Raw genomic sequence first — 128,793 nt, 5'->3', positions numbered from 1 at the left:
GAGTGTGCGTGTCCCCCCCTCGCTGTCAGTGTGCGTGTCCCTCCCTCGCTGTGTGTGTGTGTGTGTGTGTGTCCCTCCCTCGCTGTGTGTGCGTGTCCCCCCCTCGCTGTGAGTGTGCGTGTCCCCCCCTCGCTGTGAGTGTGTATCTCTCCCTCGCTCTGTGTGTGTGTGTCCCTCCCTCGCTGTGTGTGTGTCCCTCCCTCGCTGTGTGTGTGTGTGCCTGTCCCTCCCTCGTTGTGTGTGTGCGTGTCCCTCCCTCGCTGTGTGTGTGCCTGTCCCTCCCTCGCTGTGTGTGTGTCCCTCCTCGCTGTGTGTGTGTGTCCCTCCCTCGCTGTGTGTGTGTGTCCCTCCCTCGCTGTGTGTGTGTGTCCCTCCCTCGCTGTGTGTGCGTGTCCCTCCCTCGCTGTGTGTGTGTGTCCCTCTCTCGCAGTGTGTGTGTGTCCCTCCCTCGTTGTGTGTGTGTCCCTCCCTCGCGGTGTGTGTGTCCCTCCCTCGCTATGTTTGTGTCCCTCCCTCGCTGTGTGTGTGTCCCTCCCTCGCTGTGTTTGTGTCCCTCCCTCACTGTGTGTGTGTGCGTGTCCCTCTCTCCTCTGTGTCTGTGTGTCCCTCCCTCGCTGTGTGTGCGTGTCCCTCCCTCGCTCTGTGTGTGTGTGTCCCTCCCTCGCTTGTGAGTGTGTGTCCCTCCCTCGCTGTGTGTGCGTGTCCCCCCTCGCTGTGTTTGTGCGTGTCCCTGCCTCGCTGTGTGTGTGTGTGTGTCCCTCCCTCGCTGTGTGTGCGTGTCCCCCCCTCGCTGTGAGTGTGCGTGTCCCTCCCTCGCTGTGTGTGTGTGTGTCCCTCCCTCGCTGTGTGTGCGTGTCCCCCACCTCGCTGTGAGTGTGCGTGTCCGGCCCTCGCTGTGTGTGTGTGTGTGTGTCCCTCCCTCGCTGTGTGTATGTCCCTCCCTCGCTGTGAGTGTGTGTGTCCCTCCCTCGCTGTGTGTGTGTGTGTCCCTCCCACGCTGTGTGTGTGCGTGTCCCTCCCTCTGTGTGTGCGTGTCCCTCCCTCGCTGTGAGTGTGTGTGTCCGTCCCTCGCTGTGAGTGTGTGTGTCCCTCCCTCGCTGTGAGTGTGTGTATCCCACCCTCGCTGTGTGTGCGTGTCCCCCCCTCGCTGTGTGTGTGTGTGTGTGTTCCTCCCTCGCTGTGTGTGTGTGTGTCCCTGCCTCGCTGTGTGTGTGTCCCTCCCTCGCTGTGAGTGTGTGGGTCCCTCCCTCGAAATGTGTGCGTGTCCCTCGCTCGCTGTGTGTCCGTGTCCCTCCCTCGCTGCGTGTGCGTGTCCCTCCCTCGCTGTGTGTGTGTGTGTGTGTCCCTCCCTCGTTGTGTGTGTGTGTCCCTCCCTCGCTGTGTGTGTGTGTCCCTCCCTCCCTCTGTCTGTGTGTGTCCCTCCCTCGTTGTGTGTGTGTGTCCCTCCCTCGCTGTGTGTGCGTGCGTCTCTCCCTCGCTGTGAGTGTGTGTGTCCCTCCCTCGCTGTGTGTGCGTGTCCCTCCCTCGCTGTGTGTGCGTGTCCCCCCCTCGCTGTCAGTGTGCGTGTCCCTCCCTCGCTTTGTGTGTGTGTGTGTGTCCCTCCCTCGCTGTGTGTGCGTATCCCCCCTCGCTGTGAGTGTGCGTGTCCCTCCCTCGCTGTGAGTGTGCGTGTCCCTCCCTCGCTGTGAGTGTGCGTGTCCCTCCCTCGATGTGTGTGCGTGTCCCCCCCTCGCTGTGAGTCTGCGTGTCCCCCCCTCGCTGTGAGTGTGCGTGTCCCCCCCTCGCTGTCAGTGTGCGTGTCCCCCCCTCGCTGTGTGTGTGTGTGTGTCCCTCCCTCGCTGTGTGTGTGTCCCCCCCCTCGCTGTGTGTGTGTGTCCCTCCCTCGCTGTGTGTGTGTCCCTCCCTCGCTGTGTGTGTGTGTGCCTGTCCCTCCCTCGTTGTGTGTGTGCGTGTCCCTCCCTCGCTGTGTGTGTGCCTGTCCCTCCCTCGCTGTGTGTGTGTCCCTCCATCGCTGTGTGTGTGTGTCCCTCCCTCGCTGTGTGTGTGTGTCCCTCCCTCGCTGTGTGTGTGTGTCCCTCTCTCGCAGTGTGTATGTGTCCCTCCCTCGTTGTGTTTGTGTCCCTCCCTTGCGGTGTGTGTGTGTCCCTCCCTCGCTATGTTTGTGTCCCTCCCTCGCTGTGTGTGTGTCCCTCCCTCGCTGTGTTTGTGTCCCTCCCTCACTGTGTGTGTGTGTGCGTGTCCCTCTCTCGCTGTGTGTGTGTGTCCCTCCCTCGCTGTGTGTGCGTGTCCCTCTCTAGCTGTGTGTGTGTGTCCCTCCCTCGCTGTGTGTGTGTGTCCCTCCCTCGCTGTGTGTGTGTGTCCCTCCCTCGCTGTGTGTGCGTGTCCCTCTCTCGCTGTGTGTGTGTGTGTGTGTGTGTGTCCCTCCCTCGCTGTGCGTGCGTGTCCCCCCTCGCTGTGAGTCTGCGTGTCCCCCCCTCGCTGTGAGTGTGCGTGTCCCCCCCTCGCTGTCAGTGTGCGTGTCCCTCCCTCGCTGTGTGTGTGCGTGTGTCCCTCCCTCGCTGTGTGTGAGTGTCCCCCCCCTCGCTGTGAGTGTGCGTGTTCCCCCTCGCTGTGAGTGTGTGTCTCTCCCTCGCTCTGTGTGTGTGTGTCCCTCCCTCGCTGTATGTGTGTCCCTCCCTCGCTGTGTGTGTGTGTGCCTGTCCCTCCCTCGTTGTGTGTGTGCGTGTCCCTCCCTCGCTGTGTGTGTGCCTGTCCCTCCCTCGCTGTGTGTGTGTCCCTCCATCGCTGTGTGTGTGTGTCCCTCCCTTGCTGTGTGTGTGTGTCCCTCCCTCGCTGTGTGTGTGTGTCCCTCCCTCGCTGTGTGTGTGTGTCCCTCTCTCGCAGTGTGTATGTGTCCCTCCCTCGTTGTGTGTGTGTCCCTCCCTCGCGGTGTGTGTGTCCCTCCCTCGCTATGTTTGTGTCCCTCCCTCGCTGTGTGTGTCCCTCCCTCGCTGTGTTTGTGTCCCTCCCTCACTGTGTGTGTGTGTGCGTGTCCCTCTCTCGCTGTGTGTGTGTGTCCCTCCCTCGCTGTGTGTGCGTGTCCCTCTCTCGCTGTGTGTGTGTGTCCCTCCCTCGCTGTGTGTGTGTGTCCCTCCCTCGCTGTGTGTGTGTGTCCCTCCCTCGCTGTGTGTGCGTGTCCCTCTCTCGCTGTGTGTGTGTGTGTGTGTGTGTGTCCCTCTCTCGCTGTGTGTGTGTGTCCCTCCCTCGCTGTGTGTGTGTGTCCCTCCCTCGCTGTGTGTGTGTGTCCCTCCCTCGCTGTGTGTGTGTGTGTCCCTCCCTCGCTGTGTGTGTGTCCCTCTCTTACTGTGTGTGTGTCCCTCCCTCGTTGTGTGTGTGTCCCTCTCTCGCCGTGTGTGTGTCCCTCCCTCGCTGTGTTTGTGTCCCTCCCACGCTGTGTGTGTGTGTCCCTCTCTTGGTGTGTGTGTGTGTGTCCCTCCCTCGCTGTGTGTGTGTCCTTCCCTCGCTGAGTGTGTGTGTCCCTCCCTCACTGTGTGTGTGTGTTCCTCCCTCACTGTGTGTGCGTGTCCCTCTCTCGCTGTGTGTGTGTGCGTGTGTCCCTCCCTCGCTGTGTGTGTGTGTCCCTCCCTCGCTGTGTTTGTGTCCCTCCCTCGCTGTGTGTGTATGTCCCTCTCTCGCTGTGTGTGTGTGTGTGTGTCCCTCCCTCGCTGTGTGTGCGTGTGTCCCCCCCTCGCTGTGAGTGTGCGTGTCCCTCCCTCGCTGTGTGTGCGTGTCCCTCCCTCGTTGTGTGTGTGTGTCCCTCCCTCGCTGTGTGTGTGTGCGTGTCCCTCCCTCGCTGTGTGTGCGTGTCCCTCCCTCGTTGTGTGTGTGTGTGTCCCTCCCTCGCTGTGTGTGTGTGTCTGTCACTCCCTCGCTGTGTGTGTCCCTCCCTCGCTGTGTGTGTGTGTCCCTCCCTCGCTGTGTGTGTGTGTCCCTCCCTCGCTGTGTGTGCGTGTCCCTTCCTCTGTGTGTGTGTGTCCCTCCCTCGCTGTGAGTGTGTGTGTCCCTCCCTCGCTGTGTGTGCGTGTCCATCCCTCGCTGTGTGTGTGTGTGTGTGTGTGTCCCTCCCTCGCTGTGAGTGTGTGTATCCCACCCTCGCTGTGTGTGCGTGTCCCCCCCTCGCTGTGTGTGTGTGTGTGTGTTCCTCCCTCGCTGTGTGTGTGTGTGTCCCTGCCTCGCTGTGTGTGTGTCCCTCCCTCGCTGTGAGTGTGTGGGTCCCTCCCTCGAAATGTGTGCGTGTCCCTCGCTCGCTGTGTGTCCGTGTCCCTCCCTCGCTGCGTGTGCGTGTCCCTCCCTCGCTGTGTGTGTGTGTGTGTGTCCCTCCCTCGTTGTGTGTGTGTGTCCCTCCCTCGCTGTGTGTGTGTGTCCCTCCCTCCCTCTGTCTGTGTGTGTCCCTCCCTCGTTGTGTGTGTGTGTCCCTCCCTCGCTGTGTGTGCGTGCGTCTCTCCCTCGCTGTGAGTGTGTGTGTCCCTCCCTGGCTGTGTGTGCGTGTCCCTCCCTCGCTGTGTGTGCGTGTCCCCCCCTCGCTGTCAGTGTGCGTGTCCCTCCCTCGCTTTGTGTGTGTGTGTGTGTCCCTCCCTCGCTGTGTGTGCGTATCCCCCCCTCGCTGTGAGTGTGCGTGTCCCTCCCTCGCTGTGAGTGTGCGTGTCCCTCCCTCGCTGTGTGTGTGTGTCCCTCCCTCGCTGTGTGTGCGTGTCCCCCCCTCGCTGTGAGTCTGCGTGTCCCCCCCTCGCTGTGAGTGTGCGTGTCCCCCCCTCGCTGTCAGTGTGCGTGTCCCCCCCTCGCTGTGTGTGTGTGTGTGTCCCTCCCTCGCTGTGTGTGTGTCCCCCCCCTCGCTGTGAGTGTGCGTGTCCCCCCCTCGCTGTGAGTGTGTGTCTCTCCCTCGCTCTGTGTGTGTGTGTCCCTCCCTCGCTGTGTGTGTGTCCCTCCCTCGCTGTGTGTGTGTGTGCCTGTCCCTCCCTCGTTGTGTGTGTGCGTGTCCCTCCCTCGCTGTGTGTGTGCCTGTCCCTCCCTCGCTGTGTGTGTGTCCCTCCATCGCTGTGTGTGTGTGTCCCTCCCTCGCTGTGTGTGTGTGTCCCTCCCTCGCTGTGTGTGTGTGTCCCTCTCTCGCAGTGTGTATGTGTCCCTCCCTCGTTGTGTTTGTGTCCCTCCCTTGCGGTGTGTGTGTGTCCCTCCCTCGCTATGTTTGTGTCCCTCCCTCGCTGTGTGTGTGTCCCTCCCTCGCTGTGTTTGTGTCCCTCCCTCACTGTGTGTGTGTGTGCGTGTCCCTCTCTCGCTGTGTGTGTGTGTCCCTCCCTCGCTGTGTGTGCGTGTCCCTCTCTAGCTGTGTGTGTGTGTCCCTCCCTCGCTGTGTGTGTGTGTCCCTCCCTCGCTGTGTGTGTGTGTCCCTCCCTCGCTGTGTGTGCGTGTCCCTCTCTCGCTGTGTGTGTGTGTGTGTGTGTGTGTCCCTCCCTCGCTGTGCGTGCGTGTCCCCCCTCGCTGTGAGTCTGCGTGTCCCCCCCTCGCTGTGAGTGTGCGTGTCCCCCCCTCGCTGTCAGTGTGCGTGTCCCTCCCTCGCTGTGTGTGTGCGTGTGTCCCTCCCTCGCTGTGTGTGAGTGTCCCCCCCCTCGCTGTGAGTGTGCGTGTTCCCCCTCGCTGTGAGTGTGTGTCTCTCCCTCGCTCTGTGTGTGTGTGTCCCTCCCTCGCTGTATGTGTGTCCCTCCCTCGCTGTGTGTGTGTGTGCCTGTCCCTCCCTCGTTGTGTGTGTGCGTGTCCCTCCCTCGCTGTGTGTGTGCCTGTCCCTCCCTCGCTGTGTGTGTGTCCCTCCATCGCTGTGTGTGTGTGTCCCTCCCTTGCTGTGTGTGTGTGTCCCTCCCTCGCTGTGTGTGTGTGTCCCTCCCTCGCTGTGTGTGTGTGTCCCTCTCTCGCAGTGTGTATGTGTCCCTCCCTCGTTGTGTGTGTGTCCCTCCCTCGCGGTGTGTGTGTCCCTCCCTCGCTATGTTTGTGTCCCTCCCTCGCTGTGTGTGTGTCCCTCCCTCGCTGTGTTTGTGTCCCTCCCTCACTGTGTGTGTGTGTGCGTGTCCCTCTCTCGCTGTGTGTGTGTGTCCCTCCCTCGCTGTGTGTGCGTGTCCCTCTCTCGCTGTGTGTGTGTGTCCCGCCCTCGCTGTGTGTGTGTGTCCCTCCCTCGCTGTGTGTGTGTGTCCCTCCCTCGCTGTGTGTGCGTGTCCCTCTCTCGCTGTGTGTGTGTGTGTGTGTGTGTGTCCCTCTCTCGCTGTGTGTGTGTGTCCCTCCCTCGCTGTGTGTGTGTGTCCCTCCCTCGCTGTGTGTGTGTGTGTCCCTCCCTCGCTGTGTGTGTGTCCCTCTCTTACTGTGTGTGTGTCCCTCCCTCGTTGTGTGTGTGTCCCTCTCTCGCCGTGTGTGTGTCCCTCCCTCGCTGTGTTTGTGTCCCTCCCACGCTGTGTGTGTGTGTCCCTCTCTTGCTGTGTGTGTGTGTGTCCCTCCCTCGCTGTGTGTGTGTCCTTCCCTCGCTGAGTGTGTGTGTCCCTCCCTCACTGTGTGTGTGTGTTCCTCCCTCACTGTGTGTGCGTGTCCCTCTCTCGCTGTGTGTGTGTGCGTGTGTCCCTCCCTCGCTGTGTGTGTGTGTCCCTCCCTCGCTGTGTTTGTGTCCCTCCCTCGCTGTGTGTGTATGTCCCTCTCTCGCTGTGTGTGTGTGTGTGTGTCCCTCCCTCGCTGTGTGTGCGTGTGTCCCCCCCTCGCTGTGAGTGTGCGTGTCCCTCCCTCGCTGTGTGTGCGTGTCCCTCCCTCGTTGTGTGTGTGTGTCCCTCCCTCGCTGTGTGTGTGTGCGTGTCCCTCCCTCGCTGTGTGTGCGTGTCCCTCCCTCGTTGTGTGTGTGTGTGTCCCTCCCTCGCTGTGTGTGTGTGTCTGTCACTCCCTCGCTGTGTGTGTCCCTCCCTCGCTGTGTGTGTGTGTCCCTCCCTCGCTGTGTGTGTGTGTCCCTCCCTCGCTGTGTGTGTGTGTCCCTCCCTCGCTGTGTGTGCGTGTCCCTTCCTCTGTGTGTGTGTGTCCCTCCCTCGCTGTGAGTGTGTGTGTCCCTCCCTCGCTGTGTGTGCGTGTCCATCCCTCGCTGTGTGTGTGTGTGTGTGTGTCCCTCCCTCGCTGTGTGTGTGTGTGTCCCTCCCTCGCTGTGTGTGTGTGTGTCCCTCCCTCGCTGTGTGTGTGTGTGTGTGTGTCCCTCCCTCGCTGTGTGTGCGTGTCCCTCCCTCGCTGTGTGTGTGTGTGTCCCTCCCTCGCTGTGTGTGCGTGTCCCTCCCTCGCTGTATGTGTGTGTGTGTGTCCCTCCCTCGCTGTGTGTGTGTGCGTGTCCCTCCCTCGCTGTGTGTGCGTGTCCCTCCCTCGTTGTGTGTGCGTGTCCCTCCCTCGCTGTGAGTGTGTGTGTCCCTCCCTCGCTGTGAGTGTGTGTGTCCCTCCCTCGCTGTGAGAGTGTGTGTCCCACCCTCGCTGTGTGTGCGTGTCCCCCCCTCGCTCTGTGTGTGTGTGTCCCTCCCTCGCTGTGTGTGTGTGTGTCCCTGCCTCGCTGTGTGTGTGTCCCCCCCTCGCTGTGAGTGTGTGGGTCCCTCCCTCGATGTGTGTGCGTGTCCCTCCCTCGCTGTGTGTCCGTGTCCCTCCCTCGCTGTGTGCGCGTGTCCCTCCCTCGCTGTGTGTGTGTGTGTCCCTCCCTCGCTGTGTGTGTCCGTGTCCCTCCCTCGTTGTGTGTGTGTGTCCCTCCCTCGCTGTGTGTGTGCGTGTCCCTCCCTCCCTCTGTCTGTGCGTGTCCCTCCCTCGTTGTGTGTGTGTGTCCCTCCCTCGCTGTGTGTGCGTGTGTCTCTCCCTTGCTGTGAGTGTGTGTGTCCCTCCCTCGCTGTGTGTGCGTGTCCCTCCCTCGCTGTGTGTGCGTGTCCCCCCCTCGCTGTCAGTGTGCGTGTCCCTCCCTCGCTGTGTGTGTGTGTGTGTGTGTGTCCCTCCCTCGCTGTGTGTGCGTGTCCCCCCCTCGCTGTGAGTGTGCGTGTCCCCCCCTCGCTGTGAGTGTGCGTGTCCCCCCCTCGCTGTGAGTGTGCGTGTCCCTCCCTCGCTGTGTGTGTGTGTCCCTCCCTTACTGTGTGTGAGTGTGTGTGCGTCTCCCCCCCTCGCTGTCAGTGTGCGTGTCCCTCCCTCGCTGTGTGTGTGTGTGTGTGTCCCTCCCTCGCTGTGTGTGCGTGTCCCCCCCTCGCTGTGAGTTTGCGTGTCCCCACCTCGCTGTGAGTGTGCGTGTCCCCCCCTCGCTGTCAGTGTGCGTGTCCCTCCCTCGCTGTGTGTGTGTGTGTGTGTGTCCCTCCCTCGCTGTGTGTGCGTGTCCCCCCCTCGCTGTGAGTGTGCGTGTCCCCCCCTCGCTGTGAGTGTGTATCTCTCCCTCGCTCTGTGTGTGTGTGTCCCTCCCTCGCTGTGTGTGTGTCCCTCCCTCGCTGTGTGTGTGTGTGCCTGTCCCTCCCTCGTTGTGTGTGTGCGTGTCCCTCCCTCGCTGTGTGTGTGCCTGTCCCTCCCTCGCTGTGTGTGTGTCCCTCCTCGCTGTGTGTGTGTGTCCCTCCCTCGCTGTGTGTGTGTGTCCCTCCCTCGCTGTGTGTGTGTGTCCCTCCCTCGCTGTGTGTGCGTGTCCCTCCCTCGCTGTGTGTGTGTGTCCCTCTCTCGCAGTGTGTATGTGTCCCTCCCTCGTTGTGTGTGTGTCCCTCCCTCGCGGTGTGTGTGTCCTCCCTCGCTATGTTTGTGTCCCTCCCTCGCTGTGTTTGTGTCCCTCCCTCACTGTGTGTGTGTGTGCGTGTCCCTCTCTCCTCTGTGTCTGTGTGTCCCTCCCTCGCTGTGTGTGCGTGTCCCTCCCTCGCTCTGTGTGTGTGTGTCCCTCCCTCGCTTGTGAGTGTGTGTCCCTCCCTCGCTGTGTGTGCGTGTCCCCCCTCGCTGTGTTTGTGCGTGTCCCTGCCTCGCTGTGTGTGTGTGTGTGTCCCTCCCTCGCTGTGTGTGCGTGTCCCCCCCTCGCTGTGAGTGTGCGTGTCCCTCCCTCGCTGTGTGTGTGTGTGTCCCTCCCTCGCTGTGTGTGCGTGTCCCCCACCTCGCTGTGAGTGTGCGTGTCCCCCCCTCGCTGTGTGTGTGTGTGTGTGTCCCTCCCTCGCTGTGTGTATGTCCCTCCCTCGCTGTGAGTGTGTGTGTCCCTCCCTCGCTGTGTGTGTGTGTGTCCCTCCCACGCTGTGTGTGTGCGTGTCCCTCCCTCTGTGTGTGCGTGTCCCTCCCTCGCTGTGAGTGTGTGTGTCCGTCCCTCGCTGTGAGTGTGTGTGTCCCTCCCTCGCTGTGAGTGTGTGTATCCCACCCTCGCTGTGTGTGCGTGTCCCACCCTCGCTGTGTGTGTGTGTGTGTGTTCCTCCCTCGCTGTGTGTGTGTGTGTGTCCCTGCCTCGCTGTGTGTGTGTCCCTCCCTCGCTGTGAGTGTGTGGGTCCCTCCCTCGATGTGTGTGCGTGTCCCTCGCTCGCTGTGTGTCCGTGTCCCTCCCTCGCTGCGTTTGCGTGTCCCTCCCTCGCTGTGTGTGTGTGTGTGTGTCCCTCCCTCGTTGTGTGTGTGTGTCCCTCCCTCGCTGTGTGTGTGTGTCCCTCCCTCCCTCTGTCTGTGTGTGTCCCTCCCTCGTTGTGTGTGTGTGTCCCTCCCTCGCTGTGTGTGCGTGCGTCTCTCCCTCGCTGTGAGTGTGTGTGTCCCTCCCTCGCTGTGTGTGCGTGTCCCTCCCTCGCTGTGTGTGCGTGTCCCCCCCTCGCTGTCAGTGTGCGTGTCCCTCCCTCGCTTTGTGTGTGTGTGTGTGTCCCTCCCTCGCTGTGTGTGCGTGTCCCCCCCTCGCTGTGAGTGTGCGTGTCCCCCCCTCGCTGTGAGTGTGCGTGTCCCTCCCTCGCTGTGTGTGTGTGTGTGTGTGTGTCCCTCCCTCGCTGTGTGTGCGTGTCCCCCCCTCGCTGTGAGTCTGCGTGTCCCCCCCTCGTTGTGAGTGTGCGTGTCCCCCCCTCGCTGTCAGTGTGCGTGTCCCTCCCTCGCTGTGTGTGTGTGTGTGTCCCTCCCTCGCTGTGTGTGTGTCCCCCCCCTCGCTGTGAGTGTGCGTGTCCCCCCCTCGCTGTGAGTGTGTGTCTCTCCCTCGCTCTGTGTGTGTGTGTCCCTCCCTCGCTGTGTGTGTGTCCCTCCCTCGCTGTGTGTGTGTGTGCCTGTCCCTCCCTCGTTGTGTGTGTGCGTGTCCCTCCCTCGCTGTGTGTGTGCCTGTCCCTCCCTCGCTGTGTGTGTTTCCCTCCATCGCTGTGTGTGTGTGTCCCTCCCTCGCTGTGTGTGTGTGTCCCTCCCTCGCTGTGTGTGTGTGTCCCTCTCTCGCAGTGTGCATGTGTCCCTCCCTCGTTGTGTTTGTGTCCCTCCCTTGCGGTGTGTGTGTCCCTCCCTCGCTATGTTTGTGTCCCTCCCTCGCTGTGTGTGTGTCCCTCCCTCGCTGTGTTTGTGTCCCCCCCTCGCTGTGAGTGTGTGGGTCCCTCCCTCGATGTGTGTGCGTGTCCCTCCCTCGCTGTGTGTCCGTGTCCCTCCCTCGCTGTGTGCGCGTGTCCCTCCCTCGCTGTGTGTGTGTGTGTCCCTCCCTCGCTGTGTGTGTCCGTGTCCCTCCCTCGTTGTGTGTGTGTGTCCCTCCCTCGCTGTGTGTGTGCGTGTCCCTCCCTCCCTCTGTCTGTGCGTGTCCCTCCCTCGTTGTGTGTGTGTGTCCCTCCCTCGCTGTGTGTGCGTGTGTCTCTCCCTTGCTGTGAGTGTGTGTGTCCCTCCCTCGCTGTGTGTGCGTGTCCCTCCCTCGCTGTGTGTGCGTGTCCCCCCCTCGCTGTCAGTGTGCGTGTCCCTCCCTCGCTGTGTGTGTGTGTGTGTGTGTGTCCCTCCCTCGCTGTGTGTGCGTGTCCCCCCCTCGCTGTGAGTGTGCGTGTCCCCCCCTCGCTGTGAGTGTGCGTGTCCCCCCCTCGCTGTGAGTGTGCGGGTCCCTCCCTCGCTGTGTGTGTGTGTCCCTCCCTTACTGTGTGTGAGTGTGTGTGCGTCTCGCCCCCTCGCTGTCAGTGTGCGTGTCCCTCCCTCGCTGTGTGTGTGTGTGTGTGTCCCTCCCTCGCTGTGTGTGCGTGTCCCCCCCTCGCTGTGAGTTTGCGTGTCCCCACCTCGCTGTGAGTGTGCGTGTCCCCCCCTCGCTGTCAGTGTGCGTGTCCCTCCCTCGCTGTGTGTGTGTGTGTGTGTGTCCCTCCCTCGCTGTGTGTGCGTGTCCCCCCCTCGCTGTGAGTGTGCGTGTCCCCCCCTCGCTGTGAGTGTGTATCTCTCCCTCGCTCTGTGTGTGTGTGTCCCTCCCTCGCTGTGTGTGTGTCCCTCCCTCGCTGTGTGTGTGTGTGCCTGTCCCTCCCTCGTTGTGTGTGTGCGTGTCCCTCCCTCGCTGTGTGTGTGCCTGTCCCTCCCTCGCTGTGTGTGTGTCCCTCCTCGCTGTGTGTGTGTGTCCCTCCCTCGCTGTGTGTGTGTGTCCCTCCCTCGCTGTGTGTGTGTGTCCCTCCCTCGCTGTGTGTGCGTGTCCCTCCCTCGCTGTGTGTGTGTGTCCCTCTCTCGCAGTGTGTATGTGTCCCTCCCTCGTTGTGTGTGTGTCCCTCCCTCGCGGTGTGTGTGTCCCTCCCTCGCTATGTTTGTGTCCCTCCCTCGCTGTGTTTGTGTCCCTCCCTCACTGTGTGTGTGTGTGCGTGTCCCTCTCTCCTCTGTGTCTGTGTGTCCCTCCCTCGCTGTGTGTGCGTGTCCCTCCCTCGCTCTGTGTGTGTGTGTCCCTCCCTCGCTTGTGAGTGTGTGTCCCTCCCTCGCTGTGTGTGCGTGTCCCCCCTCGCTGTGTTTGTGCGTGTCCCTGCCTCGCTGTGTGTGTGTGTGTGTCCCTCCCTCGCTGTGTGTGCGTGTCCCCCCCTCGCTGTGAGTGTGCGTGTCCCTCCCTCGCTGTGTGTGTGTGTGTCCCTCCCTCGCTGTGTGTGCGTGTCCCCCACCTCGCTGTGAGTGTGCGTGTCCCCCCCTCGCTGTGTGTGTGTGTGTGTGTCCCTCCCTCGCTGTGTGTATGTCCCTCCCTCGCTGTGAGTGTGTGTGTCCCTCCCTCGCTGTGTGTGTGTGTGTCCCTCCCACGCTGTGTGTGTGCGTGTCCCTCCCTCTGTGTGTGCGTGTCCCTCCCTCGCTGTGAGTGTGTGTGTCCGTCCCTCGCTGTGAGTGTGTGTGTCCCTCCCTCGCTGTGAGTGTGTGTATCCCACCCTCGCTGTGTGTGCGTGTCCCCCCCTCGCTGTGTGTGTGTGTGTGTGTTCCTCCCTCGCTGTGTGTGTGTGTGTGTGTCCCTGCCTCGCTGTGTGTGTGTCCCTCCCTCGCTGTGAGTGTGTGGGTCCCTCCCTCGATGTGTGTGCGTGTCCCTCGCTCGCTGTGTGTCCGTGTCCCTCCCTCGCTGCGTGTGCGTGTCCCTCCCTCGCTGTGTGTGTGTGTGTGTGTCCCTCCCTCGTTGTGTGTGTGTGTCCCTCCCTCGCTGTGTGTGTGTGTCCCTCCCTCCCTCTGTCTGTGTGTGTCCCTCCCTCGTTGTGTGTGTGTGTCCCTCCCTCGCTGTGTGTGCGTGCGTCTCTCCCTCGCTGTGAGTGTGTGTGTCCCTCCCTCGCTGTGTGTGCGTGTCCCTCCCTCGCTGTGTGTGCGTGTCCCCCCCTCGCTGTCAGTGTGCGTGTCCCTCCCTCGCTTTGTGTGTGTGTGTGTGTCCCTCCCTCGCTGTGTGTGCGTGTCCCCCCCTCGCTGTGAGTGTGCGTGTCCCCCCCTCGCTGTGAGTGTGCGTGTCCCTCCTTCGCTGTGTGTGTGTGTGTGTGTGTGTCCCTCCCTCGCTGTGTGTGCGTGTCCCCCCCTCGCTGTGAGTCTGCGTGTCCCCCCCTCGCTGTGAGTGTGCGTGTCCCCCCCTCGCTGTCAGTGTGCGTGTCCCTCCCTCGCTGTGTGTGTGTGTGTGTCCCTCCCTCGCTGTGTGTGTGTCCCCCCCCTCGCTGTGAGTGTGCGTGTCCCCCCCTCGCTGTGAGTGTGTGTCTCTCCCTCGCTCTGTGTGTGTGTGTCCCTCCCTCGCTGTGTGTGTGTCCCTCCCTCGCTGTGTGTGTGTGTGCCTGTCCCTCCCTCGTTGTGTGTGTGCGTGTCCCTCCCTCGCTGTGTGTGTGCCTGTCCCTCCCTCGCTGTGTGTGTTTCCCTCCATCGCTGTGTGTGTGTGTCCCTCCCTCGCTGTGTGTGTGTGTCCCTCCCTCGCTGTGTGTGTGTGTCCCTCTCTCGCAGTGTGTATGTGTCCCTCCCTCGTTGTGTTTGTGTCCCTCCCTTGCGGTGTGTGTGTCCCTCCCTCGCTATGTTTGTGTCCCTCCCTCGCTGTGTGTGTGTCCCTCCCTCGCTGTGTTTGTGTCCCTCCCTCACTGTGTGTGTGTGTGCGTGTCCCTCTCTCGCTGTGTGTGTGTGTCCCTCCCTCGCTGTGTGTGCGTGTCCCTCTCTCGCTGTGTGTATGTGTCCCTCCCTCGCTGTGTGTGTGTGTCCCTCCCTCGCTGTGTGTGTGTGTCCCTCCCTCGCTGTGTGTGCGTGTCCCTCTCTCGCTGTGTGTGTGTGTGTGTGTGTGTGTCCCTCCCTCGCTGTGCGTGCGTGTCCCCCCTCCTTGTGAGTCTGCGTGTCCCCCCCTCGCTGTGAGTGTGCGTGTCCCCCCCTCGCTGTCAGTGTGCGTGTCCCTCCCTCGCTGTGTGTGTGCGTGTGTCCCTCCCTCGCTGTGTGTGAGTGTCCCCCCCCTCGCTGTGAGTGTGCGTGTTCCCCCTCGCTGTGAGTGTGTGTCTCTCCCTCGCTCTGTGTGTGTGTGTCCCTCCCTCGCTGTGTGTGTGTCCCTCCCTCGCTGTGTGTGTGTGTGCCTGTCCCTCCCTCGTTGTGTGTGTGCGTGTCCCTCCCTCGCTGTGTGTGTGCCTATCCCTCCCTCGCTGTGTGTGTGTCCCTCCATCGCTGTGTGTGTGTGTCCCTCCCTTGCTGTGTGTGTGTGTCCCTCCCTCGCTGTGTGTGTGTGTCCCTCCCTCGCTGTGTGTGTGTGTCCCTCTCTCGCAGTGTGTATGTGTCCCTCCCTCGTTGTGTGTGTGTCCCTCCCTCGCGGTGTGTGTGTCCCTCCCTCGCTATGTTTGTGTCCCCCCCTCGCTGTGTGTGTGTCCCTCCCTCGCTGTGTTTGTGACCCTCCCTCACTGTGTGTGTGTGTGCGTGTCCCTCTCTCGCTGTGTGTGTGTGTCCCTCCCTCGCTGTGTGTGCGTGTCCCTCTCTCGCTGTGTGTGTGTGTCCCTCCCTCGCTGTGTGTGTGTGTCCCTCCCTCGCTGTGTGTGTGTGTCCCTCCCTCGCTGTGTGTGCGTGTCCCTCTCTCGCTGTGTGTGTGTGTGTGTGTGTGTGTCCCTCTCTCGCTGTGTGTGTGTGTCCCTCCCTCGCTGTGTGTGTGTGTCCCTCCCTCGCTGTGTGTGTGTGTCCCTCCCTCGCTGTGTGTGTGCGTCCCTCCCTCGCTGTGTGTGTGTCCCTCTCTCGCTGTATGTGTGTGTGTGTCCCTCCCTCGCTGTGTGTGCGTGTCCCTCCCTCGCTGTGTGTGTGTGTGTCCCTCCCTCGCTGTGTGTGTGTCCCTCTCTTACTGTGTGTGTGTCCCTCCCTCGTTGTGTGTGTGTCCCTCTCTCGCCGTGTGTGTGTCCCTCCCTCGCTGTGTTTGTGTCCCTCCCACGCTGTGTGTGTGTGTCCCTCTCTTGCTGTGTGTGTGTGTGTCCCTCCCTCGCTGTGTGTGTGTCCTTCCCTCGCTGAGTGTGTGTGTCCCTCCCTCACTGTGTGTGTGTGTTCCTCCCTCACTGTGTGTGCGTGTCCCTCTCTCGCTGTGTGTGTGTGCGTGTGTCCCTCCCTCGCTGTGTGTGTGTGTCCCTCCCTCGCTGTGTTTGTGTCCCTCCCTCGCTGTGTGTGTATGTCCCTCTCTCGCTGTGTGTGTGTGTGTGTGTCCCTCCCTCGCTGTGTGTGCGTGTGTCCCCCCCTCGCTGTGAGTGTGCGTGTCCCTCCCTCGCTGTGTGTGCGTATCCCTCCCTCGTTGTGTGTGTGTGTCCCTCCCTCGCTGTGTGTGTGTGCGTGTCCCTCCCTCGCTGTGTGTGCGTGTCCCTCCCTCGTTGTGTGTGTGTGTGTCCCTCCCTCGCTGTGTGTGTGTGTCTGTCACTCCCTCGCTGTGTGTGTCCCTCCCTCGCTGTGTGTGTGTGTCCCTCCCTCGCTGTGTGTGTGTGTCCCTCCCTCGCTGTGTGTGCGTGTCCCTTCCTCTGTGTGTGTGTGTCCCTCCCTCGCTGGGAGTGTGTGTGTCCCTCCCTCGCTGTGTGTGCGTGTCCATCCCTCGCTGTGTGTGTGTGTGTGTGTGTGTCCCTCCCTCGCTGTGTGTGTGTGTGTCCCTCCCTCGCTGTGTGTGTGTGTGCCCCTCCCTCGCTGTGTGTGTGTGTGTGTGTCCCTCCCTCGCTGTGTGTGCGTGTCCCTCCCTCGCTGTGTGTGTGTGTGTCCCTCCCTCGCTGTGTGTGCGTGTCCCTCCCTCGCTGTATGTGTGTGTGTGTGTCCCTCCCTCGCTGTGTGTGTGTGCGTGTCCCTCCCTCGCTGTGTGTGTGTGTCCCTCCCTCGTTGTGTGTGTGTGTCCCTCCCTCGCTGTGTGTGTGTGTCCCTCCCTCGCTGTGAGTGTGTGTGTCCCTCCCTCGCTGTGTGTGTGTGTGTCCCTCCCTCGCAGTGTGTGTGTCCCTCCCTCGCTGTGTGTGCGTGTCCCTCCCTCGCTGTGTGTGCGTGTCCCTCCCTCGCTGTGTGTGCGTGTCCCTCCCTCGCTGTGTGTGCGTGTCCCTCCCTCGCTGTGTGTGTGTGTGTGTGTGTGTCCCTCCCTCGCTGTGAGTGTGCGTGTCCCTCCCTCTGTGTGTGCGTGTCCCTCCCTCGCTGTGAGTGTGTGTGTCCCTCCCTCGCTGTGAGTGTGTGTGTCCCTCCCTCGCTGTGAGAGTGTGTGTCCCACCCTCGCTGTGTGTGCGTGTCCCCCCCTCGCTCTGTGTGTGTGTGTCCCTCCCTCGCTGTGTGTGTGTGTGTCCCTGCCTCGCTGTGTGTGTGTGTCCCCCTCGCTGTGAGTGTGTGGGTCCCTCCCTCGATGTGTGTGCGTGTCCCTCCCTCGCTGTGTGTCCGTGTACCTCCCTCGCTGTGTGTGCGTGTCCCTCCCTCGCTGTGTGTGTGTGTGTGTGTGTGTCCCTCCCTCGTTGTGTGTGTGTGTCCCTCCCTCGCTGTGTGTGTGTGTGTCCCTCCCTCCCTCTGTCTGTGTGTGTCCCTCCCTCGTTGTGTGTGTGTGTCCCTCCCTCGCTGTGTGTGCGTGTGTCTCTCCCTCGCTGTGAGTGTGTGTGTCCCTCCCTCGCTGTGTGTGCGTGTCCCTCCCTCGCTGTGTGTGCGTGTCCCCCCCTCGCTGTCAGTGTGCGTGTCCCTCCCTCGCTGTGTGTATGTGTCCCTCCCTCGTTGTATGTGTGTCCCTCCCTCGCTGTGTGTGTGTCCCTCCCTCGCTGTGTTTGTGTCCCTCCCTCACTGTGTGTGTGTGTGCGTGTCCCTCTCTCGCTGTGTGTGTGTGTCCCTCCCTCGCTGTGTGTGCGTGTCCCTCTCTCGCTGTGTGTGTGTGTCCCTCCCTCGCTGTGTGTGTGTGTCCCTCCCTCGCTGTGTGTGTGTGTCCCTCCCTCGCTGTGTGTGCGTGTCCCTCTCTCGCTGTGTGTGTGTGTGTGTGTGTGTCCCTCTCTCGCTGTGTGTGTGTGTCCCTCCCTCGCTGTGTGTGTGTGTCCCTCCCTCGCTGTGTGTGTGTGTCCCTCCCTCGCTGTGTGTGTTTGTCCCTCCCTCGCTGTGTGTGTGTGTCCCTCCCTCGCTGTGTGTGTGTGTCCCTCCCTCGCTGTGTGTGTGCGTGTCCCTCCCTCGCTGTGTGTGTGTGTGTGTGTGTCCCTCCCTCGCTGTGAGTGTGCGTGTCCCTCCCTCTGTGTGTGCGTGTCCCTCCCTCGCTGTGAGTGTGTGTGTCCCTCCCTCGCTGTGAGTGTGTGTGTCCCTCCCTCGCTGTGAGAGTGGGTGTCCCACCCTCGCTGTGTGTGCGTGTCCCCCCCTCGCTCTGTGTGTGTGTGTCCCTCCCTCGCTGTGTGTGTGTGTGTCCCTGCCTCGCTGTGTGTGTGTCCCCCCCTCGCTGTGAGTGTGTGGGTCCCTCCCTCGATGTGTGTGCGTGTCCCTCCCTCGCTGTGTGTCCGTGTACCTCCCTCGCTGTGTGTGCGTGTCCCTCCCTCGCTGTGTGTGTGTGTGTGTGTCCCTCCCTCGTTGTGTGTGTGTGTCCCTCCCTCGCTGTGTCTGTGTGTGTCCCTCCCTCGTTGTGTGTGTGTGTCCCTCCCTCGCTGTGTGTGCGTGTGTCTCTCCCTCGCTGTGAGTGTGTGTGTCCCTCCCTCGCTGTGTGTGCGTGTCCCTCCCTCGCTGTGTGTGCGTGTCCCCCCCTCGCTGTCAGTGTGCGTGTCCCTCCCTCGCTGTGTGTATGTGTCCCTCCCTCGTTGTGTGTGTGTCCCTCCCTCGCGGTGTGTGTGTCCCTCCCTCGCTATGTTTGTGTCCCTCCCTCGCTGTGTGTGTGTCCCTCCCTCGCTGTGTTTGTGTCCCTCCCTCACTGTGTGTGTGTGTGCGTGTCCCTCTCTCGCTGTGTGTGTGTGTCCCTCCCTCGCTGTGTGTGCGTGTCCCTCTCTCGCTGTGTGTGTGTGTCCCTCCCTCGCTGTGTGTGTGTGTCCCTCCCTCGCTGTGTGTGTGTGTCCCTCCCTCGCTGTGTGTGCGTGTCCCTCTCTCGCTGTGTGTGTGTGTGTGTGTGTGTGTCCCTCTCTCGCTGTGTGTGTGTGTCCCTCCCTCGCTGTGAGTGTCCCTTCCTCGCTGTGTGTGTGTGTCCCTCCCTCGCTGTGTGTGTGTCCCTCCCTCGCTGTGTGTGTTTGTCCCTCCCTCGCTGTGTGTGTGTGTCCCTCCCTCGCTGTGTGTGTGTGTCCCTCCCTCGCTGTGTGTGTGCGTCCCTCCCTCGCTGTGTGTGTGTGTCCCTCTCTCGCTGTGTGTGTGTGTGTGTCCCTCCCTCGCTGTGTGTGCGTGTCCCTCCCTCGCTGTGTGTGTGTGTGTCCCTCCCTCGCTGTGTGTGTGTCCCTCTCTTACTGTGTGTGTGTCCCTCCCTCGTTGTGTGTGTGTCCCTCTCTCGCCGTGTGTGTGTCCCTCCCTCGCTGTGTTTGTGTCCCTCCCACGCTGTGTGTGTGTGTCCCTCTCTCGCTGTGTGTGTGTGTGTCCCTCCCTCGCTGTGTGTGTGTCCTTCCCTCGCTGAGTGTGTGTGTCCCTCCATCACTGTGTGTGTGTGTTCCTCCCTCACTGTGTGTGCGTGTCCCTCTCTCGCTGTGTGTGTGTGCGTGTGTCCCTCCCTCGCTGTGTGTGTGTGTCCCTCCCTCGCTGTGTTTGTGTCCCTCCCTCGCTGTGTGTGTGTGTCCCTCTCTCGCTGTGTGTGTGTGTCCCTCCCTCGCTGTGTGTGCGTGTGTCCCCCCCTCGCTGTGAGTGTGCGTGTCCCTCCCTCGCTGTGTGTGCGTGTCCTTCCCTCGTTGTGTGTGTGTGTCCCTCCCTCGCTGTGTGTGTGTGTGTGTGTCCCTCCCTCGCTGTGTGTGTGTGTGTGTCACTCCCTCGCTGTGTGTGTCCCTCCCTCGCTGTGTGTGTGTGTCCCTCCCTCGCTGTGTGTGTGTGTCCCTCCCTCGCTGTGTGTGCGTGTCACTTCCTCTGTGTGTGTGTGACCCTCCCTCGCTGTGAGTGTGTGTGTCCCTCCCTCGCTGTGTGTGCGTGTCCATCCCTCGCTGTGTGTGTGTGTGTCCCTCCCTCGCTGTGTGTGTGTGTGTCCCTCCCTCGCTGTGTGTGTGTGTGTCCCTCCCTCGCTGTGTGTGTGTGTGTGTCCCTCCCTCGCTGTGTGTGCGTGTCCCTCCCTCGCTGTATGTGTGTGTGTGTGTCCCTCCCTCGCTGTGTGTGTGTGCGTGTCCCTCCCGCGCTGTGTGTGCGTGTCCCTCCCTCGTTGTGTGTGTGTGTCCCTCCCTCGCTGTGTGTGTGTGTCCCTCCCTCGCTGTGTTTGTGTGGGTCCCTCCCACGCTGTGTGTGCGTCACTCCCTCGCTGTGAGTGTGCGTGTCCCTCCCTCGCTGTGTGTGTGTGTCCCTCCCTCGCTGTGAGTGTGTGTGTCCCTCCCTCGCTGTGTGTGTGTGTGTCCCTCCCTCGCTGTGTGTGTGTCCCTCCCTCGCTGTGTGTGCGTGTCCCTCCCTCGCTGTGAGTGTGTGTGTCCCTCCCTCGCTGTGTGTGTGTGTCCCTCCCTCGCTGTGAGTGTGTGTGTGTCCCTCCCTCGCTGTGTGTGTGTGTGTCCCTCCCTCGCTGTGTGTGTGTGTGCCCCTCCCTCGCTGTGTGTGTGTGTGTGTGTCCCTCCCTCGCTGTGTGTGCGTGTCCCTCCCTCGCTGTGTGTGTGTGTGTCCCTCCCTCGCTGTGTGTGCGTGTCCCTCCCTCGCTGTATGTGTGTGTGTGTGTCCCTCCCTCGCTGTGTGTGTGTGCGTGTCCCTCCCTCGCTGTGTGTGTGTGTCCCTCCCTCGTTGTGTGTGTGTGTCCCTCCCTCGCTGTGTGTGTGTGTCCCTCCCTCGCTGTGAGTGTGTGTGTCCCTCCCTCGCTGTGTGTGTGTGTGTCCCTCCCTCGCAGTGTGTGTGTCCCTCCCTCGCTGTGTGTGCGTGTCCCTCCCTCGCTGTGTGTGCGTGTCCCTCCCTCGCTGTGTGTGCGTGTCCCTCCCTCGCTGTGTGTGCGTGTCCCTCCCTCGCTGTGTGTGTGTGTGTGTGTGTGTCCCTCCCTCGCTGTGAGTGTGCGTGTCCCTCCCTCTGTGTGTGCGTGTCCCTCCCTCGCTGTGAGTGTGTGTGTCCCTCCCTCGCTGTGAGTGTGTGTGTCCCTCCCTCGCTGTGAGAGTGTGTGTCCCACCCTCGCTGTGTGTGCGTGTCCCCCCCTCGCTCTGTGTGTGTGTGTCCCTCCCTCGCTGTGTGTGTGTGTGTCCCTGCCTCGCTGTGTGTGTGTCCCCCCCTCGCTGTGAGTGTGTGGGTCCCTCCCTCGATGTGTGTGCGTGTCCCTCCCTCGCTGTGTGTCCGTGTACCTCCCTCGCTGTGTGTGCGTGTCCCTCCCTCGCTGTGTGTGTGTGTGTGTGTGTGTCCCTCCCTCGTTGTGTGTGTGTGTCCCTCCCTCGCTGTGTGTGTGTGTGTCCCTCCCTCCCTCTGTCTGTGTGTGTCCCTCCCTCGTTGTGTGTGTGTGTCCCTCCCTCGCTGTGTGTGCGTGTGTCTCTCCCTCGCTGTGAGTGTGTGTGTCCCTCCCTCGCTGTGTGTGCGTGTCCCTCCCTCGCTGTGTGTGCGTGTCCCCCCCTCGCTGTCAGTGTGCGTGTCCCTCCCTCGCTGTGTGTATGTGTCCCTCCCTCGTTGTATGTGTGTCCCTCCCTCGCTGTGTGTGTGTCCCTCCCTCGCTGTGTTTGTGTCCCTCCCTCACTGTGTGTGTGTGTGCGTGTCCCTCTCTCGCTGTGTGTGTGTGTCCCTCCCTCGCTGTGTGTGCGTGTCCCTCTCTCGCTGTGTGTGTGTGTCCCTCCCTCGCTGTGTGTGTGTGTCCCTCCCTCGCTGTGTGTGTGTGTCCCTCCCTCGCTGTGTGTGCGTGTCCCTCTCTCGCTGTGTGTGTGTGTGTGTGTGTGTCCCTCTCTCGCTGTGTGTGTGTGTCCCTCCCTCGCTGTGTGTGTGTGTCCCTCCCTCGCTGTGTGTGTGTGTCCCTCCCTCGCTGTGTGTGTTTGTCCCTCCCTCGCTGTGTGTGTGTGTCCCTCCCTCGCTGTGTGTGTGTGTCCCTCCCTCGCTGTGTGTGTGCGTGTCCCTCCCTCGCTGTGTGTGTGTGTGTGTGTGTCCCTCCCTCGCTGTGAGTGTGCGTGTCCCTCCCTCTGTGTGTGCGTGTCCCTCCCTCGCTGTGAGTGTGTGTGTCCCTCCCTCGCTGTGAGTGTGTGTGTCCCTCCCTCGCTGTGAGAGTGGGTGTCCCACCCTCGCTGTGTGTGCGTGTCCCCCCCTCGCTCTGTGTGTGTGTGTCCCTCCCTCGCTGTGTGTGTGTGTGTCCCTGCCTCGCTGTGTGTGTGTCCCCCCCTCGCTGTGAGTGTGTGGGTCCCTCCCTCGATGTGTGTGCGTGTCCCTCCCTCGCTGTGTGTCCGTGTACCTCCCTCGCTGTGTGTGCGTGTCCCTCCCTCGCTGTGTGTGTGTGTGTGTGTCCCTCCCTCGTTGTGTGTGTGTGTCCCTCCCTCGCTGTGTCTGTGTGTGTCCCTCCCTCGTTGTGTGTGTGTGTCCCTCCCTCGCTGTGTGTGCGTGTGTCTCTCCCTCGCTGTGAGTGTGTGTGTCCCTCCCTCGCTGTGTGTGCGTGTCCCTCCCTCGCTGTGTGTGCGTGTCCCCCCCTCGCTGTCAGTGTGCGTGTCCCTCCCTCGCTGTGTGTATGTGTCCCTCCCTCGTTGTGTGTGTGTCCCTCCCTCGCGGTGTGTGTGTCCCTCCCTCGCTATGTTTGTGTCCCTCCCTCGCTGTGTGTGTGTCCCTCCCTCGCTGTGTTTGTGTCCCTCCCTCACTGTGTGTGTGTGCGTGTCCCTCTCTCGCTGTGTGTGTGTGTCCCTCCCTCGCTGTGTGTGCGTGTCCCTCTCTCGCTGTGTGTGTGTGTCCCTCCCTCGCTGTGTGTGTGTGTCCCTCCCTCGCTGTGTGTGTGTGTCCCTCCCTCGCTGTGTGTGCGTGTCCCTCTCTCGCTGTGTGTGTGTGTGTGTGTGTGTGTGTCCCTCTCTCGCTGTGTGTGTGTGTCCCTCCCTCGCTGTGAGTGTCCCTTCCTCGCTGTGTGTGTGTGTCCCTCCCTCGCTGTGTGTGTGTCCCTCCCTCGCTGTGTGTGTTTGTCCCTCCCTCGCTGTGTGTGTGTGTCCCTCCCTCGCTGTGTGTGTGTGTCCCTCCCTCGCTGTGTGTGTGCGTCCCTCCCTCGCTGTGTGTGTGTGTCCCTCTCTCGCTGTGTGTGTGTGTGTGTCCCTCCCTCGCTGTGTGTGCGTGTCCCTCCCTCGCTGTGTGTGTGTGTGTCCCTCCCTCGCTGTGTGTGTGTCCCTCTCTTACTGTGTGTGTGTCCCTCCCTCGTTGTGTGTGTGTCCCTCTCTCGCCGTGTGTGTGTCCCTCCCTCGCTGTGTTTGTGTCCCTCCCACGCTGTGTGTGTGTGTCCCTCTCTCGCTGTGTGTGTGTGTGTCCCTCCCTCGCTGTGTGTGTGTCCTTCCCTCGCTGAGTGTGTGTGTCCCTCCATCACTGTGTGTGTGTGTTCCTCCCTCACTGTGTGTGCGTGTCCCTCTCTCGCTGTGTGTGTCCCTCCCTCGCTGTGTGTGTGTGTCCCTCTCTCGCTGTGTGTGTGTGTCCCTCCCTCGCTGTGTTTGTGTCCCTCCCTCGCTGTGTGTGTGTGTCCCTCCCTCGCTGTGTGTGTGTGTCCCTCCCTCGCTGTGTTTGTGTCCCTCCCTCGCTGTGTGTGTGTGTCCCTCTCTCGCTGTGTGTGTGTGTCCCTCCCTCGCTGTGTGTGCGTGTGTCCCCCCCTCGCTGTGAGTGTGCGTGTCCCTCCCTCGCTGTGTGTGCGTGTCCTTCCCTCGTTGTGTGTGTGTGTCCCTCCCTCGCTGTGTGTGTGTGTGTGTGTCCCTCCCTCGCTGTGTGTGTGTGTGTGTCACTCCCTCGCTGTGTGTGTCCCTCCCTCGCTGTGTGTGTGTGTCCCTCCCTCGCTGTGTGTGTGTGTCCCTCCCTCGCTGTGTGTGCGTGTCACTTCCTCTGTGTGCGTGTGACCCTCCCTCGCTGTGAGTGTGTGTGTCCCTCCCTCGCTGTGTGTGCGTGTCCATCCCTCGCTGTGTGTGTGTGTGTCCCTCCCTCGCTGTGTGTGTGTGTGTCCCTCCCTCGCTGTGTGTGTGTGTGTCCCTCCCTCGCTGTGTGTGTGTGTGTGTCCCTCCCTCGCTGTGTGTGCGTGTCCCTCCCTCGCTGTATGTGTGTGTGTGTGTCCCTCCCTCGCTGTGTGTGTGTGCGTGTCCCTCCCGCGCTGTGTGTGCGTGTCCCTCCCTCGTTGTGTGTGTGTGTCGCTCCCTCGCTGTGTGTGTGTGTCCCTCCCTCGCTGTGTTTGTGTGGGTCCCTCCCACGCTGTGTGTGCGTCACTCCCTCGCTGTGAGTGTGCGTGTCCCTCCCTCGCTGTGTGTGTGTGTCCCTCCCTCGCTGTGAGTGTGTGTGTCCCTCCCTCGCTGTGTGTGTGTGTGTCCCTCCCTCGCTGTGTGTGTGTCCCTCCCTCGCTGTGTGTGCGTGTCCCTCCCTCGCTGTGTGTGTGTGTCCCTCCCTCGCTGTGTGTGCGTGTCCCTCCCTCGCTGTGTGTGCGTGTCCCTCCCTCGCTGTGTGTGTGCGTGTCCCTCCCTCGCTGTGTGTGTGTGTGTGTGTGTCCCTCCCTCGCTGTGAGTGTGCGTGTCCCTCCCTCTGTGTGTGCGTGTCCCTCCCTCGCTGTGAGTGTGTGTGTCCCTCCCTCGCTGTGAGTGTGTGTGTCCCTCCCTCGCTGTGAGAGTGTGTGTCCCACCCTCGCTGTGTGTGCGTGTCCCCCCCTCGCTCTGTGTGTGTGTGTACCTCCCTCGCTGTGTGTGTGTGTGTGTGTCCCTGCCTCGCTGTGTGTGTGTGTCCCCCTCGCTGTGAGTGTGTGGGTCCCTCCCTCGATGTGTGTGCGTGTCCCTCCCTCGCTGTGTGTCCGTGTACCTCCCTCGCTGTGTGTGCGTGTCCCTCCCTCGCTGTGTGTGTGTGTGTGTGTGTGTGTCCCTCCCTCGTTGTGTGTGTGTGTCCCTCCCTCGCTGTGTGTGTGTGTGTCCCTCCCTCCCTCTGTCTGTGTGTGTCCCTCCCTCGTTGTGTGTGTGTGTCCCTCCCTCGCTGTGTGTGCGTGTCTCTCCCTCGCTGTGAGTGTGTGTGTCCCTCCCTCGCTGTGTGTGCGTGTCCCTCCCTCGCTGTGTGTGCGTGTCCCCCCCTCGCTGTCAGTGTGCGTGTCCCTCCCTCGCTGTGTGTGTGTGTCCCTCCCTCGCTGTGTGTGCGTGTCCCCCCCTCGCTGTGAGTGTGCGTGTCCCCCCCTCGCTGTGAGTGTGCGTGTCCCTCCCTCGCTGTGTGTGTGTGTGTGTCCCTCCCTCGCTGTGTGTGCGTGTCCCCCCCTCGCTGTGAGTGTGCGTGTCCCTCCCTCGCTGTGTGTGTGTGTGTGTGTGTCCCTCCCTCGCAGTGTGTGCGTGTCCCCCCCTCGCTGTGAGTGTGCGTGTCCCCCCCTCGCTGTGAGTGTGCGTGTCCCCACCTCGCTGTCAGTGTGCGTGTCCCTCCCTCGCTGTGTGTGTGTGTGTGTGTGTGTGTCCCTCCCTCGCTGTGTGTGAGTGTCCCCCCCTCGCTGTGAGTGTGCGTGTCCCCCCCTCGCTGTGAGTGTGTGTCTCTCCCTCGCTCTGTGTGTGTGTGTGTCCCTCCCTCGCTGTGTGTGTGTGTGTCCCTCCCTCGCTGTGTGTGTGTGTGCGTGTCCCTCCCTCGCTGTATGTGTGTGTGTGTGTCCCTCCCTCGCTGTGTGTGTACCTGTCCCTCCCTCGCTGTGTGTGTGTCCCTCCCTCGCTGTGTGTGTGTGTCCCTCCCTTGCTGTGTGTGTGTGTCCCTCCCTCGCTGTGTGTGTGTGTCCCTCCCTCGCTGTGTGTGTGTGTCCCTCTCTCGCAGTGTGTATGTGTCCCTCCCTCGTTGTGTGTGTGTCCCTCCCTCGCGGTGTGTGTGTCCCTCCCTCGCTATGTTTGTGTCCCTCCCTCGCTGTGTGTGTGTCCCTCCCTCGCTGTGTTTGTGTCCCTCCCTCACTGTGTGTGTGTGTGCGTGTCCCTCTCTCGCTGTGTGTGTGTGTCCCTCCCACGCTGTGTGTGCGTGTCCCTCCCTCGCTGTGTGTGTGTGTCCCTCCCTCGCTGTGTGTGTGTGTCCCTCCCTCGCTGTGTGTGTGTGTCCCTCCCTCGCTGTGTGTGCGTGTCCCTCTCTCGCTGTGTGTGTGTGTGTGTGTGTCCCTCTCTCGCTGTGTGTGTGTGTCCCTCCCTCGCTGTGTGTGTGTGTCCCTCCCTCGCTGTGTGTGTGTGTCCCTCCCTCGCTGTGTGTGTTTGTCCCTCCCTCGCTGTGTGTGTGTGTCCCTCCCTCGCTGTGTGTGTGTGTCCCTCTCTCGCTGTGTGTGTGTGTGTGTGTGTGTCCCTCCCTCGCTGTGTGTGCGTGTCCCTCCCTCGCTGTGTGTGTGTGTGTCCCTCCCTCGCTGTGTGTGTGTCCCTCTCTTACTGTGTGTGTGTCCCTCCCTCGTTGTGGGTGTGTCCCTCCCTCGCCGTGTGTGTGTCCCTCCCTCGCTGTGTTTGTGTCCCTCCCACGCTGTGTGTGTGTGTCCCTCTCTCGCTGTGTGTGTGTGTGTGTGTCCCTCCGTCGCTGTGTGTGTGTCCTTCCCTCGCTGAGTGTGTGTGTCCCTCCCTCACTGTGTGTGTGTGTTCCTCCCTCACTGTGTGTGCGTGTCCCTCTCTCGCTGTGTGTGTGTGCGTGTGTCCCTCCCTCACTGTGTGTGTGTGTGCGTGTCCCTCTCTCGCTGTGTGCGTGTGTGTCCCTCCCTCGCTGTGTGTGCGTGTCCCTCCCTCGCTGTGTGTGTGTGTCCCTCCCTCGCTGTGTGTGTGTGTCCCTCCCTCGCTGTGTGTGTGTGTCCCTCCCTCGCTGTGTCTGCGTGTGCCTCTCTCGCTGTGTGTGTGTGTGTGTGTGTCCCTCTCTCGCTGTGTGTGTGTGTCCCTCCCTCGCTGTGTGTGTGTGTCCCTCCCTCGCTGTGTGTGTGTGCCCCTCCCTCGCTGTGTGTGTTTGTCCCTCCCTCGCTGTGTGTGTGTGTCCCTCCCTCGCTGTGTGTGTGTCCCTCCCTCGCTGTGTGTGTGTGTCCCTCCCTCGCTGTGTGTGTGTGTCCCTCTCTCGCTGTGTGTGTGTGTGTGTGTCCCTCCCTCGCTGTGTGTGCGTGTCCCTCCCTCGCTGTGTGTGTGTGTGTCCCTCCCTCGCTGTGTGTGTGTCCCTCTCTTACTGTGTGTGTGTGTCCCCCTCGTTGTGTGTGTGTCCCTCCCTCGCCGTGTGTGTGTCCCTCCCTCGCTGTGTTTGTGTCCCTCCCACGCTGTGTGTGTGTGTCCCTCTCTCGCTGTGTGTGTGTGTGTGTCCCTCCATCGCTGTGTGTGTGTCCTTCCCTCGCTGAGTGTGTGTGTCCCTCCCTCACTGTGTGTGTGTGTTCCTCCCTCACTGTGTGTGCGTGTCCCTCTCTCGCTGTGTGTGTGTGCGTGTGTCCCTCCCTCGCTGTGTGTGTGTGTCCCTCCCTCGCTGTGTTTGTGTCCCTCCCTCGCTGTGTGTGTATGTCCCTCTCTCGCTGTGTGTGTGTGTGTGTGTGTCCCTCCCTCGCTGTGAGTGTGCGTGTCCCTCCCTCGCTGTGTGTGCGTGTCCCTCCCTCGTTGTGTGTGTGTGTCCCTCCCTCGCTGTGTGTGTGTGCGTGTCCCTCCCTCGCTGTGTGTGCGTGTCCCTCCCTCGTTGTGTGTGTGTGTGTACCTCCCTCGCTGTGTGTGTGTCCCTCCCTCGCTGTGTGTGTCCCTCCCTCGCTGTGTGTGCGTGTCCCTTCCTCTGTGTGTGTGTGTCCCTCCCTCGCTGTGAGTGTGTGTGTCCCTCCCTCGCTGTGAGTGCGTGTCCATCCCTCGCTGTGTGTGTGTGTGTGTGTCCCTCCCTCGCTGTGTGTGTGTGTGTCCCTCCCTCGCTGTGTGTGTGTGTGTCCCTCCCTCGCTGTGTGTGTGTGTGTGTGTCCCTCCCTCGCTGTGTGTGCGTATCCCTCCCTCGCTGTGTGTGTGTGTGTGTCCCTCCCTCGCTGTGTGTGCGTGTCCCTCCCTCGCTGTATGTGTGTGTGTGTGTCCCTCCCTCGCTGTGTGTGTGTGCGTGTATCTCCCTCGCTGTGTGTGCGTGTCCCTCCCTCGTTGTGTGTGTGTGTGTCCCTCCCTCGCTGTGTGTGTGTGTCCCTCCCTCGCTGTGTGTGTGTGTGTCCCTCCCTCGCTGTGAGTGTGCGTGTCCCTCCCTCTGTGTGTGCGTGTCCCTCCCTCCCTGTGTGTGTGTGTGTGTCGCTCCCTCGCTGTGTGTGTGTGTGTGTCCCTCCCTCGCTGTGTGTGTGTGTCCCTCTCTTACTGTGTGTGTGTGTCCCTCCCTCGTTGTGTGTGTGTCTCTCCCTCGCCGTGTTTGTGTCCCTCCCTCGCTGTGTTTGTGTCCCTCCCACGCTGTGTGTGTGTGTCCGTCTCTCGCTGTGTGTGTGTGTGTCCCTCCCTCGCTGTGTGTGTGTCCTTCCCTCGCTGAGTGTGTGTCCCTCCCTCACTGTGTGTGTGTGTCCCTCCCTCACTGTGTGTGTGTGTCCCTCCCTCGCTGTGTGTGCGTGTCCCTCTCTCGCTGTGTGTGTGTGCGTGTGTCCCTCCCTCGCTGTGTTTGTGTCCCTCCCTTGCTGTGTGTGTGTGTCCCTCCCTCGCTGTGTGTGTATGTCCCTCTCTCGCTGTGTGTGTGTGTGTGTCCCTCCCTCGCTGTGTGTTCGTGTGTCCCCCCCTCGCTGTGAGTGTGCGTGTCCCTCCCTTGCTGTGTGTGCGTGTCCCTCCCTCGTTGTGTGTGTGTGTGTCCCTCCCTCGCTGTGTGTGTGTGCGTGTCGCTCCCTCGCTGTGTGTGCGTGTCCCTCCCTCGTTGTGTGTGTGTGTGTGTCCCTCCCTCGCTGTGTGTGTGTGTGTTTCCCTCCCTCGCTGTGTGTGTGTCCCTCCCTCGCTGTGTGTGTGTGTCCCTCCCTCGCTGTGTGTGTGTGTCCCTCCCTCGCTGTGTGTGCGTGTCCCTTACTCTGTGTGTGTGTGTCCCTCCCTCGCTGTGAGTGTGTGTGTCCCTCCCTCGCTGTGTGCGCGTGTCCATCTCTGGCTGTGTGTGTGTGTGTGTGTGTCCCTCCCTCGCTGTGTGTGTGTGTGTCCCTCCCTCGCTGTGTGTGTGTGTGTGTCCCTCCCTCGCTGTGTGTGTGTCCCTCCCTCGCTGTGTGTGTGTGTCCCTCCCTCGCTGTGTGTGCGTGTCCCTTCCTCTGTGTGTGTGTGTCCCTCCCTCGCTGTGAGTGTGTGTGTCCCTCCCTCGCTGTGTGTGCGTGTCCATCCCTGGCTGTGTGTGTGTGTCCCTCGCTCGCTGTGTGTGTGTGTCCCTCCCTCGCTGTGTGTGTGTGTGTCCCTCCCTCGCTGTGTGTGTGTGTCCCTCCCTCGCTGTGTGTGTGTGTCCCTCTCTCGCTGTGTGTGTGTGTGTGTGTCCCTCCCTCGCTGTGTGTGCGTGTCCCTCCCTCGCTGTGTGTGTGTGTGTCCCTCCCTCGCTGTGTGTGTGTCCCTCTCTTACTGTGTGTGTGTGTCCCCCTCGTTGTGTGTGTGTCCCTCCCTCGCCGTGTGTGTGTCCCTCCCTCGCTGTGTTTGTGTCCCTCCCACGCTGTGTGTGTGTGTCCCTCTCTCGCTGTGTGTGTGTGTGTGTCCCTCCATCGCTGTGTGTGTGTCCTTCCCTCGCTGAGTGTGTGTGTCCCTCCCTCACTGTGTGTGTGTGTTCCTCCCTCACTGTGTGTGCGTGTCCCTCTCTCGCTGTGTGTGTGTGCGTGTGTCCCTCCCTCGCTGTGTGTGTGTGTCCCTCCCTCGCTGTGTTTGTGTCCCTCCCTCGCTGTGTGTGTATGTCCCTCTCTCGCTGTGTGTGTGTGTGTGTGTGTCCCTCCCTCGCTGTGAGTGTGCGTGTCCCTCCCTCGTTGTGTGTGTGTGTCCCTCCCTCGCTGTGTGTGTGTGCGTGTCCCTCCCTCGCTGTGTGTGCGTGTCCCTCCCTCGTTGTGTGTGTGTGTGTACCTCCCTCGCTGTGTGTGTGTGTGTGTCCCTCCCTCGCTGTGTGTGTCCCTCCCTCGCTGTGTGTGCGTGTCCCTTCCTCTGTGTGTGTGTGTCCCTCCCTCGCTGTGAGTGTGTGTGTCCCTCCCTCGCTGTGAGTGCGTGTCCATCCCTCGCTGTGTGTGTGTGTGTGTGTCCCTCCCTCGCTGTGTGTGTGTGTGTCCCTCCCTCGCTGTGTGTGTGTGTGTCCCTCCCTCGCTGTGTGTGTGTGTGTGTGTCCCTCCCTCGCTGTGTGTGCGTGTCCCTCCCTCGCTGTGTGTGTGTGTGTGTCCCTCCCTCGCTGTGTGTGCGTGTCCCTCCCTCGCTGTATGTGTGTGTGTGTGTCCCTCCCTCGCTGTGTGTGTGTGCGTGTATCTCCCTCGCTGTGTGTGCGTGTCCCTCCCTCGTTGTGTGTGTGTGTGTCCCTCCCTCGCTGTGTGTGTGTGTCCCTCCCTCGCTGTGTGTGTGTGTGTCCCTCCCTCGCTGTGAGTGTGCGTGTCCCTCCCTCTGTGTGTGCGTGTCCCTCCCTCGCTGTGTGTGTGTGTGTCGCTCCCTCGCTGTGTGTGTGTGTGTGTCCCTCCCTCGCTGTGTGTGTGTGTCCCTCTCTTACTGTGTGTGTGTGTCCCTCCCTCGTTGTGTGTGTGTCTCTCCCTCGCCGTGTTTGTGTCCCTCCCTCGCTGTGTTTGTGTCCCTCCCACGCTGTGTGTGTGTGTCACTCTCTCGCTGTGTGTGTGTGTGTCCCTCCCTCGCTGTGTGTGTGTCCTTCCCTCGCTGAGTGTGTGTCCCTCCCTCACTGTGTGTGTGTGTCCCTCCCTCACTGTGTGTGTGTGTCCCTCCCTCGCTGTGTGTGCGTGTCCCTCTCTCGCTGTGTGTGTGTGCGTGTGTCCCTCCCTCGCTGTGTTTGTGTCCCTCCCTTGCTGTGTGTGTGTGTCCCTCCCTCGCTGTGTGTGTATGTCCCTCTCTCGCTGTGTGTGTGTGTGTGTCCCTCCCTCGCTGTGTGTGCGTGTGTCCCCCCCTCGCTGTGAGTGTGCGTGTCCCTCCCTTGCTGTGTGTGCGTGTCCCTCCCTCGTTGTGTGTGTGTGTGTCCCTCCCTCGCTGTGTGTGTGTGCGTGTCCCTCCCTCGCTGTGTGTGCGTGTCCCTCCCTCGTTGTGTGTGTGTGTGTGTCCCTCCCTCGCTGTGTGTGTGTGTGTCCCTCCCTCGCTGTGTGTGTGTCCCTCCCTCGCTGTGTGTGTGTGTCCCTCCCTCGCTGTGTGTGTGTGTCCCTCCCTCGCTGTGTGTGCGTGTCCCTTCGTCTGTGTGTGTGTGTCCCTCCCTCGCTGTGAGTGTGTGTGTCCCTCCCTCGCTGTGTGCGCGTGTCCATCTCTGGCTGTGTGTGTGTGTGTGTGTGTCCCTCCCTCGCTGTGTGTGTGTGTGTCCCTCCCTCGCTGTGTGTGTGTGTGTGTCCCTCCCTCGCTGTGTGTGTGTCCCTCCCTCGCTGTGTGTGTGTGTCCCTCCCTCGCTGTGTGTGCGTGTCCCTTCCTCTGTGTGTGTGTGTCCCTCCCTCGCTGTGAGTGTGTGTGTCCCTCCCTCGCTGTGTGTGCGTGTCCATCCCTGGCTGTGTGTGTGTGTCCCTCGCTCGCTGTGTGTGTGTGTCCCTCCCTCGCTGTGTTTGTGTGTGTGTCCCTCCCTCGCTGTGTGTGTGTGTCCCTCCCTCGCTGTGTGTGTGTGTGTCCCTCCCTCGCTGTGTGTGTGTGTGTCCCTCCCTCGCTGTGTGTGTGTGTCCCTCCCTCGCTGTGTGTGCGTGTCCCTCCCTCGTTGTGTGTGTGTGTCCCTCCCTCGCTGTGTGTGTGTGTCCCTCCCTCTCTGTATGTGTGTGTGTGTCCCTCCCTCGCTGTGTGTGCGTGTCCCTCCCTCGTTGTTTGTGTGTGTCCCTCCCTCGCTGTGTGTGTGTGTGTCCCTCCCTCGCTGTGTGTGCTTGTCACTCCCTCGCTGTGTGTGTGTGTGTGTCCCTCCCTCGCTATGTGTGTGTGTGTGTGTGTGTGTGTCTCTCCCTCGCTGTGTGTGTGCGCGTGTCCCTCCCTCGCTGTGTGTGTCCGTGTCCCTCCCTCGCTGTGTGTGTGTGTGCCTCCCTCTGTGTGTGTGTGTCCCTCCCTCGCTGTGTGTGTGTGTGTGTCCCTCCCTCGCTGTTTGTGTGTGTGTGTGTCGCTCCCTCGCTGTGTGTATGTCCCTCCCTCGCTGTGTGTGCGTGTCCCTCCCTCTGTGTGTGCGTGTCCCTCCCTCGCTGTGTGTGTGTGTCCCTCCCTCGCTGTGTGTGTGTGTCCCTCCCTCGCTGTGTGTGCGTGTCCCTCCCTCGCTGTGAGTGTGTGTGTCCCTCCGTCGCTGTGAGTGTGTGTGTCCCTCCCTCGCTGTGTGTGCGTGTCCCCCCCTCGCTGTGAGTGTGCGTGTCCCTCCCTCGCTGTGTGTGTGTGTGTGTGTATCCCTCCCTCGCTGTGTGTGCGTGTCCCCCCTCGCTGTGTGTGCGTGTTCCCCCTCGCTGTGTGTGCGTGTCCCACCCTCGCTGTGTGTGCGTGTCCCCCCCTCGCTGTGTGTGTGCGTGTCGCTCCCTCGCTGTGTGTGTGCGCGTCCTTCCCTCGCTGTGTGTGTGTCCCTCCCTCGCTGTGTGTGTGTGTGTCCCTCCCTCGCGGTGTGTGTGTGTCCCTCCTTGGCTGTGTGTGCGTGTCCCTCCCTCGCTGTGCGTGCGTGTCCCTCCCACGCTGTGTGTGTGCGTGTCCCTCCCTCGTTGTGTGTGTGTGTCCCTCCCTCGCTGTGTGTGTGTGTGTCCCTAATTCGCTGTGTGTGCGTGTCCCTCCCTCGCTGTGTGTGTGTGTGTGTCCCTCCCTCGCTGTGTGTGCGTGTCCCTCCCTCGCTGTGTGTGTGTGTGTGTCCCTCCCTCGCTGTGTGTGCGTGTCCCTCCCTCGCTGTATGTGTGTGTGTGTGTCCCTCAGTCGCTGTGTGTGTGTGCGTGTATCTCCCTCGCTGTGTGTGCGTGTCCCTCCCTCGTTGTGTGTGTGTGTGTCCCTCCCTCGCTGTGTGTGTGTGTCCCTCCCTCGCTGTGTGTGTGTGTGTCCCTCCCTCGCTGTGAGTGTGCGTGTCCCTCCCTCTGTGTGTGCGTGTCCCTCCCTCGCTGTGTGTGTGTGTGTGTCGCTCCCTCGCTGTGTGTGTGTGTGTGTCCCTCCCTCGCTGTGTGTGTGTGTCCCTCTCTTACTGTGTGTGTGTGTCCCTCCCTCGTTGTGTGTGTGTCTCTCCCTCGCCGTGTTTGTGTCCCTCCCTCGCTGTGTTTGTGTCCCTCCCACGCTGTGTGTGTGTGTCCCTCTCTCGCTGTGTGTGTGTGTGTCCCTCCCTCGCTGTGTGTGTGTCCTTCCCTCGCTGAGTGTGTGTCCCTCCCTCACTGTGTGTGTGTGTCCCTCCCTCGCTGTGTGTGCGTGTCCCTCTCTCGCTGTGTGTGTGTGCGTGTGTCCCTCCCTCGCTGTGTTTGTGTCCCTCCCTTGCTGTGTGTGTGTGTCCCTCCCTCGCTGTGTGTGTATGTCCCTCTCTCGCTGTGTGTGTGTGTGTGTCCCTCCCTCGCTGTGTGTGCGTGTGTCCCCCCCTCGCTGTGAGTGTGCGTGTCCCTCCCTTGCTGTGTGTGCGTGTCCCTCCCTCGTTGTGTGTGTGTGTGTCCCTCCCTCGCTGTGTGTGTGTGCGTGTCCCTCCCTCGCTGTGTGTGCGTGTCCCTCCCTCGTTGGGTGTGTGTGTGTGTCCCTCCCTCGCTGTGTGTGTGTGTGTGTCCCTCCCTCGCTGTGTGTGTGTCCCTCCCTCGCTGTGTGTGTGTGTCCCTCCCTCGCTGTGTGTGTGTGTCCCTCCCTCGCTGTGTGTGCGTGTCCCTTCCTCTGTGTGTGTGTGTCCCTCCCTCGCTGTGAGTGTGTGTGTCCCTCCCTCGCTGTGTGCGCGTGTCCATCTCTGGCTGTGTGTGTGTGTGTGTGTGTCCCTCCCTCGCTGTGTGTGTGTGTGTCCCTCCCTCGCTGTGTGTGTGTGTGTGTCCCTCCCTCGCTGTGTGTGTGTCCCTCCCTCGCTGTGTGTGTGTGTGTCCCTCCCTCGCTGTGTGTGCGTGTCCCTTCCTCTGTGTGTGTGTGTCCCTCCCTCGCTGTGAGTGTGTGTGTCCCTCCCTCGCTGTGTGTGCGTGTCCATCCCTGGCTGTGTGTGTGTGTCCCTCGCTCGCTGTGTGTGTGTGTCCCTCCCTCGCTGTGTGTGTGTGTGTCCCTCCCTCGCTGTGTGTGTGTGTCCCTCCCTCGCTGTGTGTGTGTGTGTCCCTCCCTCGCTGTGTGTGTGTGTGTCCCTCCCTCGCTGTGTGTGTGTGTCCCTCCCTCGCTGTGTGTGCGTGTCCCTCCCTCGTTGTGTGTGTGTGTCCCTCCCTCGCTGTGTGTGTGTGTCCCTCCCTCTCTGTATGTGTGTGTGTGTCCCTCCCTCGCTGTGTGTGCGTGTCCCTCCCTTGTTGTTTGTGTGTGTCCCTCCCTCGCTGTGTGTGTGTGTGTCCCTCCCTCGCTGTGTGTGCTTGTCACTCCCTCGCTGTGTGTGTGTGTGTGTCCCTCCCTCGCTATGTGTGTGTGTGTCTCTCCCTCGCTGTGTGTGTGCGCGTGTCCCTCCCTCGCTGTGTGTGTGCGTGTCCCTCCCTCGCTGTGTGTGTGTGTGCCTCCCTCTGTGTGTGTGTGTCCCTCCCTCGCTGTGTGTGCGTGTCCCTCCCTCTGTGTGTGCGTGTCCCTCCCTCGCTGTGTGTGTGTGACCCTCCCTCGCTGTGTGTGTGTGTCCCTCCCTCGCTGTGTGTGCGTGTCCCTCCCTCGCTGTGAGTGTGTGTGTACCTCCGTCGCTGTGAGTGTGTGTGTCCCTCCCTCGCTGTGTGTGCGTGTCCCCCCCTCGCTGTGAGTGTGCGTGTCCCTCCCTCGCTGTGTGTGTGTGTGTGTGTATCCCTCCCTCGCTGTGTGTGCGTGTCCCCCCTCGCTGTGTGTGCGTGTTCCCCCTCGCTGTGTGTGCGTGTCCCACCCTCGCTGTGTGTGCGTGTCCCCCCCTCGCTGTGTGTGTGCGTGTTGCTCCCTCGCTGTGTGTGTGCGCGTCCTTCCCTCGCTGTGTGTGTGTCCCTCCCTCGCTGTGTGTGTGTGTGTCCCTCCCTCGCGGTGTGTGTGTGTCCCTCCTTGGCTGTGTGTGCGTGTCCCTCCCTCGCTGTGCGTGCGTGTCCCTCCCACGCTGTGTGTGTGCGTGTCCCTCCCTCGTTGTGTGTGTGTGTCCCTCCCTCGCTGTGTGTGTGTGTCCCTAATTCGCTGTGTGTGCGTGTCCCTCCCTCGTTGTGTGTGCGTGTCCCTCCCTCGCTGTGTGTGTGTGTGTGTGTCCCTCCCTCGCTGTGTTTGCGTGTGTCCCCCCCTCGCTGTGAGTGTGCGTGTCCCTCCCTCGCTGTGTGTGTGTGTCCCTCCCTCTCTGTGTGTGCGTGTCCCTCCCTCGCTGTGTGTGTTTGTGTCCGTGTCCCTCCCTCGCTGTGTGTGTGTGTCCCTCTCTCGCTGTGTGTGTGTGTCCCTCCCTCGTTGTGTGTGTGTCCCTCCCTCGCCGTGTGTGTGTCCCTCCCTCGCTGTGTTTGTGTCCCTCCCTCGCTGTGTGTGTATGCCCCTCTCTCGCTGTGTGTGTGTGTGTCCCTCCCTCGCTGTGTGTGTGTCCTTCCCTCGCTGTGTTTGTGTCCCTCCCTCACTGTGTGTGCGTGTCCCTCCCTCGCTGTGTGTGTGTCCCTCTCTCGCTGTGTGTGTGTGTCCCTCCCTCGCTGTGTGTGTGTGTCCCTCCCTCGCTGTGTGTGTGTCCCTCCCTCGCTGTGTGTGCGTGTCCCTCTCTCGCTGTGTGTGCGTGTCGCTCCCTCGCTGTGTGTGCGTGTCCCTCCCTCGCTGTGTGTGTGCGTGTCCCTCCCTCGCTGTGTGTGTGTGTGTGTGTGTGTCCCTCCCTCGCTGTGAGTGTGCGTGTCCCTCCCTCTGTGTGTGCGTGTCCCTCCCTCGCTGTGAGTGTGTGTGTCCCTCCCACGCTGTGAGTGTGCGTGTCCCTCCCTCACTGTGTGCGTGTCCCTCCCTCGCTGTGTGTGTGTGTGTCCCTCCCTCGCTGTGAGTGTGTGTGTCCCTCCCTCGCTGTGTGTGCGTGTCCCCCCCTCGCTGTGTGTGCGTGTCCCCCCCTCGCTGTGAGTGTGTGTATCCCTCCCTCGCTGTGTGTGTGCGCGTCCTTCCCTCGCTGTGTGTGTGTCCCTCCCTCGCTGTGTGTGCGTGTCCCCCCCTCGCTGTGTGTGTGTGTGTCCCTCCCTCGCTGTGTGTGTGTCCCTCCCTCGCTGTGTGTGTGTCCCTCCCACGCTGTGTGTGTGTGTCCCTCCCTGGCTGTGTGTGCGTGTCCCTCCCTCGCTGTGTGTGTGTGTGTCCCTCCCTCGCTGTGTGTGTGTGTGTGTGTCCCTCCCTCGTTGTGTGTGTGTGTCCCCCCTCGCTGTGAGTGTGCGTGTCCCTCCCTCGCTGTGTGTGTGCGTGTGTCCCTCCCTCGCTGTGTGTGTGTGTCCCCCCCTCGCTGTGAGTGTGCGTGTCCCTCCCTCGCTGTGTGTGTGTGTGTGTCCCTCCCTCGCTGTGTGTGCGTGTGTCCCCCCCTCGCTGTGAGTGTGCGTGTCCCTCCCTCGCTGTGTGTGTGTGTCCCTCCCTCGCTGTGTGTGTGTGTCCGTGTCCCTCTCTCGCTGTGTGTGTGTGTCCCTCTCTCGCTGTGTGTGTGTGTGTCCCTCCCTCGCTGTGTGTGTGTGTCCCTGCCTCGCTGTGTGTGTGTGTCCCTCCCTCGCTGTGTGTGTGTGTCCCTCCCTCGTTGTGTGCGTGTCCCTCCCTCGCTGTGTGTGTGTGTCCCTCCCTCGCTGTGTGTGTGTGTCCATGTCCCTCCCTCGCTGTGTGTGTGTGTCCCTCTCTCGCTGTGTGTGTGTGTCCCTCCCTCGCTGTGTTTGTGTCCCTCCCTCGCTGTGTGTGTATGCCCCTCTCTCGCTGTGTGTGTGTGTGTCCCTCCCTCGCTGTGTGTGTGTCCTTCCCTCGCTGTGTTTGTGTCCCTCCCTCACTGTGCGTGTGGTGAAAGGGTTAAAATTATGTCCCAATACATGTGTGAATCTAACCGGAATGGAGGTGTTGCTTAGTCCCGTGTGAATCTTATTACACACCTCCCCGTGTGAATCTTCTTATCTGAATGTAACCAGAATGGAATGTGTTTTTTAGCCTTGCTCTGCTGTTCACATGAATGTTTATATCTGTAAAAGAGTATATCAGCTGGAAAAGTCTCCAGTTCGGTGAGTCTGCTCCGGGGTTACGTTTAACCGCCGAGCGTGGGTTGTTGGCAACCGCTCTACGAGAACTGACGGCTCCCAGTTCCGGTAACATGTAGAGTGAGTATAAGCCAGACCCGGGAGTCTGCTCCGGGGTTACGTTTAACCGCCGAGCGTGGGTTGTTAGCAACCGCTCTACGAGAACTGACGGCTCCCAGTTCCGGTAACATGTAGAGTGAGTATAAGCCAGACCCGTTGTAAGTATGAGACCTGGTTGTGGCGACGCTGCGGGGAATAAAATGCTCATATTCTAGCAGACTCGCCTCTTGGTCGTTTGTTCTGTGTCAGACTACTCTCCTACGAACCTGACCTTGAGAATTTTTTAAAACAGCGTGTCCCTCCCTCGCTGTGTGTGTGTGTCCCTCCCTCGCTGTGTGTGTGTGTCCCTCCCTCGCTGTGTGTGTGTGTCCCTCCCTCGCTGTGTGTGTGTGTCCCTCCCTCGCTGTGTGTGTGTCCCTCCCTCGCTGTGTGTGCGTGTCCCTCTCTCGCTGTGTGTGTGTGTGTCCCTCTCTCGCTGTGTGTGTGTGTCCCTCCCTCGCTGTGTGTGTGTGTCCCTCCCTCGCTGTGTGTGTGTCCCTCTCTCGCTGTGTGTGTGTGTGTGTGTGTGTCCCTCCCTCGCTGTGTGTGTGAGAGTCCCTCCCTCGCTGTGTGTGTGAGAGTCCCTCCCTCGCTGTGTGTGTGTGTGTCCCTCCCTCGCTGTGTGTGTGTGTGTCCCTCCCTCGCTGTGTGTGTGTGTCCCTCCCTCGCTGTGTGTGTGTGTGTGTGTGTCCCTCGCTGTGTGTGTGTGTGTGTCCCTCCCTCGCTGTGTGTGTGTGTGTGTGTGTCCCTCCCTCGCTGTGTGTGTGTGTGTGTCCCTCCCTCGCTGTGTGTGTGTGTGTCCCTCCCTCGCTGTGTGTGTGTGTGTCCCTCCCTCGCTGTGTGTGTGAGTGTCCCTCCCTCGCTGTGTGTGTGAGTGTCCCTCCCTCGCTGTGTGTGTGTGTGTGTGTCCCTCCCTCGCTGTGTGTGTGTGTGTGTCCCTCCCTCGCTGTGTGTGTGTGTGTGTCCCTCTCTCGCTGTGTGTGCGTGTCCCTCCCTCGCTGTGTGTGTGTGTCCCTCCCTCGCTGTGTGTGTGCGTGTCCCTCCCTCGCTGTGTTTGTGTCCCTCCCTCGCTGTGTCTGCGTGTGTGTCCCTCCCTCGCTGTGTGTGCGTGTCCCTCCCTCGCTGTGTGTGTGCGTGTCCCTCTCTCGCTGTGTGTGTGCGTGTCCCTCTCTCGCTGTGTGTGTGCGTGTCCCTCCCTCGCTGTGTGTGTGTCCCTCCCTCGCTGTGTGTGTGCGTGTCCTTCTCTCGCTGTGTGTGTGCGTGTCCCTCTCTCGCTGTGTGTGTGTGTGTCCCTCCCTCGCTGTGTGTGTGTGTGTCCCTCCCTCGCTGTGTGTGTGCGTGTCCCTCCCTCGCTGTGTGTGTGCGTGTTCCTCTCTCGCTGTGTGTGTGTGTCCCTCCCTCGCTGTGTGTGTGTGTCCCTCCCTCGCTGTGTGTGTGTCCCTCCCTCGCTGTGTGTGCGTGTCCCTCTCTCGCTGTGTGTGTGTGTGTCCCTCTCTCGCTGTGTGTGTGTGTCCCTCCCTCGCTGTGTGTGTGTGTCCCTCCCTCGCTGTGTGTGTGTCCCTCTCTCGCTGTGTGTGTGTGTGTGTGTGTGTCCCTCCCTCGCTGTGTGTGTGAGAGTCCCTCCCTCGCTGTGTGTGTGTGTGTCCCTCCCTCGCTGTGTGTGTGTGTGTCCCTCCCTCGCTGTGTGTGTGTGTCCCTCCCTCGCTGTGTGTGTGTGTGTGTGTGTGTGTGTGTCCCTCGCTGTGTGTGTGTGTGTGTCCCTCCCTCGCTGTGTGTGTGTGTGTGTGTGTCCCTCCCTCGCTGTGTGTGTGTGTGTGTCCCTCCCTCGCTGTGTGTGTGTGTGTCCCTCCCTCGCTGTGTGTGTGTGTGTCCCTCCCTCGCTGTGTGTGTGAGTGTCCCTCCCTCGCTGTGTGTGTGAGTGTCCCTCCCTCGCTGTGTGTGTGTGTGTGTCCCTCCCTCGCTGTGTGTGTGTGTCCCTCCCTCGCTGTGTGTGTGTGTGTGTCCCTCCCTCGCTGTGTGTGCGTGTCCCTCCCTCGCTGTGTGTGTGTGTCCCTCCCTCGCTGTGTGTGTGCGTGTCCCTCCCTCGCTGTTTTTGTGTCCCTCCCTCGCTGTGTCTGCGTGTGTGTCCCTCCCTCGCTGTGTGTGCGTGTCCCTCCCTCGCTGTGTGTGTGCGTGTCCCTCTCTCGCTGTGTGTGTGCGTGTCCCTCTCTCGCTGTGTGTGTGCGTGTCCCTCCCTCGCTGTGTGTGTGTCCCTCCCTCGCTGTGTGTGTGCGTGTCCTTCTCTCGCTGTGTGTGTGCGTGTCCCTCTCTCGCTGTGTGTGTGTGTGTCCCTCCCTCGCTGTGTGTGTGTGTGTCCCTCCCTCGCTGTGTGTGTGCGTGTCCCTCCCTCGCTGTGTGTGTGCGTGTCCCTCTCTCGCTGTGTGTGTGTGTCCCTCCCTCGCTGTGTGTGTGTCCCTCCCTCGCTGTGTGTGTATGTGCCCCTCCCTCGCTGTGTGTGTGTCCCTCACTCGCTGTGTGTGTGTGCCCCTCCCTCGCTGTGTGTGTGCCCCTCCCTCGCTGTGTGTGTGCCCCTCCCTCGCTGTGTGTGTGTCCCTCCCTCGCTGTGTGTGTGTCCCTCCCTCGCTGTGTGTGTGTCCGTCCATCCCTCGCTGTGTGTGTGTGTGTCCCTCCCTCGCTGTGTGTGTGTCCCTCCCTCGCTGTGTGTGTGTCCCTCCCTCGCTGTGTGTGCGTGTCCCTCCCTCGCTGTGTGTGTGTGTCCCTCCCTCGCTGTGTGTGCGTGTCCCTCCCTCGCTGTGTGTGTGTGTCCCTCCCACGCTGTGTGTGTGTGTCCCTCCCTGGCTGTGTGTGCGTGTCCCTCCCTCGCTGTGTGTGTGTGTGTCCCTCCCTCGCTGTGTGTGTGTGTGTGTGTCCCTCCCTCGTTGTGTGTGTGTGTCCCCCCTCGCTGTGAGTGTGCGTGTCCCTCCCTCGCTGTGTGTGTGCGTGTGTCCCTCCCTCGCTTTGTGTGTGTGTCCCCCCCTCGCTGTGAGTGTGCGTGTCCCTCCCTCGCTGTGTGTGTGTGTGTGTCCCTCCCTCGCTGTGTGTGCGTGTGTCCCCCCCTCGCTGTGAGTGTGCGTGTCCCTCCCTCGCTGTGTGTGTGTGTCCCTCCCTCGCTGTGTGTGTGTGTCCGTGTCCCTCTCTCGCTGTGTGTGTGTGTCCCTCTCTCGCTGTGTGTGTGTGTGTCCCTCCCTCGCTGTGTGTGTGTGTCCCTCCCTCGCTGTGTGTGTGTGTCCCTCCCTCGCTGTGTGTGTGTGTCCCTCCCTCGTTGTGTGCGTGTCCCTCCCTCGCTGTGTGTGTGTGTCCCTCCCTCGCTGTGTGTGTGTGTCCATGTCCCTCCCTCGCTGTGTGTGTGTGTCCCTCTCTCGCTGTGTGTGTGTGTCCCTCCCTCGCTGTGTGTGTGTGTGTCCCTCCCTCGCTGTGTGTGTGTGTGTGTGTGTCCCTCCCTCGCTGTGTGTGTGTGTGTCCCTCCCTCGCTGTGTGTGTGTGTGTGTGTCCCTCCCTCGTTGTGTGTGTGTGCCCCCCCTCGCTGTGAGTGTGCGTGTCCCTCCCTCGCTGTGTGTGTGCGTGTGTCCCTCCCTCGCTGTGTGTGTGTGTCCCCCCTCGCTGTGAGTGTGCGTGTCCCTCCCTCGCTGTGTGTGTGTGTGTGTCCCTCCCTCGCTGTGTGTGCGTGTGTCCCCCCCTCGCTGTGAGTGTGCGTGTCCCTCCCTCGCTGTGTGTGTGTGTCCCTCCCTCGCTGTGTGTGTGTGTCCGTGTCCCTCTCTCGCTGTGTGTGTGTGTCCCTCTCTCGCTGTGTGTGTGTGTGTCCCTCCCTCGCTGTGTGTGTGTGTCCCTCCCTCGCTGTGTGTGTGTGTCCCTCCCTCGCTGTGTGTGTGTGTCCCTCCCTCGTTGTGTGCGTGTCCCTCCCTCGCTGTGTGTGTGCGTGTCCTTCTCTCGCTGTGTGTGTGCGTGTCCCTCTCTCGCTGTGTGTGTGTGTGTCCCTCCCTCGCTGTGTGTGTGTGTGTCCCTCCCTCGTTGTGTGTGTGCGTGTCCCTCCCTCGCTGTGTGTGTGCGTGTCCCTCTCTCGCTGTGTGTGTGTGTCCCTCCCTCGCTGTGTGTGTGTCCCTCCCTCGCTGTGTGTGTGTGTGCCCCTCCCTCGCTGTGTGTGTGTCCCTCCCTCGCTGTGTGTGTGTGCCCCTCCCTCGCTGTGTGTGTGCCCCTCCCTCGCTGTGTGTGTGCCCCTCCCTCGCTGTGTGTGTGTCCCTCCCTCGCTGTGTGTGTGTCCCTCCCTCGCTGTGTGTGTGTCCGTCCATCCCTCGCTGTGTGTGTGTGTGTCCCTCCCTCGCTGTGTGTGTGTCCCTCCCTCGCTGTGTGTGTGTCCCTCCCTCGCTGTGTGTGCGTGTCCCTCCCTCGCTGTGTGTGTGTGTCCCTCCCTCGCTGTGTGTGCGTGTCCCTCCCTCGCTGTGTGTGTGTGTCCCTCCCACGCTGTGTGTGTGTGTCCCTCCCTGGCTGTGTGTGCGTGTCCCTCCCTCGCTGTGTGTGTGTGTGTCCCTCCCTCGCTGTGTGTGTGTGTGTGTGTGTCCCTCCCTCGTTGTGTGTGTGTGTCCCCCCTCGCTGTGAGTGTGCGTGTCCCTCCCTCGCTGTGTGTGTGCGTGTGTCCCTCCCTCGCTGTGTGTGTGTGTCCCCCCCTCGCTGTGAGTGTGCGTGTCCCTCCCTCGCTGTGTGTGTGTGTGTGTCCCTCCCTCGCTGTGTGTGCGTGTGTCCCCCCCTCGCTGTGAGTGTGCGTGTCCCTCCCTCGCTGTGTGTGTGTGTCCCTCCCTCGCTGTGTGTGTGTGTCCGTGTCCCTCTCTCGCTGTGTGTGTGTGTCCCTCTCTCGCTGTGTGTGTGTGTCCCTCCCTCGCTGTGTGTGTGTGTCCCTCCCTCGCTGTGTGTGTGTGTCCCTCCCTCGCTGTGTGTGTGTCCCTCCCTCGTTGTGTGCGTGTCCCTCCCTCGCTGTGTGTGTGTGTCCCTCCCTCGCTGTGTGTGTGTGTCCATGTCCCTCCCTCGCTGTGTGTGTGTGTCCCTCTCTCGCTGTGTGTGTGTGTCCCTCCCTCGCTGTGTTTGTGTCCCTCCCTCGCTGTGTGTGTATGCCCCTCTCTCGCTGTGTGTGTGTGTGTCCCTCCCTCGCTGTGTGTGTGTCCTTCCCTCGCTGTGTTTGTGTCCCTCCCTCACTGTGCGTGTGGTGAAAGGGTTAAAATTATGTCCCAATACATGTGTGAATCTAACCGGAATGGAGGTGTTGCTTAGTCCCGTGTGAATCTTATTACACACCTCCCCGTGTGAATCTTCTTATCTGAATGTAACCAGAATGGAATGTGTTTTTTAGCCTTGCTCTGCTGTTCACATGAATGTTTATATCTGGAAAAGAGTATATCAGCTGGAAAAGTCTCCAGTTCGGTGAGTCTGCTCCGGGGTTACGTTTAACCGCCGAGCGTGGGTTGTTGGCAACCGCTCTACGAGAACTGACGGCTCCCAGTTCCGGTAACATGTAGAGTGAGTATAAGCCAGACCCGGGAGTCTGCTCCGGGGTTACGTTTAACCGCCGAGCGTGGGTTGTTAGCAACCGCTCTACGAGAACTGACGGCTCCCAGTTCCGGTAACATGTAGAGTGAGTATAAGCCAGACCCGTTGTAAGTATGAGACCTGGTTGTGGCGACGCTGCGGGGAATAAAATGCTCATATTCTAGCAGACTCGCCTCTTGGTCGTTTGTTCTGTGTCAGACTACTCTCCTACGAACCTGACCTTGAGAATTTTTTAAAACAGCGTGTCCCTCCCTCGCTGTGTGTGTGTGTCCCTCCCTCGCTGTGTGTGTGTGTCCCTCCCTCGCTGTGTGTGTGTGTCCCTCCCTCGCTGTGTGTGTGTGTCCCTCCCTCGCTGTGTGTGTGTCCCTCCCTCGCTGTGTGTGCGTGTCCCTCTCTCGCTGTGTGTGTGTGTGTCCCTCTCTCGCTGTGTGTGTGTGTCCCTCCCTCGCTGTGTGTGTGTGTCCCTCCCTCGCTGTGTGTGTGTCCCTCTCTCGCTGTGTGTGTGTGTGTGTGTGTGTCCCTCCCTCGCTGTGTGTGTGAGAGTCCCTCCCTCGCTGTGTGTGTGAGAGTCCCTCCCTCGCTGTGTGTGTGTGTGTCCCTCCCTCGCTGTGTGTGTGTGTCCCTCCCTCGCTGTGTGTGTGTGTCCCTCCCTCGCTGTGTGTGTGTGTGTGTGTGTGTCCCTCGCTGTGTGTGTGTGTGTGTCCCTCCCTCGCTGTGTGTGTGTGTGTGTGTCCCTCCCTCGCTGTGTGTGTGTGTGTGTGTCCCTCCCTCGCTGTGTGTGTGTGTGTCCCTCCCTCGCTGTGTGTGTGTGTGTCCCTCCCTCGCTGTGTGTGTGAGTGTCCCTCCCTCGCTGTGTGTGTGTGTGTGTCCCTCCCTCGCTGTGTGTGTGTGTGTGTCCCTCCCTCGCTGTGTGTGTGTGTGTGTCCCTCCCTCGCTGTGTGTGCGTGTCCCTCCCTCGCTGTGTGTGTGTGTCCCTCCCTCGCTGTGTGTGTGCGTGTCCCTCCCTCGCTGTGTTTGTGTCCCTCCCTCGCTGTGTCTGCGTGTGTGTCCCTCCCTCGCTGTGTGTGTGCGTGTCCCTCTCTCGCTGTGTGTGTGCGTGTCCCTCTCTCGCTGTGTGTGTGCGTGTCCCTCCCTCGCTGTGTGTGTGTCCCTCCCTCGCTGTGTGTGTGCGTGTCCTTCTCTCGCTGTGTGTGTGCGTGTCCCTCTCTCGCTGTGTGTGTGTGTGTCCCTCCCTCGCTGTGTGTGTGTGTGTCCCTCCCTCGCTGTGTGTGTGCGTGTCCCTCCCTCGCTGTGTGTGTGCGTGTCCCTCTCTCGCTGTGTGTGTGTGTCCCTCCCTCGCTGTGTGTGTGTCCCTCCCTCGCTGTGTGTGTGTGTGCCCCTCCCTCGCTGTGTGTGTGTCCCTCCCTCGCTGTGTGTGTGTGCCCCTCCCTCGCTGTGTGTGTGCCCCTCCCTCGCTGTGTGTGTGCCCCTCCCTCGCTGTGTGTGTGTCCCTCCCCCGCTGTGTGTGTGTCCCTCCCTCGCTGTGTGTGTGTCCGTCCATCCCTCGCTGTGTGTGTGTGTGTCCCTCCCTCGCTGTGTGTGTGTCCCTCCCTCGCTGTGTGTGTGTCCCTCCCTCGCTGTGTGTGTGTGTCCCTCCCTCGCTGTGTGTGCGTGTCCCTCCCTCGCTGTGTGTGTGTGTCCCTCCCTCGCTGTGTGTGTGTGTCCCTCCCTCGCTGTGTGTGTGTGTCCCTCCCTCGCTGTGTGTGTGTGTCCCTCCCTCGTTGTGTGTGTGTGTGTCCCTCCCTCGCTGTGTGTGTTTGTCCCTCCCTCGCTGTGTTTGTGTCCCTCTCTCGTTGTGTGTGTGTGTGTCCCTCCCTCGCTGTGTGTGTTTGTCCCTCCCTCGCTGTGTTTGTGTCCCTCTCTCGCTGTGTGTGTGTGTGTTCCTCCCTCGCTGTGTGTGTGTCCCTCCCTCGCTATGTGTGTCCCTCCCTCACTGTGTGTGCGTGTCCCCCCATCGCTGTGTTTGTGCGTGTCCCTCCCTCGCTGTGTGTGTGTGCGTGACCCCCTCGCTGTGTGTGCGTGTCCCCCCCTCGCTGTGAGTGTGCGTGTCCCTCCCTCGCTGTGTGTGTGTGTGTGTCCCTCCCTCGCTGTGTGTGCGTGTCACTCCCTCGCTGTGTGTGTGTGTGTGTCCCTCCCTCGCTGTGTGTGTGTGTGTCCCTCCCTCGCAGTGTGTGTGTCCCACCCTCGCAGTGTGTGTGTCCCTCCCTCCTTGTGTGTGTGTGCGTGTCCCCCCTCGCTGTGTGTGCGTGTCCCCCCCTCGCTGAGTGTGTGTGTGTCCCACCCTCGCTGTGAGTGTGCGTGTCCCTCCCTCGCTGAGTGTGTGTGTGTCCCTCCCTCGCTGTGTGTGCGTGTCACTCCCTCGCTGTGTGTGTGTGTGTGTGTGTCCCTCCCTCGCTGTGTGTGTGTGCGTGTCCCTCCCTCGTTGTGTGTGTGTGTGTCCCTCCCTCGCTGTGTGTGTGTGTGTCCCTCCCTCGCTGTGTGTGTGTGTGTCGCTCCCTCGCTGTGTGTGTGTGTCCCTCCCTCGCTGTGTGTGCGTGTCCCCCCTCGCTGTGTTTGTGCGTGTCCCTCCCTCGCTGTGTGTGTGTGCGTGTCCCCCCCTCGCTGTGTGTGCGTGTCCCCCCCTCGCTGTGAGTGTGCGTGTCCCTCCCTCGCTGTGTGTGTGTGTGTCCCTCCCTCGCTGTGTGTGTCCCCCCCACGCAGTGTGTGCGTGTCCCCCCCCTCGCTGTGAGTGTGCGCGACCCCCCCTCGCTGTGTGTGTGTGTGTGTGTCCCTCCCTCGCTGTGTGTGTGTGTGTCCCTCCCTCGCTGTGAGTGTGTGTGTCCCTCCCTCGCTGTGTGTGCGTGTCCCTCCCTCGCTGTGTGTGCGTGTCCCTCCCTCGCTGTGAGTGTGCATGTCCCTCCCTCGTTGTGTGTGTGTGTCCCTCCCTCGCTGTGTGTGCGTGTCCCTCCCTCGCTGTGTGTGCGTGTTCCTCCCTCGCTGTGAGTGTGTGTGTCCCCCCCTCGCTGTGTGTGCGTGTCCCCCCTCGCTGTGAGTGTGCGTGTCCCTCCCTCGCTGTGTGTATGTGTGTGTATCCCTCCCTCGCTGTGAGTGTGTGTGTCCCTCCCTCACTGTGTGTGCGTGTCCCCCCCTCGCTGTGAGTGTGCGCGTCCTTCCCTCGCTGTGTGTGTGTGTGTGTCCCTCCCTCGCTGTGTGTGTGTGTGTGTCCCTCCCTCGCTGTGTGTGTGTGTCCCTCCCTCGCTCTGTGTGTGTGTGTGTCCCTCCCTCGCTGTGAGTGTGCGTGTCCCCCCCCTCGCTGTGAGTGTGCGCGACCCCCCCTCGCTGTGTGTGTGTGTGTGTGTCCCTCCCTCGCTGTGTGTGTGTGTGTCCCTCCCTCGCTGTGAGTGTGTGTGTCCCTCCCTCGCTGTGTGTGCGTGTCCCTCCCTCGCTGTGTGTGTGTGTGTCCCTCCCTCGCTGTGTGTGTGTGTCCCTCCCTCGCTCTGTGTGTGTGTGTCCCTCCCTCGCTGTGTGTGCGTGTCCCCCCCTCGCTGTGAGTGTGCGTGTCCCTCCCTCGCTGTGTGTGTGTGTGTCCCTCCCTCGCTGTTTGTGTGTGTCCCTCCCTCGCTGTGAGTGTGTGTGTCCCTCCCTCGTTGTGTGTGTGTGTCCCTCCCTCGCTGTGTGTGCGTGTGTCCTACCTCGCTGTGAGTGTGTGTGTCCCTCCCTCGCTGTGTGTGCGTGTCCCTCCCTCGTTGTGTGTGTGTGTCCCTCCCTCGCTGTGTGTGCGTGTGTCCTACCTCGCTGTGAGTGTGTGTGTCCCTCCCTCGCTGTGTGTGTGTGTCCCTCCCTCGCTGTGAGTGTGTGTGTGTCCCTCCCTCGCTGTGTGTGTGTGTCCCTCCCTCGCTGTGTGTGTGTGTCCCTCCCTCGCTGTGAGTGTGCGTGTCCCTCCCTCGTTGTGTGTGTGTGTCCCTCCCTCGCTGTGTGTGTGTGTGTCCCTCCCTCGCTGTGTGTGCGTGTGTCCCTCCCTCGCTGTGTGTGTGTGTGTCCCTCCCTCGCTGTGTGTGTGTGTCCCTCCCTCGCTGTGTGTGTGTGTCCCTCCCTCGCTGTGTGTGTGTGTGTGTGTGTGTCCCTCGCTGTGTGTGTGTGTGTGTCCCTCCCTCGCTGTGTGTGTGTGTGTGTGTGTCCCTCCCTCGCTGTGTGTGTGTGTGTGTGTCCCTCCCTCGCTGTGTGTGTGTGTGTCCCTCCCTCGCTGTGTGTGTGTGTGTCCCTCCCTCGCTGTGTGTGTGAGTGTCCCTCCCTCGCTGTGTGTGTGAGTGTCCCTCCCTCGCTGTGTGTGTGTGTGTGTCCCTCCCTCGCTGTGTGTGTGTGTGTGTCCCTCCCTCGCTGTGTGTGTGTGTGTGTCCCTCCCTCGCTGTGTGTGCGTGTCCCTCCCTCGCTGTGTGTGTGTGTCCCTCCCTCGCTGTGTGTGTGCGTGTCCCTCCCTCGCTGTGTTTGTGTCCCTCCCTCGCTGTGTCTGCGTGTGTGTCCCTCCCTCGCTGTGTGTGCGTGTCCCTCCCTCGCTGTGTGTGTGCGTGTCCCTCTCTCGCTGTGTGTGTGCGTGTCCCTCTCTCGCTGTGTGTGTGCGTGTCCCTCCCTCGCTGTGTGTGTGTCCCTCCCTCGCTGTGTGTGTGCGTGTCCTTCTCTCGCTGTGTGTGTGCGTGTCCCTCTCTCGCTGTGTGTGTGTGTGTCCCTCCCTCGCTGTGTGTGTGTGTGTCCCTCCCTCGCTGTGTGTGTGCGTGTCCCTCCCTCGCTGTGTGTGTGCGTGTCCCTCTCTCGCTGTGTGTGTGTGTCCCTCCCTCGCTGTGTGTGTGTCCCTCCCTCGCTGTGTGTGTGTGCCCCTCCCTCGCTGTGTGTGTGTCCCTCCCTCGCTGTGTGTGTGTGCCCCTCCCTCGCTGTGTGTGTGCCCCTCCCTCGCTGTGTGTGTGCCCCTCCCTCGCTGTGTGTGTGTCCCTCCCTCGCTGTGTGTGTGTCCCTCCCTCGCTGTGTGTGTGTGTGTGTCCCTCCCTCGCTGTGTGTGTGTGTCCCTCCCTCGCTCTGTGTGTGTGTGTGTCCCTCCCTCGCTGTGAGTGTGCGTGTCCCCCCCCTCGCTGTGAGTGTGCGCGACCCCCCCTCGCTGTGTGTGTGTGTGTGTGTCCCTCCCTCGCTGTGTGTGTGTGTGTCCCTCCCTCGCTGTGAGTGTGTGTGTCCCTCCCTCGCTGTGTGTGCGTGTCCCTCCCTCGCTGTGTGTGTGTGTGTCCCTCCCTCGCTGTGTGTGTGTGTCCCTCCCTCGCTCTGTGTGTGTGTGTCCCTCCCTCGCTGTGTGTGCGTGTCCCCCCCTCGCTGTGAGTGTGCGTGTCCCTCCCTCGCTGTGTGTGTGTGTGTCCCTCCCTCGCTGTTTGTGTGTGTCCCTCCCTCGCTGTGAGTGTGTGTGTCCCTCCCTCGTTGTGTGTGTGTGTCCCTCCCTCGCTGTGTGTGCGTGTGTCCTACCTCGCTGTGAGTGTGTGTGTCCCTCCCTCGCTGTGTGTGCGTGTCCCTCCCTCGTTGTGTGTGTGTGTCCCTCCCTCGCTGTGTGTGCGTGTGTCCTACCTCGCTGTGAGTGTGTGTGTCCCTCCCTCGCTGTGTGTGTGTGTCCCTCCCTCGCTGTGAGTGTGTGTGTGTCCCTCCCTCGCTGTGTGTGTGTGTCCCTCCCTCGCTGTGTGTGTGTGTCCCTCCCTCGCTGTGAGTGTGCGTGTCCCTCCCTCGTTGTGTGTGTGTGTCCCTCCCTCGCTGTGTGTGTGTGTGTCCCTCCCTCGCTGTGTGTGCGTGTGTCCCTCCCTCGCTGTGTGTGTGTGTGTCCCTCCCTCGCTGTGTGTGTGTGTCCCTCCCTCGCTGTGTGTGTGTGTCCCTCCCTCGCTGTGTGTGTGTGTGTGTGTGTGTCCCTCGCTGTGTGTGTGTGTGTGTCCCTCCCTCGCTGTGTGTGTGTGTGTGTGTGTCCCTCCCTCGCTGTGTGTGTGTGTGTGTGTCCCTCCCTCGCTGTGTGTGTGTGTGTCCCTCCCTCGCTGTGTGTGTGTGTGTCCCTCCCTCGCTGTGTGTGTGAGTGTCCCTCCCTCGCTGTGTGTGTGAGTGTCCCTCCCTCGCTGTGTGTGTGTGTGTGTCCCTCCCTCGCTGTGTGTGTGTGTGTGTCCCTCCCTCGCTGTGTGTGTGTGTGTGTCCCTCCCTCGCTGTGTGTGCGTGTCCCTCCCTCGCTGTGTGTGTGTGTCCCTCCCTCGCTGTGTGTGTGCGTGTCCCTCCCTCGCTGTGTTTGTGTCCCTCCCTCGCTGTGTCTGCGTGTGTGTCCCTCCCTCGCTGTGTGTGCGTGTCCCTCCCTCGCTGTGTGTGTGCGTGTCCCTCTCTCGCTGTGTGTGTGCGTGTCCCTCTCTCGCTGTGTGTGTGCGTGTCCCTCCCTCGCTGTGTGTGTGTCCCTCCCTCGCTGTGTGTGTGCGTGTCCTTCTCTCGCTGTGTGTGTGCGTGTCCCTCTCTCGCTGTGTGTGTGTGTGTCCCTCCCTCGCTGTGTGTGTGTGTGTCCCTCCCTCGCTGTGTGTGTGCGTGTCCCTCCCTCGCTGTGTGTGTGCGTGTCCCTCTCTCGCTGTGTGTGTGTGTCCCTCCCTCGCTGTGTGTGTGTCCCTCCCTCGCTGTGTGTGTGTGCCCCTCCCTCGCTGTGTGTGTGTCCCTCCCTCGCTGTGTGTGTGTGCCCCTCCCTCGCTGTGTGTGTGCCCCTCCCTCGCTGTGTGTGTGCCCCTCCCTCGCTGTGTGTGTGTCCCTCCCTCGCTGTGTGTGTGTCCCTCCCTCGCTGTGTGTGTGTCCGTCCATCCCTCGCTGTGTGTGTGTGTGTCCCTCCCTCGCTGTGTGTGTGTCCCTCCCTCGCTGTGTGTGTGTCCCTCCCTCGCTGTGTGTGCGTGTCCCTCCCTCGCTGTGTGTGTGTGTCCCTCCCTCGCTGTGTGTGCGTGTCCCTCCCTCGCTGTGTGTGTGTGTCCCTCCCTCGCTGTGTGTGTGTGTCCCTCCCTCGCTGTGTGTGTGTGTCCCTCCCTCGCTGTGTGTGTGTGTCCCTCCCTCGTTGTGTGTGTGTGTGTCCCTCCCTCGCTGTGTGTGTTTGTCCCTCCCTCGCTGTGTTTGTGTCCCTCTCTCGTTGTGTGTGTGTGTGTCCCTCCCTCGCTGTGTGTGTTTGTCCCTCCCTCGCTGTGTTTGTGTCCCTCTCTCGCTGTGTGTGTGTGTGTTCCTCCCTCGCTGTGTGTGTGTCCCTCCCTCGCTATGTGTGTCCCTCCTTCACTGTGTGTGCGTGTCCCCCCATCGCTGTGTTTGTGCGTGTCCCTCCCTCGCTGTGTGTGTGTGCGTGACCCCCTCGCTGTGTGTGCGTGTCCCCCCCTCGCTGTGAGTGTGCGTGTCCCTCCCTCGCTGTGTGTGTGTGTGTGTCCCTCCCTCGCTGTGTGTGCGTGTCACTCCCTCGCTGTGTGTGTGTGTGTGTCCCTCCCTCGCTGTGTGTGTGTGTGTCCCTCCCTCGCAGTGTGTGTGTCCCACCCTCGCAGTGTGTGTGTCCCTCCCTCCTTGTGTGTGTGTGCGTGTCCCCCCTCGCTGTGTGTGCGTGTCCCCCCCTCGCTGAGTGTGTGTGTGTCCCACCCTCGCTGTGAGTGTGCGTGTCCCTCCCTCGCTGAGTGTGTGTGTGTCCCTCCCTCGCTGTGTGTGCGTGTCACTCCCTCGCTGTGTGTGTGTGTGTGTGTCCCTCCCTCGCTGTGTGTGTGTGCGTGTCCCTCCCTCGTTGTGTGTGTGTGTGTCCCTCCCTCGCTGTGTGTGTGTGTGTCCCTCCCTCGCTGTGTGTGTGTGTGTCGCTCCCTCGCTGTGTGTGTGTGTCCCTCCCTCGCTGTGTGTGCGTGTCCCCCCTCGCTGTGTTTGTGCGTGTCCCTCCCTCGCTGTGTGTGTGTGCGTGTCCCCCCCTCGCTGTGTGTGCGTGTCCCCCCCTCGCTGTGAGTGTGCGTGTCCCTCCCTCGCTGTGTGTGTGTGTGTCCCTCCCTCGCTGTGTGTGTCCCCCCCACGCAGTGTGTGCGTGTCCCCCCCCTCGCTGTGAGTGTGCGCGACCCCCCCTCGCTGTGTGTGTGTGTGTGTGTCCCTCCCTCGCTGTGTGTGTGTGTGTCCCTCCCTCGCTGTGAGTGTGTGTGTCCCTCCCTCGCTGTGTGTGCGTGTCCCTCCCTCGCTGTGTGTGCGTGTCCCTCCCTCGCTGTGAGTGTGCATGTCCCTCCCTCGTTGTGTGTGTGTGTCCCTCCCTCGCTGTGTGTGCGTGTCCCTCCCTCGCTGTGTGTGCGTGTTCCTCCCTCGCTGTGAGTGTGTGTGTCCCCCCCTCGCTGTGTGTGCGTGTCCCCCCTCGCTGTGAGTGTGCGTGTCCCTCCCTCGCTGTGTGTATGTGTGTGTATCCCTCCCTCGCTGTGAGTGTGTGTGTCCCTCCCTCGCTGTGTGTGCGTGTCCCCCCCTCGCTGTGAGTGTGCGCGTCCTTCCCTCGCTGTGTGTGTGTGTGTGTCCCTCCCTCGCTGTGTGTGTGTGTGTGTCCCTCCCTCGCTGTGTGTGTGTGTCCCTCCCTCGCTCTGTGTGTGTGTGTGTCCCTCCCTCGCTGTGAGTGTGCGTGTCCCCCCCCTCGCTGTGAGTGTGCGCGACCCCCCCTCGCTGTGTGTGTGTGTGTGTGTCCCTCCCTCGCTGTGTGTGTGTGTGTCCCTCCCTCGCTGTGAGTGTGTGTGTCCCTCCCTCGCTGTGTGTGCGTGTCCCTCCCTCGCTGTGTGTGTGTGTGTCCCTCCCTCGCTGTGTGTGTGTGTCCCTCCCTCGCTCTGTGTGTGTGTGTGTCCCTCCCTCGCTGTGTGTGCGTGTCCCCCCCTCGCTGTGAGTGTGCGTGTCCCTCCCTCGCTGTGTGTGTGTGTGTCCCTCCCTCGCTGTTTGTGTGTGTCCCTCCCTCGCTGTGAGTGTGTGTGTCCCTCCCTCGTTGTGTGTGTGTGTCCCTCCCTCGCTGTGTGTGCGTGTGTCCTACCTCGCTGTGAGTGTGTGTGTCCCTCCCTCGCTGTGTGTGTGTGTCCCTCCCTCGCTGTGTGTGTGTGTCCCTCCCTCGCTGTGTGTGTGTGTCCCTCCCTCGCTGTGTGTGTGTGTGTCCCTCCCTCGCTGTGAGTGTGCGTGTCCCTCCCTCGTTGTGTGTGTGTGTCCCTCCCTCGTTGTGAGTGTGCGTGTCCCTCCCTCGCTGTGTGTGTGTGTGTCCCTCCCTCGTTGTGTGTGTGTGTCCCTCCCTCGCTGTGTGTGCGTGTCCCTCCCTCGTTGTGTGTGTGTGTCCCTCCCTCGTTGTGTGTGTGTGTCCCTCCCTCGTTGTGTGTGCGTGTCCCCCCCTCGCTGTGAGTGTGCGTGTCCCTCCCTCGCTGTGTGTGTGTGTGTCCCTCCCTCGTTGTGTGTGTGTGTCCCTCCCTCGCTGTGTGTGCGTGTCCCTCCCTCGTTGTGTGTGTGTGTCCCTCCCTCGCTGTGTGTGCGTGTGTCCTACCTCGCTGTGAGTGTGTGTGTCCCTCCCTCGCTGTGTGTGTGTGTCCCTCCCTCGCTGTGTGTGTGTGTCCCTCCCTCGCTGTGTGTGTGTGTCCCTCCCTCGCTGTGTGTGTGTGTGTCCCTCCCTCGCTGTGAGTGTGCGTGTCCCTCCCTCGTTGTGTGTGTGTGTCCCTCCCTCGCTGTGTGTGTGTGTGTCCCTCCCTCGCTGTGTGTGCGTGTGTCCCTCCCTCGCTGTGTGTGTGTGTCCCTCCCTCGCTGTGTGTGTGTGCATGTCCCTCCCTCGTTGTGTGTGTATGTCCCTCCCTCGCTGTGAGTGTGTGTGTCCCTCCCTCGCTGTGTGTTTGTGTCCCTCCCTCGCTGTGTGTGTGTCCCTCCCTCGCTGTGTGTGTGTGTCCCTCCCTCGCTGTGTGTGTGTCCCTCCCTCGCTGTGTGTGTGCATGTCCCTCCCTCGTTGTGTGCGTGTGTCCCTCCTTCGCTGTGAGTGTGTGTGTCCCTCCCTCGCTGTGTGTGCGTGTCCCCCCCTCGCTGTGAGTGTGCGTGTCCCTCCCTCGCTGTGTGTGTGTTTGTGTATCCCTCCCTCGCTGTGAGTGTGTGTGTGTCCCTCCCTCGCTGTGTGTGCGTGTCCCCCCCTCGCTGTGAGTGTGCGTGTCCCTCCCTCGCTGTGTGTGCGTGTGTCCCTCCCTCGCTGTGTGTGTGTGTGTCCCTCGCTCACTGTGTGTGCGTGTCCCCCCCTCGCTGTGAGTGTGCGTGTCCCTCCCTCGCTGTGTGTGTGTGTGTCCCTCCCTCGCTGTGTGTGTGTGTCCCTCCCTCGCTGTGTGTGTGTGTATCCCTCCCTCGCTGTGTGTGCGTGTCCCTCCCTCGCTGTGTGTGCGTGTCCCTCCCACGCTGTGTGTGTGCGTGTCCCTCCCTCGTTGTGTGTGTGTGTCCCTCCCTCGCTGTGAGTGTGTGTGTCCCTCCCTCGCTGTGTGTGTGTGTGTCCCTCCCTCGCTGTGTGTGTGTGTGTCCCTCCCTCGCTGTGTGTGTGTGTGTCCCTCCCTCGCTGTGTGTGTGCGTGCCCCTCCCTCGCTGTGTGTGCGTGTGTCCCCCTCGCTGTGAGTGTGCGTGTCCCTCCCTCGCTGTGTGTGTGCGTGTCCCTCCCTCGCTGTGTGTGCGTGTCCCTCCTTCGCTGTGTGTGCGTGTCCCCCCCTCGCTGTGTGTGTGTGTCCCTCCCTCGCTGTGTGTGTGTGTGTGTGTGTCCCTCCCTCGCTGTGTGTGTGTGTGTCCCTCCCTCGCTGTGTGTGCGTGTCCCCCCCTCGCTGTGTTTGTGTGTCTCTCCCTCGCTGTGTGTGTGTGTCCCTCCCTTGCTGTGTGTGCGTGTCCCTCCCTCGCTGTGTGTGTGCGTGTCCCTCCCTCGCTGTGTGTGTGTGTCTCTCCCTCGCTGTGTGTGTGTGTCCCTCCCTTGCTGTGTGTGCGTGTCCCTCCCTCGCTGTGTGTGTGTGTGTCCCGCCCTCGCTGTGTGTGTGTGTGTCCCTCCCTCGCAGTGTGTGTGTCCCACCCTCGCTGTGTGTGTGTCCCTCCCTCCTTGTGTGTGTGTGTGTCCCTCCCTCGCTGTGTGTGTGTGTCCCTCCCTCGCTGTGTGTGTGTGTGTCCCTCCCTCGCTGTGTGTGTGTGTGTCCCTCCCTCGCAGTGTGTGTGTCCCACCCTCGCAGTTTGTGTGTCCCTCCCTCCTTGTGTGTGTGTGTGTCCCTCCCTCGTTGTGTGTGTGTGTCCCTCCCTCGCTGTGTGTGTGTGTGTGTCCCCCTCGCTGTGTGTGTGTGTGTGTCCCCCTCGCTGTGTGTGTGTGTGTGTGTCCCCTCGCTGTGTGTGTGTGTGTCCTTCCCTCGCTGTGTGTGTGTGTCCCTCCCTCGCTGTGTGTGTGTGTGTCCCTCCCTCGCTGTGTGTGTGTGTGTCCCTCCCTCGCAGTGTGTGTGTCCCACCCTCGCAGTTTGTGTGTCCCTCCCTCCTTGTGTGTGTGTGTGTCCCTCCCTCGTTGTGTGTGTGTGTCCCTCCCTCGCTGTGTGTGTGTGTGTGTCCCCCTCGCTGTGTGTGTGTGTCCCCCTCGCTGTGTGTGTGTGTGTGTCCCCCTCGCTGTGTGTGTGTGTGTGTGTCCCCTCGCTGTGTGTGTGTGTGTCCCTCCCTCGCTGTGTGTGTGTGTCCCTCCCTCGCTGTGTGTGTGTGTCCCTCCCTAGCTGTGTCTGTGTGCCTGTCCCTCCCTCGCTGTGTGTGTGCCTGTCCCTCCCTCGCTGTGTGTGTGTCCCTCCCTCGCTGTGTGTGCGTGTCCCTCTCTCGCTGTGTGTATGTGTCCCTCTCTCGCTGTGTGTGTGTGTGTCCCTCCCTCGCTGTGTTTGTGCCCCTCCCTCGCTGTGTGTGTGTGTCCCTCCCTCGCTGTGTGTGTGTGTCCCTCCCTCGCTGTGTGTGTGTGTGTCCCTCCCTCGCTGTGTGTGTGTGGCCCTCTCTCGCTGTGTGTGTGTGTGTGTGTGTGTGTGTGTGATTGTGTGTCCCTCTCTCGCTGTGTGTGCGTGTCCCTCCCTCGGTGTGTGTGTGAGTGTCCCTCCCTCGCTGTGTGTGTGTGTGTCCCTCCCTCGCTGTGTGTGTGTGTCCCTCTCTCGTTGTGTGTGTGTGTGTGTGTGTGTGTGTGTGTCCCTCCCTCGCTGTGTGTGCGTGTCCCTCCCTCGCTGTGTGTGTGTGTGTGTGTCCGTGTCCCTCCCTCACTGTGTGTGTGTGTCCCTCTCTCGCTGTGTGTGTGTGTCCCTCCCTCGTTGTGTGTGTGTCCCTCCCTCGCCGTGAGTGTGTCCCTCCCTCGCTGTGTTTGTGTCCCTCCCTCGCTGTGTGTGTATGCCCCTCTCTCGCTGTGTGTGTGTGTCCCTCCCTCGCTGTGTGTGTGTGTGTCCTTCCCTCGCTGTGTTTGTGTCCCTCCCTCACTGTGTGTGCGTGTCCCTCTCTCGCTGTGTGTGTGTGTGTCCCTCCCTCGCTGTGTGTGTGTGTCCCTCTCTCGCTGTGTGTGTGTGTCCCTCTCTCGCTGTGTGTGTGTGTCCCTCCCTCGCTGTGTGTGCGTGTCCCTCCCTCGCTGTGTGTGTGTGTCCCTCCCTCGCTGTGTGTGCGTGTCCCTCTCTCGCTGTGTGTGTGTGTCCCTCCCTCGCTGTGTGTGTGTGTGTGTCCCTCCCTCGCTGTGTTTGTGTCCCTCCCTCGCTGTGTGTGTGTGTGTGTCCCTCCCTCGCTGTGTGTGTGTGTGTCCCTCCCTCGCTGTGTGTATCCCTCCCTCGCTGTGTGTGTGTGTGTGTCCCTCCCTCGCTGTGTGTGTGTCCCTCCCTCGCTGTGTGTGCGTGTCCCTCCCTCGCTGTGTGTGTGTGTGTCCCTCCCTCGCTGTGTGTGCGTGTCCTTCCCTAGCTGTGTGTGTGTCCCTCCCTCGCTGTGTGTGTGCGCCCCACCCTCGCTGTGTGTGTGTCCCTCCCTCGCTGTGTGTGTGTGTCCCTCCCTCGCTGTGTGTGTGTGTGTCCCTCCCTCGCTGTGTGTGTGTGTCCCTCCCTCGCTGTGTGTGTGTGTGTCCCTCCCTCGCTGTGTGTGTGTGTGTCCCTCCCTCGCAGTGTGTGTGTCCCACCCTCGCTGTGTGTGTGTCCCTCCCTCCTTGTGTGTGTGTGTGTCCCTCCCTCGCTGTGTGTGTGTGTCCCTCCCTCGCTGTGTGTGTGTGTGTCCCTCCCTCGCTGTGTGTGTGTGTGTCCCTCCCTCGCTGTGTGTGCGTGTCCCTCCTTCGCTGTGTGTGCGTGTCCCCCCCTCGCTGTGTGTGTGTGTCCCTCCCTCGCTGTGTGTGTGTGTGTGTGTGTCCCTCCCTCGCTGTGTGTGTGTGTGTCCCTCCCTCGCTGTGTGTGCGTGTCCCCCCCTCGCTGTGTTTGTGTGTCTCTCCCTCGCTGTGTGTGTGTGTCCCTCCCTTGCTGTGTGTGCGTGTCCCTCCCTCGCTGTGTGTGTGCGTGTCCCTCCCTCGCTGTGTGTGTGTGTCTCTCCCTCGCTGTGTGTGTGTGTCCCTCCCTTGCTGTGTGTGCGTGTCCCTCCCTCGCTGTGTGTGTGTGTGTCCCGCCCTCGCTGTGTGTGTGTGTGTCCCTCCCTCGCAGTGTGTGTGTCCCACCCTCGCTGTGTGTGTGTCCCTCCCTCCTTGTGTGTGTGTGTGTCCCTCCCTCGCTGTGTGTGTGTGTCCCTCCCTCGCTGTGTGTGTGTGTGTCCCTCCCTCGCTGTGTGTGTGTGTGTCCCTCCCTCGCAGTGTGTGTGTCCCACCCTCGCAGTTTGTGTGTCCCTCCCTCCTTGTGTGTGTGTGTGTCCCTCCCTCGTTGTGTGTGTGTGTCCCTCCCTCGCTGTGTGTGTGTGTGTGTCCCCCTCGCTGTGTGTGTGTGTGTGTCCCCCTCGCTGTGTGTGTGTGTGTGTGTCCCTCGCTGTGTGTGTGTGTCCCCCTCGCTGTGTGTGTGTGTGTGTCCCCCTCGCTGTGTGTGTGTGTGTGTGTCCCCTCGCTGTGTGTGTGTGTGTCCCTCCCTCGCTGTGTGTGTGTGTCCCTCCCTCGCTGTGTGTGTGTGTCCCTCCCTAGCTGTGTCTGTGTGCCTGTCCCTCCCTCGCTGTGTGTGTGCCTGTCCCTCCCTCGCTGTGTGTGTGTCCCTCCCTCGCTGTGTGTGCGTGTCCCTCTCTCGCTGTGTGTATGTGTCCCTCTCTCGCTGTGTGTGTGTGTGTCCCTCCCTCGCTGTGTTTGTGCCCCTCCCTCGCTGTGTGTGTGTGTCCCTCCCTCGCTGTGTGTGTGTGTCCCTCCCTCGCTGTGTGTGTGTGTGTCCCTCCCTCGCTGTGTGTGTGTGGCCCTCTCTCGCTGTGTGTGTGTGTGTGTGTGTGTGTGTGTGATTGTGTGTCCCTCTCTCGCTGTGTGTGCGTGTCCCTCCCTCGGTGTGTGTGTGAGTGTCCCTCCCTCGCTGTGTGTGTGTGTGTCCCTCCCTCGCTGTGTGTGTGTGTCCCTCTCTCGTTGTGTGTGTGTGTGTGTGTGTGTGTGTGTGTGTCCCTCCCTCGCTGTGTGTGCGTGTCCCTCCCTCGCTGTGTGTGTGTGTGTGTGTCCGTGTCCCTCCCTCACTGTGTGTGTGTGTCCCTCTCTCGCTGTGTGTGTGTGTCCCTCCCTCGTTGTGTGTGTGTCCCTCCCTCGCCGTGAGTGTGTCCCTCCCTCGCTGTGTTTGTGTCCCTCCCTCGCTGTGTGTGTATGCCCCTCTCTCGCTGTGTGTGTGTGTCCCTCCCTCGCTGTGTGTGTGTGTGTCCTTCCCTCGCTGTGTTTGTGTCCCTCCCTCACTGTGTGTGCGTGTCCCTCTCTCGCTGTGTGTGTGTGTGTCCCTCCCTCGCTGTGTGTGTGTGTCCCTCTCTCGCTGTGTGTGTGTGTCCCTCTCTCGCTGTGTGTGTGTGTCCCTCCCTCGCTGTGTGTGCGTGTCCCTCCCTCGCTGTGTGTGTGTGTCCCTCCCTCGCTGTGTGTGCGTGTCCCTCTCTCGCTGTGTGTGTGTGTCCCTCCCTCGCTGTGTGTGTGTGTGTGTCCCTCCCTCGCTGTGTTTGTGTCCCTCCCTCGCTGTGTGTGTGTGTGTGTCCCTCCCTCGCTGTGTGTGTGTGTGTCCCTCCCTCGCTGTGTGTGTCCCTCCCTCGCTGTGTGTGTGTGTGTGTCCCTCCCTCGCTGTGTGTGTGTCCCTCCCTCGCTGTGTGTGCGTGTCCCTCCCTCGCTGTGTGTGTGTGTGTCCCTCCCTCGCTGTGTGTGCGTGTCCTTCCCTAGCTGTGTGTGTGTCCCTCCCTCGCTGTGTGTGTGCGCCCCACCCTCGCTGTGTGTGTGTCCCTCCCTCGCTGTGTGTGTGTGTCCCTCCCTCGCTGTGTGTGTGTGTGTCCCTCCCTCGCTGTGTGTGTGTGTCCCTCCCTCGCTGTGTGTGTGTGTGTCCCTCCCTCGCTGTGCGTGTGTCCATCTCTCGCTGTGTGTGTGTGTCCCTCCCTCGCTGTGTGTGTGTGTGTCCCTTCCTCGTTGTGTGTGTGTGTGTCCCTCCCTCGTTGTGTGTGTGTATGTCCCTCCCTCGCTGTGTGTGTGTCCCTCCCTCGCTGTGTGTGCGTCCCACCCTCGCTGTGTGTGTGTGTCCCTCCCTCGCTGTGTGTGTGTCCCTCCCTCGCTGTGTGTGTGTCCCACCCTCGCTGTGTGTGTGTCCCTCCCTCGCTCTGTTTGTGTGTGTGTCCCTCCCTCGCTGTGTGTGTGTGTGTGTCCCTCCCTCGTTGTGTGTGTGTATGTCCCTCCCTCGCTGTGTGTGTGTCCCTCCCTCGCTGTGTGTGTGTCCCTCCCTCGCTGTGTGTGTGTGTCCCTCCCTCGCTGTGTGTGTGTCCCTCCCTCGTTGTGTGTGTGTGTGCCTCCCTCGCTGTGTGTGTGCGTGTGTCCCTCCCTCGCTGTGTGTGTGTGTGTGTCCCTCCCTCGCTGTGTGTGCGTCCCTCCCTCGCTGTGTTTGTGTGTGTCCCTCCCTCGCTGTGTGTGTGTCCCTCCCTCGCTGTGTGTGTGTGTGTGTCCCTCCCTCGCTGTGTGTGTGTGTCCCTCCCTCGCTGTGTGTGTATGTCCATCTCTCGCTGTGTGTGTGTCCCTCCCTCGCTGTGTGTGTGTGTGTGTCCCTCCCTCGCTGTGAGTGTGCGTGTCCCTCCCTCGCTGTGTGTGTGTGTCCCTCCCTCGCTGTGTGTGTGTGTGTGTCCCTCCCTCGCTGTGTGTGTGTGTCCCTCCCTCGCTGTGTGTGTGCGTGTCCCTCACTCGCTGTGTGTGTGTGTGTGTGTCCCTCCCTCGCTGTGTGTGTGTCCCTCCCTCGTTGTGTGTGTGTGTGTCCCTCCCTCGCTGTGTGTGTGCGTGTGTCCCTCCCTCGCTGTGTTTGTGTGTCCCTCCCTCGCTGTGTGTGTGTGTGTCCCTGCCTCGTTGTGAGTGTGTGTGTCCCTCCCTCGCTGTGTGTGCGTGTCCCTCCCTCGCTGTGTGTGCGTGTCCCTCCCTCGCTGTGTGTGTGCCCCTCCCTCGCTGTGTGTGTGTCCCTCCCTCGTTGTGTGTGTCCCACCCTCGCTGTGTGTGTGTCCCACCCTCGCTGTGTGTGTGTGTGTCCCTCCCTCGCTGTGAGTGTGTGTGTCCCTCCCCCTGTGTGTGCGTGTCCCTCCCTCGCTGTGTGTACGTGTGTCCCTCCCTCGCTGTGTGTGTGTGTGTGTGTCCCTCCCTCGCTGTGTGTGTGTGTGTGTCCCTCCCTCGCTGTGAGTGTGTGTGTCCCCCCCTCGCTGTGTGTGCGTGTCCCCCCTCGCTGTGAGTGTGCGTGTCCCTCCCTCGCTGTGTGTATGTGTGTGTATCCCTCCCTCGCTGTGAGTGTGTGTGTCCCTCCCTCGCTGTGTGTGCGTGTCCCCCCCTCGCTGTGAGTGTGCGCGTCCTTCCCTCGCTGTGTGTGTGTGTGTGTCCCTCCCTCGCTGTGTGTGTGTGTGTGTCCCTCCCTCGCTGTGTGTGTGTGTCCCTCCCTCGCTCTGTGTGTGTGTGTGTCCCTCCCTCGCTGTGAGTGTGCGTGTCCCCCCCCTCGCTGTGAGTGTGCGCGACCCCCCCTCGCTGTGTGTGTGTGTGTGTGTCCCTCCCTCGCTGTGTGTGTGTGTGTCCCTCCCTCGCTGTGAGTGTGTGTGTCCCTCCCTCGCTGTGTGTGCGTGTCCCTCCCTCGCTGTGTGTGTGTGTGTCCCTCCCTCGCTGTGTGTGTGTGTCCCTCCCTCGCTCTGTGTGTGTGTGTGTCCCTCCCTCGCTGTGTGTGCGTGTCCCCCCCTCGCTGTGAGTGTGCGTGTCCCTCCCTCGCTGTGTGTGTGTGTGTCCCTCCCTCGCTGTTTGTGTGTGTCCCTCCCTCGCTGTGAGTGTGTGTGTCCCTCCCTCGTTGTGTGTGCGTGTGTCCTACCTCGCTGTGAGTGTGTGTGTCCCTCCCTCGCTGTGTGTGCGTGTCCCTCCCTCGTTGTGTGTGTGTGTCCCTCCCTCGCTGTGTGTGCGTGTGTCCTACCTCGCTGTGAGTGTGTGTGTCCCTCCCTCGCTGTGTGTGTGTGTCCCTCCCTCGCTGTGAGTGTGTGTGTGTCCCTCCCTCGCTGTGTGTGTGTGTCCCTCCCTCGCTGTGTGTGTGTGTCACTCCCTCGCTGTGAGTGTGCGTGTCCCTCCCTCGTTGTGTGTGTGTGTCCCTCCCTCGCTGTGTGTGTGTGTGTCCCTCCCTCGCTGTGTGTGCGTGTGTCCCTCCCTCGCTGTGTGTGTGTGTCCCTCCCTCGCTGTGTGTGTGTGCATGTCCCTCCCTCGTTGTGTGTGTATGTCCCTCCCTCGCTGTGAGTGTGTGTGTCCCTCCCTCGCTGTGTGTTTGTGTCCCTCCCTCGCTGTGTGTGTGTCCCTCCCTCGCTGTGTGTGTGTGTCCCTCCCTCGCTGTGTGTGTGTCCCTCCCTCGCTGTGTGTGTGCATGTCCCTCCCTCGTTGTGTGCGTGTGTCCCTCCTTCGCTGTGAGTGTGTGTGTCCCTCCCTCGCTGTGTGTGCGTGTCCCCCCCTCGCTGTGAGTGTGCGTGTCCCTCCCTCGCTGTGTGTGTGTTTGTGTATCCCTCCCTCGCTGTGAGTGTGTGTGTGTCCCTCCCTCGCTGTGTGTGCGTGTCCCCCCCTCGCTGTGAGTGTGCGTGTCCCTCCCTCGCTGTGTGTGCGTGTGTCCCTCCCTCGCTGTGTGTGTGTGTGTCCCTCGCTCACTGTGTGTGCGTGTCCCCCCCTCGCTGTGAGTGTGCGTGTCCCTCCCTCGCTGTGTGTGTGTGTGTCCCTCCCTCGCTGTGTGTGTGTGTCCCTCCCTCGCTGTGTGTGTGTGTATCCCTCCCTCGCTGTGTGTGCGTGTCCCTCCCTCGCTGTGTGTGCGTGTCCCTCCCACGCTGTGTGTGTGCGTGTCCCTCCCTCGTTGTGTGTGTGTGTCCCTCCCTCGCTGTGAGTGTGTGTGTCCCTCCCTCGCTGTGTGTGTGTGTGTCCCTCCCTCGCTGTGTGTGTGTGTGTCCCTCCCTCGCTGTGTGTGTGTGTGTCCCTCCCTCGCTGTGTGTGTGCGTGCCCCTCCCTCGCTGTGTGTGCGTGTGTCCCCCTCGCTGTGAGTGTGCGTGTCCCTCCCTCGCTGTGTGTGTGCGTGTCCCTCCCTCGCTGTGTGTGCGTGTCCCTCCTTCGCTGTGTGTGCGTGTCCCCCCCTCGCTGTGTGTGTGTGTCCCTCCCTCGCTGTGTGTGTGTGTCCCTCCCTCGCTGTGTGTGTGTGTGTCCCTCCCTCGCTGTGTGTGCGTGTCCCCCCCTCGCTGTGTTTGTGTGTCTCTCCCTCGCTCTGTGTGTGTGTCCCTCCCTTGCTGTGTGTGCGTGTCCCTCCCTCGCTGTGTGTGTGCGTGTCCCTCCCTCGCTGTGTGTGTGTGTCTCTCCCTCGCTGTGTGTGTGTGTCCCTCCCTTGCTGTGTGTGCGTGTCCCTCCCTCGCTGTGTGTGTGTGTGTCCCGCCCTCGCTGTGTGTGTGTGTGTCACTCCCTCGCAGTGTGTGTGTCCCACCCTCGCTGTGTGTGTGTCCCTCCCTCCTTGTGTGTGTGTGTGTCCCTCCCTCGCTGTGTGTGTGTGTCCCTCCCTCGCTGTGTGAGTGTGTGTCCCTCCCTCGCTGTGTGTGTGTGTGTCCCTCCCTCGCAGTGTGTGTGTCCCACCCTCGCAGTTTGTGTGTCCCTCCCTCCTTGTGTGTGTGTGTGTCCCTCCCTCGTTGTGTGTGTGTGTCCCTCCCTCGCTGTGTGTGTGTGTGTGTCCCCCTCGCTGTGTGTGTGTGTGTGTCCCCCTCGCTGTGTGTGTGTGTGTGTGTCCCTCGCTGTGTGTGTGTGTCCCCCTCGCTGTGTGTGTGTGTGTCCCCCTCGCTGTGTGTGTGTGTGTGTCCCCTCGCTGTGTGTGTGTGTGTCCCTCCCTCGCTGTGTGTGTGTGTCCCTCCCTCGCTGTGTGTGTGTGTCCCTCCCTAGCTGTGTCTGTGTGCCTGTCCCTCCCTCGCTGTGTGTGTGCCTGTCCCTCCCTCGCTGTGTGTGTGTCCCTCCCTCGCTGTGTGTGCGTGTCCCTCTCTCGCTGTGTGTATGTGTCCCTCTCTCGCTGTGTGTGTGTGTGTCCCTCCCTCGCTGTGTTTGTGCCCCTCCCTCGCTGTGTGTGTGTGTCCCTCCCTCGCTGTGTGTGTGTGTCCCACCCTCGCTGTGTGTGTGTGTGTCCCTCCCTCGCTGTGTGTGTGTGGCCCTCTCTCGCTGTGTGTGTGTGTGTGTGTGTGTGTGTGTGTGTGATTGTGTGTCCCTCTCTCGCTGTGTGTGCGTGTCCCTCCCTCGGTGTGTGTGTGAGTGTCCCTCCCTCGCTGTGTGTGTGTGTGTCCCTCCCTCGCTGTGTGTGTGTGTCCCTCTCTCGTTGTGTGTGTGTGTGTGTGTGTGTGTCCCTCCCTCGCTGTGTGTGCGTGTCCCTCCCTCGCTGTGTGTGTGTGTGTGTGTGTCCGTGTCCCTCCCTCACTGTGTGTGTGTGTCCCTCTCTCGCTGTGTGTGTGTGTCCCTCCCTCGTTGTGTGTGTGTCCCTCCCTCGCCGTGAGTGTGTCCCTCCCTCGCTGTGTTTGTGTCCCTCCCTCGCTGTGTGTGTATGCCCCTCTCTCGCTGTGTGTGTGTGTCCCTCCCTCGCTGTGTGTGTGTGTGTCCTTCCCTCGCTGTGTTTGTGTCCCTCCCTCACTGTGTGTGCGTGTCCCTCTCTCGCTGTGTGTGTGTGTGTCCCTCCCTCGCTGTGTGTGTGTGTCCCTCTCTCGCTGTGTGTGTGTGTCCCTCTCTCGCTGTGTGTGTGTGTCCCTCCCTCGCTGTGTGTGCGTGTCCCTCCCTCGCTGTGTGTGTGTGTCCCTCCCTCGCTGTGTGTGCGTGTCCCTCTCTCGCTGTGTGTGTGTGTCCCTCCCTCGCTGTGTGTGTGTGTGTGTCCCTCCCTCGCTGTGTTTGTGTCCCTCCCTCGCTGTGTGTGTGTGTGTCCCTCCCTCGCTGTGTGTGTGTGTGTCCCTCCCTCGCTGTGTGTGTCCCTCCCTCGCTGTGTGTGTGTGTGTGTCCCTCCCTCGCTGTGTGTGTGTCCCTCCCTCGCTGTGTGTGCGTGTCCCTCCCTCGCTGTGTGTGTGTGTGTCCCTCCCTCGCTGTGTGTGCGTGTCCTTCCCTAGCTGTGTGTGTGTCCCTCCCTCGCTGTGTGTGTGCGCCCCACCCTCGCTGTGTGTGTGTCCCTCCCTCGCTGTGTGTGTGTGTCCCTCCCTCGCTGTGTGTGTGTGTGTCCCTCCCTCGCTGTGTGTGTGTGTCCCTCCCTCGCTGTGTGTGTGTGTGTCCCTCCCTCGCTGTGCGTGTGTCCATCTCTCGCTGTGTGTGTGTGTCCCTCCCTCGCTGTGTGTGTGTGTGTCCCTTCCTCGTTGTGTGTGTGTGTGTCCCTCCCTCGTTGTGTGTGTGTATGTCCCTCCCTCGCTGTGTGTGTGTCCCTCCCTCGCTGTGTGTGCGTCCCACCCTCGCTGTGTGTGTGTGTCCCTCCCTCGCTGTGTGTGTGTCCCTCCCTCGCTGTGTGTGTGTCCCACCCTCGCTGTGTGTGTGTCCCTCCCTCGCTCTGTTTGTGTGTGTGTCCCTCCCTCGCTGTGTGTGTGTGTGTGTCCCTCCCTCGTTCTGTGTGTGTATGTCCCTCCCTCGCTGTGTGTGTGTCCCTCCCTCGCTGTGTGTGTGTCCCTCCCTCGCTGTGTGTGTGTGTCCCTCCCTCGCTGTGTGTGTGTCCCTCCCTCGTTGTGTGTGTGTGTGCCTCCCTCGCTGTGTGTGTGCGTGTGTCCCTCCCTCGCTGTGTGTGTGTGTGTGTCCCTCCCTCGCTGTGTGTGTGTCCCTCCCTCGCTGTGTTTGTGTGTGTCCCTCCCTCGCTGTGTGTGTGTCCCTCCCTCGCTGTGTGTGTGTGTGTGTCCCTCCCTCGCTGTGTGTGTGTGTCCCTCCCTCGCTGTGTGTGTATGTCCATCTCTCGCTGTGTGTGTGTCCCTCCCTCGCTGTGTGTGTGTGTGTGTCCCTCCCTCGCTGTGTGTGCGTGTCCCTCCCTCGCTGTGTGTGTGTGTCCCTCCCTCGCTGTGTGTGTGTGTGTGTCCCTCCCTCGCTGTGTGTGTGTGTCCCTCCCTCGCTGTGTGTGTGCGTGTCCCTCACTCGCTGTGTGTGTGTGTGTGTGTCCCTCCCTCGCTGTGTGTGTGTCCCTCCCTCGTTGTGTGTGTGTGTGTCCCTCCCTCGCTGTGTGTGTGCGTGTGTCCCTCCCTCGCTGTGTTTGTGTGTCCCTCCCTCGCTGTGTGTGTGTGTGTCCCTGCCTCGTTGTGAGTGTGTGGGTCCCTCCCTCGCTGTGTGTGCGTGTCCCTCCCTCGCTGTGTGTGCGTGTCCCTCCCTCGCTGTGTGTGTGCCCCTCCCTCGCTGTGTGTGTGTCCCTCCCTCGTTGTGTGTGTCCCACCCTCGCTGTGTGTGTGTCCCACACTCGCTGTGTGTGTGTGTGTCCCTCCCTCGCTGTGAGTGTGTGTGTCCCTCCCCCTGTGTGTGCGTGTCCCTCCCTCGCTGTGTGTACGTGTGTCCCTCCCTCGCTGTGTGTGTGTGTGTGTGTCCCTCCCTCGCTGTGTGTGTGTGTGTGTCCCTCCCTCGCTGTGTGTGTGTGTGTCCCTCCCTCGCTGTGTGTGTGTGTCCCTCTCTCGCTGTGTGTGTGTGTGTGTGTGTGTGTCCCTCCCTCGCTGTGTGTGCGTGTCCCTCCCTCGGTGTGTGTGTGAGTGTCCCTCCCTCGCTGTGTGTGTGTGTGTCCCTCCCTCGCTGTGTGTGTGTGTCCCTCTCTCGCTGTGTGTGTGTGTGTGTGTGTGTGTGTCCCTCCCTCGCTGTGTGTGCCTGTCCCTCCCTCGCTGTGTGTGTGTGTGTCCGTGTCCCTCCCTCGCTGTGTGTGTGTGTCCCTCTCTCGCTGTGTGTGTGTGTCCCTCCCTCGTTGTGTGTGTGTCCCTCCCTCGCCGTGTGTGTGTCCCTCCCTCGACGTGTGTGTGTCCCTCCCTCGCTGTGTTTGTGTCCCTCCCTCGCTGTGTGTGCGTGTCCCTCTCTCGCTGTGTGTGTGTGTCCCTCCCTCGTTGTGTGTGCGTGTCCCTCTCTCGCTGTGTGTGTGTGTGTCCCTACCTCGCTGTGTTTGTGTCCCTCCCTCACTGTGTGTGCGTGTCCCTCTCTCGCTGTGTGTGTGTGTCCCTCCCTCGCTGTGTGTGTGTGTGTCCCTCCCTCGCTGTGTGTGTGTGTCCCTCCCTCGCTGTGTGTGTGTGTCCCTCCCTCGCTGTGTGTGTGTGTGTGTGTGTGTCCCTCCCTCGCTGTGTTTGTGTCCCTCCCTCGCTGTGTGTGCGTGTCCCTCCCTCGCTGTGTGTGTGTGTGTCCTTCCCTCGCTGTGTGTGTGTGTCCTTCCCTCGCTGTGTGTGTGTGTCCCTCCCTCGCTGTGTGTGTGTGTGTCCCTCCCTCGCTGTGTGTGTGTGTGCCCCTCCCTCGCTGTGTGTGTCCCTCCCTCGCTGTGTGTGTGTCCCTCCCTTGCTGTGTGTGTGTGTGTGTGTCCCTCCCTCGCTGTGTGTGTGTGTCCCTCCCTCGCTGTGTGTGTGTGTCCCTCCCTCGTTGTGTGTGTGTGTGTCCCTCCCTCGCTGTGTGTGTGTGTCCCTCCCTCGCTGTGTGTGTGTGTGTCCCTCCCTCGCTGTGTGTGTGTGTCCCTCTCTCGCTGTGTGTGTGTGTGTGTGTGTCCCTCCCTCGCTGTGTGTGCGTGTCCCTCCCTCGGTGTGTGTGTGAGTGTCCCTCCCTCGCTGTGTGTGTGTGTGTCCCTCCCTCGCTGTGTGTGTGTGTCCCTCTCTCGCTGTGTGTGTGTGTGTGTGTGTGTGTGTCCCTCCCTCGCTGTGTGTGCCTGTCCCTCCCTCGCTGTGTGTGTGTGTGTCCGTGTCCCTCCCTCGCTGTGTGTGTGTGTCCCTCTCTCGCTGTGTGTGTGTGTCCCTCCCTCGTTGTGTGTGTGTCCCTCCCTCGCCGTGTGTGTGTCCCTCCCTCGACGTGTGTGTGTCCCTCCCTCGCTGTGTTTGTGTCCCTCCCTCGCTGTGTGTGCGTGTCCCTCTCTCGCTGTGTGTGTGTGTCCCTCCCTCGTTGTGTGTGCGTGTCCCTCTCTCGCTGTGTGTGTGTGTGTCCCTACCTCGCTGTGTTTGTGTCCCTCCCTCACTGTGTGTGCGTGTCCCTCTCTCGCTGTGTGTGTGTGTCCCTCCCTCGCTGTGTGTGTGTGTGTCCCTCCCTCGCTGTGTGTGTGTGTCCCTCCCTCGCTGTGTGTGTGTGTCCCTCCCTCGCTGTGTGTGTGTGTGTGTGTGTGTGTGTCCCTCCCTCGCTGTGTTTGTGTCCCTCCCTCGCTGTGTGTGCGTGTCCCTCCCTCGCTGTGTGTGTGTGTGTCCTTCCCTCGCTGTGTGTGTGTGTCCTTCCCTCGCTGTGTGTGTGTGTCCCTCCCTCGCTGTGTGTGTGTGTGTCCCTTCCTCGCTGTGTGTGTGTGTGCCCCTCCCTCGCTGTGTGTGTCCCTCCCTCGCTGTGTGTGTGTCCCTCCCTTGCTGTGTGTGTGTGTGTGTGTCCCTCCCTCGCTGTGTGTGTGTGTCCCTCCCTCGCTGTGTGTGTGTGTCCCTCCCTCGTTGTGTGTGTGTGTGTCCCTCCCTCGCTGTGTGTGTGTGTCCCTCCCTCGCTGTGTGTGTGTGTGTCCCTCCCTCGCTGTGTGTGTGTGTCCCTCTCTCGCTGTGTGTGTGTGTGTGTGTGTGTGTGTCCCTCCCTCGCTGTGTGTGCGTGTCCCTCCCTCGGTGTGTGTGTGAGTGTCCCTCCCTCGCTGTGTGTGTGTGTGTCCCTCCCTCGCTGTGTGTGTGTGTCCCTCTCTCGCTGTGTGTGTGTGTGTGTGTGTGTGTGTCCCTCCCTCGCTGTGTGTGCCTGTCCCTCCCTCGCTGTGTGTGTGTGTGTCCGTGTCCCTCCCTCGCTGTGTGTGTGTGTCCCTCTCTCGCTGTGTGTGTGTGTCCCTCCCTCGTTGTGTGTGTGTCCCTCCCTCGCCGTGTGTGTGTCCCTCCCTCGACGTGTGTGTGTCCCTCCCTCGCTGTGTTTGTGTCCCTCCCTCGCTGTGTGTGCGTGTCCCTCTCTCGCTGTGTGTGTGTGTCCCTCCCTCGTTGTGTGTGCGTGTCCCTCTCTCGCTGTGTGTGTGTGTGTCCCTACCTCGCTGTGTTTGTGTCCCTCCCTCACTGTGTGTGCGTGTCCCTCTCTCGCTGTGTGTGTGTGTCCCTCCCTCGCTGTGTGTGTGTGTGTCCCTCCCTCGCTGTGTGTGTGTGTCCCTCCCTCGCTGTGTGTGTGTGTCCCTCCCTCGCTGTGTGTGTGTGTGTGTGTGTGTCCCTCCCTCGCTGTGTTTGTGTCCCTCCCTCGCTGTGTGTGTGTGTGTGTCCCTCCCTCGCTGTGTGTGTGTGTGTCTCCCTCCCTCGCTGTGTGTGTGTGTGTCCCTCTCTCGCTGTGTGTGTATGTCCCTCCCTCGCTGTGTGTGTGCCCCTCCCTCGCTGTGTGTGTGTCCCTCCCTCGCTGTGTGTGTGTCCCTCCCTCGCTGTGTCTCTGTGTGTGTGTGTGTCCCTCCCTCGCTGTGTGTGTGTGTGTGTGTGTGTCCCTCCCTCGCTGTGTGTGTGTGTGTCCTTCCCTCGCTGTGTGTGTGTGTCCTTCCCTCGCTGTGTGTGTGTGTCCCTCCCTCGCTGTGTGTGTGTGTGTCCCTCCCTCGCTGTGTGTGTGTGTGCCCCTCCCTCGCTGTGTGTGTCCCTCCCTCGCTGTGTGTGTGTCCCTCCCTTGCTGTGTGTGTGTGTGTGTGTCCCTCGCTCGCTGTGTGTGTGTGTCCCTCCCTCGCTGTGTGTGTGTGTCCCTCCCTCGTTGTGTGTGTGTGTGTCCCTCCCTCGCTGTGTGTGGGTGTCCCTCCCTCGTTGTGTGTCTGTGTCCCTCCCTCGCTGTGTGTGTGTCCCTCCCTCGCTCTGTTTGTGTGTATGTCCATCCCTCGCTCTGTGTGTGTGTCCCTCCCTCGCTGTGTGTTTGTCCCTCCCTCGTTGTGTGTGTGTGTGTCCCTCCCTCGCTGTGTGTGTGCGTGTGTCCCTCCCTCGCTGTGTGTGTGTGTGTCCCTCCCTCGCAGTGTGTGTGTCCCTCCCTCGCTGTGTTTGTGTGTCCCTCCCTAGCTGTGTGTGTGCGTGTCCCTCCCTCGTTGTGTGTGTGTGTGTCCCTCCCTCGCTGTGTGTGTGTGTGTCCCTCCCTCGCTGTGAGTGTGTGTGTGTGTCCCTCCCTCGCTGTGTGTGCGTGTGTCCCCCCCTCGCTGTGTGTGCGTGTCCCCCCCTCGCTGTGAGTGCGTGTCCCTCCCTCGCTGTGCGTGTGCGTGTCCTTCCCTCGCTGTGTGTGTGTGTGTCCCTCCCTCGCTGTGAGTGCGTGTCCCCCCCTCGCTGTGTGTGTGTCTCTCCCTCGCTGTGTGTGTGTGTGTCCCTCCCTCGCTGTGTGTGTGTCCCTCCCTTGCTGTGAGTGTGTGTGTCCCTCCCTCGCTGTGTGTGTGTGTCCCTCCCTCGCTGTGTGTGTGTGTCCCTCCCTAGCTGTGTCTGTGTGTGTGTCCCTCCCTCGCTGTGTGTATGCCTGTCCCTCCCTCGTTGTGTGTGTGTGTGTCCCTCTCTCGCTGTGTGTGTGTGTGTGTGTGTGTGTGTCCCTCCCTCGCTGTGTGTGCGTGTCCCTCCCTCGGTGTGTGTGTGAGTGTCCCTCCCACGCTGTGTGTGTGTGTGTCCCTCCCTCGCTGTGTGTGTGTGTCCCTCTCTCGCTGTGTGTGTGTGTGTGTGTGTGTGTGTCCCTCCCTCGCTGTGTGTGCCTGTCCCTCCCTCGCTGTGTGTGTGTGTGTGTGTCCCTCTCTCGCTGTGTGTGTGTGTCCCTCCCTCGTTGTGTGTGTGTCCCTCCCTCGCCGTGTGTGTGTCCCTCCCTCGACGTGTGTGTGTCCCTCCCTCGCTGTGTTTGTGTCCCTCCCTCGCTGTGTGTGCGTGTCCCTCTCTCGCTGTGTGTGTGTGTCCCTCCCTCGTTGTGTGTGCGTGTCCCTCTCTCGCTGTGTGTGTGTGTGTCCCTACCTCGCTGTGTTTGTGTCCCTCCCTCACTGTGTGTGCGTGTCCCTCTATCGCTGTGTGTGTGTGTCCCACCCTCGCTGTGTGTGTGTGTGTCCCTCCCTCGCTGTGTGTGTGTGTCCCTCCCTCGCTGTGTGTGTGTGTCCCTCCCTCGCTGTGTGTGTGTGTGTGTGTGTGTCCCTCCCTCGCTGTGTTTGTGTCCCTCCCTCGCTGTGTGTGTGTGTGTGTCCCTCCCTCGCTGTGTGTGTGTGTGTCTCCCTCCCTCGCTGTGTGTGTGTGTGTCCCTCTCTCGCTGTGTGTGTATGTCCCTCCCTCGCTGTGTGTGTGCCCCTCCCTCGCTGTGTGTGTGTCCCTCCCTCGCTGTGTGTGTGTCCCTCCCTCGCTGTGTCTCTGTGTGTGTGTGTGTCCCTCCCTCGCTGTGTGTGTGTGTGTGTGTGTGTCCCTCCCTCGCTGTGTGTGTGTGTGTCCTTCCCTCGCTGTGTGTGTGTGTCCTTCCCTCGCTGTGTGTGTGTGTCCCTCCCTCGCTGTGTGTGTGTGTGTCCCTCCCTCGCTGTGTGTGTGTGTGCCCCTCCCTCGCTGTGTGTGTCCCTCCCTCGCTGTGTGTGTGTCCCTCCCTTGCTGTGTGTGTGTGTGTGTGTGTCCCTCCCTCGCTGTGTGTGTGTGTCCCTCCCTCGCTGTGTGTGTGTGTCCCTCCCTCGTTGTGTGTGTGTGTGTCCCTCCCTCGCTGTGTGTGGGTGTCCCTCCCTCGCTGTGTGTCTGTGTCCCTCCCTCGCTGTGTGTGTGTCCCTCCCTCGCTCTGTTTGTGTGTATGTCCATCCCTCGCTCTGTGTGTGTGTCCCTCCCTCGCTGTGTGTTTGTCCCTCCCTCGTTGTGTGTGTGTGTGTCCCTCCCTCGCTGTGTGTGTGCGTGTGTCCCTCCCTCGCTGTGTGTGTGTGTGTCCCTCCCTCGCAGTGTGTGTGTCCCTCCCTCGCTGTGTTTGTGTGTCCCTCCCTAGCTGTGTGTGTGCGTGTCCCTCCCTCGTTGTGTGTGTGTGTGTCCCTCCCTCGCTGTGTGTGTGTGTGTCCCTCCCTCGCTGTGAGTGTGTGTGTGTGTCCCTCCCTCGCTGTGTGTGCGTGTGTCCCCCCCTCGCTGTGTGTGCGTGTCCCCCCCTCGCTGTGAGTGCGTGTCCCTCCCTCGCTGTGCGTGTGCGTGTCCTTCCCTCGCTGTGTGTGTGTGTGTCCCTCCCTCGCTGTGAGTGCGTGTCCCCCCCTCGCTGTGTGTGTGTCTCTCCCTCGCTGTGTGTGTGTGTGTCCCTCCCTCGCTGTGTGTGTGTCCCTCCCTTGCTGTGAGTGTGTGTGTCCCTCCCTCGCTGTGTGTGTGTGTCCCTCCCTCGCTGTGTGTGTGTGTCCCTCCCTAGCTGTGTCTGTGTGTGTGTCCCTCCCTCGCTGTGTGTATGCCTGTCCCTCCCTCGTTGTGTGTGTGCGTGTCCCTCCCTCGCTGTGTGTGTCCCTCCCTCGCTGTGTGTGTCCCTCCCTCGCTGTGTGTGTGTCCCTCCCTCGCTGTGTGTGTGTCCCTCCCTCGCTGTGTGTTTGTGTCCCCCTCTCGCTGTGTGTGTGTGTCCCTCTCTCGCTGTGTGTGTGTGTCCCTCCCTCGTTGTGTGTGTGTCCCTCCCTCGCTGTGTGTGTCCCTCCCTCGCTGTGTGTGTGTCCCTCCCACGCTGTGTTTGGGTCCCTCCCTCGCTGTGTGTGTGTGTGTGTCCCTCCCTCGCTGTGTGTGAGTGTGTCTCCCTCCCTCGCTGTGTGTGTGTGTGTCCCTCTCTCGCTGTGTGTGTATGTCCCTCCCTCGCTGTGTGTGTGCCCCTCCCTCGCTGTGTGTGTGTCCCTCCCTCGCTGTGTGTGTGTCCCTCCCTCGCTGTGTCTCTGTGTGTGTGTGTGTCCCTCCCTCGCTGTGTGTGTGTGTGTGTGTGTGTCCCTCCCTCGCTGTGTGTGTGTGTGTCCTTCCCTCGCTGTGTGTGTGTGTCCTTCCCTCGCTGTGTGTGTGTGTCCCTCCCTCGCTGTGTGTGTGTGTGTCCCTCCCTCGCTGTGTGTGTGTGTGCCCCTCCCTCGCTGTGTGTGTCCCTCCCTCGCTGTGTGTGTGTCCCTCCCTTGCTGTGTGTGTGTGTGTGTGTGTCCCTCCCTCGCTGTGTGTGTGTGTCCCTCCCTCGCTGTGTGTGTGTGTCCCTCCCTCGTTGTGTGTGTGTGTGTCCCTCCCTCGCTGTGTGTGGGTGTCCCTCCCTCGCTGTGTGTCTGTGTCCCTCCCTCGCTGTGTGTGTGTCCCTCCCTCGCTCTGTTTGTGTGTATGTCCATCCCTCGCTCTGTGTGTGTGTCCCTCCCTCGCTGTGTGTTTGTCCCTCCCTCGTTGTGTGTGTGTGTGTCCCTCCCTCGCTGTGTGTGTGCGTGTGTCCCTCCCTCGCTGTGTGTGTGTGTGTCCCTCCCTCGCAGTGTGTGTGTCCCTCCCTCGCTGTGTTTGTGTGTCCCTCCCTAGCTGTGTGTGTGCGTGTCCCTCCCTCGTTGTGTGTGTGTGTGTCCCTCCCTCGCTGTGTGTGTGTGTGTCCCTCCCTCGCTGTGAGTGTGTGTGTGTGTCCCTCCCTCGCTGTGTGTGCGTGTGTCCCCCCCTCGCTGTGTGTGCGTGTCCCCCCCTCGCTGTGAGTGCGTGTCCCTCCCTCGCTGTGCGTGTGCGTGTCCTTCCCTCGCTGTGTGTGTGTGTGTCCCTCCCTCGCTGTGAGTGCGTGTCCCCCCCTCGCTGTGTGTGTGTCTCTCCCTCGCTGTGTGTGTGTGTGTCCCTCCCTCGCTGTGTGTGTGTCCCTCCCTTGCTGTGAGTGTGTGTGTCCCTCCCTCGCTGTGTGTGTGTGTCCCTCCCTCGCTGTGTGTGTGTGTCCCTCCCTAGCTGTGTCTGTGTGTGTGTCCCTCCCTCGCTGTGTGTATGCCTGTCCCTCCCTCGTTGTGTGTGTGCGTGTCCCTCCCTCGCTGTGTGTGTCCCTCCCTCGCTGTGTGTGTCCCTCCCTCGCTGTGTGTGTGTCCCTCCCTCGCTGTGTGTGTGTCCCTCCCTCGCTGTGTGTTTGTGTCCCCCTCTCGCTGTGTGTGTGTGTCCCTCTCTCGCTGTGTGTGTGTGTCCCTCCCTCGTTGTGTGTGTGTCCCTCCCTCGCTGTGTGTGTCCCTCCCTCGCTGTGTGTGTGTCCCTCCCTCGCTGTGTGTTTGTGTCCCTCTCTCGCTGTGTGTGTGTGTCCCTCCCTCGCTGTGTGTGTGTCCTTCCCTCGCTGTGTGTGTGTCCCTCCCTCGCTGTGTGTGTGTCCCTCCCTCGCTGTGTGTTTGTGTCCCCCTCTCGCTGTGTGTGTGTGTCCCTCTCTCGCTGTGTGTGTGTGTCCCTCCCTCGTTGTGTGTGTGTCCCTCCCTCGCTGTGTGTGTCCCTCCCTCGCTGTGTGTGTGTCCCTCCCTCGCTGTGTGTTTGTGTCCCTCTCTCGCTGTGTGTGTGTGTCCCTCTCTCGCTGTGTGTGTGTGTGTGTGTGTGTGTGTCCCTCCCTCGCTGTGTGTGCGTGTCCCTCCCTCGGTGTGTGTGTGAGTGTCCCTCCCACGCTGTGTGTGTGTGTGTCCCTCCCTCGCTGTGTGTGTGTGTCCCACTCTCGCTGTGTGTGTGTGTGTGTGTGTGTGTGTCCCTCCCTCGCTGTGTGTGCCTGTCCCTCCCTCGCTGTGTGTGTGTGTGTGTGTCCCTCTCTCGCTGTGTGTGTGTGTCCCTCCCTCGTTGTGTGTGTGTCCCTCCCTCGCCGTGTGTGTGTCCCTCCCTCGACGTGTGTGTGTCCCTCCCTCGCTGTGTTTGTGTCCCTCCCTCGCTGTGTGTGCGTGTCCCTCTCTCGCTGTGTGTGTGTGTCCCTCCCTCGTTGTGTGTGCGTGTCCCTCTCTCGCTGTGTGTGTGTGTGTCCCTACCTCGCTGTGTTTGTGTCCCTCCCTCACTGTGTGTGCGTGTCGCTCTCTCGCTGTGTGTGTGTGTCCCTCCCTCACTGTGTGTGCGTGTCCCTCTCTCGCTGTGTGTGTGTGTCCCTCCCTCGCTGTGTGTGTGTGTCCCTCTCACGCTGTGTGTGTGTGTCCCTCTCTCGCTGTGTGTGTGTCCCTCTCTCGCTGTGTGTGTGTGTCCCTCCCTCGCTGTGTGTGTGTGTGTGTGTCCCTCCCTCGCTGTGTTTGTGTCCCTCCCTCGCTGTGTGTGTGTGTGTCCCTCCCTCGCTGTGTGTGTGTGTCCCTCTCTCGCTGTGTGTGTATGTGTGTCCCTCCCTCGCTGTGTGTGTGTGTGTCCCTCTCTCGCTGTGTGTGTGTGTCCCTCTCTTGCTGTGTGTGTGTGTCCCTCCTTCGCTATGTGTGTGTGTCCCTCCCTCACTGTGTGTGTGTGAGTGTCCCTCCCTCACTGTGTGTGTGAGTGTCCCTCCCTCGCTGTGTGTGTGTGTGTGTCCCTCCCTCGCTGTGTGTGTGTGTGTGTGTGTCGCTCCCTCGCTGTGTGTGTGTGTGTCCCTCCCTCGCTGTGTGTGTGCGTGTCCCTCCCTCGCTGTGTGTGTGTGTGTCCCTCCCTCGCTGTGAGTGTGCGTGTGTCCCTCCCTCGCTGTGTGTGTGTGTGAGTGTCCCTCGCTCGCTGTGTGTGCGTGTCCCTCCCTCGCTGTGTGTGTGTGTGTGTCCCTCCCTCGCTGTGTGTGTGTGTGCCCCTCCCTCGCTGTGTATGTCCCTCCCTCGCTGTGTGTGTGTGTGTCCCTCCCTCGCTGTGTGTGTGTGTGTGTTTCCCTCCCTCGCTGTGTGTGTGTGTCCCTCCCTCGCTGTGTGTGTGTGTGTGTCTCTCCCTCGCTGTGTGTGTGTGTCCCTCCCTCGCTGTGTGTGTGTGTGCCCCTCCCTCGCTGTGTGTGTGTGTCTCTCCCTCGCTGTGTGTGTGTGTGTCCCTCCCTCGCTGTGAGTGTGTCCCTCCCTCGCTGTGTGTGTGTGTCCCTCCCTCGCTGTGTGTGTGTCCCTCCCTCGCTGTGTGTGTGTGTCCCTCCCTAGCTGTGTCTGTGTGTGTGTCCCTCCCTCGCTGTGTGTATGCCTGTCCCTCCCTCGCTGTGTGTGTGTGTCCCTCCCTCGCTGTGTGTGCGTGTGTCCCTCCCTCGCTGTGTGTGCGTGTCCCCCTCTCGCTGGGAGTGTGCGTGTCCCTCCTTCGCTGTGTGTGTGTGTGTGTGTCCCCCTCTCGCTGGGAGTGTGCGTGTCCCTCCCTCGCTGTGTGTGTGTGTGTGTCCCTCCCTCGCTGTGTGTGCGTGTCCCCCCTCGCTGTGAGTGTGCGTGTCCCTCCCTCGCTGTGTGTGAGCGTGTCCCTCCCTCGCTGTGTGTGTGTCCCTCCCTCGCTCTGTTTGTGTGTATGTCCATCCCTCGCTGTGTGTGTGTGTCCCTCCCTCGCTGTGAGTGTGTCCCTCCCTCGTTGTGTGTGTGTGTGTGTCCCTCCCTCGCTGTGTGTGTGCGTGTGTCCCTCCCTCGCTGTGTGTGTGTGTGTCCCTCCCTCGCAGTGTGTGTGTTCCTCCCTCGCTGTGTTTGTGTGTCCCTCCCTCGCTGTGTGTGTGTGTCCCTCCCTCGCTGTGAGTGTGTGGGTCCCTCCCTCGCTGTGTGTGCGTGTCCCTCCCTCGCTGTGTGTGTGCGTGTCCCTCCCTCGTTGTGTGTGTGTTTCCCACCCTCGCTGTGTGTGTGTGTGTCCCACCCTCGCTGTGTGTGTGTGTGTCCCTCCCTCGCTGTGTGTGTGTGTGTGTCCCTCCCTCGCTGTGTGTGTGTGTGCCCCTCCCTCGCTGTGTATGTCCCTCCCTCGCTGTGTGTGTGTGTGTCCCTCCCTCGCTGTGTGTGTGTGTGTGTTTCCCTCCCTCGCTGTGTGTGTGTGTCCCTCCCTCGCTGTGTGTGTGTGTGTGTCTCTCCCTCGCTGTGTGTGTGTGTCCCTCCCTCGCTGTGTGTGTGTGTGCCCCTCCCTCGCTGTGTGTGTGTGTCTCTCCCTCGCTGTGTGTGTGTGTGTCCCTCCCTCGCTGTGAGTGTGTCCCTCCCTCGCTGTGTGTGTGTGTCCCTCCCTCGCTGTGTGTGTGTCCCTCCCTCGCTGTGTGTGTGTGTCCCTCCCTAGCTGTGTCTGTGTGTGTGTCCCTCCCTCGCTGTGAGTATGCCTGTCCCTCCCTCGCTGTGTGTGTGTGTCCCTCCCTCGCTGTGTGTGCGTGTGTCCCTCCCTCGCTGTGTGTGCGTGTCCCCCTCTCGCTGGGAGTGTGCGTGTCCCTCCTTCGCTGTGTGTGTGTGTGTGTGTCCCCCTCTCGCTGGGAGTGTGCGTGTCCCTCCCTCGCTGTGTGTGTGTGTGTGTCCCTCCCTCGCTGTGTGTGCGTGTCCCCCCTCGCTGTGAGTGTGCGTGTCCCTCCCTCGCTGTGTGTGAGCGTGTCCCTCCCTCGCTGTGTGTGTGTCCCTCCCTCGCTCTGTTTGTGTGTATGTCCATCCCTCGCTGTGTGTGTGTGTCCCTCCCTCGCTGTGAGTGTGTCCCTCCCTCGTTGTGTGTGTGTGTGTGTCCCTCCCTCGCTGTGTGTGTGCGTGTGTCCCTCCCTCGCTGTGTGTGTGTGTGTGTCCCTCCCTCGCAGTGTGTGTGTTCCTCCCTCGCTGTGTTTGTGTGTCCCTCCCTCGCTGTGTGTGTGTGTCCCTCCCTCGCTGTGAGTGTGTGGGTCCCTCCCTCGCTGTGTGTGCGTGTCCCTCCCTCGCTGTGTGTGTGCGTGTCCCTCCCTCGTTGTGTGTGTGTTTCCCACCCTCGCTGTGTGTGTGTGTGTCCCACCCTCGCTGTGTGTGTGTGTGTCCCTCCCTCGCTGTGAGTGTGCGTGTCCCTGCCTCTGTGTGTGCGTGTCCCTCCCTCGTTGTGTGTGTGTGTCTGTCCCTCCCTCGCTGTGTGTATGTGTGTCCCTCCCTCGCTGTGAGTGCGTGTCCCCCCCTCGCTGTGAGTGTGCGTGTCCCTCCCTCGTTGTGTGTGTGTGTCTGTCCCTCCCTCGCTGTGAGTGTGTGTGTCCCTCCCTCGCTGTGTGTGCGTGTCCCCCCCTCGCTGTGAGTGTGCGTGTCCTTCCCTCGCTGTGTGTGTGTGTGTCCCTCCCTCGCTGTGAGTGCGTGTCCCCCCCTCGCTGTGAGTGTGCGTGTCCCTCCCTCGCTGTGTGTGTGTGTGTGTCTCTCCCTCGCTGTGTGTGTGTGTGTCCCTCCCTCGCTGTGAGTGTGTGTGTCCCTCCCTCGCTGTGTGTGTGTCCCTCCCTCGCTGTGTGTGTGTGTGTCCCTCCCTAGCTGTGTCTGTGTGTGTGTCCCTCCCTCGCTGTGTGTATGCCTGTCCCTCCCTCGCTGTGTGCGTGTGTCCCTCCCTCGCTGTGTGTGCGTGTCCCCCTCTCGCTGGGAGTGTGCGTGTCCCTCCTTCGCTGTGTGTGTGTGTGTGTGTCCCTCCCTTGCTGTGTGTGCGTGTCCCCCCTCGCTGTGAGTGTGCGTGTCCCTCCCTCGCTGTGTGTGAGCGTGTCCCTCCCTCGTTGTGTGTGTGTGTGTCCCTCCCTCACTGTGTGTGTGTGTCCCTCCCTCACTGTGTGTGTGTGTCCATCCCTCGCTGTGTGTGCGTGTCCCCCCTCGCTGTGAGTGTGCGTGTCCCTCCCTCGCTGTGTGTGTGTGTGTCCCTCCCTCGCTGTGTGTGTGTGTGTCCCTCCCTCGCTGGGTGTGTTTGTGTCCCTCCCTCACTGTGTGTGTGTCCCTCCCTCGCTGTGAGTGTGTGTGTCCCTCCCTCGCTGTGTGTGTGTGTCCCTCCCTCGCTGTGTGTGTGTGTCCCTCCCTCGCTGTGTGTGCGTGTCCCTCCCTCGCTGTGTGTGCGTGTCCCTCCCTCGCTGTGTGTGAGCGTGTCCCTCCCTCGTTGTGTGTGTGTGTGTCCCTCCCTCGCTGTGTGTGTGTGTCCCTCTCTCGCTGTGTCTGTGTGTGTGTCCCTCCCTCGCTGTGTGTGTGTGTGTCCCTCCCTCGCTGTGTCTGTGTGTGTGTCCCTCCCTCGCTGTGTGTGTGCCTGTCCCTCCCTCGCTGTGTGTGTGTGTGTCCCTCCATCGCTGTGTTTGTGTCCCTCCCTCGCTGTATGTGTGTGTCCCTCCCTCGCTGTGTGTGCGTGTCCATCTCTCGCTGTGTGTGTGTGTCCTTCCCTCGCTGTGTGTGTGCGTGTCCCTCCCTCGTTGTGTGTGTGTGTCCCACCCTCGCTGTGTGTGTGTGTGTGTCCCTCCCTCGCTGTGAGTGTGCGTGTCCCTCCCTCTGTGTGTGCGTGTCCCTCCCTCGTTGTGTGTGTGTGTGTCCCTCCCTCGCTGTGAGTGTGTGTGTCCCTCCCTCGCTGTGTGTGCGTGTCCCTCCCTCGCTGTGTGTGCGTGTCCCCCCCTCGCTGTGAGTGTGCGTGTCCTTCCCTCGCTGTGTGTGTGTGTGTCCCTCCCTTGCTGTGAGTGCGTGTCCCCCCCTCGCTGTGAGTGTGCGTGTCCCTCCCTCGCTGTGTGTCTGTGTCTCTCCCTCGCTGTGTGTGTGTGTGCCCCTCCCTCGCTGTGTATGTCCCTCCCTCGCTGTGTGTGTGTGTGTCCCTCCCTCGCTGTGTGTGTGTGTGTGTTTCCCTCCCTCGCTGTGTGTGTGTGTCCCTCCCTCGCTGTGTGTGTGTGTGTGTCTCTCCCTCGCTGTGTGTGTGTGTCCCTCCCTCGCTGTGTGTGTGTGTGCCCCTCCCTCGCTGTGTGTGTGTGTCTCTCCCTCGCTGTGTGTGTGTGTGTCCCTCCCTCGCTGTGAGTGTGTCCCTCCCTCGCTGTGTGTGTGTGTCCCTCCCTCGCTGTGTGTGTGTCCCTCCCTCGCTGTGTGTGTGTGTCCCTCCCTAGCTGTGTCTGTGTGTGTGTCCCTCCCTCGCTGTGAGTATGCCTGTCCCTCCCTCGCTGTGTGTGTGTGTCCCTCCCTCGCTGTGTGTGCGTGTGTCCCTCCCTCGCTGTGTGTGCGTGTCCCCCTCTCGCTGGGAGTGTGCGTGTCCCTCCTTCGCTGTGTGTGTGTGTGTGTGTCCCCCTCTCGCTGGGAGTGTGCGTGTCCCTCCCTCGCTGTGTGTGTGTGTGTGTCCCTCCCTCGCTGTGTGTGCGTGTCCCCCCTCGCTGTGAGTGTGCGTGTCCCTCCCTCGCTGTGTGTGAGCGTGTCCCTCCCTCGCTGTGTGTGTGTCCCTCCCTCGCTCTGTTTGTGTGTATGTCCATCCCTCGCTGTGTGTGTGTGTCCCTCCCTCGCTGTGAGTGTGTCCCTCCCTCGTTGTGTGTGTGTGTGTGTCCCTCCCTCGCTGTGTGTGTGCGTGTGTCCCTCCCTCGCTGTGTGTGTGTGTGTCCCTCCCTCGCAGTGTGTGTGTTCCTCCCTCGCTGTGTTTGTGTGTCCCTCCCTCGCTGTGTGTGTGTGTCCCTCCCTCGCTGTGAGTGTGTGGGTCCCTCCCTCGCTGTGTGTGCGTGTCCCTCCCTCGCTGTGTGTGTGCGTGTCCCTCCCTCGTTGTGTGTGTGTTTCCCACCCTCGCTGTGTGTGTGTGTGTCCCACCCTCGCTGTGTGTGTGTGTGTCCCTCCCTCGCTGTGAGTGTGCGTGTCCCTGCCTCTGTGTGTGCGTGTCCCTCCCTCGTTGTGTGTGTGTGTCTGTCCCTCCCTCGCTGTGTGTATGTGTGTCCCTCCCTCGCTGTGAGTGCGTGTCCCCCCCTCGCTGTGAGTGTGCGTGTCCCTCCCTCGTTGTGTGTGTGTGTCTGTCCCTCCCTCGCTGTGAGTGTGTGTGTCCCTCCCTCGCTGTGTGTGTGTGTGTCCCCCTCGCTGTTAGTGTGCGTGTCCCTCCCTCGCTGTGTGTGCGTGTCCCCCCCTCGCTGTGAGTGTGCGTGTCCTTCCCTCGCTGTGTGTGTGTGTGTCCCTCCCTCGCTGTGAGTGCGTGTCCCCCCCTCGCTGTGAGTGTGCGTGTCCCTCCCTCGCTGTGTGTGTGTGTGTGTCTCTCCCTCGCTGTGTGTGTGTGTGTCCCTCCCTCGCTGTGAGTGTGTGTGTCCCTCCCTCGCTGTGTGTGTGTCCCTCCCTCGCTGTGTGTGTGTGTGTCCCTCCCTAGCTGTGTCTGTGTGTGTGTCCCTCCCTCGCTGTGTGTATGCCTGTCCCTCCCTCGCTGTGTGCGTGTGTCCCTCCCTCGCTGTGTGTGCGTGTCCCCCTCTCGCTGGGAGTGTGCGTGTCCCTCCTTCGCTGTGTGTGTGTGTGTGTGTCCCTCCCTTGCTGTGTGTGCGTGTCCCCCCTCGCTGTGAGTGTGCGTGTCCCTCCCTCGCTGTGTGTGAGCGTGTCCCTCCCTCGTTGTGTGTGTGTGTGTCCCTCCCTCACTGTGTGTGTGTGTCCCTCCCTCACTGTGTGTGTGTGTCCATCCCTCGCTGTGTGTGCGTGTCCCCCCTCGCTGTGAGTGTGCGTGTCCCTCCCTCGCTGTGTGTGTGTGTGTCCCTCCCTCGCTGTGTGTGTGTGTGTCCCTCCCTCGCTGGGTGTGTTTGTGTCCCTCCCTCACTGTGTGTGTGTCCCTCCCTCGCTGTGAGTGTGTGTGTCCCTCCCTCGCTGTGTGTGTGTGTCCCTCCCTCGCTGTGTGTGTGTGTCCCTCCCTCGCTGTGTGTGCGTGTCCCTCCCTCGCTGTGTGTGCGTGTCCCTCCCTCGCTGTGTGTGAGCGTGTCCCTCCCTCGTTGTGTGTGTGTGTGTCCCTCCCTCGCTGTGTGTGTGTGTCCCTCTCTCGCTGTGTCTGTGTGTGTGTCCCTCCCTCGCTGTGTGTGTGTGTGTCCCTCCCTCGCTGTGTCTGTGTGTGTGTCCCTCCCTCGCTGTGTGTGTGCCTGTCCCTCCCTCGCTGTGTGTGTGTGTGTCCCTCCATCGCTGTGTTTGTGTCCCTCCCTCGCTGTATGTGTGTGTCCCTCCCTCGCTGTGTGTGCGTGTCCATCTCTCGCTGTGTGTGTGTGTCCTTCCCTCGCTGTGTGTGTGCGTGTCCCTCCCTCGTTGTGTGTGTGTGTCCCACCCTCGCTGTGTGTGTGTGTGTGTCCCTCCCTCGCTGTGAGTGTGCGTGTCCCTCCCTCTGTGTGTGCGTGTCCCTCCCTCGTTGTGTGTGTGTGTGTCCCTCCCTCGCTGTGAGTGTGTGTGTCCCTCCCTCGCTGTGTGTGCGTGTCCCTCCCTCGCTGTGTGTGCGTGTCCCCCCCTCGCTGTGAGTGTGCGTGTCCTTCCCTCGCTGTGTGTGTGTGTGTCCCTCCCTTGCTGTGAGTGCGTGTCCCCCCCTCGCTGTGAGTGTGCGTGTCCCTCCCTCGCTGTGTGTCTGTGTCTCTCCCTCGCTGTGTGTGTGTGTGTCCCTCCCTCGCTGTGAGTGTGTCCCTCCCTCGCTGTGTGTGTGTGTCCCTCCCTCGCTGTGTGTGTGTCCCTCCCTCGCTGTGTGTGTGTGTCCCTCCCTAGCTGTGTCTGTGTGTGTGTCCCTCCCTCGCTGTGTGTATGCCTGTCCCTCCCTCGCTGTGTGTGTGTGTCCCTCCCTCGCTGTGTGTGCGTGTGTCCCTCCCTCGCTGTGTGTGCGTGTCCCCCTCTCGCTGGGAGTGTGCGTGTCCCTCCCTCGCTGTGTGTGTGTGTGTGTGTGTCCCTCTCGCTGGGAGTGTGCGTGTCCCTCCCTCGCTGTGTGTGTGTGTGTGTCCCTCCCTCGCTGTGTGTGCGTGTCCCCCCTCGCTGTGAGTGTGCGTGTCCCTCCCTCGCTGTGTGTGAGCGTGTCCCTCCCTCGCTGTGTGTGTGTCCCTCCCTCGCTCTGTTTGTGTGTATGTCCATCCCTCGCTGTGTGTGTGTGTCCCTCCCTCGCTGTGAGTGTGTCCCTCCCTCGTTGTGTGTGTGTGTGTGTCCCTCCCTCGCTGTGTGTGTGCGTGTGTCCCTCCCTCGCTGTGTGTGTGTGTGTCCCTCCCTCGCAGTGTGTGTGTTCCTCCCTCGCTGTGTTTGTGTGTCCCTCCCTCGCTGTGTGTGTGTGTCCCTCCCTCGCAGTGTGTGTGTCCCTCCCTCGCTGTGAGTGTGTGGGTCCCTCCCTCGCTGTGTGTGCGTGTCCCTCCCTCGCTGTGTGTGCGTGTCCCTCCCTCGCTGTGTGTGTGCGTGTCCCTCCCTCGTTGTGTGTGTGTGTGTCCCTCCCTCACGGTGTGTGTGTGTCCCTCCCTCACTGTGTGTGTGTGTCCATCCCTCGCTGTGTGTGCGTGTCCCTCCCTCGCTGTGTGTGCGTGTCCCTCCCTCGCTGTGTGTGCATGTCCCTCCCTCGCTGTGTGTGAGCGTGTCCCTCCCTCGTTGTGTGTGTGTGTCCCTCCCTCGCTGTGTGTGTGTGTCCCTCCCTCGCTGTGTCTGTGTGTGTGTCCCTCCCTCGCTGTGTGTGTGTGTCCCTCCCTCGCTGTGTCTGTGTGTGTGTCCCTCCCTCGCTGTGTGTGTGCCTGTCCCTCCCTCGCTGTGTGTGTGTGTGTCCCTCCCTCGCTGTGTTAGTGTCCCTCCCTCGCTGTATGTGTGTGTCCCTCCCTCGCTGTGTGTGCGTGTCCATCTCTCGCTGTGTGTGTGTGTCCCTCCCTCGCTGTGTGTGTGCGTGTCCCTCCCTCGTTGTGTGTGTGTGTCCCACCCTCGCTGTGTGTGTGTGTGTGTCCCTCCCTCGCTGTGAGTGTGCGTGTCCCTCCCTCTGTGTGTGCGTGTCCCTCCCTCGTTGTGTGTGTGTGTGTCCCTCCCTCGCTGTGAGTGTGTGTGTCCCTCCCTCGATGTGTGTGCGTGTCCCCTCCTCGCTGTGAGTGTGCGTGTCCCTCCCTCGCTGTGTGTGTGTGTGTGTCCCTCCCTCGCTGTGTGTGCGTGTCCCCCCCTCGCTGTGAGTGTGCGTGTCCTTCCCTCGCTGTGTGTGTGTGTCCCTCCCTCGCTGTGAATGCGTGTCCCCCCCTCGCTGTGAGTGTGCGTGTCCCTCCCTCGCTGTGTGTGTGTGTCTCTCCCTCGCTGTGTGTGTGTGTGTCCCTCCCTCGCTGTGAGTGTGTGTGTCCCTCCCTCGCTGTGTGTGTGTGTGTGTCCCTCCCTCGCTGTGTGTGTGTGTGTGTCCCTCCCTCGCTGTGTGTGTGTGTCCCTCCCTCGCTGTGTGTGTGTGTCCCTCCCTCGCTGTGTGTGTGTCCCTCCCTCGCTGTGTGTGTGTGTCCCTCCCTAGCTGTGTCTGTGTGTGTGTCCCTCCCTCGCTGTGTGTATGCCTGTCCCTCCCTCGCTGTGTGTGTGTGTCCCTCCCTCGCTGTGTGTGCGTGTGTCCCTCCCTCGCTGTGTGTGCGTGTCCCCCTCTCGCTGGGAGTGTGCGTGTCCCTCCCTCGCTGTGTGTGTGTGTGTGTGTGTCCCCCTCTCGCTGGGAGTGTGCGTGTCCCTCCCTCGCTGTGTGTGTGTGTGTGTCCCTCCCTCGCTGTGTGTGCGTGTCCCCCCTCGCTGTGAGTGTGCGTTTCCCTCCCTCGCTGTGTGTGAGCGTGTCCCTCCCTCGCTGTGTGTGTGTCCCTCCCATGCTCTGTTTGTGTGTATGTCCATCCCTCGCTGTGTGTGTGTGTGTCCCTCCCTCGCTGTGAGTGTGTCCCTCCCTCGTTGTGCGTGTGTGTGTCCCTCCCTCGCTGTGTGTGTGCGTGTGTCCCTCCCTCGCTGTGTGTGTGTGTGTCCCTCCCTCGCAGTGTGTGTGTTCCTCCCTCGCTGTGTTTGTGTGTCCCTCCCTCGCTGTGTGTGTGTGTCCCTCCCTCGCAGTGTGTGTGTCCCTCCCTCGCTGTGAGTGTGTGGGTCCCTCCCTCGCTGTGTGTGCGTGTCCCTCCCTCGCTGTGTGTGAACGTGTCCCTCCCTCGCTGTGTGTGCGTGTCCCTCCCTCGCTGTGTGTGTGCGTGTCCCTCCCTCGTTGTGTGTGTGTGTCCCACCCTCGCTGTGTGTGTGTGTCCCACCCTCGCTGTGTGTGTGTGTGTCCCTCCCTCGCTGTGAGTGTGCGAGTCCCTCACTCTGTGTGTGCGTGTCCCTCCCTCGTTGTGTGTGTGTGTCTGTCCCTCCCTCGCTGTGAGTGTGTGTGTCCCTCCCTCGCTGTGTGCGTGTGTTCCCCCCTCGCTGTGAGTGTGCGTGTCCCTCCCTCGCTGTGTGTGTGTGTGTGTGTCCCTCCCTCGCTGTGTGTGCGTGTCCCCCCCTCGCTGTGAGTGTGCGTGTCCTTCCCTCGCTGTGTGTGTGTGTGTCCCTCCCTCGCTGTGAGTGCGTGTCCCCCCCTCGCTGTGAGTGTGCGTGTCCCTCCCTCGCTGTGTGTGTGTGTGTGTCTCTCCCTCGCTGTGTGTGTGTGTGTGTCCCTCCCTCGCTGTGAGTGTGTGTGTCCCTCCCTCGCTGTGTGTGTGTCCCTCCCTCGCTGTGTGTGTGTGTCCCTCCCTAGCTGTGTCTGTGTGTGTGTCCCTCCCTCGCTGTGTGTATGCCTGTCCCTCCCTCGCTGTGTGCGTGTGTCCCTCCCTCGCTGTGTGTGCGTGTCCCCCTCTCGCTGGGAGTGTGCGTGTCCCTCCCTCGCTGTGTGTGTGTGTGTGTGTGTGTCCCTCCCTCGCTGTGTGTGCGTGTCCCCCTCTCGCTGGGAGTGTGCGTGTCCCTCCCTCGCTGTGTGTGTGTGTGTGTCCCTCCCTCGCTGTGTGTGCGTGTCCCCCCTCGCTGTGAGTGTGCATGTCCCTCCCTCGCTGTGTGTGAGCGTGTCCCTCCCTCGTTGTGTGTGTGTGTGTCCCTCCCTCACTGTGTGTGTGTGTCCCTCCCTCACTGTGTGTGTGTGTCCATCCCTCGCTGTGTGTGCGTGTCCCCCCTCGCTGTGAGTGTGCGTGTCCCTCCCTCGCTGTATGTGTGTGTGTCCCTCCCTCGCAGTGTGTGTGTTCCTCCCTCGCTGTGTTTGTGTGTCCCTCCCTCGCTGTGTGTGTGTGTCCCTCCCTCGCTGTGAGTGTGTGGGTCCCTCCCTCGCTGTGTGTGCGTGTCCCTCCCTCGCTGTGTGTGTGCGTGTCCCTCCCTCGTTGTGTGTGTGTTTCCCACCCTCGCTGTGTGTGTGTGTGTCCCACCCTCGCTGTGTGTGTGTGTGTCCCTCCCTCGCTGTGAGTGTGCGTGTCCCTGCCTCTGTGTGTGCGTGTCCCTCCCTCGTTGTGTGTGTGTGTCTGTCCCTCCCTCGCTGTGTGTATGTGTGTCCCTCCCTCGCTGTGAGTGCGTGTCCCCCCCTCGCTGTGAGTGTGCGTGTCCCTCCCTCGTTGTGTGTGTGTGTCTGTCCCTCCCTCGCTGTGAGTGTGTGTGTCCCTCCCTCGCTGTGTGTGTGTGTGTCCCCCTCGCTGTGAGTGTGCGTGTCCCTCCCTCGCTGTGTGTGCGTGTCCCCCCCTCGCTGTGAGTGTGCGTGTCCTTCCCTCGCTGTGTGTGTGTGTGTCCCTCCCTCGCTGTGAGTGCGTGTCCCCCCCTCGCTGTGAGTGTGCGTGTCCCTCCCTCGCTGTGTGTGTGTGTGTGTCTCTCCCTCGCTGTGTGTGTGTGTGTCCCTCCCTCGCTGTGAGTGTGTGTGTCCCTCCCTCGCTGTGTGTGTGTCCCTCCCTCGCTGTGTGTGTGTGTGTCCCTCCCTAGCTGTGTCTGTGTGTGTGTCCCTCCCTCGCTGTGTGTATGCCTGTCCCTCCCTCGCTGTGTGCGTGTGTCCCTCCCTCGCTGTGTGTGCGTGTCCCCCTCTCGCTGGGAGTGTGCGTGTCCCTCCTTCGCTGTGTGTGTGTGTGTGTGTCCCTCCCTTGCTGTGTGTGCGTGTCCCCCCTCGCTGTGAGTGTGCGTGTCCCTCCCTCGCTGTGTGTGAGCGTGTCCCTCCCTCGTTGTGTGTGTGTGTGTCCCTCCCTCACTGTGTGTGTGTGTCCCTCCCTCACTGTGTGTGTGTGTCCATCCCTCGCTGTGTGTGCGTGTCCCCCCTCGCTGTGAGTGTGCGTGTCCCTCCCTCGCTGTGTGTGTGTGTGTCCCTCCCTCGCTGTGTGTGTGTGTGTCCCTCCCTCGCTGGGTGTGTTTGTGTCCCTCCCTCACTGTGTGTGTGTCCCTCCCTCGCTGTGAGTGTGTGTGTCCCTCCCTCGCTGTGTGTGTGTGTCCCTCCCTCGCTGTGTGTGTGTGTCCCTCCCTCGCTGTGTGTGCGTGTCCCTCCCTCGCTGTGTGTGCGTGTCCCTCCCTCGCTGTGTGTGAGCGTGTCCCTCCCTCGTTGTGTGTGTGTGTGTCCCTCCCTCGCTGTGTGTGTGTGTCCCTCTCTCGCTGTGTCTGTGTGTGTGTCCCTCCCTCGCTGTGTGTGTGTGTGTCCCTCCCTCGCTGTGTCTGTGTGTGTGTCCCTCCCTCGCTGTGTGTGTGCCTGTCCCTCCCTCGCTGTGTGTGTGTGTGTCCCTCCATCGCTGTGTTTGTGTCCCTCCCTCGCTGTATGTGTGTGTCCCTCCCTCGCTGTGTGTGCGTGTCCATCTCTCGCTGTGTGTGTGTGTCCTTCCCTCGCTGTGTGTGTGCGTGTCCCTCCCTCGTTGTGTGTGTGTGTCCCACCCTCGCTGTGTGTGTGTGTGTGTCCCTCCCTCGCTGTGAGTGTGCGTGTCCCTCCCTCTGTGTGTGCGTGTCCCTCCCTCGTTGTGTGTGTGTGTGTCCCTCCCTCGCTGTGAGTGTGTGTGTCCCTCCCTCGCTGTGTGTGCGTGTCCCTCCCTCGCTGTGTGTGCGTGTCCCCCCCTCGCTGTGAGTGTGCGTGTCCTTCCCTCGCTGTGTGTGTGTGTGTCCCTCCCTTGCTGTGAGTGCGTGTCCCCCCCTCGCTGTGAGTGTGCGTGTCCCTCCCTCGCTGTGTGTCTGTGTCTCTCCCTCGCTGTGTGTGTGTGTCCCTCCCTCGCTGTGAGTGTGTCCCTCCCTCGCTGTGTGTGTGTGTCCCTCCCTCGCTGTGTGTGTGTCCCTCCCTCGCTGTGTGTGTGTGTCCCTCCCTAGCTGTGTCTGTGTGTGTGTCCCTCCCTCGCTGTGTGTATGCCTGTCCCTCCCTCGCTGTGTGTGTGTGTCCCTCCCTCGCTGTGTGTGCGTGTGTCCCTCCCTCGCTGTGTGTGCGTGTCCCCCTCTCGCTGGGAGTGTGCGTGTCCCTCCCTCGCTGTGTGTGTGTGTGTGTGTGTCCCTCTCGCTGGGAGTGTGCGTGTCCCTCCCTCGCTGTGTGTGTGTGTGTGTCCCTCCCTCGCTGTGTGTGCGTGTCCCCCCTCGCTGTGAGTGTGCGTGTCCCTCCCTCGCTGTGTGTGAGCGTGTCCCTCCCTCGCTGTGTGTGTGTCCCTCCCTCGCTCTGTTTGTGTGTATGTCCATCCCTCGCTGTGTGTGTGTGTCCCACCCTCGCTGTGAGTGTGTCCCTCCCTCGTTGTGTGTGTGTGTGTGTCCCTCCCTCGCTGTGTGTGTGCGTGTGTCCCTCCCTCGCTGTGTGTGTGTGTGTCCCTCCCTCGCAGTGTGTGTGTTCCTCCCTCGCTGTGTTTGTGTGTCCCTCCCTCGCTGTGTGTGTGTGTCCCTCCCTCGCAGTGTGTGTGTCCCTCCCTCGCTGTGAGTGTGTGGGTCCCTCCCTCGCTGTGTGTGCGTGTCCCTCCCTCGCTGTGTGTGCGTGTCCCTCCCTCGCTGTGTGTGTGCGTGTCCCTCCCTCGTTGTGTGTGTGTGTGTCCCTCCCTCACGGTGTGTGTGTGTCCCTCCCTCACTGTGTGTGTGTGTCCATCCCTCGCTGTGTGTGCGTGTCCCTCCCTCGCTGTGTGTGCGTGTCCCTCCCTCGCTGTGTGTGCATGTCCCTCCCTCGCTGTGTGTGAGCGTGTCCCTCCCTCGTTGTGTGTGTGTGTCCCTCCCTCGCTGTGTGTGTGTGTCCCTCCCTCGCTGTGTCTGTGTGTGTGTCCCTCCCTCGCTGTGTGTGTGTGTCCCTCCCTCGCTGTGTCTGTGTGTGTGTCCCTCCCTCGCTGTGTGTGTGCCTGTCCCTCCCTCGCTGTGTGTGTGTGTGTCCCTCCCTCGCTGTGTTAGTGTCCCTCCCTCGCTGTATGTGTGTGTCCCTCCCTCGCTGTGTGTGCGTGTCCATCTCTCGCTGTGTGTGTGTGTCCCTCCCTCGCTGTGTGTGTGCGTGTCCCTCCCTCGTTGTGTGTGTGTGTCCCACCCTCGCTGTGTGTGTGTGTGTGTCCCTCCCTCGCTGTGAGTGTGCGTGTCCCTCCCTCTGTGTGTGCGTGTCCCTCCCTCGTTGTGTGTGTGTGTGTCCCTCCCTCGCTGTGAGTGTGTGTGTCCCTCCCTCGATGTGTGTGCGTGTCCCCTCCTCGCTGTGAGTGTGCGTGTCCCTCCCTCGCTGTGTGTGTGTGTGTGTCCCTCCCTCGCTGTGTGTGCGTGTCCCCCCCTCGCTGTGAGTGTGCGTGTCCTTCCCTCGCTGTGTGTGTGTGTCCCTCCCTCGCTGTGAATGCGTGTCCCCCCCTCGCTGTGAGTGTGCGTGTCCCTCCCTCGCTGTGTGTGTGTGTCTCTCCCTCGCTGTGTGTGTGTGTGTCCCTCCCTCGCTGTGAGTGTGTGTGTCCCTCCCTCGCTGTGTGTGTGTGTGTGTCCCTCCCTCGCTGTGTGTGTGTGTGTGTCCCTCCCTCGCTGTGTGTGTGTGTCCCTCCCTCGCTGTGTGTGTGTGTCCCTCCCTCGCTGTGTGTGTGTCCCTCCCTCGCTGTGTGTGTGTGTCCCTCCCTAGCTGTGTCTGTGTGTGTGTCCCTCCCTCGCTGTGTGTATGCCTGTCCCTCCCTCGCTGTGTGTGTGTGTCCCTCCCTCGCTGTGTGTGCGTGTGTCCCTCCCTCGCTGTGTGTGCGTGTCCCCCTCTCGCTGGGAGTGTGCGTGTCCCTCCCTCGCTGTGTGTGTGTGTGTGTGTGTCCCCCTCTCGCTGGGAGTGTGCGTGTCCCTCCCTCGCTGTGTGTGTGTGTGTGTCCCTCCCTCGCTGTGTGTGCGTGTCCCCCCTCGCTGTGAGTGTGCGTTTCCCTCCCTCGCTGTGTGTGAGCGTGTCCCTCCCTCGCTGTGTGTGTGTCCCTCCCATGCTCTGTTTGTGTATATGTCCATCCCTCGCTGTGTGTGTGTGTGTCCCTCCCTCGCTGTGAGTGTGTCCCTCCCTCGTTGTGTGTGTGTGTGTCCCTCCCTCGCTGTGTGTGTGCGTGTGTCCCTCCCTCGCTGTGTGTGTGTGTGTCCCTCCCTCGCAGTGTGTGTGTTCCTCCCTCGCTGTGTTTGTGTGTCCCTCCCTCGCTGTGTGTGTGTGTCCCTCCCTCGCAGTGTGTGTGTCCCTCCCTCGCTGTGAGTGTGTGGGTCCCTCCCTCGCTGTGTGTGCGTGTCCCTCCCTCGCTGTGTGTGAACGTGTCCCTCCCTCGCTGTGTGTGCGTGTCCCTCCCTCGCTGTGTGTGTGCGTGTCCCTCCCTCGTTGTGTGTGTGTGTCCCACCCTCGCTGTGTGTGTGTGTCCCACCCTCGCTGTGTGTGTGTGTGTCCCTCCCTCGCTGTGAGTGTGCGAGTCCCTCACTCTGTGTGTGCGTGTCCCTCCCTCGTTGTGTGTGTGTGTCTGTCCCTCCCTCGCTGTGAGTGTGTGTGTCCCTCCCTCGCTGTGTGCGTGTGTTCCCCCCTCGCTGTGAGTGTGCGTGTCCCTCCCTCGCTGTGTGTGTGTGTGTGTGTCCCTCCCTCGCTGTGTGTGCGTGTCCCCCCCTCGCTGTGAGTGTGCGTGTCCTTCCCTCGCTGTGTGTGTGTGTGTCCCTCCCTCGCTGTGAGTGCGTGTCCCCCCCTCGCTGTGAGTGTGCGTGTCCCTCCCTCGCTGTGTGTGTGTGTGTGTCTCTCCCTCGCTGTGTGTGTGTGTGTGTCCCTCCCTCGCTGTGAGTGTGTGTGTCCCTCCCTCGCTGTGTGTGTGTCCCTCCCTCGCTGTGTGTGTGTGTCCCTCCCTAGCTGTGTCTGTGTGTGTGTCCCTCCCTCGCTGTGTGTATGCCTGTCCCTCCCTCGCTGTGTGCGTGTGTCCCTCCCTCGCTGTGTGTGCGTGTCCCCCTCTCGCTGGGAGTGTGCGTGTCCCTCCCTCGCTGTGTGTGTGTGTGTGTGTGTGTCCCTCCCTCGCTGTGTGTGCGTGTCCCCCTCTCGCTGGGAGTGTGCGTGTCCCTCCCTCGCTGTGTGTGTGTGTGTGTCCCTCCCTCGCTGTGTGTGCGTGTCCCCCCTCGCTGTGAGTGTGCATGTCCCTCCCTCGCTGTGTGTGAGCGTGTCCCTCCCTCGTTGTGTGTGTGTGTGTCCCTCCCTCACTGTGTGTGTGTGTCCCTCCCTCACTGTGTGTGTGTGTCCATCCCTCGCTGTGTGTGCGTGTCCCCCCTCGCTGTGAGTGTGCGTGTCCCTCCCTCGCTGTATGTGTGTGTGTCCCTCCCTCGCTGTGTGTGTGCGTGTCCCTCCCTCGCTGGGTGTGTGTGTGTCCCTCCCTCACTGTGTGTGTGTCCCTCCCTCGCTGTGAGTGTGTGTGTCCCTCCCTCGCTGTGTGTGTGTGTCCCTCCCTCGCTGTGTGTGTGTGTCCCTCCCTCGCTGTGTGTGCGTGTCCCTCCCTCGCTGTGTGTGCGTGTCCCTCCCTCGCTGTGTGTGCGTGTCCCTCCCTCGCTGTGTGTGAGCGTGTCCCTCCCTCGTTGTGTGTGTGTGTGTGTCCCTCCCTCGCTGTGTGTGTGTGTCCCTCCCTCGCTGTGTCTGTGTGTGTGTCCCTCCCTCGCTGTGTGTGTGTGTGTCCCTCCCTCGCTGTGTCTGTGTGTGTGTCCCTCCCTCGCTGTGTGTGTGCCTGTCCCTCCCTCGCTGTGTGTGTGTGTGTCCCTCCCTCGCTGTGTTAGTGTCCCTCCCTCGCTGTATGTGTGTGTCCCTCCCTCGCTGTGTGTGCGTGTCCATCTCTCGCTGTGTGTGTGTGTCCCTCCCTCGCTGTGTGTGTTTGTCCCTCCCACGCTGTGTGTGTTTGTCCCTCCCACGCTGTGAGTGTGTGTCCCTCCCTCGCTGTGTGTGCGTGTTCCTCTCTCGCTGTGTGTGCGTGTCCCTCCCTCGCTGTGTGTGTGTCCCTCTCTCGCTGTGTGTGTGTGTCCCTCCCTTGCTGTGTGTGTGTGTCCCTCCCTCGCTGTGTGTGCGTGTTCCTCTCTCGCTGTGTGTGCGTGTCCCTCCCTCGCTGTGTGTGCGTGTCCCTCCCTCGCTGTGTGTGAGTGTCCCTCCCTCGCTGTGTGTGCGTGTCCCTCCCTCGCTGTGTGTGTGTGTGTCCCTCCCTCACTGTGTGTGTGTCCCTCCCTCGCTGTGAGTGTGTGTGTCCCTCCCTCGCTGTGTGTGTGTGTCCCTCCCTCGCTGTGTGTGCGTGTCCCTCCCTCGCTGTGTGTGCGTGTCCCTCCCTCGCTGTGTGTGCGTGTCCCTCCCTCGCTGTGTGTGAGCGTGTCCCTCCCTCGTTGTGTGTGTGTGTGTCCCTCCCTCGCTGTGTGTGTGTGTCCCTCACTCGCTGTGTCTGTGTGTGTGTCCCTCCCTCGCTGTGAGTGTGTGTGTCCCTCCCTCGCTGTGTGCGTGTGTCCCCCCCTCGCTGTGAGTGTGCGTGTCCCTCCCTCGCTGTGTGTGTGTGTCCCTCCCTCGCTGTGTGTGTGTGTGTGTCTCTCCCTCACTGTGTGTGTGTGTCCCTCCCTCGCTGTGTGTGTGTGTGCCCCTCCCTCGCTGTGTGTGTGTGTCTCTCCCTCGCTGTGTGTGTGTGTGTCCCTCCCTCGCTGTGAGTGTGTCCCTCCCTCGCTGTGTGTGTGTGTCCCTCCCTCGCTGTGTGTGTGTCCCTCCCTCGCTGTGTGTGTGTGTCCCTCCCTAGCTGTGTCTGTGTGTGTGTCCCTCCCTCGCTGTGTGTATGCCTGTCCCTCCCTCGCTGTGTGTGTGTGTCCCTCCCTCGCTGTGTGTGCGTGTGTCCCTCCCTCGCTGTGTGTGCGTGTCCCCCTCTCGCTGGGAGTGTGCGTGTCCCTCCTTCGCTGTGTGTGTGTGTGTGTGTCCCCCTCTCGCTGGGAGTGTGCGTGTCCCTCCCTCGCTGTGTGTGTGTGTCCCTCCCTCGCTGTGTGTGCGTGTCCATCTCTCGCTGTGTGTGTGTGTCCCTCCCTCGCTGTGTGTGTTTGTCCCTCCCACGCTGTGTGTGTTTGTCCCTCCCACGCTGTGAGTGTGTGTCCCTCCCTCGCTGTGTGTGCGTGTTCCTCTCTCGCTGTGTGTGCGTGTCCCTCCCTCGCTGTGTGTGTGTCCCTCTCTCGCTGTGTGTGTGTGTCCCTCCCTTGCTGTGTGTGTGTGTCCCTCCCTCGCTGTGTGTGCGTGTTCCTCTCTCGCTGTGTGTGCGTGTCCCTCCCTCGCTGTGTGTGCGTGTCCCTCCCTCGCTGTGTGTGAGTGTCCCTCCCTCGCTGTGTGTGCGTGTCCCTCCCTCGCTGTGTGTGTGTGTGTCCCTCCCTCACTGTGTGTGTGTCCCTCCCTCGCTGTGAGTGTGTGTGTCCCTCCCTCGCTGTGTGTGTGTGTCCCTCCCTCGCTGTGTGTGCGTGTCCCTCCCTCGCTGTGTGTGCGTGTCCCTCCCTCGCTGTGTGTGCGTGTCCCTCCCTCGCTGTGTGTGAGCGTGTCCCTCCCTCGTTGTGTGTGTGTGTGTCCCTCCCTCGCTGTGTGTGTGTGTCCCTCACTCGCTGTGTCTGTGTGTGTGTCCCTCCCTCGCTGTGAGTGTGTGTGTCCCTCCCTCGCTGTGTGCGTGTGTCCCCCCCTCGCTGTGAGTGTGCGTGTCCCTCCCTCGCTGTGTGTGTGTGTCCCTCCCTCGCTGTGTGTGTGTGTGTGTCTCTCCCTCGCTGTGTGTGTGTGTCCCTCCCTCGCTGTGTGTGTGTGTGCCCCTCCCTCGCTGTGTGTGTGTGTCTCTCCCTCGCTGTGTGTGTGTGTGTCCCTCCCTCGCTGTGAGTGTGTCCCTCCCTCGCTGTGTGTGTGTGTCCCTCCCTCGCTGTGTGTGTGTCCCTCCCTCGCTGTGTGTGTGTGTCCCTCCCTAGCTGTGTCTGTGTGTGTGTCCCTCCCTCGCTGTGTGTATGCCTGTCCCTCCCTCGCTGTGTGTGTGTGTCCCTCCCTCGCTGTGTGTGCGTGTGTCCCTCCCTCGCTGTGTGTGCGTGTCCCCCTCTCGCTGGGAGTGTGCGTGTCCCTCCTTCGCTGTGTGTGTGTGTGTGTGTGTCCCTCTCGCTGGGAGTGTGCGTGTCCCTCCCTCGCTGTGTGTGTGTGTGTGTCCCTCCCTCGCTGTGTGTGCGTGTCCCCCCTCGCTGTGAGTGTGCGTGTCCCTCCCTCGCTGTGTGTGAGCGTGTCCCTCCCTCGCTGTGTGTGTGTCCCTCCCTCGCTCTGTTTGTGTGTATGTCCATCCCTCGCTGTGTGTGTGTGTCCCTCCCTCGCTGTGAGTGTGTCCCTCCTTCGTTGTGTGTGTGTGTGTGTCCCTCCCTCGCTGTGTGTGTGCGTGTGTCCCTCCCTCGCTGTGTGTGTGTGTGTCCCTCCCTCGCAGTGTGTGTGTTCCTCCCTCGCTGTGTTTGTGTGTCCCTCCCTCGCTGTGTGTGTGTGTCCCTCCCTCGCTGTGAGTGTGTGGGTCCCTCCCTCGCTGTGTGTGCGTGTCCCTCCCTCGCTGTGTGTGTGCGTGTCCCTCCCTCGTTGTGTGTGTGTTTCCCACCCTCGCTGTGTGTGTGTGTGTCCCACCCTCGCTGTGTGTGTGTGTGTCCCTCCCTCGCTGTGAGTGTGCGTGTCCCTGCCTCTGTGTGTGCGTGTCCCTCCCTCGTTGTGTGTGTGTGTCTGTCCCTCCCTCGCTGTGTGTATGTGTGTCCCTCCCTCGCTGTGAGTGCGTGTCCCCCCCTCGCTGTGAGTGTGCGTGTCCCTCCCTCGTTGTGTGTGTGTGTCCCTCACTCGCTGTGTCTGTGTGTGTGTCCCTCCCTCGCTGTGAGTGTGTGTGTCCCTCCCTCGCTGTGTGCGTGTGTCCCCCCCTCGCTGTGAGTGTGCGTGTCCCTCCCTCGCTGTGTGTGTGTGTCCCTCCCTCGCTGTGTGTGTGTGTGTGTCTCTCCCTCGCTGTGTGTGTGTGTCCCTCCCTCGCTGTGTGTGTGCCCCTCCCTCGCTGTGTGTGTGTGTCTCTCCCTCGCTGTGTGTGTGTGTGTCCCTCCCTCGCTGTGAGTGTGTCCCTCCCTCGCTGTGTGTGTGTGTCCCTCCCTCGCTGTGTGTGTGTCCCTCCCTCGCTGTGTGTGTGTGTCCCTCCCTAGCTGTGTCTGTGTGTGTGTCCCTCCCTCGCTGTGTGTATGCCTGTCCCTCCCTCGCTGTGTGTGTGTGTCCCTCCCTCGCTGTGTGTGCGTGTGTCCCTCCCTCGCTGTGTGTGCGTGTCCCCCTCTCGCTGGGAGTGTGCGTGTCCCTCCTTCGCTGTGTGTGTGTGTGTGTGTCCCCCTCTCGCTGGGAGTGTGCGTGTCCCTCCCTCGCTGTGTGTGTGTGTGTGTCCCTCCCTCGCTGTGTGTGCGTGTCCCCCCTCGCTGTGAGTGTGCGTGTCCCTCCCTCGCTGTGTGTGAGCGTGTCCCTCCCTCGCTGTGTGTGTGTCCCTCCCTCGCTCTGTTTGTGTGTATGTCCATCCCTCGCTGTGTGTGTGTGTCCCTCCCTCGCTGTGAGTGTGTCCCTCCCTCGTTGTGTGTGTGTGTGTGTCCCTCCCTCGCTGTGTGTGTGCGTGTGTCCCTCCCTCGCTGTGTGTGTGTGTGTCCCTCCCTCGCAGTGTGTGTGTTCCTCCCTCGCTGTGTTTGTGTGTCCCTCCCTCGCTGTGTGTGTGTGTCCCTCCCTCGCTGTGAGTGTGTGGGTCCCTCCCTCGCTGTGTGTGCGTGTCCCTCCCTCGCTGTGTGTGTGCGTGTCCCTCCCTCGTTGTGTGTGTGTTTCCCACCCTCGCTGTGTGTGTGTGTGTCCCACCCTCGCTGTGTGTGTGTGTGTCCCTCCCTCGCTGTGAGTGTGCGTGTCCCTGCCTCTGTGTGTGCGTGTCCCTCCCTCGTTGTGTGTGTGTGTCTGTCCCTCCCTCGCTGTGTGTATGTGTGTCCCTCCCTCGCTGTGAGTGCGTGTCCCCCCCTCGCTGTGAGTGTGCGTGTCCCTCCCTCGTTGTGTGTGTGTGTCTGTCCCTCCCTCGCTGTGAGTGTGTGTGTCCCTCCCTCGCTGTGTGTGTGTGTGTCCCCCTCGCTGTGAGTGTGCGTGTCCCTCCCTCGCTGTGTGTGCGTGTCCCCCCCTCGCTGTGAGTGTGCGTGTCCTTCCCTCGCTGTGTGTGTGTGTGTCCCTCCCTCGCTGTGAGTGCGTGTCCCCCCCCTCGCTGTGAGTGTGCGTGTCCCTCCCTCGCTGTGTGTGTGTGTGTGTCTCTCCCTCGCTGTGTGTGTGTGTGTCCCTCCCTCGCTGTGAGTGTGTGTGTCCCTCCCTCGCTGTGTGTGTGTCCCTCCCTCGCTGTGTGTGTGTGTGTCCCTCCCTAGCTGTGTCTGTGTGTGTGTCCCTCCCTCGCTGTGTGTATGCCTGTCCCTCCCTCGCTGTGTGCGTGTGTCCCTCCCTCGCTGTGTGTGCGTGTCCCCCTCTCGCTGGGAGTGTGCGTGTCCCTCCTTCGCTGTGTGTGTGTGTGTGTGTCCCTCCCTTGCTGTGTGTGCGTGTCCCCCCTCGCTGTGAGTGTGCGTGTCCCTCCCTCGCTGTGTGTGAGCGTGTCCCTCCCTCGTTGTGTGTGTGTGTGTCCCTCCCTCACTGTGTGTGTGTGTCCCTCCCTCACTGTGTGTGTGTGTCCATCCCTCGCTGTGTGTGCGTGTCCCCCCTCGCTGTGAGTGTGCGTGTCCCTCCCTCGCTGTGTGTGTGTGTGTCCCTCCCTCGCTGTGTGTGTGTGTGTCCCTCCCTCGCTGGGTGTGTGTGTGTCCCTCCCTCACTGTGTGTGTGTCCCTCCCTCGCTGTGAGTGTGTGTGTCCCTCCCTCGCTGTGTGTGTGTGTCCCTCCCTCGCTGTGTGTGTGTGTCCCTCCCTCGCTGTGTGTGCGTGTCCCTCCCTCGCTGTGTGTGCGTGTCCCTCCCTCGCTGTGTGTGAGCGTGTCCCTCCCTCGTTGTGTGTGTGTGTGTGTCCCTCCCTCGCTGTGTGTGTGTGTCCCTCCCTCGCTGTGTCTGTGTGTGTGTCCCTCCCTCGCTGTGTGTGTGTGTGTCCCTCCCTCGCTGTGTCTGTGTGTGTGTCCCTCCCTCGCTGTGTGTGTGCCTGTCCCTCCCTCGCTGTGTGTGTGTGTGTCCCTCCATCGCTGTGTTAGTGTCCCTCCCTCGCTGTATGTGTGTGTCCCTCCCTCGCTGTGTGTGCGTGTCCATCTCTCGCTGTGTGTGTGTGTCCTTCCCTCGCTGTGTGTGTGCGTGTCCCTCCCTCGTTGTGTGTGTGTGTCCCACCCTCGCTGTGTGTGTGTGTGTGTCCCTCCCTCGCTGTGAGTGTGCGTGTCCCTCCCTCTGTGTGTGCGTGTCCCTCCCTCGTTGTGTGTGTGTGTGTCCCTCCCTCGCTGTGAGTGTGTGTGTCCCTCCCTCGCTGTGTGTGCGTGTCCCTCCCTCGCTGTGTGTGCGTGTCCCCCCCTCGCTGTGAGTGTGCGTGTCTTTCCCTCGCTGTGTGTGTGTGTGTCCCTCCCTTGCTGTGAGTGCGTGTCCCCCCCTCGCTGTGAGTGTGCGTGTCCCTCCCTCGCTGTGTGTGTGTGTCTCTCCCTCGCTGTGTGTGTGTGTGTCCCTCCCTCGCTGTGAGTGTGTCCCTCCCTCGCTGTGTGTGTGTGTCCCTCCCTCGCTGTGTGTCTGTCCCTCCCTCGCTGTGTGTGTGTGTCCCTCCCTAGCTGTGTCTGTGTGTGTGTCCCTCCCTCGCTGTGTGTATGCCTGTCCCTCCCTCGCTGTGTGTGTGTGTCCCTCCCTCGCTGTGTGTGCGTGTGTCCCTCCCTCGCTGTGTGTGCGTGTCCCCCTCTCGCTGGGAGTGTGCGTGTCCCTCCCTCGCTGTGTGTGTGTGTGTGTGTGTCCCTCTCGCTGGGAGTGTGCGTGTCCCTCCCTCGCTGTGTGTGTGTGTGTGTCCCTCCCTCGCTGTGTGTGCGTGTCCCCCCTCGCTGTGAGTGTGCGTGTCCCTCCCTCGCTGTGTGTGAGCGTGTCCCTCCCTCGCTGTGTGTGTGTCCCTCCCTCGCTCTGTTTGTGTGTATGTCCATCCCTCGCTGTGTGTGTGTGTCCCTCCCTCGCTGTGAGTGTGTCCCTCCCTCGTTGTGTGTGTGTGTGTGTCCCTCCCTCGCTGTGTGTGTGCGTGTGTCCCTCCCTCGCTGTGTGTGTGTGTGTCCCTCCCTCGCAGTGTGTGTGTTCCTCCCTCGCTGTGTTTGTGTGTCCCTCCCTCGCTGTGTGTGTGTGTCCCTCCCTCGCAGTGTGTGTGTCCCTCCCTCGCTGTGAGTGTGTGGGTCCCTCCCTCGCTGTGTGTGCGTGTCCCTCCCTCGCTGTGTGTGCGTGTCCCTCCCTCGCTGTGTGTGTGCGTGTCCCTCCCTCGTTGTGTGTGTGTGTGTCCCTCCCTCACGGTGTGTGTGTGTCCCTCCCTCACTGTGTGTGTGTGTCCATCCCTCGCTGTGTGTGCGTGTCCCTCCCTCGCTGTGTGTGCGTGTCCCTCCCTCGCTGTGTGTGCATGTCCCTCCCTCGCTGTGTGTGAGCGTGTCCCTCCCTCGTTGTGTGTGTGTGTCCCTCCCTCGCTGTGTGTGTGTGTCCCTCCCTCGCTGTGTCTGTGTGTGTGTCCCTCCCTCGCTGTGTGTGTGTGTCCCTCCCTCGCTGTGTCTGTGTGTGTGTCCCTCCCTCGCTGTGTGTGTGCCTGTCCCTCCCTCGCTGTGTGTGTGTGTGTCCCTCCCTCGCTGTGTTAGTGTCCCTCCCTCGCTGTATGTGTGTGTCCCTCCCTCGCTGTGTGTGCGTGTCCATCTCTCGCTGTGTGTGTGTGTCCCTCCCTCGCTGTGTGTGTGCGTGTCCCTCCCTCGTTGTGTGTGTGTGTCCCACCCTCGCTGTGTGTGTGTGTGTGTCCCTCCCTCGCTGTGAGTGTGCGTGTCCCTCCCTCTGTGTGTGCGTGACCCTCCCTCGTTGTGTGTGTGTGTGTCCCTCCCTCGCTGTGAGTGTGTGTGTCCCTCCCTCGCTGTGTGTGCGTGTCCCCTCCTCGCTGTGAGTGTGCGTGTCCCTCCCTCGCTGTGTGTGTGTGTGTGTCCCTCCCTCGCTGTGTGTGCGTGTCCCCCCCTCGCTGTGAGTGTGCGTGTCCTTCCCTCGCTGTGTGTGTGTGTCCCTCCCTCGCTGTGAATGCGTGTCCCCCCCTCGCTGTGAGTGTGCGTGTCCCTCCCTCGCTGTGTGTGTGTGTCTCTCCCTCGCTGTGTGTGTGTGTGTCCCTCCCTCGCTGTGAGTGTGTGTGTCCCTCCCTCGCTGTGTGTGTGTGTGTGTCCCTCCCTCGCTGTGTGTGTGTGTCCCTCCCTCGCTGTGTGTGTGTGTGTGTGTCCCTCCCTCGCTGTGTGTGTGTGTCCCTCCCTCGCTGTGTGTGTGTGTCCCTCCCTCGCTGTGTGTGTGTCCCTCCCTCGCTGTGTGTGTGTGTCCCTCCCTAGCTGTGTCTGTGTGTGTGTCCCTCCCTCGCTGTGTGTATGCCTGTCCCTCCCTCGCTGTGTGTGTGTGTCCCTCCCTCGCTGTGTGTGCGTGTGTCCCTCCCGCGCTGTGTGTGCGTGTCCCCCTCTCGCTGGGAGTGTGCGTGTCCCTCCCTCGCTGTGTGTGTGTGTGTGTGTGTCCCCCTCTCGCTGGGAGTGTGCGTGTCCCTCCCTCGCTGTGTGTGTGTGTGTGTCCCTCCCTCGCTGTGTGTGCGTGTCCCCCCTCGCTGTGAGTGTGCGTGTCCCTCCCTCGCTGTGTGTGAGCGTGTCCCTCCCTCGCTGTGTGTGTGTCCCTCCCTCGCTGTGTGTGTGTGTGTCCCTCCCTCGCTGTGAGTGTGTCCCTCCCTCGTTGTGTGTGTGTGTGTCCCTCCCTCGCTGTGTGTGTGCGTGTGTCCCTCCCTCGCTGTGTGTGTGTGTGTCCCTCCCTCGCAGTGTGTGGGTCCCTCCCTCGCTGTGTGTGCGTGTCCCTCCCTCGATGTGTGTGAACGTGTCCCTCCCTCGCTGTGTGTGCGTGTCCCTCCCTCGCTGTGTGTGTGCGTGTCCCTCCCTCGTTGTGTGTGTGTGTCCCACCCTCGCTGTGTGTGTGTGTGTCCCACCCTCGCTGTGTGTGTGTGTGTCCCTCCCTCGCTGTGAGTGTGCGAGTCCCTCACTCTGTGTGTGCGTGTCCCTCCCTCGTTGTGTGTGTGTGTCTGTCCCTCCCTCGCTGTGAGTGTGTGTGTCCCTCCCTCGCTGTGTGCGTGTGTTCCCCCCTCGCTGTGAGTGTGCGTGTCCCTCCCTCGCTGTGTGTGTGTGTGTGTGTCCCTCCCTCGCTGTGTGTGCGTGTCCCCCCCTCGCTATGAGTGTGCGTGTCCTTCCCTCGCTGTGTGTGTGTGTGTCCCTCCCTCGCTGTGAGTGCGTGTCCCCCCCTCGCTGTGAGTGTGCGTGTCCCTCCCTCGCTGTGTGTGTGTGTGTGTCTCTCCCTCGCTGTGTGTGTGTGTGTGTCCCTCCCTCGCTGTGAGTGTGTGTGTCCCTCCCTCGCTGTGTGTGTGTCCCTCCCTCGCTGTGTGTGTGTGTCCCTCCCTAGCTGTGTCTGTGTGTGTGTCCCTCCCTCGCTGTGTGTATGCCTGTCCCTCCCTCGCTGTGTGCGTGTGTCCCTCCCTCGCTGTGTGTGCGTGTCCCCCTCTCGCTGGGAGTGTGCGTGTCCCTCCCTCGCTGTGTGTGTGTGTGTGTGTGTGTGTCCCTCCCTCGCTGTGTGTGCGTGTCCCCCTCTCGCTGGGAGTGTGCGTGTCCCTCCCTCGCTGTGTGTGTGTGTGTGTCCCTCCCTCGCTGTGTGTGCGTGTCCCCCCTCGCTGTGAGTGTGCATGTCCCTCCCTCGCTGTGTGTGAGCGTGTCCCTCCCTCGTTGTGTGTGTGTGTGTCCCTCCCTCACTGTGTGTGTGTGTCCCTCCCTCACTGTGTGTGTGTGTCCATCCCTCGCTGTGTGTGCGTGTCCCCCCTCGCTGTGAGTGTGCGTGTCCCTCCCTCGCTGTATGTGTGTGTGTCCCTCCCTCGCTGTGTGTGTGCGTGTCCCTCCCTCGCTGGGTGTGTGTGTGTCCCTCCCTCACTGTGTGTGTGTCCCTCCCTCGCTGTGAGTGTGTGTGTCCCTCCCTCGCTGTGTGTGTGTGTCCCTCCCTCGCTGTGTGTGTGTGTCCCTCCCTCGCTGTGTGTGCGTGTCCCTCCCTCGCTGTGTGTGCGTGTCCCTCCCTCGCTGTGTGTGCGTGTCCCTCCCTCGCTGTGTGTGAGCGTGTCCCTCCCTCGTTGTGTGTGTGTGTGTGTCCCTCCCTCGCTGTGTGTGTGTGTCCCTCCCTCGCTGTGTCTGTGTGTGTGTCCCTCCCTCGCTGTGTGTGTGTGTGTCCCTCCCTCGCTGTGTCTGTGTGTGTGTCCCTCCCTCGCTGTGTGTGTGCCTGTCCCTCCCTCGCTGTGTGTGTGTGTGTCCCTCCCTCGCTGTGTTAGTGTCCCTCCCTCGCTGTATGTGTGTGTCCCTCCCTCGCTGTGTGTGCGTGTCCATCTCTCGCTGTGTGTGTGTGTCCCTCCCTCGCTGTGTGTGTTTGTCCCTCCCACGCTGTGTGTGTTTGTCCCTCCCACGCTGTGAGTGTGTGTCCCTCCCTCGCTGTGTGTGCGTGTTCCTCTCTCGCTGTGTGTGCGTGTCCCTCCCTCGCTGTGTGTGTGTCCCTCTCTCGCTGTGTGTGTGTGTCCCTCCCTTGCTGTGTGTGTGTGTCCCTCCCTCGCTGTGTGTGCGTGTTCCTCTCTCGCTGTGTGTGCGTGTCCCTCCCTCGCTGTGTGTGCGTGTCCCTCCCTCGCTGTGTGTGAGTGTCCCTCCCTCGCTGTGTGTGCGTGTCCCTCCCTCGCTGTGTGTGTGTGTGTCCCTCCCTCACTGTGTGTGTGTCCCTCCCTCGCTGTGAGTGTGTGTGTCCCTCCCTCGCTGTGTGTGTGTGTCCCTCCCTCGCTGTGTGTGCGTGTCCCTCCCTCGCTGTGTGTGCGTGTCCCTCCCTCGCTGTGTGTGCGTGTCCCTCCCTCGCTGTGTGTGAGCGTGTCCCTCCCTCGTTGTGTGTGTGTGTGTCCCTCCCTCGCTGTGTGTGTGTGTCCCTCACTCGCTGTGTCTGTGTGTGTGTCCCTCCCTCGCTGTGAGTGTGTGTGTCCCTCCCTCGCTGTGTGCGTGTGTCCCCCCCTCGCTGTGAGTGTGCGTGTCCCTCCCTCGCTGTGTGTGTGTGTGTGTGTGTCCCTCCCTCGCTGTGTGTGCGTGTCCCCCCCTCGCTGTGAGTGTGCGTGTCCTTCCCTCGCTGTGTGTGTGTGTGTCCCTCCCTCGCTGTGAGTGCGTGTCCCCCCCTCGCTGTGAGTGTGCGTGTCCCTCCCTCGCTGTGTGTGTGTGTGTGTCCCTCCCTCGCTGTGTGTGCGTGTCCCCCCTCGCTGTGAGTGTGCGTGTCCCTCCCTCGCTGTGTGTGTGTGTGTGTGTCCCTCCCTCGCTGTGTGTGCGTCTCCCCCTCTCGCTGTGAGTGTGCGTGTCCCTCCCTCGCTGTGTGTGAGCGTGTCCCTCCCTCGTTGTGTGTGTGTGTGTCCCTCCCTCACTGTGTGTGTGTGTCCCTCCCTCACTGTGTGTGTGTCCATCCCTCGCTGTGTGTGCGTGTCCCCCTCGCTGTGAGTGTGCGTGTCCCTCCCTCGCTGTGTGTGTGTGTGTCCCTCCCTCGCTGTGTGTGTGCGTGTCCCTCCCTCGCTGGGTGTGTGTGTGTCCCTCCCTCACTGTGTGTGTGTCCCTCCCTCGCTGTGAGTGTGTGTGTCCCTCCCTCGCTGGGTGTGTGTGTCCCTCCCTCGCTGTGTGTGTGTGTCCCTCCCTCGCTGTGTGTGCGTGTCCCTCCCTCGCTGTGTGTGCGTGTCCCTCCCTCGCTGTGTGTGCGTGTCCCTCCCTCGCTGTGTGTGAGCGTGTCCCTCCCTCGTTGTGTGTGTGTGTGTCCCTCCCTCGCTGTGTGTGTGTGTCCCTCCCTCGCTGTGTCTGTGTGTGTGTCCCTCCCTCGCTGTGTGTGTGTGTGTCCCTCCCTCGCTGTGTCTGTGTGTGTGTCCCTCCCTCGCTGTGTGTGTGCCTGTCCCTCCCTCGCTGTGTGTGTGTGTGTCCCTCCCTCGCTGTGTTAGTGTCCCTCCCTCGCTGTATGTGTGTGTCCCTCCCTCGCTGTGTGTGCGTGTCCATCTCTCGCTGTGTGTGTGTGTCCCTCCCTCGCTGTGTGTGTTTGTCCCTCCCACGCTGTGTGTGTTTGTCCCTCCCACGCTGTGAGTGTGTGTCCCTCCCTCGCTGTGTGTGCGTGTTCCTCTCTCGCTGTGTGTGCGTGTCCCTCCCTCGCTGTGTGTGTGTCCCTCTCTCGCTGTGTGTGTGTGTCCCTCCCTTGCTGTGTGTGTGTGTCACTCCCTCGCTGTGTGTGCGTGTTCCTCTCTCGCTGTGTGTGCGTGTCCCTCCCTCGCTGTGTGTGCGTGTCCCTCCCTCGCTGTGTGTGCGTGTCCCTCCCTCGCTGTGTGTATGTGTGTCCCTCCCTCACTGTGTGTGTGTCCCTCCCTCGCTGTGAGTGTGTGTGTCCCTCCCTCGCTGTGTGTGTGTGTCCCTCCCTCGCTGTGTGTGCGTGTCCCTCCCTCGCTGTGTGTGCGTGTCCCTCCCTCGCTGTGTGTGCGTGTCCCTCCCTCGCTGTGTGTGAGCGTGTCCCTCCCTCGTTGTGTGTGTGTGTGTCCCTCCCTCGCTGTGTGTGTGTGTCCCTCACTCGCTGTGTCTGTGTGTGTGTCCCTCCCTCGCTGTGTGTGTGTGTGTCCCTCCCTCGCTGTGTCTGTGTGTGTGTCCCTCCCTCGCTGTGTGTGTGCCTGTCCCTCCCTCGCTGTGTGTGTGTGTGTCCCTCCCTCGCTGTGTTAGTGTCCCTCCCTCGCTGTATGTGTGTGTCCCTCCCTCGCTGTGTGTATGTGTGTCCCTCTCTCGCTGTGTGTGTTTGTCCCTCCCACGCTGTGTGTGTTTGTCCCTCCCACGCTGTGTGTGTGTGTCCCTCCCTCGCTGTGTGTGCGTGTTCCTCTCTCGCTGTGTGTGCGTGTCCCTCCCTCGCTGTGTGTGTGTGTCCCTCCCTTGCTGTGTGTGTGTGTCCCTCCCTTGCTGTGTGTGTGTCCCTCCCTCGCTGTGTGTGCGTGTCCCTCCCTCGCTGTGTGTGCGTGTCCCTCCCTCGCTGTGTGTGCGTGTCCCTCCCTCGCTGTGTGTGAGCGTGTCCCTCCCTCGTTGTGTGTGTGTGTGTCCCTCCCTCGCTGTGTGTGTGTGTCCCTCCCTCGCTGTGTCTGTGTGTGTGTCCCTCCCTCGCTGTGTGTGTGTGTGTCCCTCCCTCGCTGTGTCTGTGTGTGTGTCCCTCCCTCGCTGTGTGTGTGCCTGTCCGTCCCTCGCTGTGTGTGTGTGTGTCCCTCCCGCGCAGTGTTAGTGTCCCTCCCTCGCTGTATGTGTGTGTCCCTCCCTCGCTGTGTGTGCGTGTCCATCTCTCGCTGTGTGTGTGTGTCCCTCCCTAGCTGTGTGTGTTTGTCCCTCCCACGCTGTGTGTGTTTGTCCCTCCCACGCTGTGAGTGTGTGTCCCTCCCTCGCTGTGTGTGCGTGTTCCTCTCTCGCTGTGTGTGCGTGTCCCTCCCTCGCTGTGTGTGTGTCCCTCTCTCGCTGTGTGTGTGTGTCCCTCCCTTGCTGTGTGTGTGTGTCCCTCCCTCGCTGTGTGTGCGTGTTCCTCTCTCGCTGTGTGTGCGTGTCCCTCCCTCGCTGTGTGTGCGTGTCCCTCCCTCGCTGTGTGTGCGTGTCCCTCCCTCGCTGTGTGTGCGTGTCCCTCCCTCGCTGTGTGTGTGTGTGTCCCTCCCTCACTGTGTGTGTGTCCCTCCCTCGCTGTGAGTGTGTGTGTCCCTCCCTCGCTGTGTGTGTGTGTCCCTCCCTCGCTGTGTGTGCGTGTCCCTCCCTCGCTGTGTGTGCGTGTCCCTCCCTCGCTGTGTGTGCGTGTCCCTCCCTCGCTGTGTGTGAGCGTGTCCCTCCCTCGCTGTGTCTGTGTGTGTGTCCCTCCCTCGCTGTGTGTGTGCCTGTCCCTCCCTCGCTGTGTGTGTGTGTGTCCCTCCCTCGCTGTGTTAGTGTCCCTCCCTCGCTGTATGTGTGTGTCCCTCCCTCGCTGTGTGTGCGTGTCCATCTCTCGCTGTGTGTGTGTCCCTCCCTCGCTGTGTGTGTTTGTCCCTCCCACGCTGTGTGTGTTTGTCCCTCCCACGCTGTGTGTGTGTGTCCCTCCCTCGCTGTGTGTGCGTGTTCCTCTCTCGCTGTGTGTGCGTGTCCCTCCCTCGCTGTGTGTGTGTGTCCCTCCCTTGCTGTGTGTGTGTGTGTCCCTCCCTTGCTGTGTGTGTGTGTCCCTCCCTCGCTGTGTGTGCGTGTTCCTCTCTCGCTGTGCGTGCGTGTCCCTCCCTCGCTGTGTGTGCGTGTCCCTCCCTCGCTGTGTGTGAGTGTCCCTCTCTCGCTGTGTGTGCGTGTCCCTCTCTCGCTGTGTGTGCGTGTCCCTCTCTCGCTGTGTGTGTGTGTCCCTTCCTCGCTGTGTGTGTGTCCCTCCCTCGCTGTGTGTGCGTATCCCTCTCTCGCTGTGTGTGTCCCTCTCTCGCTGTGTGTGTGTGTGTCCCTCTCTCGCTGTGTGTGTGTGTGTCCCTCTTTCGCTGTGTTTGTGTCCCTCCCTCGCTCTGTGTGCGTGTCCCTCTCTCGCTGTGTGTGTGTGTCCCTCCCTCGCTGTGCGTGCGTGTCCATCTCTCGCTGTGTGTGTGTGTCCCTCCCTCGATGTGTGTGTGTGTATTACTCCCTCGCTGTGTGTGTGTGTGTCCCTCCCTCGCTGTGTGTGTGTGTGTGTGTGTGTGTCCCTCCCTCGTTGTGTGTGTGTGTGGGTCCCTCCCGCGCTGTGTGTGTGTGGGTCCCTCCCTCGCTGTGTGTGTGTGTGTCCCTCCCTCGCTGTGTGTGTGTGTCCTTCCCTCGCTGTGTGTGTGTGTCCTTCCCTCGCTGTGTGTGTGCGTGTCCCTCCCTCGCTGTGTGTGCGTGTCCCTCCCTCGCTGTGTGTGTGTGTCCCTCCCTCGCTGTGTATGTGTGTCCCTCCCTCGCTGTGTGTGTCTGTGTTTCCCTCCCTCGCTGTGTGTGCGTGTGTCCCTCCCTCGCTGTGTGTGTGTGTGTCCCTCCCTCGCTGTGTGTGTGTGCCCCTCCCTCGCTGTGTGTGTGTGTGTCACTCCCTCGCTGTGTGTGTGTGTCCCTCCCTCGTTGTGAGTGTGTGTGTCCCTCCCTCGCTGTGAGTGTGTGTGTCCCTCCCTCGCTGTGTGTGCGTGTCCCTCCCTCGCTGTGTGTGTGTCCCTCCCTCGCTGTGTGTGTGTGTGTGTCCTTCCTCACCGTGTGTGTGTCCCTCCCTCACCGTGTGTGTGTCCCTCCCTCACCGTGTGTGTGTCCCTCCCTCGGTGTGTGCGTGTCCCTCCCTCGCTGTGAGTGTGTGTGTGTCCCTCCCTCACTATGTGTGTGTCCCTACCTCGCTGTGTGTGTGTCCCTCCCTCGCTGTGTGTGTGTGTGTGTCCCTCCCTCACTATGTGTGTGTCCCTCCCTCGCTGTGTGTGTGTCCCTCCCTCGCTGTGTGTGTGTCCCTCCCTCGCTGTGTGTGTGTGTGTCCCTCCCTCGCTGTGTGTGTGTCCCTCCCTCGCTGTGTGTGTGTGTGTCCCTCCCTCGCTGTGTGTGTGTGTGTGTCCCACCCTCACTGTGTGTGTGTCCCTCCCTCGCTGTGTGTGTGTGTGTGTGTATGTGTGTGTGTCCCTCCCTCACTGTGTGTGTGTCCCTCCCTCGCTGTGTGTGTGTGTCCCTCCCTCGCTGTGTGTGTGTCCCTCCCTCGCTGTGTTTGTGTGTGTCCCTCCCTCGCTGTGTGTGCGTGTCCCTCTCTTGCTGTGTGTGTGTGTGTCCCTCCCTCGCTGTGTGTGTGTCCCTCCCTCGCTGTGTGTGTGTCCCTCCATCGCTGTGTGTGTGTGTGTGTGTGTGTGTATGTCCCTCCCTCGCTGTGTGTGTGTGTGTGTGTGTGTGTCCCTCCCTCGCTGTGTGTGTGTGTGTGTCCCTCCCTCGCTGTGTGTGAGTGTGTTCCTCCCTCGCTGTGTGTGTGTCCCTCCCTCGCTGTGTGTGTGTCCCTCCCTCGCTGTATGTGTGTGTGTGTGTCCCTCCCTCGCTGTGTGTGTGTGTCCCTCCCTCGTTGTGCGTTTGTGTCCCTCCCTCGCTGTGTGTGTGTGTGTGTCCCTCCTTCGCTGTGTGTGTGTGTCCCTCCTTCGCTGTGTGTGTGTCCCTCCCTCGTTTGTGTGTGTGTCCCTCCCTCGCTGTGTGTGTGTGTGTGTCCCTCCCTCGCTGTGTGTGTGTGTCCCTCCCTGGCTGTGTGTGAGTGTGTTCCTCCCTCGCTGTGTGTGTGTCCCTCCCTCGCTGTGTGTGTGTCCCTCCCTCGCTGTATGTGTGTGTGTGTGTGTGTGTGTGTCCCTCCCTCGCTGTGTGTGTGTGTCCCTCCCTCGTTGTGCGTTTGTGTCCCTCCCTCGCTGTGTGTGTGTGTGTGTCCCTCCTTCGCTGTGTGTGTGTGTCCCTCCTTCGCTGTGTGTGTGTCCCTCCCTCGTTTGTGTGTGTGTCCCTCCCTCGCTGTGTGTGTGTGTGTGTCCCTCCCTCGCTGTGTGTGTGTGTGTGTCCCTCCCTCGCTGTGTGTGTGTGTGTGTGTCCCTCCCTCGCTGTGTGTGTGTGTCCCTCCCTCGTTGTGTGTGTGTGTGTCCCTCCCTCGCTGTGTGTGTGTGTGTCCCTCCCTCGCTGTGTGTGTGTCCCTCCCTCGCTGTGTGTGTGTCCCACCCTCGCTGTGTGTGTGTGTCCCTCACTCGCTGTGTGTGTGTCCCTCACTCGCTGTGTGTGTGTCCGTCCCTCGCTGTGTGTGTGTCCCACCCTCGCTGTGTGTGTCCCAACCTCGCTGTGTGTGTGTCCCTCCCTCGCTATGTGTGTGTGTCCCTCCCTCGTTGTGTGTGTGTGTGTCCCTCCCTCGCTGTGTGTGTGTGTCCCTCCCTCGCTGTGTGTGTGTGTCCCTCCCTCGCTGTGTGTGTGTCCCTCCCTCGCTCTGTTTGTGTGTGTGTCCATCCTTCGCTGTGTGTGTGTGTCCCTCCCTCGCTGTGTGTGTGTGTGTCCCTCCCTCGCTGTGTGTGTGTGTGTCCCTCTTTCGCTGTGTTTGTGTCCCTCCCTCGCTCTGTGTGCGTGTCCCTCTCTCGCTGTGTGTGTGTGTGTGTGTGTCCCTCCCTCGCTGTGCGTGCGTGTCCATCTTTCGCTGTGTGTGTGTGTCCCTCCCTCGATGTGTGTGTGTGTGTCCCTCTCTCGATGTGTGTGTGTGTGTCCCTCCCTCGCTGTGTGTGTGTGTCCCTCCCTCGCTGTGTGTGTGTGTGTGTGTCCCTCCCTCGCTGTGTGTGTGTGTCCCTCCCTCGATGTGTGTGTGTGTGTCCCTCCCTCGCTGTGTGTGTGTGTCCCTCCCTCGCTGTGTGTGTGTGTCCCTCCCTCGATGTGCGTGTCCCTCCCTCGATGTGCGTGTCCCTCCCTCGTTGTGTGTGTGTGTCCCTCCCTCGCTGTGTGTGTGTGTGTCCCTCCCTCGCTGTGTGTGTGTGTGTGTCCCTCTCTCGCTGTGTGTGTGTGTCCCTCCCTCGCTGTGTGTGTGTGTCCCTCCCTGTGTGTGTGTGTCCCTCCCTCTGTGTGTGCGTGTCCCTCCCTCGTTGTGTGTGTGTGTCCCTCCCTGTGTGTGTGTGTCCCTCCCTCTGTGTGTGTGTGTCCCTCCCTCGCTGGGTGTGTGTGTGTCACTCCCTCGCTGGGTGTGTGTGTGTCCCTCCCTCGCTGTGTCTCTGTGTGTGTCCCTCCCTCGCTGTGTGTGTGTGTGTGTCCCTCCCTCGCTGTGTGTGTGTGTCCCTCCCTCGCTGTGTGTGTGTGTCCCTCCCTGTGTGTGTGTGTCCCTCCCTCTGTGTGTGCGTGTCCCTCCCTCGTTGTGTGTGTGTGTCCCTCCCTCGCTGTGTGTGTGTGTGTGTCCCTCCCTCGCTGGGTGTGTGTGTGTCCCTCCCTCGCTGTGTCTGTGTGTGTCCCTCCCTCGCTGTGTGTGTGTGTGTGTCCCTCCCTCGTTGTGTGTGTGTGTGGGTCCCTCCCGCGCTGTGTGTGTGTGGGTCCCTCCCTCGCTGTGTGTGTGTGTGTCCCTCCCTCGCTGTGTGTGTGTGTGTCCCTCCCTCACTGTGTGTGTGCCCCTCCCTCGCTGTGTGTGTGTGTCCCTCCCTCGCTGTGTGTGTGCCCCTCCCTCCCTCTGTGTGTGCGTGTCCCTCCCTCGTTGTGTGTGTGTGTCCCTCCCTCGGTGTGTGTGTGTGTGTGTCCCTCCCTCGCTGTGTGTGCGTGTCCCTCTCTCGCTGTGTGTGTGTGTCCCTCCCTCGCTGTGTGTGCGTGTCCCTCTCTCGCTGTGTGTGTGTGTCCCTCCCTCGCTGTGTGTGTTTGTCCCTCCCTCGCTGTGTGTGCGTGTCCCTCACTCGCTGTATGTGCGTGTCCATATCTCGCTGTGTGTGTGTCCCTCCCTCGCTGTGTGTTTGTCCCTCCCACGCTGCGTGTGTGTGTCCCTCCCTCGCTGTGTGTGTGTCCCTCCCTCGCTGTGTGTGCGTATCCCTCTCTCGCTGTGTGTGTCCCTCTCTCGCTGTGTGTGTGTGTGTCCCTCTTTCGCTGTGTTTGTGTCCCTCCCTCGCTCTGTGTGCGTGTCCCTCTCTCGCTGTGTGTGTGTGTGTCCCTCCCTCGCTGTGTGTGTGCGTGTCCATCTCTTGCTGTGTGTGTGTGTCCCTCCCTCGATGTGTGTGTGTGTGTCCCTCCCTCGCTGTGTGTGCGTGTCCCTCCCTCGCTGTGTGTGTGTGTCCCTCCCTCGCTGTGTGTGTGTGTGTGTGTGTGTCCCTCCCTCACTGTGTGTGTGTGTGTCCCTCCCTCGCTGTGTGTGTGTGTGTGTGTGTGTCCCTCTCTCGCTGTGTGTGTGTGTCCCTCCCAAGCTGTGTGTGCGTGTCCCTCCCTCGCTGTGTGTGTGTGGGTCCCTCCCTCGCTGTGTGTGTGTGGGTCCCTCCCTCGCATGTGTGTGTGTGTGTCCCTCCCTCGCTGTGTGTGTGTGCGTGTCCCTCCCTCGCTGTGTGTGTCCCTCCCTCACTGTGTGTGTGTCCCTCCCTCGCTGTGTGTGTGTGTGTCCCTCACTCGCTGTGTGTGTGTCCCTCCCTCGCTGTGTGTGTGTGTGTCTCCCTACCTCGCTGTGTGTGTGTGTCCCTCCCTCGTTGTGAGTGTGTGTGTCCCTCCCTCGCTGTGAGTGTGTGTGTCCCTCCCTCGCTGTGTGTGCGTGTCCCTCCCTCGCTGTGTGTGTGTCCCTCCCTCGCTGTGTGTGTGTGTGTGTGTGTCCCTCCTCACCGTGTGTGTGTCCCTCCCTCACCGTGTGTGTGTCCCTCCCTCACCATGTGTGTGTCCCTCCCTCGGTGTGTGCGTGTCCCTCCCTCGCTGTGAGTGTGTGTGTGTCCCTCCCTCACTATGTGTGTGTCCCTCCCTCGCTGTGTGTGTGTCCCTCCCTCGCTGTGTGTGTGTGTGTGTCCCTCCCTCACTATGTGTGTGTCCCTCCCTCGCTGTGTGTGTGTCCCTCCCTCGCTGTGTGTGTGTCCCTCCCTCGCTGTGTGTGTGTGTGTGTCCCTCCCTCACTGTGTGTGTGTCCCTCCCTCGCTGTGTGTGTGTCCCTCCCTCGCTGTGTGTGTGTGTGTCCCTCCCTCGCTGTGTGTGTGTGTGTCCCTCCCTCGCTGTGTGTGTGTCCCTCCCTCGCTGTGTGTGTGTGTCCCTCCCTCGCTGTGTGTGTGTGTGTGTCCCTCCCTCACTGTGTGTGTGTCCCTCCCTCGCTGTGTGTGTGTGTGTGTATGTGTGTGTGTCCCTCCCTCACTGTGTGAGTGTCCCTCCCTCGCTGTATGTGTGTGTCCCTCCCTCGCTGTGTGTGTGTCCCTCCCTCGCTGTGTTTGTGTGTGTCCCTCCCTCGCTGTGTGTGCGTGTCCCTCTCTTGCTGTGTGTGTGTGTGTCCCTCCCTCGCTGTGTGTGTGTCCCTCCCTCGCTCTGTTTGTGTGTGTGTCCATCCCTCGCTGTGGGTGTGTGTCCCTCCCTCGCTGTGTGTGTGTGTCCCTCCCTCGCTGTGTGTGTGTCCCTCCCTCGCTCTGTTTGTGTGTGTGTCCATCCCTCGCTGTGTGTGTGTGTCCCTCCCTCGCTGTGTGTGTGTGTGTCCCTCCCTCGCTGTGTGTGTGTGTGTCCCTCTTTCGCTGTGTTTGTGTCCCTCCCTCGCTCTGTGTGCGTGTCCCTCTCTCGCTGTGTGTGTGTGTGTGTGTGTCCCTCCCTCGCTGTGCGTGCGTGTCCATCTTTCGCTGTGTGTGTGTGTCCCTCCCTCGATGTGTGTGTGTGTGTCCCTCCCTCGATGTGTGTGTGTGTGTCCCTCCCTCGCTGTGTGTGTGTGTCCCTCCCTCGCTGTGTGTGTGTGTGTGTGTCCCTCCCTCGCTGTGTGTGTGTGTCCCTCCCTCGATGTGTGTGTGTGTGTCCCTCCCTCGCTGTGTGTGTGTGTCCCTCCCTCGCTGTGTGTGTGTGTCCCTCCCTCGATGTGCGCGTCCCTCCCTCGATTTGCGTGTCCCTCCCTCGTTGTGTGTGTGTGTCCCTCCCTCGCTGTGTGTGTGTGTGTCCCTCCCTCGCTGTGTGTGTGTGTGTGTGTCCCTCTCTCGCTGTGTGTGTGTGTCCCTCCCTCGCTGTGTGTGTGTGTCCCTCCCTGTGTGTGTGTGTCCCTCCCTCTGTGTGTGCGTGTCCCTCCCTCGTTGTGTGTGTGTGTCCCTCCCTCGCTGGGTGTGTGTGTGTCACTCCCTCGCTGGGTGTGTGTGTGTCCCTCCCTCGCTGTGTCTGTGTGTGTGTCCCTCCCTCGCTGTGTGTGTGTGTGTGTCCCTCCCTCGCTGTGTGTGTGTGTCCCTCCCTCGCTGTGTGTGTGTGTCCCTCCCTGTGTGTGTGTGTCCCTCCCTCTGTGTGTGCGTGTCCCTCCCTCGTTGTGTGTGTGTGTCCCTACCTCGCTGGGTGTGTGTGTGTGTCCCTCCCTCGCTGGGTGTGTGTGTCCCTCCCTCGCTGTGTCTGTGTGTGTGTCCCTCTCTCGCTGTGTGTGTGCCTGTCCCTCCCTCGCTGTGTGTGTGTGTGTCCCTCCCTCGCTGTGTGTGTGTGTGTCCCTCCCTCGCTGTGTGTGTGTCCCTCCCTCGCTGTGTTAGTGTCCCTCCCTCGCTGTATGTGTGTGTCCCTCCCTCGCTGTGTGTGCGTGTCCCTCCCTCGCTGTGTGTGCGTGTCCCTCTCTCGCTGTGTGTGTGTGTCCCTCCCTCGCTGTGTGTGTTTGTCCCTCCCTCGCTGTGCGTGCGTGTCCCTCCCTCGCTGTATGTGCGTGTCCATATCTCGCTTTGTGTGTGTCCCTCCCTCGCTGTGTGTTTGTCCCTCCCACGCTGCGTGTGTTTGTCCCTCCCACGCTGTGTGTGTGTGTCCCTCTCTCGCTGTGTGTGTGTGTGTCCCTCCCTCGCTGTGTGTGTGTGTCCCTCCCTCGCTGTGTGTGCGTGTTCCTCTCTCGCTGTGTGTGTGTGTCCCTCCCTCGCTGTGTGTGCGTGTCCCTCCCTCGTTGTGTGTGTGTGTGTCCCTACCTCGCTGGGTGTGTGTGTGTCCCTCCCTCGCTGTGTCTGTGTGCGTGTCCCTCCCTCGCTGTGTGTGTGTGTGTGTCCCTCCCTCGCTGTGTGTGTGTGTCCCTCCCTCGCTGTGTGTGTGTGTCCCTCCCTGTGTGTGTGTGTCCCTCCCTCTGTGTGTGCGTGTCCCTCCCTCGTTGTGTGTGTGTGTCCCTCCCTCGCTGGGTGTGTGTGTGTCCCTCCCTCGCTGGGTGTGTGCGTGTCCCTCCCTCGCTGTGTCTGTGTGTGTGTCCCTCCCTCGCTGTGTGTGTGCCTGTCCCTCCCTCGCTGTGTGTGTGTGTGTCCCTCCCTCGCTGTGTGTGTGTGTGTCCCTCCCTCGCTGTGTGTGTGTCCCTCCCTCGTTGTGTTCGTGTCCCTCCCTCGCTGTATGTGTGTGTCCCTCCCTCGCTGTGTGTGCGTGTCCCTCCCTCGCTGTGTGTGCGTGTCCCTCTCTCGCTGTGTGTGTCCCTCCCTCGCTGTGTGTGTTTGTCCCTCCCTCGCTGTGTGTGCGTGTCCCTCACTCGCTGTATGTGCGTGTCCATATCTCGCTGTGTGTGTGTCCCTCCCTCGCTGTGTGTTTGTCCCTCCCACGCTGCGTGTGTTTGTCCCTCCCACGCTGTGTGTGTGTCCCTCTCTCGCTGTGTGTGTGTGTGTCCCTCCCTCGCTGTGTGTGTGTGTCCCTCCCTCGCTGTGTGTGCGTGTTCCTCTCTCGCTGTGTGTGTGTGTCCCTCCCTCGCTGTGTGTGCGTGTCCCTACCTCGCTGTGTGTGCGTGTCCCTCTCTCGCTGTGTGTGCGTGTCCCTCTCTCGCTGTGTGTGTGTGTCCCTCCCTCGCTGTGTGTGTGTGTCCCTCCCTCGCTGTGTGTGTGTCCCTCCCTCGCTGTGTGTGCGTATCCCTCTCTCGCTGTGTGTGTCCCTCTCTCGCTGTGTGTGTGTGTGTCCCTCTTTCGCTGTGTTTGTGTCCCTCCCTCGCTCTGTGTGCGTGTCCCTCTCTCGCTGTGTGTGTGTGTGTGTCACTCCCTCGCTTTGTGTGTGCGTGTCCATCTCTTGCTGTGTGTGTGTGTCCCTCCCTCGATGTGTGTGTGTGTGTCCCTCCCTCGCTGTGTGTGCGTGTCCCTCCCTCGCTGTGTGTGTGTGTCCCTCCCTCGCTGTGTGTGTGTGTGTGTGTGTGTGTCCCTCCCTCACTGTGTGTGTGTGTGTCCCTCCCTCGCTGTGTGTGTGTGTGTGTGTGTGTGTCCCACTCTCGCTGTGTGTGTGTGTCCCTCCCAAGCTGTGTGTGCGTGTCCCTCCCTCGCTGTGTGTGTGTGGGTCCCTCCCTCGCTGTGTGTGTGTGGGTCCCTCCCTCGCTGTGTGTGTGTGTGTCCCTCCCTCGCTGTGTGTGTGTGTGTGTCCCTCCCTCGCTGTGTGTCCCTCCCTCACTGTGTGTGTGTCGCTCCCTCGCTGTCTGTGTGTCCCTCCGTCGCTGTGTGTGTGTGTGTCTCCCTACCTCGCTGTGTGTGTGTGTATCCCTCTCTCGCTGTGTGTGTGTGTGTCCCTCCCTCGCTGTGTGTGCGTGTCCCTCCCTCGCTGTGTGTGCGTGTCCCTCTCTCGCTGTGTGTGTGTGTCCCTCCCTCGCTGTGTGTGTTTGTCCCTCCCTCGCTGTGTGTGCGTGTCCCTCCCTCGCTGTATGTGCGTGTCCATATCTCGCTGTGTGTGTGTCCCTCCCTCGCTGTGTGTTTGTCCCTCCCACGCTGCGTGTGTTTGTCCCTCCCACGCTGTGTGTGTGTGTCCCTCTCTCGCTGTGTGTGTGTGTGTCCCTCCCTCGCTGTGTGTGTGTGTCCCTCCCTCGCTGTGTGTGCGTGTTCCTCTCTCGCTGTGTGTGTGTGTCCCTCCCTCGCTGTGTGTGCGTGTCCCTCCCTCGTTGTGTGTGTGTGTGTCCCTCCCTCGCTGGGTGTGTGTGTGTCCCTCCCTCGCTGTGTCTGTGTGTGTGTCCCTCCCTCGCTGTGTGTGTGTGTGTGTCCCTCCCTCGCTGTGTGTGTGTGTCCCTCCCTCGCTGTGTGTGTGTGTGTCCCTCCCTGTGTGTGTGTGTCCCTCCCTCTGTGTGTGCGTGTCCCTCCCTCGTTGTGTGTGTGTGTCCCTCCCTCGCTGGGTGTGTGTGTGTCCCTACCTCGCTGGGTGTGTGTGTGTCCCTCCCTCGCTGTGTCTGTGTGTGTGTCCCTCCCTCGCTGTGTGTGTGTGGGTCCCTCCCTCGCTGTGTGTGTGTGGGTCCCTCCCTCGCTGTGTGTGTGTGTGTCCCTCCCTCGCTGTGTGTGTGTGTGTGTCCCTCCCTCGCTGTGTGTCCCTCCCTCACTGTGTGTGTGTCGCTCCCTCGCTGTGTGTGTGTCCCTCCGTCGCTGTGTGTGTGTGTCCCTCCCTCGCTGTGTGTGCGTGTCCCACTCTCGCTGTGTGTGTGTGTCCCTCCCTCGCTGTGTGTGTGTGGGTCCCTCCCTCGCTGTGTGTGTGTGGGTCCCTCCCTCGCTGTGTGTGTGTGTGTGTCCCTCCCTCGCTGTGTGTGTCCCTCCCTCACTGTGTGTGTGTCCCTCCCTCGCTGTGTGTGTGTCCCTCCCTCGCTGTGTGTGTGTCCCTCCCTCGCTGTGTGTGTGTGTGTCTCCCTACCTCGCTGTGTGTGTGTGTATCCCTCCCTCACTGTGTCTGTGTGTGTGTATGTGTGTCCCTCCCTCGCTGTGTGTGTGTGTGTCCCTCCCTCGCTGTGTGTGTGTGTGTGTGTGTGTGTGTCCCTCCCTCGCTGTGTGTGTGTCCTTCCCTCGCTGTATGTGTGTGTCCCTCCCTCGCTGTGTGTGTGTGTGCCCCTCCCTCGCTGTGTGTGTGTCCCTCCCTCGCTGTGTGTGTGTCCCTCCCTCGCTGTGTGTGTGTGTGTGTCCCTCCCTCGCTGTGTGTGTGTGTCCCTCCCTCGCTGTGTGTGTGTGTCCCTCCCTCGTTGTGTGTGTGTCCCTCCCTCGCTGTGTGTGTGTCCCTCCCTCGCTGTGTGTGTGTGTCCCTCCCTCGCTGTGTGTGTGTCCCTCCCTCGTTGTGTGTGTGTGTGTCCCTCCCTCGCTGTGTGTGTGCGTGTGTCCCTCCCTCGCTGTGTGTGTGTGTGTCCCTCCCTCGCTGTGAGTGTGTGTGTCCCTCCCTCGCTGTGTGTGCGTTTCCATCCCTCGCTGTGTGTGCGTGTCCCTCCCTCGCTGTGTGTGTGTCCCTCCCTCGCTGTGTGTGTGTGTGTGTGTGTGTCCCTCCTCACCGTGTGTGTGTCCCTCCCTCACCGTGTGTGTGTCCCTCCCTCACCGTGTGTGTGTCCCTCCCTCGCTGTGTGCGTGTCCCTCCCTCGCTGTGAGTGTGTGTGTGCCCCTCCCTCACTATGTGTGTGTCCCTCCCTCGCTGTGTGTGTGTCCCTCCCTCGCTGTGTGTGTGTGTGTGTCCCTCTTCACTATGTGTGTGTCCCTCCCTCGCTGTGTGTGTGTGTGTCCCTCCCTCGCTGTGTGTGTGTGTGTCCTTCCCTCGCTGTGTGTGTGTGAGTCCCTCCCTCGCTGTGTGTGTGTCCCTCCCTCGCTGTGTGTGTGTGTGTCCCTCCCTCGCTGTGTGTGTGTGTGTCCCTCCCTCACTGTGTGTGTGTCCCTCCCTCGCTGTGTGTGTGTGTGTGTGTGTGTGTGTGTCCCTCCCTCACTGTGTGTGTGTCCCTCCCTCGCTGTGTGTGTGTGTCTCTCCCTCGCTGTGTGTGTGTCCCTCCCTCGCTGTGTGTGTGTGTGTCCCTCCCTCACTGTGTGTGTGTCCCTCCCTCGCTGTGTGTGTGTCCCTCCCTCGCTGTGTGTGTGTGTGTCCCTCCCTCGCTGTGTGTGTGTGTGTCCCTCCCTCGCTGTGTGTGTGTGTGTCCCTCTTTCGCTGTGTGTGTGTGTGTCCCTCCCTCGCTGTGTGTGTGTCCCTCCCTCACTGTGTGTGTGTCCCTCCCTCGCTGTGTGTGTGTGTGTCCCTCCCTCACTGTGTGTGTGTCCCTCCCTCGCTGTGTGTGTGTGTCCCTCCCTCGCTGTGTGTGTGCCCCTCCCTCGCTGTGTTTGTGTGTGTCCCTCCCTCGCTGTGTGTGCGTGTCCCTCTCTTGCTGCGTGTGTGTGTGTCCCTCCCTCGCTGTGTGTGTGTCCCTCCCTCGCTGTGTGTGTGTCCCTCCATCGCTGTGTGTGTGTGTGTGTGTGTATGTCCCTCCCTCGCTGTGTGTGTGTGTGTCCCTCCCTCGCTGTGTGTGTGTGTGTCCCTCCCTCGCTGTGTGTGTGTGTGTTCCTCCCTCGCTGTGTGTGTGTCCCTCCCTCGCTGTGTGTGTGTCCCTCCCTCGCTGTGTGTGTGTGTGTGTGTGTGTCCCTCCCTCGCTGTGTGTGTGTTTCCCTCCCTCGTTGTGTGTTTGTGTCCCTCCCTCGCTGTGTGTGTGTGTGTCCCTCCCTCGCTGTGTGTGTGTGTGTTCCTCCCTCGCTGTGTGTGTGTCCCTCCCTCGCTGTGTGTGTGTCCCTCCCTCGCTGTGTGTGTGTGTGTGTGTGTGTCCCTCCCTCGCTGTGTGTGTGTTTCCCTCCCTCGTTGTGTGTTTGTGTCCCTCCCTCGCTGTGTGTGTGTGTGTGTCCCTCCTTCGCTGTGTGAGTGTGTCCCTCCTTCGCTGTGTGTGTGTGTGTCCCTCCCTCGTTGTTTGTGTGTGTGTCCCTCCCTCGCTGTGTGTGTGTGTGTGTGTCCCTCCCTCGCTGTGTGTGTGTGTATCCCTCCCTCGCTGTGTGTGTGTGTCCCTCCCTCGTTGTGTGTGTGTGTGTCCCTCCCTCGTTGTGTGTGTGTGTGTCCCTCCCTCGCTGTGTGTGTGTGTGTCCCTCCCTCGCTGTGTGTGTATGTCCCTCCCTCGCTGTGTGTGTGTCCCTCCCTCGCTGTGTGTGTGTCCCACCCTCGCTGTGTGTGTGTGTCCCTCACTCGCTGTGTGTGTGTCCCTCACTCGCTGTGTGTGTGTCCCACCCTCGCTGTGTGTGTCCCACCCTCGCTGTGTGTGTGTCCCACCCTCGCTGTGTGTGTCCCACCCTCGCTGTGTGTGTGTCCCTCTTTCGCTGTGTTTGTGTCCCTCCCTCGCTCTGTGTGCGTGTCCCTCTCTCGCTGTGTGTGTGTGTGTGTGTCCCTCCCTCACTGTGCGTGCGTGTCCATCTCTCGCTGTGTGTGTGTGTCCCTCCCTCGATGTGTGTGTGTGTGTCCCTCCCTCGATGTGTGTGTGTGTGTCCCTCCCTCGCTGTGTGTGTGTCCCTCCCTCGCTGTGTGTGTGTGTGTGTGTCCCTCCCTCGCTGTGTGTGTGTGTCCCTCCCTCGATGTGTGTGTGTGTGTCCCTCCCTCGCTGTGTGTGTGTGTCCCTCCCTCGCTGTGTGTGTGTCCCTCCCTCGATGTGCGTGTCCCTCCCTTGATGTGCGTGTCCCTCCCTCGTTGTGTGTGTGTGTCCCTCCCTCGCTGTGTGTGTGTGTGTCCCTCCCTCGCTGTGTGTGTGTGTGTGTCCCTCCCTCGCTGTGTGTGTGTCCCTCCCTCGCTGTGTGTGTGTGTGTGTGTGTCCCTCCCTCGCTGTGTGTGTGAGTCCCTCCCTCGCTGTGTGTGTGTGTCCCTCCCTGTGTGTGTGTGTCCCTCCCTCTGTGTGTGTGTCCCTCCCTCGATGTGTGTGTGTGTGTGTCCCTCCCTCGCTGTGTGTGTGCCTGTCCCTCCCTCGCTATGTGTGTGTGTGTCCCTCCCTCGCTGTGTGTGTGTCCCTCCCTCGCTGTGTGAGTGTCCCTCCCTCGCTGTATGTGTTTGTCCCTCCCTCGCTGTGTGTGCGTGTCCCTCCCTCGCTGTGTGTGCGTGTCCCTCTCTCGCTGTGTGTGTGTGTCCCTCTCTCGCTGTGTGTGTGTGTCCCTCCCTCGCTGTGTGTGTTTGTCCCTCCCTCGCTGTGTGTGCGTGTCCCTCCCTCGCTGTATGTGCGTGTCCATATCTCGCTGTGTGTGTGTGTCCCTCCCTCGCTGTGTGTTTGTCCCTCCCACGCTGCGTGTGTTTGTCCCTCCCACGCTGTGTGTGTGTGTCCCTCTCTCGCTGTGTGTGTGTGTCCCCCCCTCGCTCTGTGTATGTGTCCCTCCCTCGATGTGTGTGCGTGTTCCTCTCTCGCTGTGTGTGCGTGTCCCTCCCTCGCTGTGTGTGCGTGACCCTCCCTTGCTGTGTGTGCGTGTCCCTCCCTCGCTGTGAGTGCGTGTCCCTCTCTCGCTGTGTGTGCGTGTCCCTCTCTCGCTGTGTGTGTGTGTCCCTCCCTCGCTGTGTGTGTGTGTCCCTCCCTCGCTGTGTGTGTGTCCCTCCCTCGCTGTGTGTGTGTCCCTCCCTCGCTGTGTGTGCGTATCCCTCTCTCGCTGTGTGTGTCCCTCTCTTGCTGTGTGTGTGTGTGTCACTCTTTCGCTGTGTTTGTGTCCCTCCCTCGCTCTGTGTGCGTGTCCTTCTCTTGCTGTGTGTGTGTGTCCCTCCCTCGATGTGTGTGTGTGTGTCCCTCCCTCGCTGTGTGTGTGCGTGTCCATCTCTTGCTGTGTGTGTGTGTCCCTCCCTCGATGTGTGTGTGTGTGTCCCTCCCTCGCTGTGTGTGCGTGTCCCTCCCTCGCTGTGTGTGTGTGTCCCTCCCTCGCTGTGTGTGTGATGGCGTGTGTGTGTCCCTACCTTGCTGTGTGTGTGTGTGTCCCTCCCTCGCTGTGTGTGTGTGTGTGTGTGTGTCCCTCTCTCGCTGTGTGTGTGTGTCCCTCCCACGCTGTGTGTGCGTGTCCCTCCCTCGCTGTGTGTGTGTGGGTCCCTCCCTCGCTCTGTGTGTGTGTGTCCCTCCCTCACTGTGTGTGTGTGTGTCCCTCTCTCGCTGTGGGTGTGTGTGTGTGTGTCCCTCCCACGCTGTGTGTGTGTGTCCCTCCCTCGCTGTGTGTGTGTGTGTCCCTCCCACGCTGTGTGTGTGTGTCCCTCCCTCGCTGTGTGTGTGCGTGTCCCTCCCACGCTGTGTGTGTGTGTGTCCCTCCCTCGCTGTGTGTGTGTGTGTGTCCCTCCCTCGCTGTGTGTGTCCCTCCCTCACTGTGTGTGTGTCCCTCCCTCGCTGTGTGTGTGTGTGTGTCCCTCCCTCGCTGTGTGTGTGTCCCTCCCTCGCTGTGTGTGTGTCCCTCCCTCGCTGTGTGTGTGTGTGTCTCCCTCCCTCGCTGTGTGTGTGTGTGTCCCTCTCTCGCTGTGTGTGTGTGTGTCCTTCCCTCGCTGTGTGTGTATGTCCCTCCCTCGCTGTGTGTGTGTCCCTCCCTCGCTGTGTGTGTGTCCCTCCCTCGCTGTGTCTGTGTGTGTGTGTGTGTGTGTGTGTGTCCCTCCCTCGCTGTGTGTGTGTGTGTCCTTCCCTCGCTGTGTGTGTGTCCCTCCCTCGCTGTGTGTGTGTGTGCCCCTCCCTCGCTGTGTGTGTGTCCCTCCCTCGATGTGTGTGTGTGTGTCCCTCCCTCGCTGTGTGTGCGTGTCCCTCCCTCGCTGTGTGTGTGTGTCCCTCCCTCGCTGTGTGTGTGATGGTGTGTGTGTGTCCCTACCTTGCTGTGTGTGTGTGTGTCCCTCCCTCGCTGTGTGTGTGTGTCCCTCTCTCGCTGTGTGTGTGTGTCCCTCCCACGCTGTGTGTGCGTGTCCCTCCCTCGCTGTGTGTGTGTGGGTCCCTCCCTCGCTCTGTGTGTGTGTGTCCCTCCCTCACTGTGTGTGTGTGTGTCCCTCTCTCGCTGTGGGTGTGTGTGTGTGTGTCCCTCCCACGCTGTGTGTGTGTGTCCCTCCCTCGCTGTGTGTGTGTGTGTCCCTCCCACGCTGTGTGTGTGTGTGTCCCTCCCTCGCTGTGTGTGTGCGTGTCCCTCCCACGCTGTGTGTGTGTGTGTCCCTCCCTCGCTGTGTGTGTGTGTGTCCCTCCCTCGCTGTGTGTGTCCCTCCCTCACTGTGTGTGTGTCCCTCCCTCGCTGTGTGTGTGTGTGTGTCGGTCCCTCGCTGTGTGTGTGTCCCTCCCTCGCTGTGTGTGTGTCCCTCCCTCGCTGTGTGTGTGTGTGTCTCCCTCCCTCGCTGTGTGTGTGTGTGTCCCTCTCTCGCTGTGTGTGTGTGTGTCCTTCCCTCGCTGTGTGTGTATGTCCCTCCCTCGCTGTGTGTGTGTCCCTTCCTCGCTGTGTGTGTGTCCCTCCCTCGCTGTGTCTGTGTGTGTGTGTGTGTGTGTGTGTGTCCCTCCCTCGCTGTGTGTGTGTGTGTCCTTCCCTCGCTGTGTGTGTGTGTCCCTCCCTCGCTGTGTGTGTGTGTGCCCCTCCCTCGCTGTGTGTGTGTCCCTCCCTCGCTGTGTGTGTGTCCCTCCCTTGCTGTGTGTGTGTGTGTGTCCCTCCCTCGCTGTGTGTGTGTGTCCCTCCCTCGGTGTGTGTGTGTGTGTCCCTCCCTCGCTGTGTGTGTGTGTCCCTCCCTCGCTGTGTGTGTGTGTCCCTCCCTCGCTGTGTGTGTGTCCCTCCCTCGCTCTGTTTGTGTGTATGTCCATCCCTCGCTCTGTGTGTGTGTCCCTCCCTCGCTGTGTGTGTGTCCCTCCCTCGCTGTGTGTGTGCGTGTGTCCCTCCCACGCTGTGTGTGTGTCCCTCCCTCGCAGTGTGTGGGTGTCCCTCCCTCACTGTGTGTGTGTGAGTGTCCCTCCCTCGCTGTGTGTGTGTGTGTGTCCCTCCCTCGCTGTGTGTGTGTGTGTGTGTCCCTCCCTCGCTGTGTGTGCGTGTCGCTCCCTCGCTGTGTGTGTGTGTGTCCCTCCCTCGCTGTGTGTGTGCGTGTCCCTCCCTCGCTGTGTGTGTGTGTGTCCCTCCCTCGCTGTGAGTGTGCGTGTGTCCCTCCCTCGCTGTGTGTGTGTGTCTCCCTCCCTCGCTGTGTGTGCGTGTCCCTCCCTCGCTGTGTGTGTGTCCCTACCTCGCTGTGTGTGTGTGTGTGTCCCTCCCTCGCTGTGTGTGCGTGTCCCTCTCTCGCTGTGTGTGTGTGTGTGTCCCTCCCTCGCTGTGTGTGTGTGTGCCCCTCCCTCGCTGTGTGTGTGTCCCTCCCTCGCTGTGTGTGTCCCTCCCTCGCTGTGTGTGTGTGTGTGTCCCTCCCTCGCTGTGTGTGTGTGTGTGTGTGTGTCCCTCCCTCGCTGTGTGTGTGTGAGTGTGTCCCTCCCTCGCTGTGTGTGTGTGTCCCTCCCTCGCTGTGTGTGCGTGTCCCTCTCTCGCTGTGTGTGTGTGTGTCCCTCCCTCGCTGTGTGTGTGTGTGCCCCTCCCTCGCTGTGTGTGTTTGTGTCCCTCCTTCGCTGTGTGTGTGTGTTTGTGTCCCTCCCTCGCTGTGTGTGTGTGTGTGTGTCCCTCGCTGTGTGTGTGTGTCCCTCCCTCGCTGTGTGTGTGTGTGCCCCTCCCTCGCTGTGTGTGTGCCCCTCCCTCGCTGTGTGTGTGTCCCTCCCTCGCTGTGTGTGTGTGTGTCCCTCCCTCGCTGTGTGTGTGTCCCTCCCTCGCTGTGTGTGTGTGTGTCCCTCCCTTGCTGTGTGTGTGTGTTTGTCCCTCCCTCGCTGTTTGTGTGTGTCCCTCCCTCGCTGTGTGTGTGTGTCCCTCCCTCGCTGTGTGTGTGTGTGTCCCTCCCTCGTGTGTGTGTTTGTCTTTCCCTCGCTGTGTGTGTGTGTGTCCCTCCCTTGCTGTGTGTGTGTGTGTGTGAACCTCCCTCGCTGTGTGTGTGTGTCCCTCCCTCGCTGTGTGTGTGTGTCCCTCCCTCGCTGTGTGTGTGTGTCCCTCCCTCGTTGTGTGTGTGTGTGTCCCTCCCTCGTTGTGTGTGTGTGTGTCCCACCCTCGCTGTGTGTGTGTGTACCTCCCTCGCTGTTTGTGTGTGTCCCTCCCTCGTTGTGTGTGTGTGTCCCACCCTCGCAGTGTGTGTGTCCCTCCCTCGCTGTGTGAGTGTGTGTCCCTCCCTCGCTGTGTGTGTGTGTCCCTCCCTCGCTGTGTGTGTGTCCCTCCCTCGCTCTGTTTGTGTGTCTGTCCATCCCTCGCTGTGTGTGTGTGTCCCTCCCTTGCTGTGTGTGTGTGTGTGTCCCTCCCTCGCTGTGTGTGTGTGTCCCTCCCTCGCTGTGTGTGTGTCCCTCCCTCGCTGTGTGTGTGTCCCTCCCTCGCTGTGTGTGTGTGTCCCTCCCTCGCTGTGTGTGTGTGTCCCTCCCTCGCTGTGTGTGTGTCCCTCCCTCGCTGTGTGTGTGTGTCCCTCCCTCGCTGTGTGTGTGTGTCCCTCCCTCGCTGTGTGTGTGTGTGTCCCTCCCTCGCTGTGTGTGTGTGTCCCTCCCTCGCTGTGTGTGTGTCCCTCCTTCGCTGTGTGTGTGTGTCCCTCCCTCGCTGTGTGTGTGTGTGTCCCTCCCTCGTTGTGTGTGTTTGTCCCACCCTCGCTGTGTGTGTGTGTCCCTCCCTCGTTGTGTGTGTGTGTGTCCCACCCTCGCTGTGTGTGTGTGTCCCTCCCTCGCTGTGTGTGTGTGTGTCCCTCCCTCGTTGTGTGTGTGTGTGTCCCACCCTCGCTGTGTGTGTGTGTCCCTCCCTCGCTGTGTGTGTGTGTGTCCCTCCCTCGCTGTGTGTGTGTGTCCCTCCCTCGCTGTGTGTGTGTCCCTCCCTCTGTTTCTGTGTATGTCCCTCCCTCGCTGTGTGTGTGTCCCTCCCTCGTTGTGTGTGTGTGTGTCCCTCCCTCGCTGTGTGTGTGCGTGTGTCCCTCCCTCGCTGTGTGTGTGTGTGTCCCTCCCTCGCAGTGTGTGTGTTCCTCCCTCGCTGTGTTTGTGTGTCCCTCCCTCGCTGTGTGTGTGTGTCCCTCCCTCGCAGTGTGCGTGTCCCTCCCTCGCTGTGTGTGCGTGTCCCTCCCTCGCTGTGTGTGTGCGTGTCCCTCCCTCGTTGTGTGTGTGTGTCCCACCATCGCTGTGTGTGTGTGTGTCCCTCCCTCGCTGTGAGTGTGCGTGTCCCTCCCTCTGTGTGTGCGTGTCCCTCCCTCGTTGTGTGTGTGTGTGTGTCCCTCCCTCGCTGTGTGTGTGTCCCTCCCTCGCTGTGTGTGTGTGTGTGTGTGTGTCCCTCCCTCGCTGTGTGTGTGTTTCCCTCCCTCGTTGTGTGTTTGTGTCCCTCCCTCGCTGTGTGTGTGTGTGTCCCTCCCTCGCTGTGTGTGTGTGTGTTCCTCCCTCGCTGTGTGTGTGTCCCTCCCTCGCTGTGTGTGTGTCCCTCCCTCGCTGTGTGTGTGTGTGTGTGTGTGTCCCTCCCTCGCTGTGTGTGTGTTTCCCTCCCTCGTTGTGTGTTTGTGTCCCTCCCTCGCTGTGTGTGTGTGTGTGTCCCTCCTTCGCTGTGTGAGTGTGTCCCTCCTTCGCTGTGTGTGTGTGTGTCCCTCCCTCGTTGTTTGTGTGTGTGTCCCTCCCTCGCTGTGTGTGTGTGTGTGTGTCCCTCCCTCGCTGTGTGTGTGTGTATCCCTCCCTCGCTGTGTGTGTGTGTCCCTCCCTCGTTGTGTGTGTGTGTGTCCCTCCCTCGTTGTGTGTGTGTGTGTCCCTCCCTCGCTGTGTGTGTGTGTGTCCCTCCCTCGCTGTGTGTGTATGTCCCTCCCTCGCTGTGTGTGTGTCCCTCCCTCGCTGTGTGTGTGTCCCACCCTCGCTGTGTGTGTGTGTCCCTCACTCGCTGTGTGTGTGTCCCTCACTCGCTGTGTGTGTGTCCCACCCTCGCTGTGTGTGTCCCACCCTCGCTGTGTGTGTGTCCCACCCTCGCTGTGTGTGTCCCACCCTCGCTGTGTGTGTGTCCCTCTTTCGCTGTGTTTGTGTCCCTCCCTCGCTCTGTGTGCGTGTCCCTCTCTCGCTGTGTGTGTGTGTGTGTGTCCCTCCCTCACTGTGCGTGCGTGTCCATCTCTCGCTGTGTGTGTGTGTCCCTCCCTCGATGTGTGTGTGTGTGTCCCTCCCTCGATGTGTGTGTGTGTGTCCCTCCCTCGCTGTGTGTGTGTCCCTCCCTCGCTGTGTGTGTGTGTGTGTGTCCCTCCCTCGCTGTGTGTGTGTGTCCCTCCCTCGATGTGTGTGTGTGTGTCCCTCCCTCGCTGTGTGTGTGTGTCCCTCCCTCGCTGTGTGTGTGTCCCTCCCTCGATGTGCGTGTCCCTCCCTTGATGTGCGTGTCCCTCCCTCGTTGTGTGTGTGTGTCCCTCCCTCGCTGTGTGTGTGTGTGTCCCTCCCTCGCTGTGTGTGTGTGTGTGTCCCTCCCTCGCTGTGTGTGTGTCCCTCCCTCGCTGTGTGTGTGTGTGTGTGTGTCCCTCCCTCGCTGTGTGTGTGAGTCCCTCCCTCGCTGTGTGTGTGTGTCCCTCCCTGTGTGTGTGTGTCCCTCCCTCTGTGTGTGTGTCCCTCCCTCGATGTGTGTGTGTGTGTGTCCCTCCCTCGCTGTGTGTGTGCCTGTCCCTCCCTCGCTATGTGTGTGTGTGTCCCTCCCTCGCTGTGTGTGTGTCCCTCCCTCGCTGTGTGAGTGTCCCTCCCTCGCTGTATGTGTTTGTCCCTCCCTCGCTGTGTGTGCGTGTCCCTCCCTCGCTGTGTGTGCGTGTCCCTCTCTCGCTGTGTGTGTGTGTCCCTCTCTCGCTGTGTGTGTGTGTCCCTCCCTCGCTGTGTGTGTTTGTCCCTCCCTCGCTGTGTGTGCGTGTCCCTCCCTCGCTGTATGTGCGTGTCCATATCTCGCTGTGTGTGTGTGTCCCTCCCTCGCTGTGTGTTTGTCCCTCCCACGCTGCGTGTGTTTGTCCCTCCCACGCTGTGTGTGTGTGTCCCTCTCTCGCTGTGTGTGTGTGTCCCCCCCTCGCTCTGTGTATGTGTCCCTCCCTCGATGTGTGTGCGTGTTCCTCTCTCGCTGTGTGTGCGTGTCCCTCCCTCGCTGTGTGTGCGTGACCCTCCCTTGCTGTGTGTGCGTGTCCCTCCCTCGCTGTGAGTGCGTGTCCCTCTCTCGCTGTGTGTGCGTGTCCCTCTCTCGCTGTGTGTGTGTGTCCCTCCCTCGCTGTGTGTGTGTGTCCCTCCCTCGCTGTGTGTGTGTCCCTCCCTCGCTGTGTGTGTGTCCCTCCCTCGCTGTGTGTGCGTATCCCTCTCTCGCTGTGTGTGTCCCTCTCTTGCTGTGTGTGTGTGTGTCACTCTTTCGCTGTGTTTGTGTCCCTCCCTCGCTCTGTGTGCGTGTCCTTCTCTTGCTGTGTGTGTGTGTCCCTCCCTCGATGTGTGTGTGTGTGTCCCTCCCTCGCTGTGTGTGTGCGTGTCCATCTCTTGCTGTGTGTGTGTGTCCCTCCCTCGATGTGTGTGTGTGTGTCCCTCCCTCGCTGTGTGTGCGTGTCCCTCCCTCGCTGTGTGTGTGTGTCCCTCCCTCGCTGTGTGTGTGATGGCGTGTGTGTGTCCCTACCTTGCTGTGTGTGTGTGTGTCCCTCCCTCGCTGTGTGTGTGTGTGTGTGTGTGTCCCTCTCTCGCTGTGTGTGTGTGTCCCTCCCACGCTGTGTGTGCGTGTCCCTCCCTCGCTGTGTGTGTGTGGGTCCCTCCCTCGCTCTGTGTGTGTGTGTCCCTCCCTCACTGTGTGTGTGTGTGTCCCTCTCTCGCTGTGGGTGTGTGTGTGTGTGTCCCTCCCACGCTGTGTGTGTGTGTCCCTCCCTCGCTGTGTGTGTGTGTGTCCCTCCCACGCTGTGTGTGTGTGTCCCTCCCTCGCTGTGTGTGTGCGTGTCCCTCCCACGCTGTGTGTGTGTGTGTCCCTCCCTCGCTGTGTGTGTGTGTGTGTCCCTCCCTCGCTGTGTGTGTCCCTCCCTCACTGTGTGTGTGTCCCTCCCTCGCTGTGTGTGTGTGTGTGTCCCTCCCTCGCTGTGTGTGTGTCCCTCCCTCGCTGTGTGTGTGTCCCTCCCTCGCTGTGTGTGTGTGTGTCTCCCTCCCTCGCTGTGTGTGTGTGTGTCCCTCTCTCGCTGTGTGTGTGTGTGTCCTTCCCTCGCTGTGTGTGTATGTCCCTCCCTCGCTGTGTGTGTGTCCCTCCCTCGCTGTGTGTGTGTCCCTCCCTCGCTGTGTCTGTGTGTGTGTGTGTGTGTGTGTGTGTCCCTCCCTCGCTGTGTGTGTGTGTGTCCTTCCCTCGCTGTGTGTGTGTGTCCCTCCCTCGCTGTGTGTGTGTGTGCCCCTCCCTCGCTGTGTGTGTGTCCCTCCCTCGATGTGCGTGTGTGTGTCCCTCCCTCGCTGTGTGTGCGTGTCCCTCCCTCGCTGTGTGTGTGTGTCCCTCCCTCGCTGTGTGTGTGATGGTGTGTGTGTGTCCCTACCTTGCTGTGTGTGTGTGTGTCCCTCCCTCGCTGTGTGTGTGTGTCCCTCTCTCGCTGTGTGTGTGTGTCCCTCCCACGCTGTGTGTGCGTGTCCCTCCCTCGCTGTGTGTGTGTGGGTCCCTCCCTCGCTCTGTGTGTGTGTGTCCCTCCCTCACTGTGTGTGTGTGTGTCCCTCTCTCGCTGTGGGTGTGTGTGTGTGTGTCCCTCCCACGCTGTGTGTGTGTGTCCCTCCCTCGCTGTGTGTGTGTGTGTCCCTCCCACGCTGTGTGTGTGTGTGTCCCTCCCTCGCTGTGTGTGTGCGTGTCCCTCCCACGCTGTGTGTGTGTGTGTCCCTCCCTCGCTGTGTGTGTGTGTGTCCCTCCCTCGCTGTGTGTGTCCCTCCCTCACTGTGTGTGTGTCCCTCCCTCGCTGTGTGTGTGTGTGTGTCGGTCCCTCGCTGTGTGTGTGTCCCTCCCTCGCTGTGTGTGTGTCCCTCCCTCGCTGTGTGTGTGTGTGTCTCCCTCCCTCGCTGTGTGTGTGTGTGTCCCTCTCTCGCTGTGTGTGTGTGTGTCCTTCCCTCGCTGTGTGTGTATGTCCCTCCCTCGCTGTGTGTGTGTCCCTCCCTCGCTGTGTGTGTGTCCCTCCCTCGCTGTGTCTGTGTGTGTGTGTGTGTGTGTGTGTGTCCCTCCCTCGCTGTGTGTGTGTGTGTCCTTCCCTCGCTGTGTGTGTGTGTCCCTCCCTCGCTGTGTGTGTGTGTGCCCCTCCCTCGCTGTGTGTGTGTCCCTCCCTCGCTGTGTGTGTGTCCCTCCCTTGCTGTGTGTGTGTGTGTGTCCCTCCCTCGCTGTGTGTGTGTGTCCCTCCCTCGGTGTGTGTGTGTGTGTCCCTCCCTCGCTGTGTTTGTGTGTCCCTCCCTCGCTGTGTGTGTGTGTCCCTCCCTCGCTGTGTGTGTGTCCCTCCCTCGCTCTGTTTGTGTGTATGTCCATCCCTCGCTCTGTGTGTGTGTCCCTCCCTCGCTGTGTGTGTGTCCCTCCCTCGCTGTGTGTGTGCGTGTGTCCCTCCCACGCTGTGTGTGTGTCCCTCCCTCGCAGTGTGTGGGTGTCCCTCCCTCACTGTGTGTGTGTGAGTGTCCCTCCCTCGCTGTGTGTGTGTGTGTGTCCCTCCCTCGCTGTGTGTGTGTGTGTGTGTCCCTCCCTCGCTGTGTGTGCGTGTCGCTCCCTCGCTGTGTGTGTGTGTGTCCCTCCCTCGCTGTGTGTGTGCGTGTCCCTCCCTCGCTGTGTGTGTGTGTGTCCCTCCCTCGCTGTGAGTGTGCGTGTGTCCCTCCCTCGCTGTGTGTGTGTGTCTCCCTCCCTCGCTGTGTGTGCGTGTCCCTCCCTCGCTGTGTGTGTGTCCCTACCTCGCTGTGTGTGTGTGTGTGTCCCTCCCTCGCTGTGTGTGCGTGTCCCTCTCTCGCTGTGTGTGTGTGTGTGTCCCTCCCTCGCTGTGTGTGTGTGTGCCCCTCCCTCGCTGTGTGTGTGTCCCTCCCTCGCTGTGTGTGTCCCTCCCTCGCTGTGTGTGTGTGTGTGTCCCTCCCTCGCTGTGTGTGTGTGTGTGTGTGTGTCCCTCCCTCGCTGTGTGTGTGTGAGTGTGTCCCTCCCTCGCTGTGTGTGTGTGTCCCTCCCTCGCTGTGTGTGCGTGTCCCTCTCTCGCTGTGTGTGTGTGTGTCCCTCCCTCGCTGTGTGTGTGTGTGCCCCTCCCTCGCTGTGTGTGTTTGTGTCCCTCCTTCGCTGTGTGTGTGTGTGTGTGTCCCTCCCTCGCTGTGTGTGTGTGTGTGTGTCCCTCGCTGTGTGTGTGTGTCCCTCCCTCGCTGTGTGTGTGTGTGCCCCTCCCTCGCTGTGTGTGTGCCCCTCCCTCGCTGTGTGTGTGTCCCTCCCTCGCTGTGTGTGTGTGTGTCCCTCCCTCGCTGTGTGTGTGTCCCTCCCTCGCTGTGTGTGTGTGTGTCCCTCCCTTGCTGTGTGTGTGTGTTTGTCCCTCCCTCGCTGTTTGTGTGTGTCCCTCCCTCGCTGTGTGTGTGTGTCCCTCCCTCGCTGTGTGTGTGTGTGTCCCTCCCTCGTGTGTGTGTTTGTCTTTCCCTCGCTGTGTGTGTGTGTGTCCCTCCCTTGCTGTGTGTGTGTGTGTGTGAACCTCCCTCGCTGTGTGTGTGTGTCCCTCCCTCGCTGTGTGTGTGTGTCCCTCCCTCGCTGTGTGTGTGTGTCCCTCCCTCGTTGTGTGTGTGTGTGTCCCTCCCTCGTTGTGTGTGTGTGTGTCCCACCCTCGCTGTGTGTGTGTGTACCTCCCTCGCTGTTTGTGTGTGTCCCTCCCTCGTTGTGTGTGTGTGTCCCACCCTCGCAGTGTGTGTGTCCCTCCCTCGCTGTGTGAGTGTGTGTCCCTCCCTCGCTGTGTGTGTGTGTCCCTCCCTCGCTGTGTGTGTGTCCCTCCCTCGCTCTGTTTGTGTGTCTGTCCATCCCTCGCTGTGTGTGTGTGTCCCTCCCTTGCTGTGTGTGTGTGTGTGTCCCTCCCTCGCTGTGTGTGTGTGTCCCTCCCTCGCTGTGTGTGTGTCCCTCCCTCGCTGTGTGTGTGTCCCTCCCTCGCTGTGTGTGTGTGTCCCTCCCTCGCTGTGTGTGTGTCCCTCCCTCGCTGTGTGTGTGTGTCCCTCCCTCGCTGTGTGTGTGTGTCCCTCCCTCGCTGTGTGTGTGTGTGTCCCTCCCTCGCTGTGTGTGTGTGTCCCTCCCTCGCTGTGTGTGTGTCCCTCCTTCGCTGTGTGTGTGTGTCCCTCCCTCGCTGTGTGTGTGTGTGTCCCTCCCTCGTTGTGTGTGTTTGTCCCACCCTCGCTGTGTGTGTGTGTCCCTCCCTCGTTGTGTGTGTGTGTGTCCCACCCTCGCTGTGTGTGTGTGTCCCTCCCTCGCTGTGTGTGTGTGTGTCCCTCCCTCGTTGTGTGTGTGTGTGTCCCACCCTCGCTGTGTGTGTGTGTCCCTCCCTCGCTGTGTGTGTGTGTGTCCCTCCCTCGCTGTGTGTGTGTGTCCCTCCCTCGCTGTGTGTGTGTCCCTCCCTCTGTTTCTGTGTATGTCCCTCCCTCGCTGTGTGTGTGTCCCTCCCTCGTTGTGTGTGTGTGTGTCCCTCCCTCGCTGTGTGTGCGTGTGTCCCTCCCTCGCTGTGTGTGTGTGTGTCCCTCCCTCGCAGTGTGTGTGTTCCTCCCTCGCTGTGTTTGTGTGTCCCTCCCTCGCTGTGTGTGTGTGTCCCTCCCTCGCAGTGTGCGTGTCCCTCCCTCGCTGTGTGTGCGTGTCCCTCCCTCGCTGTGTGTGTGCGTGTCCCTCCCTCGTTGTGTGTGTGTGTCCCACCATCGCTGTGTGTGTGTGTGTCCCTCCCTCGCTGTGAGTGTGCGTGTCCCTCCCTCTGTGTGTGCGTGTCCCTCCCTCGTTGTGTGTGTGTGTGTGTCCCTCCCTCGCTGTGAGTGTGTGTGTCCCTCCCTCGCTGTGTGTGCGTGTCCCCTCCTCGCTGTGAGTGTGCGTGTCCCTCCCTCGCTGTGTGTGTCCCTCCCTCGCTGTGTGTGCGTGTCCCCCCCTCGCTGTGAGTGTGCGTGTCCTTCCCTCGCTGTGTGTGTGTGTGTCCCTCCCTCGCTGTGAGTGCGTGTCCCCCCCTCACTGTGAGTGTGCGTGTCCCTCCCTCGCTGTGTGTGTGTGTGTGTCCCTCCCTCGCTGTGAGTGTGCGTGTCCCTCCCTCTGTGTGTGCGTGTCCCTCCCTCGTTGTGTGTGTGTGTGTCCCTCCCTCGCTGTGAGTGTGTGTGTCCCTCTCTCGCTGTGTGTGCGTGTCCCCTCCTCGCTGTGAGTGTGCGTGTCCCTCCCTCGCTGTGTGTGTGTGTGTGTGTCCCTCCCTCGCTGTGTGTGCGTGTCCCCCCCTCGCTGTGAGTGTGCGTGTCCTTC

This window comes from Chiloscyllium plagiosum, unplaced genomic scaffold (genome assembly GCF_037043375.1).
Source record: "Chiloscyllium plagiosum isolate Xiang-an unplaced genomic scaffold, Cpla_swu_hap1 HiC_scaffold_14, whole genome shotgun sequence".
Lineage (NCBI taxonomy): Eukaryota > Metazoa > Chordata > Chondrichthyes > Orectolobiformes > Hemiscylliidae > Chiloscyllium > Chiloscyllium plagiosum.
Note: the sequence above shows the minus strand (reverse complement) of the source record.